The sequence below is a fragment of the Tasmannia lanceolata genome, unplaced genomic scaffold (assembly GCF_043159265.1).
Source record: "Tasmannia lanceolata isolate RefF3 unplaced genomic scaffold, GAP_Taslan_0.1 ptg000013l, whole genome shotgun sequence".
NCBI classification, from domain to species: Eukaryota; Viridiplantae; Streptophyta; class Magnoliopsida; order Canellales; family Winteraceae; genus Tasmannia; species Tasmannia lanceolata.
The window spans coordinates 48,255,661-48,399,839 of NW_027518690.1; the positions used below are offsets into that span (position 1 = coordinate 48,255,661).

The following is a 144,179-nucleotide window of genomic DNA, read 5'->3' on the forward strand; positions in this document are numbered from 1 at the left end:
TTTCAAAAACAAATAACCGAAATCGAACCGAAATGGAGAAAAAACCGAACCGAACCGACCAAACCAATTCGGTTCGGTTATTTGGTTATAACCGAATAATGAACACCCCTACAAGCAAACACACAAAGGCACAAAGATTTACGGTTCGGCAAAGCCTATATCCATATATGGCAGAGGCGACAAGAAAATCCACTTTAAGAACTGGAGATTACAATAGAAAAACAGTATCTCCCATTAAACCCACCAAGAAACCCTAGCACATCCTTTCCCCCCCTTTTGTGCTCTCAACCCTCTGAATACGATAATAACCCCAAAAATCCTTTATACAAAGTAGGTGAAAACAAGCTTATTCTACTCGGCCCAAATCACTTAAATAACGGGTCCCATTGTCCAATAAACAGGCCGCAACCGGGTCGCACACTTTATCCGACCCAAACCAGGTTTAATTCAAGACACCCAACTCAACAAGTACAACTTGGGCCGAATTTTGGGAATTTGGGTTGAGCTCGGGTTCGGGTTGATTCCAATTCATTTTTTTAGCCAAAGCTCAACTCAACCCGACCCAAGTTTCACCCCGACAAGTGGATCAGGTACGTGTGTCCCAACCAAATTCAAGATTGCCAAACCCAAATATGCGTCAACTCGACACCACACAAGCACGTACGTAAATGGCTAAACTCACGGAGACTAGCCGGGGTGCAAGCTCGGTCGCAAGATCGATCCAACCCGATGGGTTGTTGTCTTCAACATAAAACGGGTGGGGTTTGGTCAACCAAACCCAGGTTGCACCCCTGATGGATACAAATACGCTAGTCTATCTAAATCCTAACTTGTAATACAAACGAATGTGAAAGTGACAAAATATCTTAATTTAAGTGTTACAATTTTAAATAAAGAAGAAAAGGGGATTGGAATTGGCTTTATTAAGTGTTTACGTGTTACATTTTTAAATAGGGAGTTGATATATCCGCCCCTTTTCATTCACAGGAACACCCCCTTACAGCCTTTCACCGGTTTTTAACCGGGCTACTTATAATAACTTTTAAATACCAAAATGCCACAAGCCAGAATGACGAAAATACCCTCTAATCTCTCGTTCGAATAACTCTCCCGCCCTACACGAACCATCTCTCTCTCTCTCTCTCTCTCTCTCTCTCTCTCTCTCTCTCTCTCTCTCTCTCTCTCTCTCTCTCTCTCTCCATGACTATTAAAATCCCCCATTACCATGAGAATAGAGCTCTCCATTTCAGACGATTAGATTCGCTTGTCAAGCGTTCGATGAAATGATTGTGAGGGATTATTAGATTTGCATATATGATATTTTCTTCTTGTCTGATTAGATATGCATTTTGGATTTGGTTGTTAAGGGCTGCAGATGTGTGTTTTTTATTTTTATTTTGTTAAGATTAGAGTGAGCTTTGGGTTTTTGTTATTTATGGTTGTGAAATTTCATTATTAGTGATGAGTTATTCGATTGGAAATGGTTTAATGGTTTTGGTTGTGCAGTTGAGATTATTCGATTGATATTTTAGGGTTTAAATTGGTATTCCTTTTTAGCTAGGGTCTCACAAATAAGATTAGGTTGTTTCTAGGATTTTGTTGTCTTATTTCTTCGATTATATTCTTTGGTCTTCGCTTAATATGAAAACAGTGATTATGGATTCAAAGTAATTCTAAATTTGTTGTGTTTGTACATATTACTTACCTAGATTTTATCTTCTTTATGATTTTCAAGAAGAACTGAAGTGATTCCTTGCTTCTGATAGCTAATGAATCGGCGTAGGAATTATGGATTTTTTTTTCCAAGTTTTTTGTTGATTGAAAAATAAAAGAGCATCTTAGATTTAGAAAGTCTTGCTAACTAGAGAAGTAGAGAGGAACCGTGACTCTTAGAATTGGTGTAGCCATATAGTCATTTCATAGATACTGAGAAGAAACTTGGAAATTTTTTGGTTTTGAAAAATAAAATTGTACGATATCAAACATATGAATTATTTGAAAATCTTTACACAATTAGATTAGTTGCTTTTAAGTTGATGTGTTTGCAGCCATGTAGCATGCACTATTTATTTTAATCTAACTCATTCTAATATTTTTTTTTTTGACTTTATAACAATTATATATTTTCCTACTTACTATGGTCTATGGACATTCAAAGCCAATAAGAATGCCTTGAGAACATGATGAGCATGCGGCCAATTTTGCAAAATCTCAAGGGTATATAGTAAGCTTCAAGAAATCAGAAAAAACAAGAAAGTTATCATTGGATCTAATAGAGGGGGTATTTATAGGAATACCCATAAGATTCCTGATAATCTTTGTCAGAAGGACACATGAATACCCATAAGATTCATGATAATCTTTGTCAGAAGGACACATGCTCACGCTTGATAAATTGTCCGTTTAGAATTGATGGTAGAAGGATTAGCACCGGCCCATGGATACTCAAGATAAGAAATTTGGAACACAACCACAAAGCTTCAGAAGACATCTCAGGCCATCCACCCAGTCGTCTTCTTTCAAAAGAAGAAGTTTGGCGAATTAAGGAAATGACTTGCTGGAATACAACCACGACAAATGCTTTCCTCTCTTAAGCAAAGTAATCCACAACTTTTATCAATATCAAGTGATGTCTACAGTTATATTGCCAAGGTTCGTAAAGAGATACTAGATGGTCGTACCCCAATCCAAGCTTTAGTAGATGAACTTGCCGGTGGTGGTTTCCAATACAATCTTAAATATGATAAAGAAAGTCGTTTGACACATCTATTTTTCTCGCACCCTCAATCGATAGTATTGATCAAGCACTTTCTAATGTTTTTGTGATGGATTGCACCTATAAGACCAATAAATACAAGATGCCATTACTTGATGTTGTTGGAATGATGGATTCAAGGAAGGAACTACTGAACAAAAGGTTTGCAAGTGGTTTTAGTTGACCTAGATGTCATTTCCAACATGCTCAAATGCATTACTAATTCTACACTAAGAAGAATTAAAATGTATATTCACTAAATTCAGGAGTTGGTGTGGCACTCATTGTTTGCATAGCTTCAATTGACAGGAGTTTCCTCTATAACTAAATAAAGCAACACAGGAATCATAATTACGTTATTGTGACCTCTAATTATCAGTTCTGCAAAACATTTTGGGTGGCAAATAACAACTGCAAAATTCACTATTTCTAGCACCTAGCAGCTTTGGTTTCAAAAGTCATGAAATTCAGCTTTCATGGATTCAAACAAAGCCCATGAATTAGAATTAAACCCCCCAGAATTCTGTGTTCATGAAATTCAGCTTTCATGGATTCAAACAAAGTCCTCGACTATTCTGTGTACATAAAAAATGAATCAAATTAGTGCAAAGTTACGGATCTTGGTGGATTCGAACCACCATCTTCTTGAGACCTATTTCTCAAGTGCTCTACCTGTTTTGAGCCAAAGATCCACAGGGAAATACAATAGCAAGAATTAGAAAAGCATCAAAGGCGAGAAAATTAGACAGATAGAAGGCAAACCATACTAAGGAGTTCATTGGCTGCATCATGTGTTGCTCCCATCATGCCATATTTGTTTCAACAACCGGTAGCATTCTAAAAGTGCTTTTGAACAAAAGCGCATTCTAAAAGTGCTTCTTTGTTTCCACCATTCCCGGTCATAAAGTACAAGCATGCATCAGATGTGTCGGGAGCTAAGTCGAAGTTGCAGTCATAAAGTACAAGCTACATTCCTATAGCACAATCGGAAGCTATAGAAATGTAACGATGCCCAACTAAACCATAATAGTTAGAGGCCATGTCAAAATGAATATAATGGAGAACAGGCCCATGTTTTTAACACCTTATCTTTCAACTATGATAATTGAGTTCTCGAGTTGTAAATGAAATTACAATTGCCATGATGAAACCTTGGCGAACAGCAAACACTCAATACACCAATTTTAAAGCTACTGCCAAATGGAAATGCAAGAGCATGTGGTTTTCTTGTATAAGGCTTTAGTTCTTCAAGTAGGACAGTCCTATTGTCACTTTTTATAGAGCATGTGTTTTTCTGGATACGTTCAATGTGGAGCTCATAGTATAGATGGAAAGAGATGTTCCCTTCGATTATTTCAAATTAATGGAGTAGGTCACTCACTCCAACATTCCATCAAACAGTTAGAGGGCCCTTTGTCTGAGAACTCTCCAATTTTGAGGAAAAACTAAAAATTCTCAGACAAGAAGTAAACAACAACATTAACCATACTGCAGGAAATCTTAGCTCCCAATGTTCTGAGGGAGAAGAAGCCTTTCGTCGACTAAGGGGGATAGAGAGATATTAGAGAAGATGTGTTGGAGGGTATTTTTGGGATTTCAAAAATTATTATTAAGTAAGCCAGTTGTAAAACTGCCTAGTGGCGGTGGCCAGGGTGTTCCTGTGAATGAAAAGGGGCGGATATATCAGCTCCCTTTTAAAAAATATCTTTATTTATGTGTGAAACAATAATCAAATATATACGAAGACACCATATTTTTTTATGACTAATTATTTATGCGATAAGGTATTTAATAGCTATAAAGAAATTTACAAGTACGAGGAAACATGGTATGCGGGAACACCATTGCTATATACAAAAAAAATAGTTAATTTTAAGATCAAATTTTTTCATAATACAGGAATACGGCCGGAAAGAAATTTACATTTATTGTATCTAATTGAGATAAATTAATTTAGTTTTATAAGATATTTAATTGCAATGGTTAAATTTGCATGTATAAGGTATCTAATAGTTAAAGGAAACTTTATCTTAATAAGGCATTAATTTTTAAATTGAGAAATGATATATTCGCCCTTTTTTGACTTGGGACAGCCCCCTCTATTGTAATCGAGAAGTCATAAGTGAATAAATCTCTTTCCTTTAAATTACCTCATTGGCCATCCAAGTTTTCTCTTGTAATTTTTATTACTCATATTGTTAACTTACCAACTTCTCCAAAAGCTTAAGCTGTTGGAGAAAGCCGTTATTTATCTTTTATACTTTAACACTCTCCCGTGCACATGTGGTCCCACTTAGGCAGGGCGGAGTAAGGAATTTACACTTGTGGGGGCCGGATTAACTTTGGGGGGCCGCTTACCATTACCGGCGTTTAGGAACGCCGTTAAAAGTGTTTTTTTTTTTTTTGCTATCCGGGACGTTACCTCGAGACCTTTGGTTTTGATACCATGTTAACTTACCAACTTCTTCAAAATCTTAAGCTGTTGGTGAAAGGTGTTATTTATCTTTTATACTTTAACAAATATTAATAAAATTTGAGGTGCCGTCCAGGGGTCATAAATAAATTCCGGGTTTGCAAAAAATAAAAAAATAAACATATTAAATTCCTAGCTTTTTTGTTTCTTATGTAAAGTATTTAATATCTATAAAAAATTAAACTTAAAACGTTTTACATAACCTCTTTTGTTATATTAAATATATAATACAAACAATGCCAACTGCATCTCTTCACCAGGCCTATAAAAATTAGGAACTTCCCCGTGTGAGAGAGACATGAAGTTGGACGAAAAGGAGTCGAAAAAAACAGGTACACACGGAGAAAATCACCCAAGATCTACACCGTAGGAAGAAGAAAGAAATGAAAGAAAATCACGAGCCATTTCAAATCAGACTGTCCATCCGAGTGTCCTGGTAGGTCCTACTTACAGTACACACAGTTAAAATTCTTAAAAGAAGTTGCAAGAGGGTGTAGAGAGGAGCAAGCACAACCCGCGGCGCAGTGGGTTAGTGATTTCCGGTCAATGGTTAGAGAAGAGATTGGGTGACTTGAGATGAATGACAAATACTGAAAATAGGAATCAATCGAAAAATGCATATAATTTATTTTTACTAAAACACCCCTAAAATAATATTTAAAATTCTTAAATATTTTTGGTAAAAAAGTATAAAAAATCAGATTCTGGACTGTCCTGATCCTATGATAAGGAACCAAAATGTGTCAATGGATACTCATAATGTGTCTAGATCATGTCCGTTTAAGTTTGGATTCAGATAGTCCATCAGTCTTGGTTAGGGCTGCAACTTGAGTCGGGGCCTGACCCGCATCGACCCAACCCAACCCGAACCGAAAATAACATGGGCCGGTTTTAGAAATCATGGGTCTTGGGTAGGGTCGAGCTTTAAATTAGAAAACCCGACTCAATCTTGAATAGGGCCGGGTTTAAAGAAAAAAAACCGGAAACCCGACTCGACTCATATGGGTGTACTGTGACTTTCTTAAATATCTCTTTAATAACATAGAAAATTATTTTCTAATATATTGATACAATTGTTTTTATTGAGGTGATCATGTCTCTAATGTGAAAATAGTGTCCTCCTTAAATTTATAGACTTGCTGACATAAATTTTGAGATTTTTTGTGTGAAGATTTGTTTTTTTCCTTCAATCTCTAAAATAGTCACCATCCTACGCTAAAAAATGAAAACCCGACCTAACCCAAGAAAGTTTCTTCGGTTAGGTCGGGTTTACGAATCTCGGGTTTTCCTGTAAAAACTTAGAGCCAACACGGCCCGAGATATTTCTTGCGTAGGGTTTTGGAAAACCAGACCTGCCCAACCCAAGTTGCACCCCTAGTCTTGATCCATTGACACCCCCCGTCTAGGTTTCACAGCTGCGACGATGACTTCAAGCAAAGCTTTTGGCAGAACTTATCTCATGGGTCGGTGACCCCACCCCGTGCCGGCAAAGGAAAGCGACCATGTTTTGAAGGACTACCTCAAGGTGTGTTAAGCAGAGCATTTTGGAAAAGAGGAAGCTAGGCGTGCTTACACCACCCACATCCATCTCCGTCCATGTCATTCAAATTGGAAGCAAACATCACTCTCACCCCAATTGTCCTACTTGTCCTCTTGATTGATTTGCATTTCTGCTTCCATAGAAAATTCTTCCTCCCCTTTTTGTGTGTGATAGGAAATGATCTGGTGCTTTTGACCATGGTTTTGAATTTCCAATTGTCAAAACTGAAATAGAAATCATATATACCCGAAACGGTACTTTATTTCGGCCAAAATTTCGAAATTTCAGCCCAAAAATCTCGATTTTAATAATTAAGTAATATTTTTCTGAAATTTCAGTTTTGGTCCGAACGCATTCCGAAACCGAAATTTGAAACCATGCTTTTGACTAGCTCACCCAATCATGTCTGTTTAATACAGGCCCACTACATTCCTATCTGCTCCAAATTTTTAGATCAAATACGTTCTCCAGTGCATTGTAGACGTTGATCAATATCTGATGATGGTAGCTGAGTAGTACATCAATGATTTGTGAATCGAACAATAATTTTTCATGGGTGGTTGCATTATTTTTGCTACTTTAGAGCTGCTATTAAGGCACACCCGTGTAGGGGTACAACTCGGGTCGGGTCGGGTCGGGTTGAGGCCAACCCAACCCAACCCGAGGAACCCATTTTTCCAACCCAACCCAACCCGACCCAACCCGATTTGAAATTTCCTACCGCCGACCCAATCCGATTTCACCATTTGTTTGATTTCTCCATTTTATTTTTGTATTTCCATCTCATCCTAGTCATTAGATGTTCTCCAACAAGAGAGTTAATTAGGACAACTTTCACCAAGTTTTTTATTTCTTTATAGATTTGAGTTATACAGTGACAAAAAAACATAGAAGTCAAATTTTTATACATATCGGAATTGGAAATCGGGTTTCGGGTCGGGTCGGGTTGCCCGACACCCCAACCCGACCCAACATGATTTCCAATTCAGGTTGATTTTTCCCAACCCAACCCGATTTAAAAAAAAAAAAACTTAACCCGACCCAACCCAAATTCGGGTTCAACCCGTCGGGTTCGGGTTGAACCTTACCCAAGTTGCACCCCTACACCCGTGTCAGGGAGCTTTTTAACTCTGTGTTTGGATTGCTGGAATCTGACATTGGAATTGGCATCCTATTCTGATTCCACCTGATTTTGACATTTGGTTAAAAAAATGAATAGAATCAAGGGGTTGAATTGAAGGTGGAAACAATTCCGGAATTTGTTTCCCGCCCAAGAGATAGTATTCTGATTTCACGCTAGTCGGAATTAAACTTTTATTGATTTTTTTAAATATTTTTTTTTTTTTTTTTCATTTCGTCTCCAAGAGAGTATGAATAGCAATAGAAATTAGATACCGATTGGCTATTACTAACAGTCTTAACTCTTAAGACTCCTTCAATATTACATTAGTGACCATTTTTATGATAAATTACCCACAGGTCATTGATAAAAGACAAACATGGCAACACTTATTAGGATGGGTATTTGGGACAAGTGTGATACACCCATGAGATGCGTGTATTTTTAATAAAATATAATGGAGCGCACCTGAACCGGGTAGATTCTTTCACCTTCTTCATGAAATTTTTCTAAAGGATTCATTAGCCAACCCCAACTAGTTCGGGACAAAGGCCTAGTTGAGTCAAGTTGAGTTGAGAATGGCGCCTAGCTTTTACAAAGATCCTAAATATTCATCTCCTTGGGATAATCCTAACTCTCTCATCTGTAGATTCGGAGTGTTAGGATCATCCTATGGAGATGTGTTTTTGGGACGAGCTGTTCAGTGTTTACATACTCTAAATATCAGAGGGTTAGGATCATCCTATAAAGATGACTTTTTGGGACCCAAGCTGTTTAGTGTTTACACTGAGGCTCAACAAATCAATGGTTTGGATATCCGGAAAAAGGGAAACCTGCATTTTTTTTAAAAACATGTTGCTGTAGACATTGTATAAAAGCTCTTATATACATATATAGAGCTGAAAACGTTCAATAACAAAAGGGAAATAAGGGAGTGCCTAGCCTAGGCAATTTCACACAAAGCCATTTCGCAGGCCCTCTTTTTTAAGAGAGAAGCCACCTCATACCTGAATTTGTGTTATTACCAAGGTTTTAAATTTTGGCTGAAATCCAAAATTTCGGACCGAAATTTCAGATTGGTCAGGACTGAAACCAAAACGTTCTGAAACCGAAATGGCCGAAATTTACCAAATTTCGTTATAATTGGGAAATTTCGGCGAAATTTTACCGTATTTTTTAAAAAGTAACGGATCACACTAGAGAATGATCCAAACCGTCCATGTGATGGGGCACAACGTAAATAGGTTGTGCCCAAAAAATCAGTTCCATAGGATGATCCCAACCCTCCGATCTATAGAGGGACTGCAAATTATGGAAACCTCTATAGATCGAAGGGATAGGATCATCCTATGGAACTGATTTTGGGGGCACAATATATTTACGTTGTGTTCCATCACATGGACGGTTCGGATCATTCTATGATGTGGTCCGTACAGTACTTTAAAAAAATACAGGACTATAAGGGCTTACACCATATAAAATATCCAAAACACCATCTATTTATTTATTTATCTTTGGAATTTTTTCTTGTTTTTAATTCTATAAGAATCAAATATGATTTTTTAATCTTATTAGATTCTAAATTTGTCGGAATAAATATATGAGCTTTTTACCTATCGACATAAAAATCCGAATGTTTTACCCTACTGGAGTAAAACTCCAACAGTGTCAATCTCTATTGACATAAAAATTTATTGCAGGTAAAAATATGAGTATGTCAGCCTAAAATCTAAGTTTTTAACTCTACCACATAAAAATATATATGCATATAAAAACTCAGAAACATAAATCCCTATTGCTGTAAAAGCATAAATTCCTATTGGTGTGAAATTTGTTATGCCTCTACGTTGATAGATTTTTACACTGATAGGAATTTATGCTTTTATAACGAATTTTTTATGGTGATGGTAATTACTCATCTAACAGATATTTATTCTTTTACACTTAGGCTCTGTTCACTTGCGTTCCCGGGAAAGCAAATCCCTGAGAAACAGCCTCTTTTTTCCTTGACAAGACCTTGACATCTGGTGTTCACTTGCTTTCCTGAGAAAGTAACAAGCCTAGGTGGAAAATGTCAAATAATGACATGGAAATTGCCAAAAGTGATGTGGAAATGTCTCTTTTCTCACAAGCGTGGGAAACCAAATCCTACTATTTTGTTCGGATTTGCTTTCCCGGAAAAAACTAGTGAAAAAAGGTGAACACACAGTTTCTCGGAAAACCTTTTCCTACACAGTTCCTGCGCACGTGAACAGGCGCATGAAACCTTTTCCTATACAGTTTCCTTAGATTTCTTTCCTAGTGCCACGTCAGAATTCCGGGAAACCTTTTCTTTTCCTTTTCCGGGAAAACAAGTGAACACAGCCTTACGGATATTTAGAGTGATAGGTCAAAATCTCATATTTTATTCCCCTTATGCCTATAAGACTTTAAGCTAGCAAAGTTACTTATTTTTATGCTGATAGGTTAAAAACTTAGATATTTATACCGATAGGACTGACAGCTATAGACTTCTACACCAATAAGACAACACATTTAGATTTTTATGGCAGTCGGATTTTTAAAAAAAAATCATACACGAGTTCCACGAGTACAGTGGGCCGCTATTGTCTTTGTTAGACATAGACACAGTTACGTGTCACCAACTCACTAAATCATTATCACAGAAAGAGAAAAAAAAATAATAGAAAGTTCTAGGTGGGGTTGTTAAAAAAAAGAGGCAAAGACGGTGAGAAGATGACTACCAATCCCTGACAGACAACGCCTAACAGTGATAAGAATGAGACAGCACAGTCCGGCGGGTCTCAATTAAGTTTTTTTGAAGTTTGTCCCTCTCTTCTTGATTTTTGTTGTGATAGTTGGCTCTAGGGCTGTAACACGGTCGGATTGGGCCGAGCTTTTAAAAACCCTAGCCCAACCTTGGATCTCATTATCTTAGCCTTGGCCTGCCCTGAAGCGCTAAGCCCATCCTTTGCCCGCCGTGATTAGGCCGGGCCGGGCCAAGATGACCCTGATTGATTCTGGTTAAAGCTTCTAATCTCTTTTAACAACCAACATGCCTCAGCAATCTCAGCCAAATTAACACAAATACCGCAATACCACACTCATAATCTCTCCTAACCTCACTCCACCAAATTTATACTCAGCAAAATTTCCTTTTACATTAAGCTACAACACACTCATCTTGAATCTCAGCCCTTGATTTTAAGACCTTCCCTTGCTACACAATACACACTCATTTGAGTTTTGGTTAATCACATAATATAGTGTAAAATCTAGCTTACCCGGTTCGGGCTTAGGGCGGGTCAGGGCTCCCAGGGCCAAACTTGCACCACTAGTTAGCTCCCAAACAAGCGTGGTTTGGACGTTGAAGCCAAAACAAGGGTTTTATTTTATTTTAAAAAGAAGTCTTCTACTTTGCTGTATTTGCAAAAACAGTCTTTTAGTTTGACAATTTACAAAGGCTAATGATATTGGCACTGATTGCACAAATTTTCTTTTCTAATTGGCCTGTGAGGGCTTTTTGGAAACGGTTATAACCTTTGGCAGATGTTTAATTAATAAAAAACAACAAGAGTTAGTGCAATTATCAATACATCGTAGTGCCAAAATCACTAACCTTTACAAATAGAGTCATAACATTTGAGTGACTTTTGCAAATTGCAAAATAAGGGCATGCCATTAATTTGTGACCAAAATAGGCGTGGTAGATTTGTTACTCATGAATAGATCAAAATGTCCTTACATGTGAAATTATCATGTTAGAAGACCCAAATACCGGTGGCGCTTAGTGAGATGTTTTGATGGGGTGGGTCTCACCAACTTAATTCAAACATATGCATCAGGTGGAGCCCACCACTTTACTTCATGTTTTGATGGGATAGGTCCCACGATCTCCATCCTAACCCATGTATATGGTGGGGCCCACATATTCACGTCTCATGTTTTGATGTGGCGAGGCCCTGTTTTTACATCCATGCATAGCATGCGTCAAGAATGCTAGTATATAGAAAAATGATATTCCCACAACCTTATTCAAAACATATCTTTGACCGTCATAGGCATTTTGGTGTTTTAATAAGGCATGTTTACCATGGGTAGGTGTTTCGGTGATCACAAGTTGATGGCATGACTGGATTTGCAAAAATACATAAATGTGAAGAGTATTTGTAAATTGTGAAACTACATGGCTCTTATTGCAAATAAAGCAAAGTAGACTACCAATAATAATAATAATAATAATAATAATAAGGGATTTGCTAGCGTCCATCGCAAAAGGCATTTCGCGGATGGTCTGTTGCATGTAAAAGCAGCCACACAGGCACACTTTTCAGCAGATTTTGTCTTCATTAATGAGGTGGCTGCTCTCACATGAAACAGACCATCCGCAAAATGCCTTCTGCGATGGACGCTAGCAAATTCCTAATAATAATAATAATAATAATAGGGCTGATTTTTTGTACACACCCTATCCATGGAAAGGCCTTCCAATGAATGCTTTGGATCCCCCACAAACTGTGGGGCCACATGTGTTTTTGAGCTATAGCTTCGGAACACTTTCCTCTAATAATAGTAATAATAATAGGGATTTGCTATAGCATCTATCATAGAAGGCATTTTACGTATGCTCTATTGCATGTCGGAGTAGCAACAGAGGCTCATTTTTCAGCAGATTTTGTCCTCATTCACGAGGTTGCTGCCCTTTTTAATCATTTATACCACTCCCCCTCACGCTGGCCCCTCTTTTTTTCTGGTTTGGCCATACACGTGGCCCCTCTTTGGGTTGGCCATACGCATGAATTTTTAAAATTAATGAGTTTGAACCCACGACCTGTTGTGAGGCAATTGCTCAGATACCATGTGAAACAACCAATTTACTCCAAAAGCTTAAGCTAGTAGACTTGGTGTTATTTAATCATTTATACTTTAACACTTTTTGCAACCCTTGATACCATAGAGCAATATTTCTGGCCTTGCCGAGGGGAAATTCTCAATTTCTAAGAAGGAGAACGGTATAAAGAGACATGCCGTACAATCTTTAAAGCAGACTATCACTCGAGTCCTTTGGTGTTCTTATACTCAAATTTCTTTTTTTTTTTGAAAAAGATACCAATTTTATTAAGAAATTCTTATACTGAAATTTCTAGAATATTGATATTTGCGTAGCTTTTTTGATATCAGCACTCCATTCTTTGTTTAAGTCAAGAAGTTAAAGATCCCAAGGCAAATCCTAGTCAACTGGTGCAGCACAATTTGAGTACTCAGTGTTGTAATAATGTTGACTAAAACAATCCGTTTGGATCTTAGGCATTCAAATCAATGAAAAACTCAAAGTTCTTAAGAAGTGGGTTTTGAAATGCCTTTTACCATGGTTGAATCATCGAAGCTTGAAATCTGATGAAGTCCTTCTCTTTTTCGAACACAGAATCGACTTAGAAACACCCCGTGTTCTTCTCTTCCTTCTCCTCACCACACGGTTTATAGGAAACCTTTACTTAAAAGTGAGCTCTCTCAAGAAAGAGTTGGAACTTGATGAGAAGAAGAGGGACCAAGAGCTAACTTGTACCACAAGAACCTTCCCAAACAAGTGTGTTTAGTTTCCAAAGCGAAGAGTTAGTTGCCTTAACGCAAGGCCAGATACAAGGTTAGTATATTTCAAATATAGAAACTTCTAAGAGTCAGTAGACCACCCAAGTATTGGTGATGCGATCACAACTTGGGAGAGTCAAAAGGAGTTTTGATTGACTTTGTCGGGGAAAAAAATATGCTCGAACAAGAACTCAACCAAGGTAAAATGGAGTTAACTTCGGTGATTCCACGATATGAGAGGGGAGTTTTGAAACTATGGGCACAGGAACGTATATATTTTGTGCATATATTATTCTCTATAGAAAGTGAGGCAAAGCACCTTTGTCATTTCACATGACACACAAAGGGAGTGCCATTATGACTCGCATGCATCCTACATAGAACAAGATGTCTTGCAGTCCCACCATCTCCCCCATAAACATGGCGCATGTGCACCAATGTGGGTGGGCTATAGCTCCAAAATCATGACCTTAAAATGGAAAGAAAAATAAAAGGTTACCTTTCATTGCCAAACTAGTCATGAAAGGTGATATCGAAGAACTTGGCATTTGTGTTAGAATTTATTGAACGATAACAAAGAATATGTCCTTGATTACTCGTTTGTACAATGGATCTACTAAGCTTATCGGGAATATCAAGAGGATGTCTTTCCAAGCTTAAAGTTGTGTTGGTCCACAAAAAGTATAGGAGCCAGAAATGATAAAACATCACGTGAGTAAGTGTGAGTAAGCCCGAGCCCTTGTCGTCCTAACTTTTCTGTGAAGTTATTATCTTAGGCCAGTTTGGATTGCAAAAAAAGACATTTATGAAGAAAAACTTTTCTTGAAGAAATATTTTTCTTTGCACGATTCAGAGGGAATGATATAATTATTGTTAATTTAGAATAATATCAATATAAATTGAAGGTTCCCGTTCGCCCTCCTCCCCTCTCCCACACACACACAAAATGAATGGCGTTGGTTCAGGTTATCTTTTTACGTGTGTAAAAAAGGAGGAAATTTTAGAAACATTGTCCCATTGCAAACTTTTCCAGAAAATTCTTGCAATCCAAACAGGGGCTCTGAAAGTCCCATGACATGATCAATCAAAGAAACACATGTCACGCCGCCAAGCCGCACACATAAGACCTGGGAACATGACAGCGCCGCACACCTGCAAGGAAACCTTACAAGTATACAAGGCTAACAAAGCGATAACAAAACCATTCATATCATAATATCCATAGAGGTCCACAATTGCTATTCACATCCAAATAGTCAAATATTTAATCTTTCTCTCACTCTCCCCAACAGCCAATATTGAAATGAAATAACATAGTCTTAATAATGCCTAAGCAAATACTCACTATCTAATGAAACTAAAAGAATAGACTAAAGCTGAAAATCGAAAGGTCACGCCTGCGCTCCCTCGTCCGCTCCACGAGGGTCAATGTCTAAAAATGATAAACCACAGTCAGCTGAAATGCTCAGTACATAATAACGCACCACAAAAGTGGGGTCAAAAGCATGCTGCAAAGAGACGGTCAATAGGCAACTGAAGATAGTAATGTTGTATATGAGATTATACAATTGCGATAACTGAGAAGTAAAGCTTACGAAATCATATTTCAAAGTTTCATATCAAAGAGGTCACAAAGTCTTAAGAGATCACTGAAAGCGATCAGAAATGTACGAAATCACCCAAAGGTCATTGGCTTAGCTCAAAAAGCAATTTATTTTATCCGACTACCCACGGTTCGAAACTAGTTTCTAAGTTCATATACCTGTCGACAGGATCAACGTATAGCACCCGCTAACCGGACCCAAAAGCCAACGTACAACCCCCATTGGTGTAGGCCCTTATAGTTCATATATAACCTAAGCCTCCACAAAAGGTGTTCACATTGGTTCCACAAGGATTTCCAAAGATATGGTTCACATTGGTTCCATAAACTTTGGAACTTTATACAAAGTTGTGGTTCACATTGGTTCCACAAGGATTTCCAAAGATATTTGTGTATACAATGATCAAAATATTCTTATATCTCAGAGGGTCATAAATTCAATACGAAATTTGTAGGCTATCAATGAGTACAAAATTCAATAAATTGTGTTCGACAAAGGATAAGCATGCAGGACCCAAATCAAGACTAAGGGTATCATAGATTTCACATATTCAGAGATTAAAGGACTACAGACCGAAAAGGCATATCATTCAATGGTGGATCACATCACTAAAGTGGTACGGAATTACGTACCTCCATTGACGGATATTTTTCTTTTCAAATTCACCTACAATCAATAGTATGAACATTTTTCATAAGTTTCATCATTAGTTTCAGTCCAATTAGGCACTTATGTCCTTCCACAAACACAAGATATCTTTTGGTGTCCAATTGGAAAAGGCACGGTAACCCGTCCTATGGTTCTTTTTAGTATTCTAGAATTATCATCATTATAAAGTCTTTAAACATTCTTGAATCTATTTTTCATCTTCTGTTGAGTCCATAGAGCACGGGAGCATCGAAAACGGATAAGAGATGAAGAAGTTATGACTTTTCAAAGTTTCACAACATTTCAGGGTAATTCTACTGGCACCCATTCGGAAGTCTGAAGGTCACAAATCAGTTCTACTGGTACCCATTCGGAAGTCTGAAGGTCGCAGACTGGGTTTTTCAGGAAAATTTCAGATTCGTCCCAAAACTTTAAGAGGCTATAACTTTCTCATTTTAGCTCCGATTCGCGTGTGTTGGATCCGTTAGACTCGTATGGACGAGAGGAATCCATTAAACCCAATTTTACGCTCCGAATCAATACACATAATTATCGAAAAAATTATCTAAACTTGTACTCTAAACTCTCGAAAGCCAAAACTTCCAAAAGCCAAGACGATCCGATCCTAGATTCATTAGGGATTCTGGATCAAAGCGAACCCTAAGGAATCAAAGGTCAATCCTTGAACATATCAAAAAATCAAAACCTTCACTTTTATCTTTTCAAGATCACCTAATCATTGTTTTAGGGTTTCTAAAAACATAACCCAAAGAAAAACATAGTTCTTACCTTGTTCTTCATTTTCTTCTTCCAAAATTTGTTCTCCTCCTTATTTCTCAAGGAAATCCTCTCTTGGGGCTGTAAAAAAAGAGTTAGGGTTTTCTTGATGGCTCTAAAGTTCTTCTAAGATGTGTATTTATAGGCTTTCTTAAAAGAGCCCTAATTTTAGTCTAATTCATATGGACAAAAACGCGCTTCATTTTCAGAGGGGAACGAATTTTTAAAAGGGGACAATTCGGGTATTTACAACATCGTAGTAGCAAAAGTTGCTTAGAGCTAAAATATCACAATAAGATCGATTTTTCTACCTTTGATACATTATGATTCATGGGTCAAGCTAATAAGATCGATTTTATTACTAGGAGAGAAAGATAAACAAAGATTACAATGAGATTAACCAAGTTAATACAAAATCTTTACCTATTTCATCTCTTCTCAATGAGGACCGTACAAAAAAGAAGAAGAACAAAAGCCCCCCCATCTCAATTTCTCATCACATGAGAATTTCCTAAGAAAATTATGTGTCTCTCTCTTTTTTCTCCACCACCTGATTGGTAGTGTGATTTCTCTCCCTACATTTACCTTATACAGACTGGGTGAAAGACAAAATCCTCTGTCCTAGTCCATCTCGGATATGCAAAAATAATTCCTACTCCTAGTCAAATTAGGAAATTTAACTCTCCCTCTATCCTAGTTATACTAGGAAACCCAAATCAAAAGGGAGCCTCTGGACACAATCACTGATTTGCAAAGGTCTCGAACACAATTACCCTGGACACTCTACATTTACAAGGACTCACCAAGAAGATCCCACATAAAATTAAAAACAAAATGGTACGAGAATGACTTTAGCTAGCAAAAATCCATTTGCTTTTTGCCAATGTTTGCTTTCACCACATGATTGTGTATTTCCCCTTTTCACCACATAATTTTCTCATAAATACGTATAAGATAGAAATTAAGCTAAAGAATCATCAATAACCTAGTTTACATAAAATCATTTCAACATGAATAGGGCTGGTTTCAAGTTATCTTTATTCGTGTGTGTTAGCAGCATATTTTAGAACTAATTTTCCGTTCCAAACTTTGAGAAATATTTTTCCATTCCAGAGTGGAGAATGATGGATCAATCTAGCAAGAGAAGTTGGTTAGTGATGAGAGACATTAATAGACCCACTCACGTGACATAACTTTGTAGGCACTCTCATTTTGTCTCCCTCTAACTTTGTAGCTGCACGTGACAGGCTTATGAGTTAAGACATTGCATTTTAGCTAAGGATCCATGCTTAGGCCCTGTTTGTTTAAGATTATTACAACCGATTGTGAGGGCCACACCGATTATTGGACTCAAATTTAAATGTAATTTTGAGCCCAATAATTGGTTTGGAGCTGACAATCGGTTGTCATAATCTTAAATGAACTTGACATTAAAAGGTTGTATGCCAGGCACATATTAGCCTCGTTCATTTTAGATTGTGACAACCAATTGTGGGCTCCAAATCAATTACTGGACTCAACCATGAGGTCGCAAGTTTGATCCAGGTTACCTACCAAAAAAAGAGATGATCCCCGCTGACTTGACCATGATTATGTCAATTTAGCACCAAAGCCTAACCGGTGCAAAAAATACTTTAACATATTTGAAAAATTAATTAAAAGAAAATGGGGGAAATATAAAAATTTCGACATTTTCTTTTTTAAACCCCCAAAAATAGCCTTGCAGTCCCTTCTTTTACATAACCAACGATTATTAGGAATACCGATCATGTCCCACACCTGTGATAGCCTTCCCAAGTAGACCTGGCAAAATGGCACCCGTACCTGCGAGCATGGTTTTAAATTTCGACCGAAATCCAAAATTTCATTTTTCGCCATTTACCGAATTTCGGATTTCGGTCCGAAATTTCAATTAAATGCCATTATTTATTTTAAAAAAAAGTGTTACAAAATTTCGGAATTTCGAACCAAATTACCAAATTTTGCCGAAATTTCGGTTTTCGGTGGGGTCCGAAACGGTTACCGAAACCAAAATTTTAAACCATGCCTGCGGGTACACCCGGCCTGTTGAACAACCCTGCCTTCCCAAGTGGGGAAAAACCCACGGTTTATTGCATGTACCAATTGGGAAAAACCATAAAAGGATGTAAGTTTAAAATAAAATAAAATTTGCTTTTCGTTAAAATCTATGATAACTAATTAAAAAACAGATTTTACTTAAAAAGAAAAGAAAGGATGAAATTCAAAAAACAAAAGATGGAATTTCCCACCTTTTTGTCAATTACAAGTAGTGGTACACAATGAGAGCTCCTATTTACCACACAACCGCAATTTCAGGATAGACACGCTTAGTGATTGGGCTGTTCCAAACTAAACTCAACTCAACTAAGCCTTTGTCCCAAACTTATTGGGGTTTGGGTTGTTCCAACCAATATGCTAAATTTCTCTGTTTGGGTACGCTGTACACGTGACACATGTGACTCCTCTTTTGGTTTAGAGTGGGTTTTAATGTTAAGAAGTTATTTGGATTTGAACCCAGGATTTCGGCCAGAATCAAACCCTACTTTCCATCCTTCCTCGACCAGGCAAGAACACTGGGAGGAAGACAGTCATGATCTCGCAGGTCTGGCGTCATTTACTTGAAAAGAAATTAGATAACGGTCGACATTTCGGAAAATTTAGCAATTTCGGAAAAAAATTTAGATAAAATATTAATTTTTTATTTCTTTAGCTTAAAATTCGGCCCAAAAAACTGACATTTCGAGAAATTTCAAGATTTCGGCTGAAATTTTGGTGAGGACAAAAACATTACCCGAAACCGAAATTTAAAACCTTGGTTAGGCCAGCCCAAGGTTAAAGATGTAGACCCCTCATCGCGCTATAATCCTATGCTAGTGGCCGTCTCGCACATGGTCGGTTTCCACTGTGCCCAAGGCTAGTAGTTTTATTTGCGTTCGATGCTCTCCACGTTCATCCTCACGCCACGTGGCAAGTATCAGTAGAAACTCCCCCTCCTTTTTTCACAGAACACCCCCTTACAACAACAACCAAAAAAAAAAGTTATAGAATCAAATAAATAATAATTTAAAAGAAGGGAAGATTCAGTGGTAGAGATATTATTAATGAAGAAAATCCCTCCCCAGAAATAGAATGTTAGAAATGTTGGAAAAGAATGTTCTAACTTCTAGCGCACTGTGATTTACAAGTTTGAGGGCGGCCCCTTGGCCTTGGATGAAGGGTTTGTGTCATGTTGACATCATTTAAGTAGGCCCAATTTAAGCTTCTTTCACACGCTTCTCTTTCTAAAACCATTCCGCCGATAACACCGTTGAAAGATCAGTATTTTCCACAAGGTCGGTCATAAATTCGCCACATTCTAGGATAAATCCACCGTGTATTTTTCAAAATGGACTGTACAGTCACACACCATAGGATGATCCAAACCGTCCATTTGATTGGTCATAATGTAAATAGGTTGTGCCATTAAAATCATTTCCCAACCGTCCGATCAGATCGGAGGGTTAAAATCATCCTAAGGAAATGGTTTTTGGGGCACAACCTATTTACTTTGTGGCCCATCAAATGGGCTGTTTGGATCATCCTATCATGTGGGCTGTATAGTCCATTTTGAAAAAACAAGGGGTGAATTCATCCTAAAGGGAGGTGAATTTATCACTGCCCTCTAATCAACCTGGTCAAAAAACTCAAGTCAATACTCTACCAATCAGCCACAACCATGTTTGCAAGATCTTTTTAGGGGTAAAAAAAAAGAAAAAGAAAAAGAAAAAAGAAAAAAGAAAAAAGAAAAAAGAAATTGAGAGGATCCAGCATTCATTCCGATATGTACAAGCATAGAAGGACATAAGGGGTATTATCGTCATTCCGCATGATCTCAAGGGGGCGTCAAGTCGTTTTCGATAACAATAACTAATCAACTCATGGGGCACCACACCACTGCACGCAGCTCACTACTTCAAAAAATGGGCTCTTTGTCTGGAGAAAATTACGATCCCACCCTCCGAAAATCATGTCAGTACTTTCTTTTAGTAACGACACCTCTCCTCGCTTTGTACTTTTATTAAGGAAAATAGGAAATGCTATTCTCAGACTCATTTTTTGTTAACCACACTTTTGATAGGCTGTTGATAACTTTCTGAGATTTGTAATGAACTTTTTGACTGTTTATTTAAAAAGTGTCAATAAAAAAGAGTGAGTGCCAGATTGCCCTTATCATCATCATTTCTCTTTTTATTATTACCAAAGCCTTTAATAACTCCTTAAACTATACGCAACCAAGTAGAAAGGTGACCGATAAAGTGAAGAGTGTCACTACAAAAACTAGGGAGTGCAGATAACATTGGCCTTTTGCTTAAATTTTATTGCTTCGTACAAGACTCATTGTGAGTTGTACCAACCAAACCGACTAAGAAAGCTAAAGGTCAAAAGGAGAAACAATGGTGCCCATTCCATTTCGATTTTTCTATGTTGTTCCAACTCTCGTGCACGTATTTTTAAAATACAAAATGTTGCGGCCCACTCCATTCGATGATCCAAACTATTCATCACTAACATACACTTATTGATGATCGAAACCATTCATCACTAACATAAATAAGCCATGCCCCCCCCCCCAAAAATCATCTCCGTAGGATGATCCTATCCCTTCAATCTTTAGAGGTCTCTATAATTTGCCATCCTTCTAGATATCAAACGATTAGGATCATCCCTTCGATCATTAGAGGTTTCTATAATATGCTATCCTTCTAGAAATAAAAAGAAAATATCATCCCGTGAAGATGATTTGAATTGTAAAATCCAGGTTTTAGCTTATAAAATTCAAATTTTATAAGCTACTATGGATTGTAAAATAGGAATTGCTAGGGCTAATCACAAAAGGCATTCCGTGGCTGGTCTGTCGCATGTCAAACCAGCTACCTCGTGAATAATGGAGACAAGCTATTAGCAAATCCCTTATAAAATTCATGTATCCAAATGGGCTTATAATCTTTAAACCGTTTTATTAGTGAATGGTCCTTTTATTTACTTGAAAAAATTGCATTGCGTGCCATGTTTGGATGGAATGTTTTAGAAGACTCATTTTCATGTTTGGTTTTCTATAAGTTGGAAGCCCTTAGATCATGCTAAAATCATGTGATTGGGCTCAAACAAAGATACAATGCCCTTTCTAAATCACTCTATGTAAAAGAAATGGGTGACTAATTCCAAGATAAGTGACTAGAAAACTAGTAGTCTAAAGAAGAGTCAACGAGCTCTTTTACGAGTTTTTTTTTTTATAAAGTTTCTTTTGGATTAAAAAGAGAAGGTGGAAAAAGAATAGAGACAATTCGATTTTTGTGTACAGAAATGGGGGGGGTAATTTGGTAAGAAGGAGAAAGGTGATGTCGTTTCTTTTTCGAAAAGCAATAAAGAAGCAGAGGAAAACCAAAAGCTGTATTAAGAGTCATTGTCGACCGGTGAGGGATCTAGAGAGAGAGAGAGTCCTAACAGTCGTAATAGTGGCGTAGAAACGACCGTGGCTCTGGGTTCGTGCTAGGGTCGAGAGAAAAAAAAAACTTATCTCAAACACGCAGAGAGAGAGAGAGAGAGAGAGAGAGAGAGAGAGAGAGAGAGAGAGATTTAATCTTCTTCTGACGGGATTCTGCCACACAAAGCAGAGGAATCAACGGCTCTGATAGGTCGAGAAGGAATTCCTATCGACTATCTCTCCTCTCCCCTCTTTCTTTCTTTATTTTTTGTACTTAAATTTTTCTGGGTTTTTTTTGTTCTATTGTTCTCTCGCTTTCTTTATGTTTCTAAAATGTGAAGGTGAGAAAGGCTGGATGCAGGGATTTCAGTGAAAGCCCTTTTTAAATTAGAGGGATTTGGGTGCGTTTTGGAAGTGGGTTTTACTGTATTACAGGTTTGCAGAGTAGGACAAAAGAGGAAGAGAGAGAGAGAGAGAGAGAGAGAGAGAGAGAGAGAGAGAGAGAGAGAGCTGTGTTCTTTTACTAGATGGGATAGGAATGGGGAATTGAGTTGGGTTTCTTTTTTTGCTGTCTTGGTATAACTGGGTTTTTGGTGCTGGTAATGGAATTTGAGGAGTTGAATGGGAAGGTCTTTTGCAAAGAGAAGAGTCAGGTATTATCAGTGTGGGAACAGGAAAAAAAGCAGCAAAAGGGGAGGAGGGAGAAAACAGAGTAAGAAATTGAAAGCTGGAAGAGGAAAAGAGGACGGGTCTGGATCCTCAGAGGAGGACGAAACAACAGAATCAGCACCCAATTTTAAAAGAAAAAGAAGAAAGAAAGGGAGAGGGGGAGAAAGAAGAAGAAGAAGAAGAAGAACAACAACAACTAGGGTTTCATGGGCAGCACAATCAAAACTTGCTTTTCTATAGAGAGGGAGAAGAATCTCTAGAAATTCACCATCAACAACACCCACCTAAGAAGAGATATTTTCACCCCTCTTCAGCTTCCGAATATGCGCGATTTGAGACAGATAGAATGGGAGAGAGTCAACAAAATCAGAATCAACAGCAGTACCAACAGCTCTATCAAGCTCCGAGATTAAAAAACACAACAGGGGGAGAGATTGTAGAAGTACAAGGAGGCCACATTGTTAGATCTACTGGCCGGAAAGACCGTCACAGTAAAGTTTGTACAGCCAAGGGTCCGAGAGACCGCAGGGTCCGACTCTCAGCCCACACTGCTATTCAGTTCTATGATGTTCAGGATCGGCTTGGCTACGATCGGCCTAGTAAAGCAGTAGATTGGCTGATTAAAAACGCTAAATCCGCCATTGATGAGCTCGCCGAGCTTCCAGCCTGGCAACCTACATCAACAAATCCCAATCAACATAATAATGCTGATTCTGATATCGTGGCCGGCGGGAGTTCTAGTAAGAATCCGGTGGATCCTCCGCCGGTGGCGGTATCCGTTTCTCCCTACGGTTTTCAACAGATGAACAACACATTCCTCCCGCCTTCTCTAGACTCTGATGCTATTGCAGACACCATCAAATCCTTCTTCCCTATAGCTTCCTCTTCTTCAATCCATTTCCAAAACTACCCTCCTGACCTCCTCTCAAGAACTAGTAGTAGTCACACCCAAGATCTCCGCCTCTCTCTTCAGTCCTTCCAAGACCCAATCCTCCACCACCACCGCCAACAGCAACAGCAAGAACAACAAACCCTTTTCTCCAATTCCGGTCTCGCATTTGAAGCTCCGTCCACTCACTGGTCGGAGCATCAGCCGGAGATGGGTCGGTTTCAGAGAATGGTTGCTTGGAATGCGGCGGAGCCCACCGGAGGATTTACCTTCAATGTGCCTCCTCCTCCGATGGCCTCTCCATTGCTTCAACCTCTTCTCGGTCAGAACCCATTATTTTCACAGAGGGGACCCCTTCAGTCCAGTAACTCACCTCCCATTCGTGCTTGGGCGGACCCATCGCAGACGATTTCCGAGACTCCACCGATGCTCCTTCCGTCGGGTTTCGGTTTCGCCTCTGCCGGAAGTTTCTCTGGGTTTCGTATTCCGGCACGAATTCAAGGTGAAGAGGAGCATGACAATGTTGGCCACAAGCTGCCCACTTCGTCCTCTGCTCCTCGCCATTAAAGTAAAGAAACCGAAATCATCACAACCCCCAGGTATCACTAACCTCAATTTTTCGATTACTCTTACTTGAATTCATTCTTACTGATCTCTCTCTCTCTCTCTCTGATGATTTATCAGGATTCTCTTTCTTTGTGGAGGAAAAAGAGCATCTGGAGATAGATTTGATTGAAGAATTGACTGATTTTGGTTACTGAATCCAATGGTATTTTGCCTTAGGAAGAAATCTGTGACACAGGTTTACTTTCCATGGCTTGCTTTTTTAGTACTGTTGTTTGTTGTTTCCCCTTTTCTATTTCCCACTTGTGTTTTTGGATGGCTTTTTCAAGCTGCTCTCGTTTATGTTGTGACATTGCCTTATGGCTATTGTTAAAGCGGGGAAATTGCATGTTCTTCTTTTCCATGTAAGTGCTTTAATTTATCCTTCAGTTGGAAATGCTGATTCTGAACTGGGTAAGTTTCGTTTTCTCGTAGCTGAAACAGAAAAGAACCAAGAAAAATTGAATTACTGATGAATGTAGTTTTTGTATGGACTTCTATAGCTTTTGATTTGAACTCCATGAAAATGAGAGAAAGCAGAGGTTTTTTCTTTCTGTTATTGGAAATGAATGGTCTTTTTCCAAGTGAAGGTAACTTATTGGTTATGGCATGTTTTGTGCTTGGAGAGAGATGTGATATTTACATCTCTATCATATTAAAAAATTCATAGTAGAAAGTGGGAAGATAAAGTCATTGTCTCTGAATAGCAGATGCAGGAGTATGTGTACAAGTAGTTTATTTTAAAACCCTAGTTGCTTTCGAAAGTAGTGAATGAAATCAAAGACAGGAATTAGACTAGATTGCGTGAGTTTTCAAAATTGCTGGATGACCACTGTCTGATAATATTTCCGAACTGGGTTATTGGAATTCCTTGTTTGGTAGATTGCTTGCAGAGAAACCAAAGCGGAAGAGTCTCTCTATAATTAGCTTGTTGGCTGAGAATGACATCTTTGAACCCAATCTGTCTCTTAGGAAAACTAATGTAGAATATCGTTTTTCTTAGCCAATAGGTTGCATCACTTTGGTTTTAAACATAGGTTACTATCATATTGCCGTGTTTATGAACTAATTATATCGATACCTAAAATAGTAACACTTGTATCGTCATCTTCCTTCATTTTTAATACCCATTAAAATCATGACACACCTACCATCCTTCTCTACTTTTTTTAATGGTAGCCAATTTTATTGAATTTTTTTTTTTAATGGTAGCCAATTTTATTGAAAAAAAAACCGATATAGTCAGTACAGTGAAAAAGAAGATAGAGAAATAAAGGTACGGAATGAAAGAAGAAAAGACCAATGAAGCCTCACGGTGGAAGGGAATCAAACAACGCTAGAGCTTCTTTGGAAACACCCTCCCTCCCTAGCTAGGCAATCGGCCACGTCATTGGCGGATCTACGAACATGGTTGAAGATAATGGAGGAAGAACCCTTCAGGTCATTGATATCATCAATGAATATATCAAACCTCCAAGGGTGCTTGAGGAGACCCTTAAGCCAACGAATGATGTTAAGAGAATCCCCCTCCCCCACAACTGAGTCTAAAATATTTGTATCCAACAGCTTAATCCGTTGGTGAACCGCATGCACGTCCGCCTCTGGTGGTCAGCAATGCCAATGGGCCCCGCAAAAGCCCAGATCACTTCTCCTCGCTCATTCCTCAACACACTACCAATACCCGAGGGTCCAGGATTGCCAAGGCTTGATCCATCAAAGTTAAGCGTAAGACACCAAGGAGTTGAGGGCTCCCACCTTTGGGCTATCATGGGTTTAATCTCAATACTTGAGCACACCTCCCGCCTTCCATGCCATAAGCCATAGGACGAGGTGAGTCTAAAGGAAGGGAGCAACGTGACCCAAGAGATAGTCAAGGCCGCTACTTTCACATAAAGGTGAAGGGGACTTTTGGCAATCCAATTAAAGACGCCGGCATTCCTTTCTTTCCAAACCATCCTTCTCTGTTTTATACGAACACCATTTGTTTTTTTAAAATTGATCAAGAAGGAAAGTTTCTAAGTATTTGGGTTGACCAAGAATCCAGTAAACACCTTGATCCAATCCAAACTTATTTTTGATTATTTGATCCAGTTCAATATTCAAAGCCCTCTTTATAACTACACAGAAAAAGGAAAATGTTCAATTCTTAGTTTTTTCCATCTCACTTGCATAGATTCACATAAATCGTGGATTATGTATTTCCATTCCATTACTTGTTTGATATATTTCCGGGTTTGGTTGTTCACCATCTCTTGTTTCACCGACTTGGTTGGAGAAATTTGAGTTGGGTCGTTCTGCATCTTCTATTTGCAGAATTCCAGTTCCAGAAAATCTAAACTGATACAGAACAACTTAATTCTGCATGATCGAATTGTATAGTAGTTCATGTCGCTTGTAAGTTGTTCAAGGGAGCTAAATCTTCATCTAAATTAGAATATGAAATTGGATACAAAAAGGTGCGCCAAAGGGAACCTGATTCAATCTAGGAGAGGAGATGACATCTCCTTCAGCAATCTTTGTAGATAATGATGGGGTGTAAAAACAGCAGCCTATCACAGGCCAACACCTGTCCTGGAGTAGGTGAACTCAAGCCTATCACAGGCCGACACCTGTCCTGGAGTAGGTGAACTCAAGCCTATCACAGGCCGACACCTGTCCTAGAGTAGGTGAACTAAAACCTATCACAGGTCTGCACCTGTCCTGGCATAGGTCATCCCACGTCATCGAGTTTCCCTCTATAAAAGGGGGTTCAAAGCTCAAACCAATGGGTAATGCACAACCTCTCCAAAACTCTTAAACTAGCTCTGCACTCTTGCTCATATACTGACTTGAGTGTCGAAGGGCCTGTCCGGAGTAACACCCAGGTTGGTCTTCTGACCTCGTTTGCTTCTGTGCAGAACATAGTTCCTTCATTTTAGTCTAGCTGAACTCAGCTCCCTCACTTCGATTCCTCAGGACTCAGCTCCTCGGGTCATCCAGCTTAGCTCTTACGTCACTGTCGTACCTGTTACCGATTTTCGGTCTAACAGATTGGCGCCATCCGTGGGACCCAAAACTAAAAGTTGTTCAGATCTCTTATAAAAATGGCAGGGCGCAAGAGTGCGCGGGTACCAACTGCATGGACTGATCGAGCTGTGATGCCTCGCAGGACCCGAAGTGAACGAATCGCCTCGCTGGTGGTGGCAGCCTCTGCTACAGCTGAACAGAGCCCGGCTCGTTCGGAACACCTCAACCCTATGCCCACTCCGGACCAAGTTCAAGCTCTTTTCCAGCAGATGACGGCTCTGGTCAGTCAATATCAGCAGCTACTCCAAGCGCCTCCCCAACCTCCTCCAGAAGCCTCACGACCTGTACATGAAAGGTCGAATATTCACAGAGGCAGCACGCCACAATGAAGACCGGACTCCCCACCCGAGGCAAGTCCATCACTCCGGGGCCAGGCATGCGCATACGGAGCCTCACCACCGCCGAAGGTCGCGGTCCCATTCTCCGCGAAGGCCCCGAGCTCGTGAAAACCGCACACAGCAAGAGAATTTCCGGCCTCGTCAAAAGAGTCCGGAAAGTCAGTCCGGCTCTGCGGCGAGCATGTCAATGGAGAGAAACAGATCACCGGACCAGCCGGACCGCAGAGCTGATCCGATGCTTCAAAGGATGGAAGAAATGAACCACCGCATAGAAGAACTGGCAAGAGATCAGAGCCGGCCTACTGTGCGGGCGTTCTCAAACAGAACACCGTTTACCGATGATGTCATGAGTGCCCTAGCACCCAGAGGGTTTAAAATGCCTACCATCCCGCAATATGATGGAACCACTGATCCAGTGGACCACTTAGAGACATTCAGAGCGATGATGCTCCTCCACGGTGCATCTGATGGCTTCCTCTGCAGGGCGTTCCTAATCACACTGACCGGTGCGGCCCGGGACTGGTACTCCATAATCAAATCAAACTCCGTCAGCAACTTCGAAGACTTCGGCGACAACCTGGTCCGTCACTTTATGAGTAGCCGCAGGCCAAGGAAAACGACAGCATCCTTGATGGCCTTGCGGCAGGAGGACAATGAACCTCTCAAGGTGTTCGTCCGCTGCTTCAACAGGGAGGCACTCCAAGTACCGAATTTGGACCCCTCAGCGGCAATGAGCACGCTCCTCGCGGGCGCCAGATTCAATGACTTCCGCCGCTCAGTGGCTCGCCAAAATCCGCACTCACTGGCGGATCTAATGGCAGGAGCTGAGGAGTACATAGCGGTGGAAGAAACGCTGGCAGCCCTAGACTTGACTCGGAGGAGAACCTCTGAGGACAAGAACCCTACCAAGCAGCTTAGGGAGGATAGAGCCGCCAGAAGAGAGAAGTCCCTCGAGAGGAGAGAAGAGAACTTCACGCCCCTCAATACCTCCTGGAAGCACATACTGGCTGCGATCAGCGATGAAGAATTCGTGAGGTGGCCAGCTAGAATGATCTCCAAGGGAAATAAGAGAGACCAATCAAAATACTGTCGGTTCCACAGGGACCACGGCCACGACACGGACGAATGCTGGCAGCTCAAGGAAGAAATTGAGCAGCTGATAGGCCGGGGCTACTTGAAAAAATATGTCCGAAGTGACGGCCGCAGACCAGAGAGAAGAGAGAAGAGTCCTCAGGGCCGCAGCCCTCGACGGCCGCAGCCGCCCCCTGTCCGGAACCAATCTCCTCTGCCACCTAGCTCACAACCAGAGGCGCCACGATCCCAGCCAAGGGGAGTCATTGGCACAATTATGGGCGGACCAGCCGCTGGGGGCACATCGTCTGCTGCTCGAAAAGCATATGCACGCCGAGTCAACGCCGTGCACACATGCAGCAAAAGGATGAGGACGGAGAATGGGATCTCCTTTTCAGATGCGGATCTCGACAACCTCATACTGCCACACGACGACACACTGGTCGTAACCATGCTCGTCGCAAACTGGGAAGTAAAGAAAATCCTTGTGGACAACGGGAGTTCAGCAGACATTTTGTACTATCACGCTTTCCAGAAAATGATGATAGGCGACGACCGCTTGAAGCCGGCGAACTCAGATCTGTTCAGTTTCTCAGGAGAGGTTGTGAAGGTGGAGGGGCAGATCGAACTTCCAGTCCTCGTCGGAGAACAACCCTGCCAAGCGTTCACCATGGTCAATTTCCTGGTAGTGAGGGCCACTTCGGTCTATAACGCTATCTTAGGACGACCTGGCCAGAACCTGATTCGTGCGGTGGCTTCAGCGTATCACCAGAAGATGAAATTCATAACGCCAAACGGTGTGGGTGAAGTTCGGGGAGACCAACCCCAGTCCAGGGAGTGCTATGCAATGACACTCAAAGGTAAAAATGCGGTGGAATCGCTGCCGATTGAGCTACTCGATCTGAGGGACGAATTCCGGGGGACTCAACCCGCCGAAGACCTCATCTCCATCCCTCTGAGCAAGGACGATAATGAGAAAGTCGTCCAGATCGGATCCTCTCTAAGCAGCAGCATCCAGAACCATCTCACCGAGTTTCTTCAAGACAATGCAGATGCCTTTGCGTGGGCTCCCGCTGAAATGCCTGGCATTGACCCAGAGATCAGCACGCACAGACTCGGTGTTGACTCAACCTGCAAGCGGTGAAACAGAAAAGAAGGCATTTCGCTTTCGAAAGACGGCATGCGATAAAAGAGGAAGTGGAGAGGCTCCTAAAGGCTGACTTCATTCGGGAGATCCAATATCCTGACTGGTTGGCAAACGTAGTCCTGGTCAAGAAGACAAATGGAAAATGGAGGACCTGCATTAATTTCAATGATCTGAATAAGGCCTGTCCCAAGGACAGCTATCCGCTCCTGAAAATTGATCAGCTCATTGACGCCACCGCAGGTCACGAATTACTAAGCTTCATGGACGCTTTCTCCGGATACAACCAGATCAGGATGTATGAATCAGATATACCAAAGACCTCCTTCGTGATAGATCAAGGGACATACTGTTACCGTGTCATGCCCTTCGGTCTCAAAAATGCCGGGGCCACATATCAGAGGCTCGTAAACAGACTCTTCTAGAATCAGATCGGCCGTAACATGGAAGTCTATGTCGACGATATGCTGGTCAAAAGCCGAAGCGCACATGATCATGTGTCTGATCTGAGTGAAACATTCCAGGTCCTGAAAAAGTACAGCATGAAGCTCAACCCCACCAAATGCACCTTCGGCGTCAGCTCAGGAAAGTTCTTGGGGTTTATGGTAAGCCAACGAGGGATAGAGGCCAATCCAGAGAAGATCAAGGCCGTGATGGAGCTTACTTCACCGAGAACTATCAGAGAAGTGCAGCGGCTCACAGGAATGGTGGCCGCACTGGGGCGCTTCATCTCGAAATCTACAGAGAGGTGCCTACCTTTCTTCAACGCAGTCAAAGGACTCAAGACTGCGCCCTGGACAGCGGAGTGCCAAACCGCATTCGAGGAATTAAAGCAGTATTTGTCCTCTCCACCACTCTTGACAAAGCCAGAGCCAGGTGAGGAGTTACTCCTATATCTGTCCGTCAGCCCCATGGCCCTAACGGCTGTCCTAGTCCGTGAAGAGCACCGCCAGCAAAAAGCCTGTCTATTATGTCAGCAAAGTTCTTCATGATGCCGAAGTCAAGTACCAGCGGGTCGAGAAATTGGCTTATGCGCCGGTAATGGCAGCAAGGAAGTTGAGGCCGTATTTTCAAGCCCACACTATAAAAGTCCTGACTGATCAGCCGCTCAGGCAAGTTCTCCATAGACCAGACATCTCAGGACGGCTCGTAAAATGGGTCGTAGAGCTGAGCGAGTTTGATATCCAGTATATACCAAGACCAGCGATCAAGGCTCAAGTACTGGCAGACTTCGTGGCCGAGTGCACCATCCCCTAGCAGATCACTGAATCTGAAGTTGTTCAAACCCCAGTTGTGGAAAAGTCAATCACGACTGAGGAATGCACAGCAGGGGGGACTGAAGCAGAAATCATCCCCTCCCCAGCAGAGCAGGGTCTATCAACCGCCGAACCACTCTGGAAAGTGTACGTGGACGGGTCTTCGAACAAGGGTGGCTGTGGAGCCGGTCTAATTCTCTCCGGATCTGATAACTTCACTGCAGATTATGCCTTGAGGTTCGGATTCCGCACGTCCAACAATGAGGCAGAGTATGAAGCCCTCCTCACCGGAATGAATCTCGCAGTCCAGACCAGTGCCCAGAGGCTTAAAGCGTAATGTGACTCCCAACTGGTTGCAAACCAGATTCAAGGAGTCTATGAGGCCCGCGACGAGCGTATGATCAAATACCTCTCCAAGGTCCGCCAGCTAGCCAGCAAGTTCAAAAGTTTTGAGGTCATCAAAATCCCCAGAACAGAGAATGCAAAAGCATATGTGTTGTCCAAGCTTGCCGCCTCCGGATACACTACTCTTAGGAGTATATGCATGGAGTTCTTACAGAAATCCAGTATCGAAAGTGAGGCCGGTGAAGTAATGCAGGTGGAGAATGAGTCGTGCTGGATGGACGAAATCATTGAATACCTGCGCAGTGGTAAACTTCCTGAAGTCAAGAAAGAAGCCCGCAAAGTGATACAGAGAGCCGCCCGATTTTCCCTCAGTGGTGAGAGTCTGTACAAAAGATCGTACACCCTCCCGTACCTAAAGTGCCTCCGGCCCGGCGACGCCGCTTACCCCCTGCAAGAGACGCACGAAGGGATCTGCGGAGAACATCTGGGGGGCAAGGCCCTGGCGATCAAAGTGTTGCTCAAAGGCCTGTACTGGCCTACCTTAAGGCAAGACGCACTGAGCCTGGTTAAAAGATGCTAGAGATGCCAGAAATTCTCTCCCACTATCCACCAACCTGCTGTGTCGATGGCCCCGATCATCAGCCCACTCCCCTTCGCAGTATGGGGGATGGACATCCTAGGCCCCTTTCCACCGGCCTCCGGGAAGCGCACGTTTGTAGTAGTTGCTATTGACTATTTTACTAAGTGGGTAGAGGCTGAACCTCTGGCCCAGATCACATAGCAAAACGTTCAGAACTTCTTCTGGAAGTCAGTAGTTTGCAGGTTTGGGATTCCCCGCGTTTTGATAACGGACAATGGTAGACAATTCGACTGCCGCAACTTCCGAAAATTCCGCTCTGACTTGAAGATCGAGCAAAGGTTTACTTCAGTGGCGCACCCTCAGACGAATGTGCAAACAGAAGTGACAAATAGAATCCTTCTTCAGGGGATTAAAAAGAGACTGGATGATAAGGCTGGCCGATGGGCAGATGAGCTTTATCATGTCATGTGGGCGTATAGAACCACCCCGCGCACATCAACGGGAGAGTCACCATTCAACTTGTCCTTCGGGACGGAGGCGGTAATACCCGTCGATGTGGGCGCCCCATCTCCCAGAGTGACCAATTTCAGTGAGCAACTCAATAATGACGGGCTCCGTGCGAACCTCGACTTGCTGGAGGAAGCCCGGGAAGAGTCTCGAATCAGGGTCGCCACCTACAAGCAGAAAGTGTCCAACTACCATAATTCGAAGATACGTCCTCGAGAATTCCGAGTGGGAGATCTAGTCCTCAGGAAAGCAGCTATCTCCCAACCAAAGAAGGTTGGAAAACTCTCCCCGACCTGGGAAGGGCCATATCGAGTAAAAGAGGTGATACGCCCGGGAAGTTATAAACTGGAAACACTAGAGGAGCACTTCTTACCCCACACTTGGAACTCCAAGAACCTCAGGAAATACTATCAGTAGCCGAATATCGGCCGTGAAAGGTGACGTTGTAAATATAAATACATATTAAATATGAATGATATGAAAACTCTTTTGCAGATCTCCGCGCCTTCTGGAAACCCAGTTCATTAAAACTAGGGTACTCGCTGCTTGGTTCGGCACGGCTCGCCTCCGCAAAGACCGGGAGCTCACTCCTGGTCCGGAACCAGCCCGGACAGCAGTATATCTGGAAACCCAGTTCGCTAAAAATTGGGTACTTACATCTGGAAACCCAGTTCATTAAAACTAGGGTACTTGCTGCTTGGTTCGCCACAGTTCGCCTCCGCAAAGACCGGGAGCTCACTCCTGGTCCGGAACCAGCCCGGACAGCAGTATATCTGGAAACCCAGTTCATTAAAACTAGGGTACTTATTATTTGGAAACCTGGTTCGCTAAAACTCGGGTCATTAAAGCTTGGACATTCGCCACTAGGAAACCTAATCACTAAGGCGAGGGCACTCGACAGTTAGAACACCACGGTTTGCCCCCACCAGGACCAGGTCCAACCTGAGTTCAAAACACCTGTTTGGAGTGTTATTAACACCGCATAAAGCCAAATAGTATTAACCAGAAACAGACAAGTGTAAAGGGGGCGGACAATAAAAATTACTTTCCATTCATGAAGTAGGGCCTCGAAGGACCATTACAAAAATAATGCCTCAAAAGGCTATTACAAAAGTTGGGCCTCCAAGGGACCATTACAAAAGAGATGGAAGAAGGGGAGCTCAAGGCACCCCCTGCCTACTATCCCGTACTAGATTTGTCTTCGGGGCCGCCGGTGCAACAGTAGTGGCCGGCTCGTCACCGCCAATCGTCGGTGGGTCAGGGAGAACCATTCCCGTCAATACCACGGCCGGATTGGATTCCTTAACCTGCTCAAGGCAGTCAAAGAACCCAATCTTGTACGCCTCACTGGACAGGGTAACAAGTTCGTCCTCCTTTTTCTGAACGGCCGCTACTTGCCTCTCTCAGGCTCTCTCCCTCTGGACGTTGAGGGCTTCCACCGCCTTCTCCTTCTGTGCGGTTAGCTGAGCAGCAAAATCTTCTTTGAGCCGCTTGTTTTCCTCGGCCGATTTTTCGATGGTTCTCTGCAGCTCCTTTGCCTCCTGGATCAACTTCCCATTCTCCTTCTCGGACTTTGTTATCGCCTCCGAGAACTTCTGGCTCTTCTCGCGGAGGTCATTATAATACAACAAAATCTACATGCCAGCCAGTGTTAACACAGGAAAGCGAGGAATAAAGCAAAAATAAACAAACACTCGAGGGCCATCTCACCTGGTAAGCTGACGAAAATATGGCCTCTTCAGCCGCAGCTGGAGGTTCGTTGAGAACCTGGAGCTTGTCATTATTGAGGACTTTACTAAGGAGCTCCTTGGCCACCCGGGTCTCACCCAGGCCGGTATCATTTTTCTGGACGGCCCAGTTGGGCCGAAAAACATTGTCTCCGGTCCTCGCCGGGGGAGGACGGGCTCCAACTGATGTCCCTCCCGACTTGGACGATTCCATGCCCCGGCCATGGGTGCCCACCAACCTCACTGTAGTCTTGGCTTTGGGAGGCGGTGGCGTGGCTTGGGATGGCGCCGGGCTCGCCATCTCTACGGCCTTTCTTTTCTGGCCCTGCTGGGCCTTCCCGAATGCCCCCTTTCTCATTCTGTCTACCAGGGACTGCTGCTGCATCTCTGAAAGTCAACATAGGTGAACAAAACCATTCAGTCAAAAAAAATAGTATTTTACAAGACTAGCCACCTACGTGCCGGGGTCGCACTACTAAGCCCAAGCCCAACCAGAATCTCTTCCCCATGGAAATCCGAACAATGAATGGGTCCCTCACGGTCCAGCTCCTCCCGGATTAGGGCAAACGTCCTCGCCCTCAAGAAACGGCTTGCGACTGTATCCCGAGTGCCCCATTTCAGAGGAACCGGCCAGGGCTCATTGGACTCCTTGTCCTCGACATAAAAGAACATGTTCCTCCATAAATGTATTGAAGAAGGAATACTAGTAATCATTTTCGCCTCCGGGCGCTGGCTAATGTAAATCCAACCCCCGCCCTTGTGCCTCTTCAATTGCGCACACGCGCGGAACAACGGCACAGACAAGTCCCTCTGAAGCCGGACCTGGACGAAGTATATGAACCCCGTCAGTAGCCTCCATGAGTTTGGCGCAACCTGAGCTGGGGCCAGCCTGTAGTGTCGAAGCACCGCGGCGAAAAATGATGCAGGGGGAATCTGAGTCCGGCCCCTCAACGACTCATCGTATATACAAACATCAGAACTTTCGTTACAGGCTCTATCTCCCTCCGTCGCCTCCCTTAGCCCGAACCTGGAAGGGACACAGTACCTATCCCTAATGTCCACCATCATGAACTCATCAAGGTAGTTCTCCTTCTGAAGAGCCTGCACGTTGTATTTGGGATTGGCTTCCATCCGGGCCCTCGCTACGACCTCAACGGCACGGCCAGGGATAAACGTTGTGGACGCCTCAGCGGCGTCACTACCAACACTCCCCTCTGCTCTGAGATAGCTATCCGTGGGGAGCGGAGTGGTGTTAAGATCCAAAATCGCTTCACCCCCAATCACCTCGTCATCACTATCTACGATATCAACACTCACATCGGGACTTGCCATCTGAGGGGCTGGTGTCCAGACCGGCCTATCCTGGGTCCTAATCGACGACCTAGACCCTGAGCTACTAGAAGACGACCCCCCTGAACCGGACTCAGAACTAGAGCTAGAGCTACTACTTGACATAAAAGCAGGAGAAGAAACGAATGAAAGGCTCGCTCAAGAAGATTACCGGACAGAACTGAAATCCCCGGGTTCCGAACTGGTAGCTCCCGAATCCGCAGCCGTTCACAACCACGCATTACGCAAGCTGAACTGGCAGAAAGGAGAAGAGAAGGCAAGAAGAAGAAAGTAAGAAGTGAAAAATGAAAGGTAAAAAACCTCATTTTATAAACTTTGCTAAGGTGGTTCGCATTTAATGCAAGGCTCGCACTTCGAAGAGCCCCTGTATAAAGGCCGCGTGTTTTTCATTAAATGACGAGCACGCACTTTGAGGTGAAGGCGTAAGCGAATACACGCGTATCTCCAAGAAGCTAAGGGCATCCGTTATTTGCTCGTGCATCAGTCCGGCCCAAGCCGGACTGGATATGACGTGTTCCACAAAACGACAAAAATCAATCCGGCCCAAGCCGGACTGGATAATGACGCGTTCCACAAAACGACAAAAATCAGTCCGGCGCCGGACTGGATATGACGCGTTCCACAAAACAACAAAAATCAGTCCGGCCCAAGCCGGACTGGTGGCTTAAGGCCGGACTGCCAAATTTTCGGACTCATTTCCAGGCCGGACTGCCAAATTTCCAGACTCCTTTCCAGGCCGGACTGCCAATTTTCAGGACTCATTTCCAGGCCAGACTGACAAGTTTCCGGACGGATGCCGCCCATTCAGGAATGTAGTTCACCACACTTCCCCAAGTCACTACAATGACTTGGAAAACTGGGGGGCAACTGATGGGGTGTAAAAAAAGCAGCCTATCACAGGCCGACACCTGTCCTGGAGTAGGTGAACTCAAGCCTATCACAGGTTGACCCTAACCAACCGGACTTCTTCCGATGGTTCTGGTGTCCTGGAGTAGGTGAACTCAAGCCTATCACAGGCCGACACCTGTCCTGGAGTAGGTGAACTCAAACCTATCACAGGTCTCCACCTGTCCTGGCATAGGTCATCCCACGTCATTGAGTTTCCCTCTATAAAAGGGGGTTCAAAGCTCAAACCAATGGGTAATGCACAACCTCTCCAAAACTCTTAAACTAGCTCTGCACTCCTGCTCATATACTGACTTGAGTGTCGAATGGCCTGTCCGGAGTAACACCCGGGTTGGTCTTCTGACCTCGTTTGCTTCTGTGCAGAACACAGTTCCTTCATTTCAGTCTAGCTGAACTCAGCTCCCTCACTTCGATTCCTCAGGACTCAGCTCCTCGGGTCATCCAGCTCAGCTCTTACGTCACTGTCTTACATGTTACCGATTTTCGGTCTAACAGATAATTTACATGAAAATTTGGAAGTTGCCCAAATGTACAACCTAACTGCAACTCTCCACAATCTTATTGCCTTGTTCCAAGTTGAAACACCCTTCATATTCATAGCCCCATAATCTTTAGGATAGAGCTTGAATCATCAGGCTTATGTGAAACAATTTGATTCCAGTGCACAATGTCTGTGCTCGGATCAAGAGGATATAAATTGGATGGTATTACTTTAGAGATGCTCAATTAGAAAAATACACTAACAGTTGGAAACCAAAATCAATTGAATTATGTGTTCTACTAAAATTTCCCAATAAAAGTTGGTGGGCACGAAGAATCGAACAGAATGGCGCTAAGAAAAATGTTCATAGCATATAGAGACTATTAGATGAGTAGATTGAACATAAGGAATTAGTTATATGTTATACAAATTGTGGATAACTGTAAGGAAAGAAATGGCCCATATAAAATTCAAATCTAATTTGTTTACCGATCAAGATGTTAAAAGTTTTCATAAGCCGGTTCTTAGCCTACGTGTTTTGCTTAAGAGGTAATTGGCGCAGCGGAACGTAAAGAAGGGTAGATCACTGTCTAGCCCTTGGTATAATAAAACCTTGAATCCATAAGGAAAGATAAAGAAAAACTTTACTTTTATTCAATGAAGAGGATCCCATACAAAGCCATACTTATTTATAGAGTTTCTTCCCCATTCTCCTTGACTGCCAAATTATACTCAAACTCTTTCTTAAACTAAGACTAAAAGACATCTACTAAAAATGCTACTCCTGCTATAACTAAAACTCTCCTAGTAACTGACTTTTAATCCAACTAACTTATAATACAGGTAGAACTCTAAGTAAGATAATTAGAAACTAACAAGGAATCCTATGAAACCCATAAACCGTCCTACATCAATCCCCTCTACTTAAATGGAACTCGTCTACAGTTTCGCTCGTTACTCCCCCATAAAGGTTGATGTCATACACCAATAACGTGTTGCACTATATGGCCTGTATCAGTGTTAATATCATCGCACAAGACCTCGTCTTGGTAATACTTTCCAAAAATTATACGATGTGGTGTTGATCTCTTTATATTCTTGACGTTGTGAATCCAACCTGATCTCTTTATATTCTTGACGTTGTGAATCCAACCGATCTTGTAAAGGTTATAATGCATCTTTTCCTTCACCTTCCGATTGATAATACACATGGATTTGAAAACTTAGTATCATTGTTGTGGATATTCTTCTCGTTTTAGCAAGAACTCCCGGATAGTTAGAACAGGGCCATCTCGCAGAACATCTAACTTGTGATCGCCATATGTTTCCTCATCTTTGTAATGCTCTGACTCGTGCTCACTAATCATGAGTAGATTACCAAATCCTCGAACTTCGATTGGAGGTCTCGCAAGGCTCGGTCCATTCCCCTAGGGTTACCAGTACAGGTGTAGCTCTTTGGCTTAAAGTCTTGGGTATGCTCCCCAGAGACGAGAGTTCGAATCCCCCTTGGCTTACCCGATGCGCATGGTTTGCGAGTGATTGCGAGCATCCGGAGGGAAATAGTCCCACTCTACAAAGTGGGGTGGGGACACCCTACGTCATCAAAAAAAAAAAAAAACGGCTCGGTCCATTCCAATACGCAACTCCCATTCCTCATGTAATTTGTGTATGAATTCTTCTACCTGACGTTCCAATTTGTTGTTGGTGACATGAAGTTCTTCCATGGGTGACTCGAGATGCTTACACGAACTCCCTCGAGTGATTTGGGCTTTTCATGTATGTTGGATTACGTTGGTGGCACGCTTAATGCTCAAGTAATCATCTCATGCAATCTTCAAAAGAAACCCACCTATGAATTGTGACGGTGGAAGTGATGTGTCTCTTGCAGTCACTCTTGGTACATTCACTACGTCTTTTGAACTATAAGGCAGGTGGAAGTGATGTATCTCTTGCATTCACTCTTGGCCCGGTACATTCACTACATCTTTTGAACTATAAGGTATGTGTCTTTCCTCCCAGTACAGTCCTTAGCCTTTGGAGCTTTCTTATCATGTCTCAGTCTAGCCTGGAGCTTCAAGCATTGCTGATATGTTGCCAGTATAATTTCTTTTTTAAAATGGATCACGCACTTCCTCTCAACGCTTGAAAGGTGGTTGTATCAATTTGTGTCGCGCTTGTTCTATCATTATCCACATGAGTTCAGCGTGAAAGCCGAAGGTCTCTCTAGCATGGTGAATCATCTCTTTGTGGTTCAGATCACATTGCGCATAACACTCGATGGCATCAAACCAATCCACGCACACCGCCTCACAATCGCCACATCCAAAGAAGTGAGGGACTAACAATAGCTCCACTCCACGGGAGAAAATAGGCTTAGCTCTGACTAATTGGCTCTACCGAAGAATAAAAGAGAGATGGATTGATACTAAAATAATTATCGTGCACCATACAATTTAAGGACGGTGGTTAAGGAATCCAAGGGGGTGGTTAACTTTTAGTGCAGAGGTATGATGCGGAATAAGGAGGGCAAAGGTAAGAAAATGGAAAGGAAAAGGGAAGTGGAAATTCTGGAAAAGATAGGTTGTTATTTTGGAAAAGGGATAGAATATTAGTCATTGGGAAGGAAAGGGGGTTTGTAAATACTGGAAGGGGGAGGTTGGTTGGGTGGTTAAAGAAAAGAAGAAGAAGAAGATGGGTTGTTAAAGAAACTAAGAAGTGGTGTAATCAGTTAGGAGGTTACCTAGTGAGGTAGCCGCAGGAAAGAAAGCGCTCGGGAGTCTGAGGTGCAAGAGGTTGGTTGCGCATACTTGCTCTACCTGGAAACAGGAGTTGGGGTTTCCCTTTTATAGGGGGAGGTTCCGAGAATCCCAGGTTGGCGATGTGATGGCCGGCATGGTAAGGTATATTTGGATGCATGGCATAGGCTCGGAGAGTTGTGTAATAAGAAGTTAAAATGGACGAGAAAAGAATTGGATTGGTCTAGAATTACCTCTCGGAGAATAGTAGAATAGATTGCAATAGTGTTTGATTCCGCAGCATTGACTTGGAGAGCAGGAGAGAAAGTAGGGGTATCATTACAAATATAGACAGTTAAGAGAGAGGGGGAAGAGGGAGAGAGAAAAAAGACCATTTCCAAGATTTTTATCCTTTTTTTTTTTTTTTGTAGAATTTGATTTGAAAGTGAGGGAAGATGAATGCTACATGGGCACACAAACAATAATTATGTCATAAACATATTGGAGATTCTTCTAGAAGTTCAATGCAATATTGATAACCAAACAATGAATAGGCTCTACTTTTCTTTCAAAATTCCAATAGATGCCTAGTGTTTGTGCAACCAAATTCGTACAATCTTTTGAGAATCATGGGGCGGGAAGCCCGGGCTATACTTCCGTACGCAAGAATTTCTGAGTCTCGTCTAGTCTATACTTCCGTACGCCTGAATTTCCGCTGAGCACTTTGATTTTTGTGCGCCAGCTAGCCGAGCAGCTTGATTGGTTTTGTGCCATATGGCGGCTTCTCTTTGGAGGTCGGCATGGCCCCACACCACGTGTCAGCCTCGGATTGGAGTTCGAATTTGACCCCCATAATTTTTAGTCAATTGGAAATTGGAAAAAAATAAAGGGAAGTGTTATCAGCACAAGTGTGTTTTGATATTTGCATATTGTATTATTTAAAGAGCTGTCAAAAGGTTATTACCGTTCCAAATAAGCCCTGACAAGCCAATTTAAAAGAAAAGAGAAGCTGCATTTGTGCGAAGGAGGTTGTAAATTCGTACCCTGTAGGATAATTCGCACTCCATATAACGTGAACTATTGCAGGCTTCTAACCCCCTTTTAACGTAAAAATACGTTAAAGGGGCTGCGAATTATCCTACAGGGGGTGCGAATTTACCAGCACCCTTATTAAAATATACCCTTATTAAAATATGGTTGTGCTGATCAACTTTCTCATCCAGGTGCATTCCTTCCTTACTTACTAAGAAAAAAAAAGGTGCATTCCTTACTCTATCCCACTATGGCGGACTGGTTGTCTGGAGACGATCACGAAAAAAGCCATTTCGGCATATGCAGCAGTGTCTTGCTCCCTGCCATCACCTGTTTGATTTTCGTCATCATCATACTATTGCATACCTGCAAGAGGTTCACCCTTGGACGCCAAGCTAGGTGGCGAATCGCACTTCATGAGAGGAGCCTCGGCGTGACAATAACACAAACACATGGTGGGCAAACAAAGACAGAGACCCTGCCCATATTGTCCGATCAGCTGGAAGAGGAAAAGAGGAGGGGTCTAGATCCTCAGATCGTGGAAGAACAAGAGGGCCACATTATCCGATCCACTGGCCGTACAGGGTTTGAGAGACCGCCAAGGGTTTGAGAGACCGCAGGGTCCGACTCTCAGTCCCCACTGCTATGCAGTTCTATGATCTTCAGGATCGGCTTGGCTACGATCGGCCTAGTAAAGCAGTAGATTGGCTGATTAAAAAAGCCAAATCCGCCATTGATGAGCTCGCCGAGCTTCCAGCCTGGCAACCTACATCAACAAATCCCTATCAGAATATAGAATATCTCAATCAGCATAATAATGCTGATTCTGATATCGTGGCCGGCGGGAGTTCTGGTAAGAATCCGGTGGATCCTCCGCCGGTGGCGGTCTCTGTTTCTCCCTACGGTTTTCAACAGATGAACAACACATTCGTCCCACCTTCTCTAGACTCCGATGCTATTGCAGACACCATTAAATCCTTCTTCCCTATTGCCTCCTCTTCTTCAATCCATTTCCAAAACTACCCTCCTGACCTCCTCTCAAGAACTAGTAGCAGTCACCCCCAAGATCTCCGCCTCCCTCTTCAGTCCTTCCAAGACCCAATCCTCCACCACCACCGCCAACAACAACAACAAGAACAACAAACCCTTTTCTCCAATTCCGGTCTCGCATTTGAAGCTCCGTCCACTCACTGGTCGGAGCATCAGCCGGAGATGAGTAGGTTTCAGAGAATGGTTGCCTGGAATGCGGCGGAGCCCACCGGAGGATTTACCTTCAATGTGCCTCCTCCTCCGGTGGCGTCCCCATTGTTTCAGCCTCTTCTCGGTCAGAACCCATTATTTTCACAGAGGGGACCCCTTCAGTCCAGTAACTCACCTCCCATTCGTGCTTGGGCTGACCCATCGCAGACGATTTCCGAGACTCCGCCGATGCTCTTTCCGTCGGGTTTCGGATTCGCCTCTGCCGGAAGTTTCTCTGGGTTTCGTATTCCGGCACGAATTCAAGGTGACGAGGAGCATGAAAATGTTGGCCACAAGCTGCCCACTTCGTCCTCTGCTCCTCGCCATTAAAGCAAAGAAACCGAAATCATCACAACCCCCAGGTATCACTAACCTCAATTTTTCGATTACTCTTACTTGAATTCATTCTTACTGATCTCTCTCTCCCTCTCTGATGATTTATCAGGATTCTCTTTCTTTGTGGAGGAATAATAGCATCTGGAGATAGATTTGATTGAAGAATTGACTGATTTTGGTTACTGAATTCAATGGTATTTTGCCTTAGGAAGAAATCTGTGACACCAGGTTTACTTTCCATGGCTTGCTTTTTTAGTACTGTTGTTTGTTGTTTCCCTTTTTCTATTTCCCACTTGTGTTTTTGTATGGCTTTTCAAGCTGCTCTCGTTTATGTTGTGACATTGCCTTATGGCTATTGTTAAAGGGGGGAAATTGCATGTTCTTCTTTTCCATATAAGTGCTTTAATTTATCCTTCAGTTGGAAATGCTGATTCTGAACTGGGTAAGTTTCGTTTTCTCGTAGCTGAAACAGAAAAGAACCAAGAAAAATTGAATCACTGATGAATGTAGTTTTTGTATGGACTTCTATAGCTTTTGATTTGAACTCCATGAAAATGAGAGAAAGCAGAGGTTTTTTCTTTCTGTTATTGGAAATGAATGGTCTTTTCCCAAGTGAAGGAAACTTATTGGTTATGGCATTTTGTGCTTGGAGAGGGATGTGATATTTACATCTCTATCATATTAAAAAATTCATCGTAGAAAGTGGGAAGATAACGTCATTGTCTCTGAATAGCAGATGCAGCAGTATGTGTACAAGTAGTTTATTTTAAAACCCTAGTTGCTTTCGAAAGTAGTGAATGAAATCAAAGACAGGAATTAGACTAGATTGCGTGAGTTTTCAAAATTGCTGGATGACCACTGTCTGATAATATTTCCGAATTGGGTTATTGGTATTCCTTGTTTGGTAGATTGCTTGCAGAAACCAGAACGGAAGAGTCTCTCGATTATTAGCTTGTTGGCTGAGAATGACATCTTTGAACCCAATCTGTCTCTTAGGAAAACTAATGTCGAATATCGTTTTTCTTAGCCAACAGGTTGCATCACTTTGGTTTTAAACATAGGTTACTATCATATTGCCGTGCTTATGAACTAATTATCATCGATACCTAAAATAGTAACACTTGTATCAGTCATCTTCCTTCATTTTTAATACCCATTAAAATCATGACACACCTACCATCCTTATCTATTTTTTTTAATGGTAGCCAATTTTATTGAAAAAAAACCGATATAGTCAGTACAGAGAAAAAGAAGATAGATAAAAAGAAGATAGAGAAATAAAGGTACGGAATGAAAGAAGAAAAAGACCAATGAAGCCTCAAGGTGGAAGGGAATCAAACAACGCTAGAGCTTCTTTGGAAACACCCTCCCTCACTAGCTAGGCGATCGGCCACTTCACTGGCGGATCTACGAACATGGTTGAAGATAATGGAGGAAGAACCCTTCAGGTCATTGATATCATCAATGAATATATCAAACCTCCAAGGGTGCTTGAGGGGACCCTAAAGCCAACGAATGATGTTAAGAGAATCCCCCTCCACCACCACTAAGTCTAAAATATTTGTATCCAACAGCATAATCTGTTGGTGAACTGCATGCACGTCCGCCTCTGGTGGTCAGCAATACCAATGGGCCCCGCAAAAGCCCAGATCACTTCTCCTCGCTCATTCCTCAATATGCTACCGATACCCGAGGGTCCAGGATTGCCAAGGCTTGATCCATCAAAGTTAAGCTTAAGACACCAAGGAGTTGGGGGCTCCCGCCTTCCATGCCATAAGCCATAGGACGAGGTGAATCTAAAGGAAGGGAGCAGCCTGACCCAAGAGATAGTCAAGGCTGATACTTTCACATAAAGGTGAAGGGGACTTTTGGCAATCCAATTAAAGACGCGGGCATTCCTTTCTTTCCAAACCATCCTTCTCTGTTTTATACGAACCACATTTGTTTTTTTCAAATTGATCAAGAAGGAGAGTTTCCAAGTATTTGGGTTGACCAAGAATCCAGTAAACACCTTGATCGAATCCAAACTTATTTTTGATTATTTGATCCAGTTCAATTTTCAAAGCCCTCTTTATAACTACACAGAAAAAGGAAAATGTTCAATTCTTTGTTTTTTCCATCTCACTTGCATAGATTCACAGAAATGGTGGATTATGTATTTCCATTCCGTTACTTGTTTGATAGATTTCCGGGTTTGGTTGTTCACCATCTCTTGTTTCACCGACTTGGTTGGAGAAATTTGAGTTGGGTCGTTCTGCATCTTTTATTTGCAGAATTCCAGTTCCCGAAAATCTAAACTGATACAGATACGCCTAAGAGAGCTTTGTGAAAGGTTATGTATTAATTCATGGAATATGAGAGTGAAATTCTGCATGATTGAATTGTAAAGTAGCTAATGTCGCTTGTAAGTTGTTTAAGGGAGCTAAATCTTCATCTAAATTAGAATATGAAATTGGATACAAAAAGGTGCGCCAAAGGGAACTTGATTCAATCTAGGAGAGGAGACATCTCCTTCAGCAATCTTTGTAGATAATTTACATGAAAATTTGGAAATTGCTGTTCGGATGAGTAACCTATGATTTGGTGCTCAAGGTTCGAGGTTTCATTTTGATGAAGGCATAAGATGAAAAGAGTAACCGAGGAGATGTTCTTCAGTGCTTCTCATTCTCCATATTTTAAACCAGGCCAAACAAGTGGAAGAGAATCGTGTGGAGCGATTGTGCTTCGCACCAAGAATTCATCACCAATAACAGCCAAATCCCACTTGAAAGTCGGATATTACAGAAATGGATGGAACGTGTCGGTTTTGCCAGTCAACATTCTCATTTCTCTCCATTCTCTGCAACTAAGGCGCTGTCCGGCAACTATTCTCTGCCCTCATTCTTCCATATGGTGAATGAGAGATCCTGAAAATCTTCATGTCTGAAGATGAAGTTCAGCAACTGGCCGGTGGCCACTACCACCCGTTTCTATCTTTTCCATTTTTTGCTGCTAAATGATATAGATTAATGAGGTTTTCTGAAGCCATACTGGCCTGATTCTCGCTTTAGAAGATTCTCGTTACCTCGTTTCTGCGCCAAATATTCAGAAGCCTTGCCCAGCACGCCCTAAAAAAATACAGAAGGGTTACCAAGAAGGGTTACCAAGAAGGGTTAAAAAACTTAATAAACTGAAATTCCAGCCTCATGCCAACAAGAAGTTGAAAAAGGTCTTCTTTTCCTGGTGCCCGAGAAATGTCCTAACATGCCCAAATGTACAACCTAACTGCAACTCTCCACAATCTTATTGCCTTGGTCCTAGTTGAAACACCTTTCATATTTATAACCCCATAATCTTTAGATAGAGCTTGAATCATCAGGCTTATGTGAAACAATTTGATTCCAGCGCACAATGTCTGTGCTCGGATCAAAAGGAGGATATAAGTTGGATGGTATCATTTTAGAGATGCTTAATTAGAAAAATACACTAACATATAAAATTGGATTATGTGTTCTACTAAAATTGAATTATGTGTTCTACTAAAATTTCCCATTAAAAGTTGGTGGGCACGAAGAATCGAACAGAATGGCACTAAGAAATAGGTTCATAGCATACAGAGACGATTAGATGAGTCGATTGAACATAAGGAATTAGTTATATGTTATACAAATTGTGGATAAATGTAAGGAAAGAAATGACCCATATAAAAATTCAAATCTAATTTGTTTACTGATCAAGATGTTAAAAGTTTTCATAAGCCGGTTCTTTTTTTTCTTTTTTTTTGAAAAAAGTAATGAAATTTTATTCATAAAAATGGGGGACAAGGTGTCCCAATACAGTAATCAAATGAAATGGTGCCTACAATGAGGCTAGAGAATCATTACAATTGACATTAGTTTCCACAAGGATTACACCCTCCTTTAGCCAAAATATTAGTTTTCATAAACCGGTTCTTAGCCTACGTGTTTTGCTTAAGAGGCAATTGACGCAGCGGAACGTAAAGAAGGGTAGCTCACTGTCTAGCCCTTGGTAAAATAAAACCTTGAATCCACGAGGAAAGATAAAGAAAAACTTTACTTTTATTCAATGAAGAGGATGCCATACAAAGCCAGGCATCCCTTATTTATAGAGTTTCTTCCCCCTTCTCCTTAACTGCAAAATTCCACTCAAACTCTCTCTTAAACTAAGACTAAAAGACATCTACTAAAAATGCTACTCCTGCTATAACTAAAACTCTCCTAGTAACTGACTTTTAATCCAACTAACTTATAATGCAGGTAGAACTCTAAGTAAGATAATGAGAAACTAACAAGGAGTCCTATGAAACCCAGAAACCGTCCTACATCAATCCCCTCTACTTAAATGGAACTCGTCTACAGTTTTGCTCGTTACTCCCCCGTAAAGGTTGATGTCATACAGGAATAACGTATTGCACAATATATGGCCTGTATCAATGTTAATATCATCGCACAAGACCTCGTCTTGGTAATACTTTCCAAAATTATACGATGTCGTGTTGATCTCTTTATATTCTTGACGTTGTGAATCCAACCGATCTTGTAAAGGTTATAATGCATCTTTTCCTTCACCTTCCGATTGATCATACACATGGATTTGAAAACTTAGTATCATTGTTGTGGATATTCTTCTCGTTTTAGCTTGTATAAGAACTCCCGGACAGTTAGAACAGGGCCATCTCGCAGAACATCTAACTTGTGATTGCCATATGTCTCCTCGTCTTTGTAATGCTCTGGCTCGTGCTCAGAATATTTGCATATTGTATTATTTAAAGAGCTGTCAAAAGGTTATTACCGTTCCAAATAAGCCCTGACAAGCCATGAGAGGAGCCTCGGCGTGACAATAACACAAACAATGGTGGGCAAACGAAGACGAAGACCCTGCCCATATTGTCCGATCAGCTGGAAGAGGAAAAGAGGAGGGGTCTAGATCCTCAGATCGTGGAAGTACAAGAGGGCCACATTGTCCAGACCCTGAAAAACAAAAAATTCCAAAAAAAAACTATTCTCCTTTCCCATTCCCTTTACTCCCATCATTTCATACAGAAATTCTAATTTTACAATCTTCCTAGAAAGATCATTCCTAAAATAACCTTGATTAATCTACCCAAAAAGAAATCTTTGCGATAATATTCATACCAAAGTTACATAGAGAGGAGGGACTAGGAGTCCCCCTAAAACTTCATTGTATGATGGCCTAGGAGGTAACTCCAGACCCTGAAAAACAAAAATTCCATAAAAAAAAAAACTACTCTCCTTTCCCATTCCCTTCACACCCATCATTCCATACAGAAATTCCAATTTTAGGAAGATCATTCCTAAAAAAAAACTTGAAACAAAACATAACATCCTTCCACCATGTTAGATCTTCCTCGAAGATCTTGACGACAACCTACCAGGATCATAACTCCTCCAAAAAATCCCATGAACAAAAACCCCCCTCTATCAATTCCCCTTTAAGAGGAGCAAAATCTTACTCGAATTTGTTATTCTTGATTTCTTTTGCAGGAGGGCCACTTGCCCAAGTGCGATTTCAGTTGGAATATAGAGCTTGGTCGTAGTGGGATAGATTGGAATGAAGAAAGAACAGGGAATTACGCATGTATCGATTGATACCAAAGATGAAATATGGGATGAAGTTTGCTAAATTCGAGGATAGCCTTGCCTTCTTAACAATTCTTTTGGGATTCAACTTCGATATCACTTCCATTTAAATACTTAAAATGTAGTTACAAGTTACAATAACCACCCTCCTTTCAACCACAGACTCATGACATAGTGGTTATTCTCTACAATAACTGCTCACTTTTAAACCATACACATAAAACAACTACTTACCATGACACAACATATAACTAATTAATTAACCGTGTTTGTAATACAATAACAACACTAACTGCTATGTCATGTTTGTCCCACACATGCACGTATTAGAGAACAGAAAAACAAGAACATGGGTGCGTTCTATGACAGAGAAACTTCAGGCATCGAACAAAAGATGAAGCTAGAGAAGAGAAAATAAATGAAGCAAAAATGGTAGTAATTGAAAGAATGGCATACCTGAGACTGAGGAGGTGTTGAAAGAAAGTGAGGAGCGAGGTGTTCTGCAAAGGTGGGTGAGCAGGTTTGGGGAATAGTAAAAGGCATGCTTTGATGCTTCGTTTGGTTGCACAAAAGCTCGGCAGCTGCTGTTGGAATTTGGTTGGATTTGACATGCCATTCCACGTTTGGTTGTCAAAATGCATTGGACTCCCTTTGATTCCCTTTGATGCCTCTCATGTAAGAATTGCTTGTCTCTTTCTTCTCCCCTACTTCCAAAGGCAAAGAATCAAAGTTTAATTTTCTAGGGAATGATGCTCTCTCTTTCTCTCTCTTCTCTCTCTCTCCTCTCTCCCTATATTGATAATGACACCCCCTACTTTTTCTCCAATTCTCTGAGTATATGCCGTGCAACCATGGTTTTAAATTTCGACCGAAATTTCGGTGGGGACCGAAACCGAAATTTCCCGAAATTGGAAATTTCGCGAAATTCCAAATTTCGGGATATCCAGTACGAAATTTCGATTAAATGCCATTTTTTATTAAAAAAAATAGTTACAAAATTTTGGAAACTCGGTCCGAATCGGATTTTGGTGGGGGTGGGATCTGAAACCGGTACTAAAATTGAAATTTAAAACCTTGCGTGCAACCAAACACTATTACACAATTTTCCGAGTTAATTCCAGGCAAATCAAAATCCCTGTCTCGTCCCTTTGACTTCCCATTCCACCACTCTCCGAGCCACCGAAAGGAACCAAGCTAAGCATGAGAGATTTTCCCGAATCGAGTCAAAGTTAACAAAAAATTTAAAATGGGGATGATAAATTCGCACCCCATGTAACGTGAGTTGCGTGTAACAGGGGTGTGAATTATTGTAGACGGTGCAAATTTATCATCGCCCAAAATTTTTTGAAAAAAAGAAGCTTTTTTTTATGTGCAGCAGGGGTGCGAATTATCGTAAGGGAGGTCGAATTTATCATCGTCCAAAATTAAAAATCGTTTTTTGATGTGTAACAGGGGTGTGAATTATCGTACATCGTCCAAAATTTAAAAAACGTTTTTCGATATGTACAATGGGGGGTGAACAAATATAAGTTGGTCCCGGCGGGGCTCGAACCCGCGACCTTCGGCTCATAAGACCAACGCTCTAGCCAACTGAGCTACGGGACCACATTTGATATATTTTTTCGTAAGATTTAATAAATTATTATAAATCAATTGAAAAAATATATAAATAAAAAAAAATATATGAATAAAAATGCACCTTCAAGTTCCCTGGTCGTATGGATACGAAAAAATATATGAATAAAAATCCACGTTCAAGTTCCCTGGTCGTATGGTTAGGATTTCACCAAAACAGCGTTAACGTTCTGCCACCAAGAAATTTAATAGGGTGCAACTCAGGTCCGGTTCAACCCGAAAAAAGGTCTTGTCGGGTTGGATTGAGTTTTCCCACCTCGGGTTGAGTTCGGGTTGGACTCAGGTTGAGGGCTTGGGCAACCCGACCCAAGTGAACCCAATTTTTTTTAATATTTTTTATATTAGTAAAGCTTAAAAACTCGAGTAGGGTCAGGTTGATCTCAGGTCGGGTTGTAATAAAGGGTTCCTAGGGTGGGGTCAGGTCGGGTTGTAATAAAGGGTTCCTAGGGTGGGGTCAGGTCGGGTTCAATCTCATCGGGTTGGAATTCGGGTCGAGTTGAGTAAATGGTTCCTCATGTTGGATTCGGGTCGGCCTCAACCTGACCCAAGTTGCACCCCTAAAATTTAACCCATAACAAGGAAAAGAGTACAAGTTCATCAAGTCAGCCAAAGACTTGCAGCAGGAAAAAATCTATCAGTCACTTTCTTTTTTCTTCGTCTCCACAAACAAGCAATTTCAATGCTTTCGTTTCTAGAAATTGGCCATTTTCTGACGTGTTCGCTAGTGGAGAACGCTCACCAATCCTTGACCCACAGGAATGTTTTTGAGGTCTCACCACTCCATAAATCTTTTCAATTTCTCATTTGCATAGGCTAAAAAACTTATGAAGTTAAACATTAGGGGTCCTGCCAAACCCCAGCTTACCTACCAAAAAAAAAAAACCTTTAGCCTCTGTTCACTTGTTTTCCCGGGAAACGAAAAAAAATGGGCGTCAATCCTCATAAAAGCAATAATTACACTTTGCAAAAGGTCAAATCAATGGTGATGTCATGCCCGATGTTATTTTCCAAACGGAATACCGTTTTCAAAGTGTTTTCCTTGAAAAATTGCATAATAGTCTTCATCCTTTTATATGAATTGACTAAACATGAGGGATATTTTTGATCGAGATTCTTTATGATGTAAGCCCGTATAGTCCAATACTTTACAAAAAGTACGGTAAGGCTTACACCATAGTATGATCCAAACCATCCATTTGATGAGCCGCAATGTAAATAGTTTGTGCCCAAAAATCATTTCCATAGGATGATCCTAGCCCTCCGATCTACAGAGGAAATGCATATTATGGATACCTCTATAAATAGGATTGTTAAGATCATCCTATGGAAATGTTTTTTGGGGGCACAACCTATTTGTATTGTGGGCCATCAAATAGACAGTTTGGATCATCCTATAGTGTTGGCCGTACAATATTTTTTTGAAAAATACTGGACTACACAAGCTTACACTTATAAAAATTCATATATCATGTATAACATAACAACAGACCTAACTTAGTTTTTGCATATAATCTTTTTGTAGGGTACTGAAAACACAATGTATTCTCCTTGTAGGGAACACAAGAAAAATTCTAACTTGGTACGAAATTTTAAACATGTAAAACGACTGCAGAAGTTAAAACACTATGGCGCATGCGAATTGTAAAGCGATCATGACACTGCCATAGAAGGTAGGATTAAGGATTCAATCGAGAAGGATCCAACCGAGAGGGATTAAAAGAATCGTGCCATAGACAAAGGTGGATCCAATGTGAATTGGGTCCCTTGATACCAATAGGGGTGCCTTGTGAATCTAGAATTCCTCATATAATAAAAGTGATTTCTTAATTCTTATGCAATCTTACTCTTGGTCTAATTGGCACTCCATCCCGTTCGAAGTATAGTGGATATTTCCATCAAAATCTACGGAGCCCTTCATAGTCTTACGCATTTATGATAAACTTAGCAAAGTTAAACTTTTTTTTTTCTTTGCAAACAACATAATCTTTAAACTTAACCCACTTACCAAGTTTCCTTATTAATAATAGAAAAACTAATTTAACACTTTTGATTTTCTTCCAACTTCCAAAGAAACATGTGTCAATGGACAGACGGTCCGATTGATAGTCCGAATCGGAACCTTAATAAACAGAATCTAGGCACACTAGAAGGATCCATGGACATATTTTGGATTCTCTACAGATCTGAAAAATTTTGGATCGTGATTAAGTTATGGCAAAAAAATCCGATGGATAGTCATGATCCGACGTCCTTTTACTAAAATACCCTAAAAAATTTCTTATAATAAGTCTTAAAAGAGGGGTATTTTCATAAAAATGAAGTAACTATTGCTTAGCTTATGACTTTCGACTTCCCCCCTTTTCCAAACATCTTTTTCTCTTCCTTTCCTCAATTGGTTTTTCTCCCTGTGAACTTCCCACTCGTCCTCAACAAGGATTAGTTAATAGAAAGTTTTATAGTCACGCACCCTCGAACATTGGAGTTCTTTTCAACAATAAAATCCGTTGTTATTAGATATAGTGACTAATTCTTTTCTGAATTAAAGAAGTTCTGGAGTTTATTTCAAATGAAGAAAGCTGAGACTTTTTTATGTTTTGTAAGTAGGATCTACTGGGACAATCCGATGGACGGTCCAATTTGAAATAGATTGTGACCGTGGCACAAGAAGTATCCCCGAAGAACACTCCGAATCCGATCTGACCGCTAAGGGATTTGAATGGATCGTGACTAAGACATAGCGGATCCGTTGGCACCCCTACTTTTCCTCTCTTCCTCTCTTATCTTTTGTTTTGTTAAATTGAAGTTTTTTCCATTTTAAAATAAATTTATTAGGGTTGGTTGAATTTGATCATCTGTCTGACTAAAACAACAGATCAAACCACCCATGGAATGCATGAACCCACGCAAGGACAAAATAAATCTCCATTGCAGAAGACTAGGGGTGTAAACGAGCCGAGCCGAGCTTGGCCAGGCTCGGCTAGGCTAGTTAAGCTCAAAAGCCAGGCTCGGCTCGGGCTCGGGCTCGAACCAGGCTCTGCTCGGCTCGGCTCGGCTCAGTCAGGCTCGGCCAGGCTCGCGAGCCTTATCGAGCTCGAATTATATTAATTTTACACCCCTCATTTTCCCTGGACAGCCCTATCTAGTGTTTTTTTACTACTCTTTTTACACTAGGGGGTGGTCCAAGTAACAAATGGGGTTTCAAAAAAGAAGTGACATATTTTGCCTCCCCCTTTCACTCCCTAGACAACCCTTTTAGTGTATATATTAATATATAATATATATATTTAAACATATTAAATTCTTAACGAGCCTTAACGAGCCGAGCCGAGTCGAGCCTGGCCTAACTCGGGCTCGGCTCGTTAAGCTTAACGAGCCGGCTCGTTAAGGATTCGAGCCGAGCTCGAGCGAGCTTCCGAGCCCGAGCCAAAATTGACACCCTTACAGAAGACATATTAGCTATTAAAAATATGGTTTCTTTTAGTCAATTGAAAAGCAATATGGATTTTCGTCAAGAACGATGTCTTGAAAAAAAAAAACCCAAGACTTTTCATATATATAACTCAAGCTTCTTCTAAGTAGAAAACAGAAGAGAGGGTCTCTTCCAATTGCACGCTATAGAACTTTAAAGCAAGCCCACCATGTCGGACAACAACGGGTTCTCCGGAGATGATCAAGGCAAAAACCAGTACGGCATAAGTAGCAAAATCTTGCTCGCCTCCATCACCTGCTTGTTCTTCGTCGTCGTCGTCGTCGTCATACTTCATATCCACGCGAGGATCGTCCTCCAACGCCAAGCTAGACGGAGAGCCACACTTCTTCAGATGAGCCTCGGCGTGACAGTAACACACACACATGGTGTGCAACCCATGACGGGGCTCGACCCTTCGGTTATCGAGAAACTGCCCATGTTCATCTACAAAAGAACTGATGAATCGGGGGTCGAGTGCGCGGTTTGCTTGGGTGCGTTAGAGGAAAATGAGATGGTTAAAGTTCTTCCAAACTGTAAGCACACGTTCCATGTGCAGTGTATTGATATGTGGTTGGATTCCCATTCTACGTGCCCAATTTGCCGAAGTGGGGCGGAGCCTCGAGGCGAAGTTGAATCGGGTGAGTCAACAACAGTGAGTGCATCTGCTCCTCCACTGGATTTGGGGATGAGTTCGGAGGGTACATCGGATACCCCGGAACAATCATCAAAGGTAGGTGGGTCTGGAATTCGGAGCTCGTTTAGGAGGATGATTAGTCTCACTAGAGAAAGGTCTGGGAGGAGAGTGCAAACATGCGGGCAAGGTGATGCCTTAGAAGATTTAGAGAGGCAATGAATTTGGGCATGAAAGAAAAAGAAAAACAATCTCTCTCTCTCTCTCTCTCTCTCTCTCTCTCTCCCTCTCTCTCCCCTTTTCTTTGTTTTACAATTATAATTTCTCCTTAGTGTGTACATAATGATAATACAGTTGGGGCGCTCTCTAATATTTTTTTTTGAAAGAAATGCTCTCCAGTAATGGCTTCTGAATTTTGAGATTGCGGTTGTAGTTTTACAAAAAGTACCTTGGGGCCCACATCACAGGATAATCCAAACTGTTAATTCTCATTAGGACTGTACATTATAGAAATTTGGATGGGAGAGTTAGGAACATTCAAAGGAGATGGATTTACAGGGAACAGCCTACTTATGTTGTGGCCCAACAAATGAATGGATTGGATCATCCTTTAAAGTGGGCCCACTGTAATTCTATAATGGATGAACGGTTTTAAATTTTTGTTTTAATTATTGCAATGGATGTTCTTCTCTCTCTCTCTCTCTCGGCAAAGGGATCTTTGGATTGTAGGTCACAAACGGAGTTTTTGTTAAGGACTTTTGGCTTTTCCTGGTTGAATGTGAACAATTTGATACTTGAGTAGTTTAACAAGCCATCAACTCGATTGTTATGACTTTCCAATGGGGACTTTTGGCTTTTTCCTGGTTGAATGTGAACAATTTGACATTTGATTAGTTTAACTAGGGGTGGCCAGAACCGAACCAGAACCGAACCGGAACCGAACTGTAAAAAAATATTTTTGGTCCGGTTCGGTTCCACTGATGAAGAACCGAACTTATTCGGTTCGGTTCCGGGTCTAATGTTCTCGGTTCGGTTCCGGAACCGAAGAACCGAACTTTGAATATATATATATATATATATATATATATATATATATATATATATATATATATATATATATATATATATATAATATTTTTATATTTCTATTATACATATACTTAATAATATAAATTACTTATAATATTAATAAGTAATAGTTAATACTATTCTTATAATAAGAAAGTAACTTATATTATAACTTTAATTAAAAGTTTTTATAAATTATAATTAATAATTAATAATTAGCCATTAGAACCGAAGAACCGGACCGGACCGAACCGATTATGTTCGGTTCGGTCCTACTGTGTAATACGGTTCGGTTCGGTTCTTACGGTTCATGGAACCGAGAACCGAGAACCGAAAAAAAAGGAACCGAGAACCGAGAACCAAACCGGTTGGCCACCCCTAAGTTTAACAAGCCATCAACTCAATTGTCATGACTTTCCAATGGGTGTGGTAATTTCTAGCCATTCATTGTAGGCCTGACCAATTCTTTTCTTGGTTGTTTTTGGTAGGTAAGCTCGAATCGAACCTGCGACCTCAATATTGACAAACAAAGCCTTAAAACCAATGAGCTAAAGGCCCCAATCCCTTATCTTGACCAATTACAGTTGGGACCCGGGTAGAGCTTAACCTTAAAAGCTAGCTGTTAAGGGGAGGGTGCCCAAATCCTTATAAGCCCATCCACATCTATCCACTATATCGATGTGGGATCTTTGCTTTCACGTAGAATCCCCAACATTCTGATCCCAATGTAGGCACCAATCGGTTGCTAATGGGCTTAAGAGGCTTTGGGTTGATAACAGGAGCTTAGTGTCCAAGCTAAAAGCTCACCGAAAAATGGGGCCGGTTAAGATCTTATGAACAATTTTTAATTCCAATGGGCCTTTATTTTCATATATATTTAATTATCATTTTGTCTATAGTTAAACCTAAATAGATATAGATCTATAGCCAAAATGTAATTTGGGCTTTGTTTGGGCCTTTTTCTATTTTATTTTTTTGAACGATTTAGTTTGGCCTTTTCTTTTCTTTTTGAAATATAAAAGTTTGGGCTTTTTTCTTTTTTCTTTTTCAAAATTGACAAATATATGCATACCAGCAAAATTTACAATGGGGACCAGTAGTCCCACCAGATTTACATAGTATGAATTACCCAGGAGCATTCTCCTTGGCCCAAAAGAAAACCCATTACACTTACATTACCCAATAGCCTTAACTGTATCTAGTCAAACAAAAAATTCCATATTGTGGGGCCTCCCAAGTCAAGATCATGACCTGCCACATCACGCAGACTTCTCCACCACATTTCGAATTCGATTTTCAAAAATCCCGCTCAAAAGCCTAGAGCTATCATGCGCCCTCACCGTGTACAATAGCCAACCACCGAACAACATCGTCGGAACTCTGGCAACCTCCACCTCCACCTCGCACCACCACCAATCACCGCAGTCACCACCTCCCGTCTCACCTCCGTTACCTCATCAAAAATCATCTCTGCCGGGGGAGTCTCAGCCATCACCACCGTCATCAAGATCTGGCAACCTCCATTGCCACTAGCCACCACGCCCGCCCTCAAGCCACCACCCATGATCTTGATTCCGAAAACCACAGCCTCCTACCGTCAAACCCATCACCCCATTGCTAACCGGCAACCCACAGCCTCACAGATCCTCCACGGCCCCTGGATCCGGTAATCCACAGCCTGAAAAAATAAGATCATTCCGCCTATAGCCGGCCTTCCACGGCTCCGGATCCAGCAACCCATGGCCTTTCATGGCCTCTGACTACCTCCGGGGTTTTCCTTGGCTCCGGATTCAGCTTCACGGCTTTAGATCCAGCCTCCACGGCCCCTGATCTGGCCTCCACAACCCCAGATTTAGCCACCACGGAAAAACCATACTCCACATCTGGCCCCCATAGTTCTATGTCCGACCTCTACGGCTCATCTTTTGCCAGCAATTGGGAGAGGCGAGAAAGAAATGACGAGACTCAAAAAATACAAACGAAGAGAGGGAGACGAGAGAGAGAGAGCCTCCCTCCCTAGGGCTTCCATCGACCTAAGGAGGGAGCCTTGCATATCGCTTTTTTTTTCAATTAAACAAGGCCCATTTAGAGTCCACAACGACCTGAGAACTCCCATATGAAATTCTGCTACTCTCATATTGGTGCAATCTATAGGTGTTGTTCTCCATAGGGATAGCAAGGCCCTGATAGCAAATCCCAATGATTTATTCAAGACAAAATAATCCAAGCCGGGTAGTCAATCCAAAGGATTTATTCAAGACAGACAAAACAGGATCTCGTTTTGCTAGCACCCCTCATACTAATAAAAGAAAACTTGGTGGCTCACCGAGGTTTAAAAAACCTTATAAATGTTAAGTTTTCTCTAACTATTAAATACCGTATAAAGGTAAATTTCTTTATAGCTAGTAAACATCTTATACTTGTAAAATTTCTTTAGGCTACTGATTTTGGCAGAAAAATCTACAACCCCATATTGAATAAATACAAAGATAATTGACATTTTTTCGGCCTAACGTCTCTTCAATACCTCCTAAATGGCCTACCTTACTAGAAGCCATAAAGGGGATGGATCAGACCATCTGAGAGCTAGAAAAGACCATCTACAAACCCACTGTCTAACAGATGACAAAGATTGGGAAAAGCCATATATTCTTTTGAATTTATTGGAAAATTGATGCAGCTGTTAACATTAACAGAGCTATGATTAGGAGTGAGGCGCACTTGAATGCAATGGGACTGTTATTTAAATCTGCTCCAGCAGGCCCGACGACTCCATAAATCGCCCCTGTTGCAGTACCAGTAAAGCTCCCGTTCCTCGCCGAAGTGCTAAAACAACAACTCATACAATTACAACATGTTCTATAACAAGAAAATATGGCAAGCAAGCATATATTTAAATTTAAAATTTACAACTGATTTGGGTCTCAGGCAAAAACTCGGCCAAGGTAAAACCGAGTCGGCTCGGGCATGTCAATGGTTGACACGACACGATCAATTTTTCATTAACTCGGACTAGTCAAGTAAGTTTTTTCATTGACTCATACGAAAAAGTTCGAACTCAGATGAGAATTAATAATGAAAAAGAACTCCATGAAAAGGAATAGCTTTCACAGGTTGAATAGCTTTCACAGGTAGGGAGAGTGCACCCCACAAGAAGCAGTGGCCTACCCACTTGGGTTATGTCTAACGTTGTCTCTGCACTTTGACAGCCGTCCAATCAAGATCAGAGAAATGAGCAGATGCAGTGAAGGGACTCCACACTAGGGCTGCAACTTGAGCCGGGTTTTACCCGACCCGCATCGACCCGACCTGAAAATAGCTTGGGTTGGGTTCAGGTTTCATGGGTTTCGGGTCGAGCCGGGTTGAGCATTCAAAAGCCCGCATGAATCTCGGGTCGAGCCGGGTTTGAAGGGGCCCGACCCGACCCGAGTTACATAAGTTATAGTATGTACATTTTTTTCTATTGTTAGTTAAAAGCTAAAAGTGAAAACCCACGCACCCACTGTTATTGTATGTGAGTGTAATTTCTCGTTCTATGAGTTGAGTTGATTCAAGTGTTTGATTCAGCATTGTTTGATTGTAATTACAACATTGTTTGATTACAGCATTGTTTGATTCAAGTGTAATGTGAGTGTAATTTCTGCTTCTATGAGTTGAGTTGCCTTGCCAAACAAGAATTTTCCTTAAAAAATTGTGTCAACGTGAAAAAACCCGACCCGAGATTTATCATGGGTGGGGCCAAGTTTGGGAATCGTGGGTTTTAAAAAAAAAAACCCGACCCGCCCGACCCGAGTTGCAGCCCTACTCCACACTAAACGTTAAGTTAAGATTTAGATGATTCGAAAGGACCTATCTAAACTAAAGAGACCAACGTGAGTCATAGTTACGAGTTATGACATGTATGAGTCTGACCTTGGACGGTCCGTACAGTGGCCCTACTACACAGACCGAACAATCTTAACCATCCGATCCATGGCCTTCGAATCAATGGTTTAGAAAATTCGAACAAACTCCAGTGCACAATCAACAGTCTAAAAATAGTATCCGTATAAATTAAAGAAACGCACCTGGATGGAAATACGCAGCTCCCGTGACCTGTAAATATACAAAACAAAAACTCATCCCATTTCAGAAGCAATAGGAGTTTCAATACCAAGCGTATCGCCGATACTCAACATGCATCGGCCGATACGGGTCTGAGAAAGCCTGTAAAAACCCTAATCAGAAAGAGAGAAAGAGCGTACTAGGATTCAAGGAAGTGAGTGCCGCGGTACCACTGAAGTCACAGCTTTGTGGGCTCAACCCATTTCTGAGGTAATAATCATTGAAGGCGTAGGAAGCGAAAGATTGAATGTCAGTGGGGTCGGAGCATGAGCCCCCTTGCTGGATGGGCCGACAATCGGACCCTCCCGCCCCACAAGCCCAATCTAATGCCGACTGTAACGCGGCATCTTCCGCGTTATTCTTCGCCACGCACCAAAGATCCGGAGTGGCCACCGTTTTATCGGATTCGAGAGCTTCTCTCGGTTTTAGAGAGAGGTTAGGGTTAGGGTTAAGGATTTGTTCAGAGTCGGGGAAATTTGGGGGCAATGCGAGGACGGAGAAGATGGGGATGGAAGAAAAGAAGAAGAGGAGGAGATAAAGGGTCGCCATTAGAAGAAAAGTAAGGAAAAATGGAGGTCTGGAAAGAATATAGCCGTTTAGTGTAATGGGTTTTTAATGAAATGTAATGCTTTTATTAAAACAGGGGAGATTGCTGGTTTTAACAGGGGAAACGTTTTTGTCATTTTATACTTGTTTAAGAGCCTATATGGGTTTCAATTTGGGGATAGTGGGAACAAGACTGACCGGAAAGTTGGGTATTCTTATAGACTTATAGGAGAAGGGAGTGTTCGTATCAGTTTAAAGGTGAAAGGGAGGGGTAATTTGGTCAGATGGGAGGAGTACAGCTGTAGTGCTAAGATCAGTTCAGCGGAATCCGTGGGATGATGTCTCGTGTCTCTTGGGAATGAGGTGGCAATAAAAATAAGGAAAAATTACATTTACACCCCCTCTAGTTTCTGACACATCCACCTCCACCCATATAGTTTAAAACGCGACAAATACACCTTGTAGTTTCAATTTGTTTAAGGTAGGCCCCCTCAGCTGAAGGTTCGTCCATAGATTAAAGGGTTAGGATGATCCGATGGAGCTGATTTTTTGGGCACACCCTATCTATGTCAGGACCCATCAAATGAACGCTTTGGATCATCCATGATTTTTTGGCAGTGTTTGGATTTGGGCACCCACATTATTTGAATGATCCAAAGCATTCATTTGATGGGTCCTGACATAGATAGGATATGCCCAAAAAATCAGCTCCATCGGATCATCCTAACTCTTCAATCTATGGACGAACCTTCAGCTGAGGCGGCAAACCTTAAACAAATTGAAATTACAGGAGTGTATTTGTCACATTTTAAACTATAGGGGTGGAAGTGGATATGTCAGAAACTAGGGGGGTGTAAATGTAATTATCCCTAAAAATAAAAAGAGAAAGGAAAGGAAAGGCAAAAGGGAAAGAAAAGAAAATAAGCGGAGAAAAAAAAAAGTGTTCTTTTGGAAAAGAAAAGGAAAAGCGTTGGATCGTCATCTTCTACAGTTCTACTCCCGTGACGGAAAGCTTTCCGTCGAATTCCCACAGATAGTCGGAAACCAATTGAACACGAGTGACGGGCATCATATTCACTTCTAGGATACACACACGAATACACGATACATCTCGTATATCTTATGGGCCCCAATTAGACTGGATCATCAACTAAAGTGGCCCCACATGCGAAAACGTACTGAATGTTACTATTTTCAAAAACAATATTATTTGGTCATTTCCACAACTTACGCTATTTAGTTGGTAAAAATTCTATGGATATGTCAGAAATTAAATTAGTTCTTTATAATAAAGAACTCCTGCAATCCAAACAATATCCTTAAAAGTAACCTATGCGCTATAAGCTCCATTGCTGATGGCGCATGTTAGCGTAGGCCCTTTAATCTGTCCCATACAAGACTGGGTCTCACCTAGTCCCATACCTAGGCAGGCCGCACTTAGGATGCGTAACGAGTACATGCCCCACATTGAGAGAGGGAGCTCATGTCAAGTTCACATGTTTAGGTTTGACTCCAGAACAAGCTATATACACAGGAAAAAAAAAAGATTAATTACTATCAAGATGATGAAAAAAAGATGCACTGTCATACTTATTGGGAAAAATGCCAATTATACATAAGGATATATAAGCTTTGGTAACATCTCAAGCCAAAGACACTCATGCTAAAATCTACTATAGACAAAAAAAAGTAGGAAAATAAAATTTCGGTACATAGGACTCACCATCACCCACTTTCATAGTTGCTTTGTGTTTTCAAGAGTCTACGACCACCCGAAAACATAATCAAGAACATAAACCAGCACTAGAGACAGCGGGTAGAACAGGTATGCTATAGAACATGTCCAAAGTGGGAACGTGGTACGGAAGCTACCAAATAGACCCATTACAATGGAAACAATAAGAATGACTAGCACTTCGGCCGAGAAGTCCCACGTCAAGTCTCGCACGTATACAAGAGCCAAGAACACAGCCAAACAAAGGATATTATTCATGGTCGCCGCACCGTAGATCTGTAGAAACAACGACAAATGGAAGGAGTCAGCCAACACTTTTAGTTAGTGAATCTGTATCACACGTATACATGTACTGATCATATATCTTAACAGGTATGCATTGAGAGATCAGAAGTGAGTAAATAACTTGATGGTGATGTAATGATCTGATTAACTCAATGAAACCCTACATTACTGGTACTGATTAACCTCATTCTTTCTTTCTTTTTCCGAGTGACAACAGCTACCTCATTCGTATTCTTTAAAACATGAAAAAAAATATAACGTCTAGTTCTTTATAAATAAGTTTCATTTAGAACAATAGCCAATCTCCATGATCCATAACCTCTTCACAGCACCCAACCAATCATGTCCAACTAATCCCCTTTCAATCCATAGAGATTTACCTAAATCCTTTTTAAAGATGTGCAGCCCTGGCAAGAGGGCCCTTGCCTTTGGCTTTGGTAAAATCAGCATTTACAATTGACTTGGAGTAAGCCAAAATAAGCTCCTCCCTATCATATCTACTAACACTTTCGATCCTGATTGAGCCCCGACTACCCCGATTACCAAACAAGCACCCATTGAAGTTTAACTTGACTACATTACACGTGGGAAGGCCCATTTGGCAGTTCTCTTGTCCTTCTACATCCTCATATTCCAAATTTCGATCCATGTGTAACAAATCTTGCGTTGAAAGCCCACAACAGTCCATTTTCACCAAAGCCAAACTCATCAATCTGTTTTATTATCTCTATAAAATATGAAATGTATCATCAACGAAGTGGAGATGATATACTCCACACTCTCCCCTCATCTCTACATGAAAAGGCCACTCCACCCCTCTTCTAAGAAGCCCACTCAATGCCTCGCCTATCATAGTAAAGAGTAAGGGGGAAAGATCTCCTTGATAAGACCTTTAGAGCTCTAAAAGAAACCCATTGGACTACCATTCACCAGTAAAGACCAAAGAAAAGGAAGGATTACAAATACACTCCCCCATCCAACTCCCGCTATAAAACCCAATTTCGCCATAAGGAAACCTCAGAAATCCCAACCAACATGATCGTGAGCTTTTTGTCCATGTGGATCTTACGAACCACCCCAATTATGTCTTCCCTCTTCAACGATTCAAGGCATTCATAGCCAATGAACAAGGAATCTAAATTTTGCCTCTCCACAGTTTGCCCCTTCCATGACTTGAACACAGGACGTGGTAGCTGCTCTTATACCAGTTGATATGTGCTGACTGGTTTATTCACAAAACAAGAATTCTTTGAGGGACGTCAACCTCTTAAGAAACCAATATGAAGATCCAGAAATTGCTTCATTTCTACGAAATCAACTATGTAAATACCAATATTATATGCTGAACCACAACTCCTAAAATCACTCTACTTTATCCCTATCTATAGACCAGCTGATAACAAATAAAAACTAACAGCAACTACAGCTTGAGATGACTAATTCTCCAAAACTCTTATTGATAGACATGCCCTTACTCCTAACAAATAGAAGCTAAAAACCTGGGAGGACTCATTCCCAAGGACACGCATCACAATACTGCTAAACCAGGTTTTGTCTCTCATGCTTGCATCAGTGGGACATGTTGTCCGGTCTGACGAAATCTTGTTTTTCCACATTAATAAAACTGTTACCTTTAAAAAAACCTATCTCAATTATGTAGATGACTGGGTTGAGGAGCGTCTCGAGATTCAGGACATTGTAGATGATATAACTAGTAAATATGGTCCTGTAGGGCCAAGACAGATAGGTTTTGACAAAATGGGTGGTCCTTGTTATTTTGCTTGGATTACATCAATAAAAATTCTTAATTATTAGTTAACCATCTCACTACATTTAATGCCTATAGTGAAGGTTAAATGTGGGAGAAGATGAGAGAGCACCGCTTAAGATGGTTTGGGCTATCCAATGTAGGCTAGGCCTTTGGATGCTCCAATGAGAAGAAGTGACTTGTGCCAAGTTGATGGAGTAAAAAGAGGTAGGGGCAGACCGAAAACAACTTGGGTAGAAACAGTGAGGAAAGACTTGATGGCTAGGAACATAACAGAGAACATTACCTTAGATAGGAGAGAATGGAAGAAAATGATCCATGTAGACGAACCCAACTAGTGTCAGGATTAGACTTAGTCAATTTGAGCGGAGTAGATTCTTTCACCTTTCATGAAAATTTTCTAAAGGATTCATTAGCTGACCCCAACTAGTTTGGGACAAAGGCTTAGTTGAGTTGAGTGAAGGTTAAACTTTTTACTGTGTAGCTCATTTGTCAACTTCTTCAATTCATAGTAGTAGACATTTAGGCCCCGTTTGGATACGGGGATTTTAGAATCCAGGTTTTTAGTTTGAAAGCAGTGTAAAAGAGGGTTCACAATCAAGCTGTTGTATGCTGTCCTGGCAGTGTTTCTTGGATTTTAAGTAAGAAAATCAGATTTTAGGAATCTCAAGATGGGGGAGAGGTTTCTAAAACCTGGTTTTCTTACTTTAAATCCAAGAAACGTTGTCAAGACAGCATACAACAGCTTGATCATGAACCATCTTTTACACTGTTTTCAAACTAAAAACCTGGATTCTAAAATCCCCGAATCCAAACGGCCCCTTAGGGATGCAGAGACATTAGAAATCACTGAACTAAGGATTATGAATTCCAAACAGACGTGGCAATATAAGGGGAACAATACATTATACAAGTCTAGAGAATAAAATAATAATAATTAAAGACAACAAAGAATAAGTTAAGCATGAGATCGTGAGGCACTAGCATACACTTCTAAGGCTTGATATGGTGTAAATTCTAAACAACTTGAATAGGAAACCAATGAATGGATTCAGATAGAAAAAGAAGCTGGAGCTGGAATGATTAATGTTCACTTTTCTTTATTTTATTTTCTGTTAGTTTTGTATTTATTGGCCATTGTAACAAACTAAGCTTGCAAATAAGTTAGATTTCTTGTCAGGTTGACAGTGCCAATCTGTAAAGTTATTGTCAGATTGGCTCATAAATAAATGCTAGAATGTACAAATTTAAACTTACAAAAATACCTCCCTGATAGCCCACTCCAGTAGTGATCACTAAACTAGGCTATATACAACAAGCTAATTATACTAGTTAAGTAAGTCAAGAAAATCGGGGTAGCAATTTGCAGGGATGGTGGTGGCAAATGCTCATCTAGATGGACCATCCATCTTTTTAAAACCACAATACTCCTGAATATATTTCTGTGAGAGGTTTAAAGTTTATGTAAGCCACCCCCTGTTCCTATCAATTGTGATGAATGTGTCGGTGTAATCACAAGAATCTGTGAAATAAGATTCTTTAAAGCATAAAATCACATGCAATTAATCACCTACGCTATTTCAACAGATGCCCAAACAAAAAGTACAAAACTGCGAGAGAAACAAACCTCAGAGAATGTTAAGGAAGAACTCCTTTGCGTTTTCCGGCTGGCAAAAATAATTGCAGTGACAGCCTCAGCAGAGTTAGTAAACATTGGCATTGCGATAAATGAGATGAAGAATGAAGGTATACTCGTAGCAGTGGAGAAATTGTCAACAGCATCCACAAGAGGATCTGAAACTACAGCCGCAATGACAGTCCCCAAGAGCAACAATAATACCGCTTTAACGCAGATCTGGGTGGGATTATCAACCCCCTCAACAGCCTCATCACTATTATCAACCAGCATATCACGGTCTTCCTTTGTTTTCTACATATGCATTAAGACACAATAAAGTGGCATGCTGAAGAAGTTCAGACCAAACCTTGTGTGAAACAACCAATTACTCCAAAAGCTTACGCTGTTGGAGAAGGCGTTATTTAATCTTTTATACTATAACACTCCCCCTTATGTGTGGCCCCCTCTTTCTAGGGTTGGCCTACACGTGGCACATGTGGTGCCTCTTTTGGGTTTGGCCATTGCATGTGGATTTTTGCTACCAAGGAGATTTGAACTCAGACTTTTGGCTCTGATACCATGTGAAACAACCAATTACTCCAAAACCTTAAGCTGTTGGAGAAGGCATTAATTAATCTTTTATACTTTAACACCTTGGAAAGAAATACCTTGAGGCAGCTTACCTGATGAAAGTCATTTGCAAATTTCTTTGAGTAATTACCAGGATTAGGAACAGAGCGCTTAGCATCGTCAAGCCATTTTTTTATTCCTTTCAAAAACTCATCCTCATCAATAGACCCATTGCGAGACGTATCAAATTCATCCATTATCTTTTGTACAGCATCATTCTGGTCCAAATCAATCTCTTCAAAATGTATCCCTATGATCAGTGCACTTAGCTCTGAAGGTGATACCGATCCATTTTTATTCTGATCGATTCTTTCAAATAATCTGTAGTTACAGAAGGGAAATAATGACCAACCATAGCACGCTATAGAATGTCCAAAGTTGCAGAAAATACATAATAAAGACTTACTTTTTTATAACAGGATAATTAGGTTCACCGGTATCGGTGAGGAGCTTTCCTAGTGCATCCCTTTGCCAATGTTTTAACATTCCTGATATTACATGTTTATGCCTTGCATATGCTAGTTTTCTCCTCTGAATCCAAGGTTGAAAGATCTGCAGGATACTCGAAAGGAAACACATAAGAATAAAAAAAAACCATATCAAAGAGAACACACACACACTATGTGTGTGTGTAAGTTTCTGCGCATGTGGATATTTTCTGAAAACTCATCTGTAATTTAATAAATACCAAGATACACCGGATTTTAATTTGCTAAATGGTAAATTACCTGCTTTAGGCATGGATTTCCAAATATGAACTACTTAGGATCAGACTGTTATGGTTATTAACCTATAATGTTAATAAAGCTTACGCATTGCTTATGTGATGCTGAATTCCATGATAGAGGTGCCAATGTATCTCACACACACATTAGACCTATTGTCTGTTTGTTGAATGGACATCCAATGGCATCTAGGCTATCCCAGTTTGTCACCCTCCTTGTGTCAAAATACGTACTATGGATGACAAAACAGACACAGGACCTTTTGCTGATATCCAAACCCCTATTTTGCCTGAGGGTGTAGCTACGCTCTCGACATTGGAATTATTTTCGATGGAGATCTGGTGAGAGATAATAAGAGATATCTTATTGTTATTCAGAAAATCAAATTAACGCTCGATAGTGGCAGAGAGTTGTACTCCCACACCATCTGTATATCAACGAAATACAAAACCTCTAATTGGAAAATTTGATTCTTTTTTAATTGTGTGCCCATTTAATCTCCTTCATGTCATGCAATGAATTTTGCTCACAGGCTGCGTAAGGTCTCGACTAGGCAAGAAACCCTTGAAAAAACTAAGGTGCTTGCCTGGAGCACCTTTTGACATATTGGATACAATACAATCTGCTGGACACCATTCATTGCCAGGATGTTGACCTTTTGCTTTTGAAGAACGGATGAGACTAAGAACACATAGGCGTGAGAACATATTGTTCATAAATGTGTGGCCCTGACATTTTTGGAATGCATTTGAGAGCCATTCAAGAACAATACTTTGAAGCTCACACTTATCCTATAACTGTCAAATTAGTTTAAAATTAGTTCAAGGGACAATACTTGGGACAGTTATAAATTGCACAGATTTCAATATACACAGAATACTCATAAAACAATAAAGAATGAAGAAAGTTATATTCACTTCAACATTACATGCTTATTAATTTAACACTGAATTTGTTTTACTTTCTTCATCGTACATACATCACACATGACAAACAACAAAACTAGTTTTTGGATTTAGTAATACCACGAGTAAAATGGGTTACTTGAATGGATTTCAATTTCCACCGAAATCGACACGAAATGACCGAAATGTTTCCGTTTACATCCCTACCAAAACCGAAATGAAAACAACTGAAATGCATAAACCAAAACCGTAAGTGTAATAGTGATATAATATATCAGTATGTATTACATAATTATATTTTGAATTACATATGAAATATGGTGCATGTACTATGTATAAATATTTATATGAATTACATGTGAAAATTATTATCGTGCATGTCACTAGATGTTCGATGTTTTTAAACCATTATGTATGGTTGTGTTGCTTATGCGATGATTTCTAAGTATGTATTTGTACTTATTCTAGCCTTCCCTGAGATTTCATCTTTAAATTCTATCATTTGCATGTCTCCATATGTTTATGTGATTTTACAGGATTTCCACTGAAATTTCCAAATGAAACAGAAACGGAAAATCGAAACCAAAACCAAAACCAAAATTTAAAACTTGTTTACCTGATAGAGGCAATAAGAAAGTAGGAACACAATGGAAACGGTGAGAGAAATCAAGATTGCTATACGACTTCCGGATGATGAATTGAAAATCTGTGGTACTTGCACAATGATAAATGGGACCACAGATATAACCATGATCCTTGCAGCATAACTCGTCCACACGTCAGTAGTAACACCTGACCCTGCAAAAATGAAAAAAAAAATGTGTGGATTATTTTGTCATCCATCTAGAATTAGAAGCAGAAAGGTAGCTCAAATTACAGACTAATCTCTGCAAAAACAATTTTAAACCTTAGAAGCTCTTTCTGAAAAGGTCAAGTTCAATAATTGATGTAAAAGAAATCTCATCTGCATCAAAGAAATCAAAGAATAAAAAAAAAAGATCAAGGCAAGAAGAAATTAGAAGCTGATTTTTGGCTGCAGTCCCAAAATCATGTCCTAAATTCAGATAACTATGCAGAACCCCACATTCAAGCATATAAGTTGAAACTTGGTGTGGAAGATCATCATCAACTCAGCGAACTAAGGGTCAAAATTGGTGCAAAATGAATCCTGTTTGATATAGGGCTGGTTTGTTGAATACTTGAATCTTATTGGCCAATGGATTATATTAATTCTGATTGGTTCAATTTCAAATCCTTCAATCCTATTGGCCAGAGTGATCAATCATGATCCAGATAAGAGAGAAAGTGGGAAGAAATTACAGGGCTCTTTAAAATAATAATATTTATTGTTTGATGATTATCTCAAATTGGCATTATAAATACAAGAAGGGCAAAACGTTGTGTATACTTTTCAACTTCCAAAAATGATTTTTCACCTCCAGAGAAAATAAGAGCCCAAATGTTTTCACCTTCTAGTTCTAGTTTCTTCCCAAAAGTTCTGCAGTTTAGTTTTCCATCAATCCCTTCTTGTTCTAGATTAGATCTAGAATCCTCCATTGCCTGTCACAATCAAAGGGAGCCACCACTTCCACTTTTGGGGACTTCGTGCTTGAGAAGCGCAGAAACCAGACGAGGAGTTAATCAAGCAGAGACTATCCGATTGGTATAATTTCTATCCTTATGTGTTTTTTACTTTGATCATCATCATGAATCTAGTAATCTAGGATTTCTGGGATTTAAAATAAGGGAAATGTTTTTGTTTTCATGGTTTCCACAGCATCTTCCACTGCGCCTGGATCCCTTCGTTTAACACTTAAAGTTTTAGGACCATTGGGAGAATAAATGACATCGTGACTTCTTTTGTAACAGCATCCACATCCTTTGGCTATAATTGAAGCTCTCGCGGACTCTATCGAACTAGTCTTCTTTTCCATGCGTACTGAATAAAGATCATCACCAACTTTATTCTCGTACAATGCATATGAGATAAATATCGTCAAAATCAGCTTTGTATGATGATATTGCTCTAATTTTGTGCCCTCCGTAGAATGTAACAGCAATGATTGTTCCGGTACGAACACCTAACTTTGATGCAACATGTGGAGTCTCTAAGGCTAGAAAACATGCATGTAAATCTCGGTGAGTACGATCCACGCAATCATAATGGGACTGCAACTGTTCAAATTTGCTGTTTAAGTCTTCCAACAACTCAACTATTCAATCGAGATTGTATCTTGATGGCATGTTTCCAACCTGAGCTCTGATACCATACCAAATTTGATGTAGGATGTGGTACGAAACATATGTAGGACGGATCTATGGGACACTAGGAGTGAAAACAATGGGTGAAACTAGGGTTTTGAATCCAAAATATGTGATTACATTGAAAAAAAATATTACCTCTAGGTGCATGCAAGGGTTTTGGACAAGATTCAAGGGTGCGCCCATCTCCTACCTGCATTTTGCCTACCATTGCCAATCCCCCCTTAAAGCTCGGTTAGATGCAGTGCTGGTTGAGTTTCCTTGGTGTTGTCCTGGCTGCTAATGGTCGTTTCTATGTCGATTGTCCTTGTTATTTTTCTCCATTATCTTTGAGAGGTTCTTCTTTTGGTCTTTTGGTTTCTATGTATCTCTGTTTTTGTTTCCCTCTGCCTGTAGAGGGGGTGCATCTCATGATCTTCATGCTTTTCTTTTTTATTAATTATTCTGGTAGGGGTCTTGCCTGACCCCAGCTTACCCATAAAAAAAAAAGATTCAAGGCTGCATGGATTATGGCGAGAAACAAGGAAAAAAATAAGGTTCTGAAATTTTAGCCAGGGGAAATGAATATTTTCAGTTCCTGGCCAGATTGTGTAGAAGTAACCAAAAAAAAGGAGAAAATAAGAGAAACGTAGATTGCAAGTAATGAAGACACATGATGCTTATCTCAAGGCATCCCACTAAGAGTTTTCCTTCACATCTCACCAAAAGAAGGAGATTATGTTTGAATCAAACTATCAATACTCTAGACATCGCATCCAGGTTTCAGGCTTCACACCTTGGAGAAGATCAAAGCGTTGCACCTTGAGGATGAAGGCTTCACACAATCACACCTACAATTTTGCAAAGAAGCAAAGAACCCTGCTTTTCATTCATTCATTCCATCATAGAAAAGTGCCCCCAGGCTTACCACATATAAGAAAAATAAGAGAACTGGAAACTTCTAAAAACCTAATACTAAAAAAGGGCGGCCCAGCGCACGAGGCTCCCGCCATTGTGGGGTCTGGGGAGGGTTAGATGTACGCAGCCTTACCCCTGCTTTGCAGAGAGGCTGTTTCCGTGACTCTAACCCGTGACCACGAGGTCATAATGGAGCAACCTTACCACTGCACCAAGGCTCGCCCTCTTGCTAATACTTTTGGACTAAAATACCCTCTGGTGAGTTAAAACTATCCCCACTTAAAATTTTTGTAATACATGTGAGTGACCTATTTAAAACACTCATAACTCAAAAAACTAAAGTATTTTGGTAGGAAAAGACTGTGGCACTCCTTCAATAACTTATAAGGGACATAAAAGACAACTAAAGGACATATAAAAGTTAGAACATAGTCCTTGGAACGGTCCCCATTAGTTGGACATCAAACTCAACACAAGCAATCTCAACTCTCTCATAAGTCACAACCCTAGAATTGAAATTTTCAAACCAAGCCTATAGAGCCTATCTCAGGCCATATAATGCACAATGAAGACAACATGATGCTATGAATGAGGTAAATCAAAAGAAAACTTCATATATACCTAAAAAAACATCTCCATTAAGAGGCATTTTCCACCAAGAAACTGAAACAACAGTAAAGGAGATCCTTACTGAAGTTGGGCCTTATAGTGAAGAGAACCATTAAAGTGAGTCTTAACCTTATAGACTCACTAACACCCAATAGCATTCTTCCAGTTTAAGAGATACAAGATCCCAAGTACGTATTGAAATCTCCTTGGCCATAGCATGCTACCAATGGGAAATAAAATAAGTCTCACGGTAACATTGGGGTTCATAAAAGAACAATTGTAAGAAATGACTGATAATTTGATGACATTATCATTGAGGGATTCGATGCTCATCTCCAGATATCTGCACTGAACAGATAATTTCAGGTCAGCACCCATGGAATGTGGATTGAGAGCAGTTGAAAAGTCGTAAATCATAACAACAATAGCTCTCCTTGAGTAGGCTTGGGTGATAGGACCAGAAGACACCAAGCGTAGTAGAGGAAACATAGCAGAAAGTCGCCAAGGACTTTCTGGTGGTACAGTGGAAACCCTCGATGAAACAGGAATCATGAACTATGAAACCAGGAAACATGAACTATGAATGTGAATCATAAGAAGTCCACTGAGCAACTAAAACCATTATATATATAGAGAGAGAGAGAGAGTGTGTGTGTGTCAAGTTGTTTTCCTTTCAAGCTTGAAGAAACCAACAAAATAACACAAGAAACATATCAGTTGTCTTCTACACCCCTTATAAGTAGCATTTACAACTAAGAAAGAGACCTAGTTTCACTCTGGATCCTTATTTTTTAAATAAGTATACCAATCGAATAAAACCCTTAAGAACAAAAAGCATGGCCCATTTCCCCAATTGACACAAAAAACCCCTCCAAGAATTATTTTTTTAATGGAAACACCTCCAAGAATAAAAACTACAAAACGCAACAGCTCTCTTGAAAGATAAAATCCCTAGTTACTATTTAAGAGAAAGTAACTAAACCAAAAATAACATGGCAGCTTGAAAGGAGTCTTGAGAGATAAGTTGCCCTTTATGATCATTTATATTTAGGAGCAGTAGCAGTTTCATCTTTTCACTTCTAATAGAACTCATTTTTTATGTTTGATATGTTTGATGGGCTCATTCTTTGTTAAAGGATTAATAAAAACTTGGGGGTGGGGAATTAAGCGACTGCACAATCAGCTCACAAATTGTGGTTTCTCCCACATCTTGTTCTTTTTCCTTTTTACCATATTTTCTATTGAACATTGGGGGGAGAGGGTTACCATTTGTGCTTGTTGAGAACATGTTCAGGCCAGATGAGTACATAAATAAAACAGATTTTCTCATCACTGCTTAAGGTGTGTTTGAATGTACATCCAAGTTGCAAATTCAGTGGATATCGAATAACACATGCTAAGCATTTAATCAATTAAAACTATTTTCCGTGGATGAAAAAATAAACAGGAGCATATTTCTAGTAAAATTCAAAAACTATGCTAAAAAATTATTGGAAAAAGGTCAAACCAGTTAGGCTGAACCGCTTTGTATCTTGCATATCGATTGACGTTGAATTCTGTGAAAGATCACATTTTCCAATAACAATACAAGAACCCCACAGCAATGTCAGAAGCATGACAGTTGACCCAGCAAGCAAGCCCATTCCAATCAAGACCTGACTTTGAGCAGTTTCTGTAGTTCCAGAAAGACCGGATACTTCAAAGGCAAAAAAAAAAGGTAGATTAGATGAACATGATAAAAAATTGATATTGACTGGATGCACTGTCTCATACACTCAATTCGTGAAATCAGATAAACAAAATAAAACATCAAAAGTTATTCATCTTAACGAAGATTTGAGACTTAGATTAAACTTGAATAAATTACCTGTTGGAAAATTGGCATAACTAATAAAAAGTATAGCAAAGATCATGCCCACATTATTAAACAACTACGCACCAATACTTCATTTGCATCAAATAACAACTATGAGGGATAGTAAAACTTTCAATGTAATTGGAACAACCTTTCTCAACTTCTTCATCTTCCTCCCTTAGCTAGTTGGGCACTAAAGAAACATATGAACTGTGACAATTTTCGCAGATAAATTCAATTCACCACAACAGGTATCTGACAAAATGCTATTGCGATGATTTTACAATGTATTGAATTTGTTCTTATTGTTTTTAAATCATGGAAATAACACCATGATATTGGTATACAACTTACTTATTGGTTTTTACATTTTTTTTTCTTCTATAATTTCTTCATGCCCCAATCAAATTTTGAAAGGGTCTACATGATTTGTAGAATTGTCATACTCCTTTTTCAAATCACTTTCCAAGTCTTTTACTCATTCAATTCCGATAAAAGTCGATGGAGAACTACCAATGAATCTTCCACTAGACATGCTTGTCTCAATTTGAAGTTTTCAAACACAAACACTTCTACAAAAAATTTCATCAATTTGCAAAGCAACTTGATATGCCACGTCCATATTCCACAAGTGAACAAGAACAAGCACATATTGAATCCATGGCTAGAATCCAAGCCCATATCTTGTTGCCACACTTTTCTAGTTTCCAATGGATCGGCGCAAGCTACCAATTGAAAGAATTTATCGTTATAGTCGTCAAACGATCACCCCCCTGTATTGGTGAGTTGCAGCTTGCTAAAAGATCTATTCATAATCCATGCGTATAAATTTTTCTCCTAATTTGACATTCGCCTCCTACCATGTATTAATTGCACATTGTCTTGATCTAATATCAACTTCTTATTGGTGGTTCCATAGGCTAGTGGCCCAGTGCAGGGCCCTTTAATTCATCTTGACCAAACTGCATTTTCCTCATTCCAATATTTCTCTCCAATCAAAGAAACTTTCAACGCTGGCAATCCAATCAATGAATAGTTTGAAAATCGTTTTCTCGTAATAACCTGGCACATCAAAAAAGCCTTGCTTGGTAAATGACTCTGGAGATTTAGGGAGGAGAGGGATCTATTATGGACTACAGTAATTGAAGGTAAATATGGGGCTCTCCCCCGGATTTAGGTAAAAGCTTCTACTAACATTAACAGTAACTCAAATGCAACGAGAAGGAAACAGAGCTTACCGAGGATGAGCATGGCATCAGGAAGGGCACCAAGAATAGGGAGAAAGAGGCCTCCGATAATACCAGGGCCAAGGACCTGGAGAAGGAGCTCGCTCCCGTTCGAGAGATAGGTCGCAGCTTTGAACATTAGATATCCGTAGACGAGGATTAGGAAGAGATTTCCAAAAATAGTAGTCGTACAGGGCAAGAATCCATATGTCTGATCGCAGGTATCAGTAGCAGATTGAAATCCTAGACTGAGAAATGAAGATGGCCGGACATGGCTGATTCCGTCGGAAACCAGATCGGAAGTTGTCTCAGTTATGTAACGGCTTTTCGCCACTCCGGCGAGTAAAAGGATTAGTAGTAAGAGGGGAAATGTGGGTTTCGCCATTTTTTCCGGCGAGCAGAGAGAGAGAGAGAGAGACAGAGAATATGAAGAGGGTTGGTATAAGAAGGGATGAAGGGATCAAAAATCAATGGAAAATATCTCACCAAACCATGCGAGACCGTTCTGAATTCAGCATTCCAGAAATGACCCTCATGTGTGAAGAAACTCCAAGAAAAACCTGGATATAGAAAAATATCTTAAATCTAGAAGAGCGACAAGTGGAGAAAGTGGCTAATGATTTGGATAATTCAAAACACTGGCTGCAACGATCAAAATGATCTCAACCATTGGATTAGTTGCTTATAGAGGTGGCAGCCCCAGGAAATAATGCTTGGTGGGACCCCTACCATGAAATATTCTATGTTAGTCGACTCCGACCCCACTTACTGAACACTGGTTTGGCGAATATATTCATTCCCTGTTTAGCCATGGATGCATGCTTGCCGACTAAAAAAGTTGTTCAGTGATGACAAATTCGAATCAGAAACTGACAGAGAATCGCTTTGTTCTATTCTCTCTTCTGTACCTCACACACTGACACGGTATAAATGGTCCTTCATTAGTTCCTTGTCACTGGCCCACTCTCTAAGTTACAATAAAAAGGGAATGGATATAGTCACCCCCTTTTCTTCACCGGGCCACCCACTTTTAGTGAAAGAAAAAAAAAACAGTAGTCATATTTATATATAAAGAGAAGAATAAAGTTATTAATATTTTATTATTTATAGTTGGAATGTCGGTTTATCCATTGCAGAAGGCATTTTGTGGATGGTCTGTTGCATCGACAGCAGCTACAGAAGCTCAGTTTTCAGTACATTTTGTTTTTATTCACGAGGTGGCTGCTGTCAAATGCAACAGACCATCCGTGAAATGCCTTCTGCGATGGACGCTTGCGTCCCATTTTGGGTTATAACTATGGATTTAAATTTTGGATTTCGGTGGAGACCGAAACCGAAATTTTGAGAAAATGTAATTTTTTTTTTTAAAAAAAAAAGAAGAAGAAATGTTACCAAATTTTGGCCGAAATTTCGAAATGAATTAAATACTCTTTTTTAATTTTTACCAGATTTTGGCCCGAAATTTCGGATTTTGCCTAAATTTCAGATTTCCGTGGGTCCGAAATATGTATTGAAACCGAAATTTAAAACCTTGGTTATAACTACTCTTTTACACTGGAGGGGGCCGGCCAAAGTGAAAAAAAAGGGTCAATATATCATTTCCCTTCGTAGTATAAAGGTTGGTCTCATAAGTCCTAAATAGACAAGGACAATAAAAGCCCCATGTTCTCCATAGAATGTCGCTTGCAATCGATTTGGTGAGGAAACCAACAAAGTCAATAGACCTTTTTCATATCAAAAGACATTAATACCCTTATGATCTTTACATATTGCGGGAATTAGGAATCGGAACCAATGTCATATTCTATTTCCTATTTCGATTCTCCACTAAAATGTAATGGGAAAAAAAAAATCAAAAAATAAGGTTTTAAATCAAAAGGATCAAATAAAAATTCCAATTTGACAAGGGACGAATCAAAATACCACCTCTTAGGGAAGTATCAGATTCCAACATTTTCCCCCTTTACACCTAGGGCCCGTCTGCATACCAACAAGATTTAGATTTGGATTTAGTTTATATTTTGAATTGGATCGGATCCTTAAATTTTCAAATCAGCCACGACAGTGCAAAAAATTCCGATTTCCAAATCTTTTTCTGCGAAACGTTATTTGGAAATCAATATTTGTGACAACTTCCTTCACCATCGCTCCTCCTCGACGTTGCTCCGGCAGCAGCGAGACATCCCTCCCTCCTTTCCTCTCTCTCTTTCTCTCTCTCTCTTAAAACATGATCATGAAGATGATTGATGTGTTTGGTATCCAAAACTCAAATCCAAATTAAAATACAAATGCATGAGGTATCCAAACGGGCCCCTATAGAATTTAAAAGTTAAATGTTCATGCTGATAGAATTAAAGGGTCATATTTTAGCCTTTAGAGTTAAGAAGTCAGATTTTTATACTAGTGAGACTAGAATTTTTAAGAGTTTTATAAGTTTAGGTTGATAATATTTTCAAGCAATAGTTTTGAGAACTTAGATTTTTACACAATAGAATAAAAAGTCAGATTGAAAATAAGAATTTTACGTCCAAAGGATTAAAAAGTCAGATTTTACGCCAATACAGACATAAAAATCTAACTTTTACATCATATTGGCATAAAAATATGACTTTTTAATTATTCTATAAGAAATCAATGTTTTTAAATCATTGTAAAAGTCTATCAGCGTAAACTAATAAAACTCTATGTGCTTAAAAAATTAACATTGTTATCCTATTACCATAAAAATTTGACTTTTTAACAATACTGACATAAAAATGTAATATTGTAATATTATTGGTGCAAAAATTTAACTTTTTAATCACCCATATATTTAAAAACTGTCAGCGTAAAAATCCATCGTCAGTGAGTTGTAAAATTCTATTAGCATAAAAATCTAATTAACCTTTTAAATTTTAATCCTATGTGTTAGTGTGTAAATATTCTAAAGAGAGTGATGCCTTTTATATGAAAAAGATAGTTGATGTCTGAATAGCCTGCATGTGTTTGAATTAGGACTGTCAATCGGGATGGGCAAGCTCGAAGCCCGCCCGTTCGGCCCGCTAAAAGCCCGCCCATAATTAAAATGAGAACAAACCAAACTAAGCTTGGTCAAAAGTTGAAGCCTAAACTCTAATTTGGGCTGAGCTTGATCAAGGGTCGTCCAGCCCGTTATAGGTCCGGGCCCGATAATATATTTACTATATAATTTTTCAAGATTTTTTATGACCTTAAAAATCAGTATATATTAATTAAATATGTTAACATTAATATCCTCTAGGCTATAGTTCGACATTAAATAGGTTTTATCTCTCTTTATTTTGCCCCTCTTCAGCCCACTTAATATGATGATCCAAACCGTTGAAGTATACAAATTGGGCCCCTCTTCAGCCCACTCCATATGAATGGTTTGGATCATCATATCCTATAGGCTGTAGTTTGACCTCAGATTTATTAAATGAATAAGACAAAATCTGACAAAAAATCAATCGGTGTGGCTTTTCTCACATGCCAAAGCCAACAAGTTTAATGGCTTTCTATGAAATTGGCTTTTCAATGCTTGCCTTAGTCTTTTCTCGTGCAGAAAATAAGAGGTGATGGGCAAGCCTGAACTCGGCCCGAAGCCCGTTGTGGAGTTTGGGTTGAGTTTGGGCAAGCAAATTTTCTAATTTAGTCAGGCCCGAACTCGGCCCGAAGCTCGTTGTATAGACATGGGCTGAGCTCGAGCACCTCAGGCCCGCCCAAGCTCGGCCTGATTGACAGTCCTAGTTTGAATGTGTTGAGACATCCACGGAGCAAAAATCCGATCGGATCGTATACAAACAAAAGAAAAAGTATAAATAAAAGCAAACCACAAGATAAATACAAGATTGCACGTGGTTCGGCCAAGATTACAATGGATTAAACCATAAACTCATGCTTTTCAACCAAGACCGTAGATAGAGTAACCGGAGAGAAAACCCCTAAATCGAAAACCCAAAAAATGTATCTCACTCCCATTTTCTTGCCTAACCCAAGAGAAACGAAACCTCCCCGTAGGCGCCCAAGAGAAAAAATCAACCTCCCTAGTTTTTATGGAAAAACCTAAAATGCCTCTTCTTCTATAAGCCCTAAGAAAATTATGATAAAAAAATTAAACACGACTATAATGAAATTTTATTGTTGCAAGTTATTTCATCTCTAAACCAAGTTTGGACGGTGTAGCCGGTGGGCCCAACTTGATCTCTAGCAACATTAAAAAAAAAGCAAAACCAGGCAGGAGCTAATTCCAACTAGAATATTTCACGTTTGGGTATTGATGTAAATTTAGTAAAAAAAAGGGGCATGTACGTTACGAAGATACAAGAGATAAGTGTGGCCCTTGTGAAAATTACGTGTGATGAGTTTTTCTGTCTTATATTCAAGGATGCGATAAGGCGAAAGGACCGGACGGAAGATGATTGGTCAAAGGAATTTGTCGGTAAGTTTGTTATTAGGGTGATGATAAATTCGCACCCCCGTAAAGGGTAATTCACACCACTGGTAACGTGATTTTGGCGTCAAAAGCGGTTAAGTCCGCCACATTTCACACTATCAGGGTGCGAATTATCCTTCAGAGGGTGCGAATTTATCACTTTTTTGGTAAATTGAGTATTGGCTCTCATAAACAGCATCGAAGAGAGTGTGAGCCGGCCTAGCGATAGACAAGGAGAGAGTGTGATCAGTGATCCCATGAACGGTGGTGATCGCATGGATTGAAAAACGAACGGTACGACTTTTTTTTGTCTTAGGTGACGAGACTAATCCTCAGAACTTTCATCAATGAAACACTACAGTACCTATTCTGATTCTCTCTTAAATCGGCCGCCCGCACGTCAAGGTGGCAAATGGGCTTGCGGCCGGCACGAAAAGCCATAGTGACACGGGGCAGTGCTGTGCTGGCACTGAGCGAAGTTGTGGGCCGTGCCGGGCTGTTGGTTTAGGCACGTGGCACAGCCCGGTACGGCCAAATCAGTTAAAAGTGAGCATATAAGGCTGTTGTCCAGGGCCGAAACGATATGGCCCACGGACCGTAGGCCATGCCACGCCTAACCTCAAACTTAACCGTGCCGTTTGCCACCTTGACCCATACAGGACTTGAAGAGGTCGGGCACCTTATAGAAACTCACAACATAAAACAAATTTTACATCAATTTTTACGTCGAAAGAAACGGAGCCTAAATGGAATGAGAAAAAAAATTAATTGAAGAAAAATTCTAATAAAAAACCCATTCCAATTGTGGTGGAATCATAATACCCTCTTGGGCCAAGAAACATAATCCAACACCCCCTCTATTTTCTGCCATGGTGTCAATACTACCTCCTTGATTACGTGCTTTTTTTTTTAAAACCAAATGTTCGAATCAGGTGGAATTGAAATCAAATTCTCATTCCAATGCCTACTCCACCATCCAAACACTCCTTTTTTTGTTCATAGAGGTTGTTTCATCCCCACTGCAACAAAGTATGTCCCCTTGAAACTAGCCTTTCACGTTTTTCGCGAAGGGCTGGGATTAGAAAACATGCTTTTCAGTGAGCTTAACCTCAGCAATGCACAAAAGAGTGAAAGGCTTGTTTAGGCGACAGATGTGAAACTCTTCTTAAAAACAAAACCTATATAAAATCCTTTCATTTTTTTTCTTACTCTTTTATTTCTCTCTCTTTTGTTTCTCTCCCTTTTTTTTATCTCTCTCACACACACACACTCTCTCTCTCTCTCTCTCTATTATGTGTGTCTTGCTATCTAACTCTCTCGCTCTACCCTATCTCTCCCTCTAAGACCTAGATTGAACAACGGACTTTTAGGATCCAGTCCGATTGAAATCGATCTAAACACTAGCTTTTAATCCAACCGTTGGATTATTTAATGACAAAAGTCAAAATGGTATTTTTTCCTTGTTTTAAAAATTGGAGGGAAGATTAAAATTTTTAAGTCTCCCCTTGTTTTAAAAAGCAAGTGTCTTTTGCTTTTGGGGACTTGAACATAAAACCTTGGAGTGTGTATGCTTGTTGTGTTCTCTTAAACAAGGCTAAAAAAATAGTCTCACATTGCTCATGAAGAGAGTAGTTCTCACCTTTATAAGGTGTAGAGTTGGAGAAAAGCTTGGGCCTTCAAGGGGCATGGAATTTGTTGGATCCTTGGGTTTTATTGAACACAAGCCCATGCGCTAAAAAGCACACACGAGCGCGCCGGGCCGGGCCGTGGTCCGGGTTTGGGTTTAAATAAAAAATGTCTTTTTAGTGCCTAAAACAGTTTCAAATCTCCAGTAGTCACAAATGTGATTGTTGTGAGAGAAACGTTAAAGGCATTTTTTACCCCACGTTTTGTTATGGACACCCATTAATTGCATAAACGGTTTCAAATCTCCAATAGTCACAAATGTGATTGTTGTGAGAGAAACGTTAATGGCTTTAATGGTTGCTTTTTCTTAACAGTCACAACCTACCATTAATGGTGGCTCTCCTAACAAATGCCTTCGGGTCTATAAAAAGGGACGAGACAGATTTGTTTAGACAGATAATCACAACGTTTTTTACATAGAACTTTCTAGTTTTTACAAAGCAAGAAAGAGTTTATGTTCTTTTCTTATTTGTCTTCTTCCTTCGTTTCTTCCGTGTTTGAGCATAATTCTACGGTGATTCTGGGTGGACCAGTCAGCAAGTACACGTGGGGTGGAGTCATATTTGGCTGTTTTATCTTGGGGCGTCGATTCGCAGATCCGGTTGCACCGATATGGGGCAGATACGATTTTTAAGGAGAGTGACCAAGTGGCACGACTCAACCTTCTCCTTTTTAATCTGATTTCTAGAAAGGTTTTCTCCAAAAGAGATAAGTACTCGTTTTATTTCGGCTCTTGATTTTTCAACTAAAAAAGAATTTTCGCTTCAAATAATTGCTTTTGGCTTCAAGTTGTATTTTGGATTCAATCACCTTATAAGGGGAGGGCATGCGTAATGTAGTGGGAAAATATCCATTTTTCTTAATTTTCATCTTATTTAGCTAGAATAGACTTTTTGGGTCCCACACAGGGATATGCACGTGCAATCAGGATTGTACATTGTAAAACCTCATGAACGAACCCACATGGCCTTGCTTCCATTAAAATACCATGTTCGAGATGAATGACTCCATAAAAAAAATAACAATATTGTTGCTGAAAATTAAACGCCCTTCTAATAATCAATTTTGGACTCAAGGTCAAGTCTCGAAATCTAAAACGAGCATGGCTGGCCATGGTCTTAACCCCTTTATCCATCAAGCCTATCAAGCCTCTATTACGGTTTTGATTTTTGCAATCTTTACCTAACCCATGGGTGTGTGTTTAGGGGATCAGATTAGGATGTTAATTCGAGCGCCTAATTTTGGCGATCCCAACTCACAATACATTATGAATGGAATTTCACGGCCATAATTTACCTTTAGTAAAATGTATAAGGTATCTAATATGATAGAGCTTATTGTGATGAAACATATTTGTTTGGGAGAGCTTGTAGAGGGTCTATTAAAAGATCAAAGATGGACCTACTTCACGTAGCGGAAACATGCGGAAAAGAGGCGAAGCTCACCGTCTTCAACCCGGTAGAAGAGGAACACCGTCTCCTTCTATAAAAATCCTTGAATCCATAAGGAAATAAAAATGAATCCTTGAATCCACAAGGAAGAGAAAAACTTAAAAGTTTATTCCATTGAGAGATCTGTCCTTTTACATACTTACAGTTCATATCTATAGAAAATAAATTAAAATCCTAATCAAACTCTAACTCTATCTCTAACTAATTAGATAAGGATAACAATATCTCTAAAGATAATGATAACTCCTGGAAAATGAAAAACGTGTCCTACATCACTACTTCTGTAATTGTTTGGTCTAAAAGGTGCTCCGGTGCAGTTGGCCAATGCAACAGTGTGTGAGAGTGGAGTGGAGTGTGTGTGTGAGTGAGTTTGAGTGTATGAAAAAAGATGCGGCGGCGCGCCAGCCTCTCTCGAGGCAATAAATTAGAAACTCACTCCAAGGGGTTTGATGATTGAAAGGTTTCCGTCCCGTGGGATTGGATTTTAGGTGATTAAGAAGAAGAGAGGAAAAACACTACTTCCTTATGCTCCTCTGGCTTTTCACAGATGGAAAAATCTTTTCACAGTACAAAACGTGACGCCAAATGTGAGGATATCGACACACACAGAATGTGAACGACATGTCGACATGAGCAAAACATGAACAAATCGCAATTGGTCGATGCGTGCAGAATGCAAACGACTCTCGAAGTCGACAAGTCTCCTTCCGATTCAAGCTAAACAGCAAAACAACACAAACGAAATGCGAGTGCGAGGGATAATGAAGTTAAAGGGAAAGACTCACCTGGGAAGATGAATTTATTGCTTCTTTAATTGAGATACAACTATGGAAAAGTAAGAAGTATAGTGCTGGAAAGTAAAGATAAAGATAAAATGCTAAAACTTGTTTGGATTTTGGTTTTGGGACCTCCTTGGAGACTAATGCCTCCTTATATAGCTTTATTCGGGTAACTGCTCCTCATTGCCCATGCTTTCTTGGAGGGAACCTTTTGGTAACTGTCCATGCTCCACTTTCTTATCCTCACGTCCACCCTTCTTCCATGTGGTTATCATCTACCCTCTTACGATTGGCAACTGCAGCAACACATCTTTGATGCAACTCCTCTTGACGGTAACTTAGTAGCTTGGTCCCACTTGCTAATTGAACTTAGAGATAAACATAACTAGGAGGAATTACTAATAGCTGTCGCATGTTCTAGACTCCATTACTTGCTTGTTCCTCCATGACTTCTTCGAATGCTAATTTGATGACTAAATCTATTGACTTTATTCAAACTGGTCGCCACCTAATAATTTGATCTCTCACAACCGATTATGCCCCAAGACGAATGTAAACAGTAACGTGAGCTTCCTTTGTTTTACTATGAGTCCCTCGTTTGGAATTTAAAATACTTTGATGCTTTTTATTTATTTATTATTTTACACTAAACATAGAAGTAAATAAATAAATATTAGCATGAAAAAGTAACAATGTGATTTTTTGCATAAGGGATTTGCTAGGGACCACTGTAGAAGGCATTTTGCAGACTGGCTGTTGCATGAAAGAGCAGCCACCTCAAATGAATAGGACAAAATCTGATGAAAAGTGAGCCTATGTGGCTTATCTCTCATAGGGGTGGCCAACCGGTTCGGTTCTCGGTTCTCGGTCCCTTTTTTTTCGGTTCTCGGTTCTCGGTTCCATGAACCGTAAGAACCGAACCGAACCGTAGTACACAGTAGGACCGAACCGAACCGGACCGAACATAATCGGTTCGGTCCGGTCCGGTTCTTCGGTTCTAATGGCTAATTATTAATTATTAATTATAATTTATAAAAACTTTTAATTAAAGTTATAATATAAGTTACTTTCTTATTATAATAATAGTATTAACTATTACTTATTAATATTATAAGTAATTTATATTATTAAGTATATGTATAATAGAAATATAAAAATATTATATATATATATATATATATATATATATATATATATATATATATATATATATATATATTCAAAGTTCGGTTCTTCGGTTCCGGAACCGAACCGAGAACATTAGACCCGGAACCGAACCGAATAAGTTCGGTTCTTCATCAGTGGAACCGAACCGGACCAAAAATATTTTTTTAGAGTTCGGTTCCGGTTCGGTTCTTCGGTTCTGGTTCGGTTCTGGCCACCCCTAATCTCTCATGCAGCAGAGGGTCCGCTACCTAGCAAATCCTTTCGGTAGAAATACCAATGCTCTCTACTAAGGCTCCGTTCCTTTCGACGTAAAAATGGATGTAAAATTTGTTTTATGTTCTGACATAAAACAAATTTTACGTAATCGAAAGGAACTAGGTAGCGGACCCTGCTTAAATAATAAAGGACAAGGATTATTTGGCTCATTATCAAAACATGGTAGTGCCATCAGTTGCCTTTGCGTGTTTTTGATATAAGCCTCTTTTTTTTGTTTTATGTGCACGTGTCACTATAGAGCAACCCGTGCTTTTTTACAGCACGGGATCCCGTCTTGCTAGCAACCCTCTTTTTATATACTATTATACATTATTTATACTGTACCTTTTGGTTTCTACGACTAGGGTAAAGAAAAAAAAGGAAAATGAGCACCCATTCCCAAGAGGTGGAGGTGCTGAACCCCCAAAACCCTAAAATGCCCGAAGAAGAAGAAGAAAAACAACAATCTCAATCAATTGACTTGGAGTTACAGCACGAACAAAACCCTAACATTCTCGAAGAAGAAGAAGAAGAAGAAGAAGAAGAAGAAGAAGAAGAAGAAGAACAGAAACAATCTCAATCGATGGACGAAGATCTCGACTTAGACTGCTCCCACGAAGAAGATCAACCAGTAGAGCTGCATCAAGACGAAGAACAAGAAGAAGTAAAAGGTTTGGCTATCTCTCTTCCTTTTGAATCTTCCATTAAGCAAGATATAAACCCTCCTGAACACCCCACATTTCGAAAACAAGGGAAGAGGAAAAAGCCCTACTCCCAAAAACAACGAGCCGCTGTTAAGAAAAAACTCCATCTCATTAAAAGCAATCTCAATGCAATCCCTTTCCGCCCCGGAAAAACCCTAGATATCTCCAAACACGAAAACCTCTTTCGCCGACTAGGGTTATGGGATTTTATCAATCTCGAGTTCGATCGCGAAATCCGATCAGACCTTATTGCCCTTCTCATTGCCAATTACAACCCTAGAACTCGTAATAGCACTGTTAAGGATTTTCGGATCAAGGTCAGTCGAGCTGATCTAGCTAGGGCTCTTAAACTGCCTGTAAAGAAGGATAAGGTGGCCGTACTATCATCGGAGTTTCATGACGCCGATTTAGAATCATTCTCTGAAGAATCTCTTTTGGTACTTGATGATTTTATGTCGAATTACATTCTTCTCTGTGGAGATACTTGGATGATGCCACAGGAGATTTTGACCTCGTCTCGGCTTTTGAAAGAGGGGCGGCTAGAGAAGGTTGATTGGGCTGGGTTGGTTTGGTATATGGTGGAGAAGGAGCTTTCTCAGGCTTTGGAATCAGAGTTGGTTTGTTACTATGCTTCACATTTGCAGTGCTTGATGAAGTCTCAGCGGCCGGAGCTGTTTATTGAACAAACAGTGACTGAAATTTCAGTGGAAGAGGAAGAGGATGATGGTGGTGTCAGTATGAGGAGTTTGGAGGGTTTCCAAGGGCAGGATTTGGAGAACCAGCATGTTGAATTGAGTTTAGGGTTGGATAAGAATGACAGCGAGCGGGTCAGAGATGAGGATGTTATGGACTTCCAAGAATGTAATGAAGAACGTGGGCAGTGGTTTTTGAATGGAAAGAACAACAGTGACGAGTCTTGCTTGCAGCGTTGTAATGTAAATGAGCTCAGGGGTTTGGACTGCGAGCTAGGGAGTAAAGAAGAAATCAGGGATTCAGAGTGTGAGCAAGGGTGTAAAGAAGAGGATCAAGGGGACATTCTGACATCAAATTTGGCTAATAATCTGGAGAGGTTCGGTTCAACTGACCTTATTCGAGAGATGGAGACGGCGAATGCTTCTTATGGTCTGCACATGGGTCTTCATAATCCTTCTTCAGATGAGCTTTTGACACCGAGAGATGATATGCATAAGATCATTCCATTGAATTCCGGTGGTCCTTCTATGTTTGGTAATGCTTGCAAACGTGAGATCGATGATGAGGATGATATGCACCATTTCTCCCTAAACAATCAGCAGAGGAAGATGAAAAATGACAGCCATTGGGGCCGCCAACCCTCCGACTTTGACATGTGCAGCGATCAAATACAGATGTGGATGGGTAGAGCTAGAACAATGTTTGCAGAGAAAGAGCAGGCATGCATTCAGTCCAATATGCATATACATTTATTGACTCAGCAGCTGCATGAAAAAGGTGTCATACTTCATTCCTTGGAGAAAAACAGGATTGAAGAACAAAACAAATGGCAACATCAGATTTATCGGTTTGAATGTGAATACCGTGTCATGTCTGACCTATTAAACGGTTATAGAAAGGCCTTGAAGGAAACACGTAATGCATTCGCTGAGTATAGACAACGTTGTCAGCTGCCTGATGAACCACTTTACAAGGATGTTGCTGGCACTGGGGGCCTTGTTCTTAGTGCCACAGATTTGGAAAAGCATCGTTTGGAGAAAGAGGAAGAAGTGAGGATTATGCGTTGCATGATAGAAGGGAAGTTGGAGGCTGTAGAACAGCACTGGAACCTTATATTTGATGCACATTATAAGGAGGTTGATTTGTTGGATGAACGGTTGCTGAAAGTGGTGGAAGTAATCAAAGCCCTCAAAGTCCAGAAATCTGAATGACACCTCTGAATGATTTATAAACCTAACATCAATGTTCAATCATTGTTTGTGACACGATTTATAAACCTAACATCAATGTTCATTGTTCAATCATTGTCTGTGACACTTGAATCTTTTGCCTCTAGTCTATAGCAAGCACTGATGTGTACGTTCCCATATTCAAGTACTGTGTTTAGTATGACTTTTCTGTTATTTCTTCTTTTATGTTGTTAAGTTATGCATTCCCACTTAATGTGAGTGATGGCACGAATTCAAGAATTGAAAGGCCTATCTTATTTTTGTTTGTAAATGCCTATTTTACATGAATCTTCCAATATTTCACATTTTTTGGTCAGGAAATCCAACAAGACTGAGAATCGTTCTTATGGGATCTCATTTTCGGTTGGTTCCATAAGGGGTACATAAATAAGTAGCTATTTAAAAAAAAAAATTATATGGTATATACTCATTATTTTAGATTCATTTCATAAAAGAGTGGCAAAGTTTACTGCCGGCTGCCAACTTGATGCCAACCCTCCTCCTTTATCTTGGCTTGGGCCAGGCTGTGAAAAATAGAGAACATGACCTTGGATAGGGGAGAACGGAAGAAAATGATCCATGTAGATTGTAGACGAACCCAACTAGTGTCAGGATTAGACTTAGTCATTTTGAGCCGGGTAGACTCTTTCACCTTCTTCATGAAAATTTTCTAAAGGATGCATTAGCGAACCCCATCTAGTTTGGGACAAAGGCTTAGTTGAGTTGAGTTGAGTATACTCACTATTTTAGATATTATCATGTGCGATACTCATTATATTCGTCTTCAAATTCCCCATACAGTTGAAATAACTTCAAATTAGGTAGGGAGGAGACAAAGGGAAGGGACCTTAGAGTTTTAATTTGCCGGTGGTCTTCTTTTTCCTGGATGAGCATGAGCTGGGGGCAGGGGATGGGAGGGGGGGGGCACTGTTTCTTTGCCTTTGGTTGTTTTCTTTTTCTTTCTTTCTTTCTTTTTTGTTTCTGTTTTTTTATTGGTTGGAGCTGGGAAGTTTCCATGCAACTAAGGATGAGGATGGGAGAGATGAGAGCAGAGGAGAGTGGTGGGAGGGAATATCATGAAGAGAATGGGTAGACTGAGGAGAGATATGGGGTCTGCTCGAGACGAGAAGGGGTCTAATGGAGGGCTCTTGGAATTGAGGAGAAAGGAGGCTGTTGGGCTAGGTGAGATGGGTTCAAAATCTTTGTGGGGGGTGGGGATGGGGATGGGGATGGGGATGGGGATGGGGCGGGCAAGGATAGAGGTAGTTGCATTGAGAAATGTAAAAGGGGGAGACCCATGGGATGGGGAGTTGCTCAATCTGTGGTTAAATATGGGGCAGCTGCGGCAAAAGCTTGGTGTGTTTTCATATTTGACCGCAATCTTGAGGATTCCTCATGCACTTGCAACTTGAACAGTAGATGGCTGAGCAGATCTGAGATCAATTTCTAAACATTCCCAAGCAAACAAGAGTTTAGAACCATTACTTCTTACTTCATGTAGCAATAATGGGTTTCGATTAAGCTTGCAGTGGGGAAGAGGATAGTTTTATTCGACAGGTGAGGTGCGAGGTCAGGAAACACCCCGAAGGGAACCAAGTGGGATTCTTGTTTGAATGGATTAGAAGGGGATCATCTGAACAATCTGATGGAGGAGGAATTGGAACAAGGGAAAGAGCGGAGCATCTTATTCATATCTGGTTTATAATAGAATTTAAAAAGTGGCCTGCACTCATGACAGCTGTTAACTCTGTTGTGAAGTTTCTAGATTGAAGAAAGGTTTTGGTTATCCTTTTCAATTTTCAATGGCCTTTGTCCCCAAATCCCCCCCCCCCCCCAAATAAAATAAAAATAAAAAAATAAAATCTTTCAGGTTGTCATCGATTAGGTTCTGGTCTAGTTCGATTCTACGAATGTCGTTTTATGATTTTGGGAGAGGGTACTGAATTGGCTCTAGCAGAGGTGTAGGAGCAGAGGGATGGGGAAGAACAGTAGATGTGGAAGGGGAGCTAGGTTATGTAGGATTCGAGGGCTAGATGGGCTTACCTAAACTGGAATAGACCGTTGGCAGACATGGATGGCCGAGATACTGAGCCTCCCAGCCAGTTCTCGGTCGGGACCTTCCATCTCATTCATTGGTGGGTTCAGTCTGATGATCCCATATATGAGTTTTAGGTTGAATTTTTGATGATAACTTCAGTTTGAGAGATGAAGAGGAACAAATATGTTTTCTTATGGGAGATGAAGAGGAACTTTTAGATGACCCTTAAAAGTTAAAACTACAGTTGAATTGCTGCCTCTCATGCATACTCACCTCATTTGTTTGTTGTTCATTGTGGTTTGGCAAGAAAATTCGTAAAACAATCACGAATACTCACTTGGAAGCTATTTGTTGAATACTTACTATATAAATCAATGGGTGTGAGCCTCTAGCTCAATGGTTTAAAGCTTTGTCCTTAAACCTGTCAGGTGTCCAGGAAGGGAATGTTGGCAGCTTCAAACTCCTTGTTCAATTTTCCCCATGGTCTATAGCTAAGTGTAATGCTTATACACAGAGGCACTGGAGAAATTAAATTCACTGAAAAAAGAGTATCGAAGCCAAGTATCAGGTTATGGAGGAGTTTAGTCAACTTTTTTGGGCAAAAAAGAACCTGATTTTGAACAAACTTCTTCCGTGAGCTAGTTTTGAGGAAAGTGGAGTGTCATCCATATTGCCGCATACCCATGAAAGAAACATTTGGGAGGTTGATTGTGCTTTATATGGGGGCAACCAATAAAGGAACCATCATGACCTTCTCATGAGAAGTTGTGACAAGCTAGTAAGTAGATGTATTCATCACTCTTGAAAGCTTTTTAGCATGCCAAATAGCTTTTCATCAGCATCGGGGAGAGTATGCCTATGTTCTCTAGCTTGTGGAGGCACATTGTAACATATTTTATGATGTAACTTTACTTTATATAACTGTACTTTGTAAGTGCATATAGTCATAGACATTGTCTATTTGTCTTGGATGTTTATGTTGAAAAATATACACAGTTTCTATTTATTTAGTACTTCTTAGTTGGAGACTAACATTCTTGGTAACTGTTATGAAACCCTAGACTGTTTGCAAATGTATGTCACTCTTTTAGCTTGTTGGTGTTCTCCCTCCATATGGATGGACTTTGTATACCTTAAAGATCCACAATTCCACCTGCAATTATCTCTTTTATTGGTTCTCCTTTTTACTGGTACTTATCATTGTTACCATATGCAGTTTGGCGTGACTTCATTTGTGCATAGTCCATCCTCATCAATTCCAATCTCCATCTCAATTTTTAGTGTTGAGTTTTTTTTCCTTATACCCCCTTATTTTATTTTATTTTGAAAATTGACATATTTCATTAATATTGAGATAGCGATTGGGACCAGGAGTCCCAGCCTGCAATACAAACTATTAAGGTGAATTGGGACGGGCATTCCGGGACTAATTCAAAAATAAACAAAAACATTTACAGTAGAGTGTAGGCATTCCTTTTCTCTATTTTGTGGATTGCATTCTTTTCATCTTTCTTACAAGCATATGCATCTATCACCTGTACCTGTTAAAACAGCATCTAACTCCTAATCAGCCACCTGGGGACTCAAAACCCGCACTCTCTTGACCTTTCAGGATGATTAATAACTCAAAAGCGGCTAAAAATTACCTCCTTAAACTCCAAAACTTCAGATTTAAGATACTCCCAGGAAAAATAGCATAGGTAAAGCATCCAGACAAAAGGCCTAAGCGAAAGAACGAATCTCTCAAGCTACGGCTATAGAAAGTAATTTTTGGATAATCAACAAGTCAATCCTAAAGCTATTTTGACGGTAGATTCCTACGATAGTGCAGAAGGGATCTATACTTCAGGATCTACAGCCCCAAAAACTGAAATTTCAAAAATCACAGTCCCGCCTGAGTTTTCTCAATACCATCTTTTCCTATCTTTTTCATTTCTATATCTGTTTCTTTTCTATTCATCCTCTATTCTTATTTTGCCTTTCCTTTTTCCCTCTCATTCTAACTAGATAGATATTTTTTATTTTATTTTTTAAATTACTCTCTCTCTCTCTCTCTCTCTCTGGGCCAGAAGGCCTTTCATACATCAGCCCCTTTATCCTCATTATCCTTTCCAACTTCTCTAGGCTCCTTCAGGTCCTTGATAGCCTTATACCCCCTTATTGATCCTCATTGGGTTTGTATCTCTCAACTGATTAGTCAATAACTGCCTTGGATGAGTTGGCTACCTTTATCAAGGCTGAAGTTTTGCTGAGGTACCTTTCCATTGCCATGGCTTCTGATTGTCATGCCAAATATTATGATTGGTTTCTATAAATTCTGTTAGTTTCCCTCACATTCTTGCTTTATTTTCTATCAGTTGTCTCTTACCCTTTTTAATCTTAGGTAGCATGAATTTTCTACCCAAGAGAGTTTTCTGCTCTGGTGCCATGATTCCATTAAGACCACAGTTAACTTGAGTGATATTACATTATTTATTCCTAGCATCACTCCAAAATTTAGACCTTAGAAATTTCTGTCATAACAATAGGTAAAAAGTCATTTTTTGAAACTTATTAGCTCTGTATGCAGGAAAATGATATCCTCATTCCCTTGTTTTGATAAATGACACTCCCACTTTCTTAAGCACTTTTTGATTGGCTGTTGATAGCTTTTGCACGCTGTGAGGTTTTAATTTTCCTGATTCATGGCTGACTATTATTGGCAGCTTGGCCTTTTTTTTTTTTGGGGGGGGGGGGGGGGGGGCGGGGGCAGGCGAGGGTGGAACCTATTACATGTTCATAGCCAGTGAAGTGGAAGTGGAATGGAGCCAATTGAAATGGTCTCTGCATTTATTAGTAAGGGCTCTAGCCATTCGAGCCATGTTCAACCCTACCTGCTACTAGTATCTCCTCTTATAAACCTAATAGCTCTTCAGAACCCAAATTCGAGAATCCAGACATAGATTGATTCTGGAGAGGCTGTTGTCCTCTAACGAGATAAAAGTCCTTGGTAAGAGGAATGCTAAATAGAAGGAGGACCTTCTAAAAAAACCAGCTACAAGGGTGCCACCACTGATGGTCCAATGGAGCGAGCGCCCTTGTGGCTCTTTTTTACAAGGTGCAAAATCAATGGGTGCCGGAGCTGCTACAATTGCTTCAGCGGAAGCTGTTGTTGGTATTGGAAACGGCCTTAGTTTCTAGATCCATTCCATGGCGTGAAATCCATCATTGGCTAAACAATCATTTGGTTATGTCATTTTGGGCTTTATTCTAACCGGAACTATTGTATGATTTGCCCCAATGATGGCGTTTCTGATCTCATCTATATTCTGATCGAAGAAACAAAGCTTCATTCCTAGGAAAAGGAAAAGAAGGCCATGGTCGAATAGGGCATGTAAAAGTCCCTCAGAAAGGGAATCAGTTTCGCATGCGTTTAGCCATGGAAGAGGAGAGGTGAGGCAGGCCCCTTCACTTTCTCTTCAGTTCAGCCTTCCTTAAGAAAAATGCTATGGCCATGGAAGAGGAGAGGTGAGGCGGGCCCCTTAACTTTCTCTTCAGTTCAGCGTTCCTTCTTAAGAAAAATGCTAAAAAGATCAGCTTTTAGGTTCATTCCGAAAAGGCACTTACTGGGCCCAACTTGTCTCTTCTAATATGTGGTCAGATCTGTTTGTCAATTTAGAAGACCTTGATCACATGATCTTGGGTCCTTTATCCTGTAGCCCTATTAAGGGTTAAATCAAGAAAGCTAAACCTTTGATTTTTGTAGTCCTTTATCTTATGCACGAGTGTCCATTCTGCATGGGATCTCACATGGGTCGCCTCATGAGTAATGATGTTCTACAAGAACAGTGTCTAAATTTCACATGCATGTCTCCGTTTGGTTGCCGGAATTTTTTTGGTTCTTGGGATTTCTGCGGAACAAAAAACTTCCTGGGAGATTGGTGAAAAAAAAACTCCCTGGAAGTATCCTGGTAAAATAAAAATCCCATGTTTGGTTGACCGGACTATGGTGGAAAATTGTTTGGTTGCTTGAACTGTTGGGAAGAGAAAAATTCTTCTGCAAGCTTATTTTTGGTTCCTGGAAGTTTTTTTTTTTTTCCCAGGGTACGGTTTTGTGCGGGGTTATTTTGGTTCCTGGGATTATTTTGGGCCCAGCAACCAAACGTGGGTTTCCTGCGGAAGTTCCACAAAAGTCCCAAGAACCAAAAAAATTCCGCAAACCAAATGGAGACCCAAAACTTGGCTACTCGCCCTAACATCTTAATGCTTTGATGATGAGCCCTTCCTGTGACAATCAATTCTTCTCTACTATGAGTGTAAATGAGATCTCACAGTTAGATTAAGTTGAGACCTCAGCGTTGGATTAGATTAAGCTTGATGATAATTTAGGTTAGATTACAAGACTTAATTAGATTAAGAAGATACACTTTTGTAATTATCTTTATCTCCATATTATCCCTAAGTGCTCTATTTAAGCAATGAGTAAGGTTCAAGGTAAATCATCCAAGATTAGTTAAATAATCTTCTTTTACATACATGGTATCAGAGTTACTCAGAAAATGGTTTTTGAAGCCTCTGAAAAATAATTTTTTGAAGGAGTAGGTTGATGTCTAGTTTTTTATGGGCCTCCCATCCCCTTTACTCTTCTGGTTGTGGGCTCTGATTGTGTGTGTAATAATCAGAACCTTAGATCTCTGGTGAGCTACTTTGACACCACATTGCACGTGGTTCCCATTTGAAATAATCATTTCTACTCATAGAAAATCATGCTAGATTGTGGCATAATCTGTCCCTCACTACTAGAACAGACAGTGCCTTATCTGATCAATACACATCTTATTAGGTTTCCTTAGGCCCTCTCTGTTTTTTATTCTGAGAATCAATTTTGAGTCCAAAATGGATTGTGTGACACAAAGTTGCATTTGATTTTGAGTCTAATAATCAGTTTTGGACTCAAAATCGATTCTCAAAGTCCAAAACAAACAGGGCCTTAATAATTCAAGAAGAATCTTATTCGAATAATGCTCAACGTGTTTACAGCATACTCTCATTCCAAGATGCTGGAATCTGGTGAGAAATAGGAGGAGATTACTTCCCAACATGTGAGCATGGTTTGGGGACAAAGCAAAGTTGAAGTTGAAGGCGTGCAAACAGTGCACATGGGAAAGCATGATTCTAGGGCAATGCCCTTCCTTTTTCTCACACCACACAACCATCTAATATACTAAGGGCCTGTTTGTTTTAGATTATGACAACCAATTGTGGAGTCCCCAACCGATTATTGGACTCAAATTTAGTACAATTTTCTGTCCAATAATCGGTTGGGGGCTCCACAATCGGTTGTCATAATCTAAAACAAACAGGGCCTAATATTGTGAGTCAAAACTGATTATTGAACTCAAATATACTTTTAGTCCTTGTGTTTGGATTTGGAGAACTGATTGTGAATCCAAAACTGATTATTGGACCCAGAATTAAACAATAATCAGTTTTGTAGACACACTCATTTCTCCAAATTCAAAACAAACATGGCCTTAATTTATGGGTGGGCTTTGATCTTCCAAACCCACAGTCACACCAACACGTGGTTGCTGACTGTACCTGTTCTTAAAATAGTACCATTAACAAACAACTCTTTGCAGCATTAGTTAGCTGTATATCACTCTTATATCCCATGTGAGTCATGTGACTACCCCTCTTTGTAAAACCTCTTGGATTGGAAAGAGGAGAGGAAAAGAAAGAGTTAGTTCAAGGGAGATGAACTCTCTTTGTAAAAGCTCTTGGGCTGGAAAGAGAAGGAGAAAATGAGTTTGTTCAAGGGAGATGAATATGTAGATTATTCGTTTCCATTTGTCAAAGCTATCTTGTTCTATGTTACTTCTCACCCATTTATATCTAAATCTTCATAAGAGACATAATCTTCATCCGAAGTTCGGATTTAGGATTAATTGGGTGAGGCAAATGTTGGAAAAATTTGGAAATTTTAGGGAAGAAATCGAAAAAAGCGCACATGTTTTTCTATTTACAGTACACATGTTTATTACTTATATACGTATTTTTTAAGAATTAAAGAGGTATTTTAAGTACCAATATCAGATTCTAACTTCATTCCAAAACTGAAAATCTGGAAATGATACACCATAAACTTCAATGATAGATTAACCCTATCTACCAAAAAATAAAAGGAAAATAAAAAGCTTCATATGGAGTAAAACCCTTTTTACTTTGTGCTGATGCACATGTATGAGGCCAACTTTTGCTCATGGTGTTACACATGAATTCAAAAATAATTAAAACTTTCTTCATGTATAGGAAGCATCACAGACCTTAAATGAATGAAGGAAATGTCTGCATTAAGTAAAAACTTCTCATTAAGTACAATGAGTTAATTAATTTCATAGGAATATCAACAACCCATTGGTTTGGTAAATATACTCAATCCCATCCTTAATCACTAATTTATTTATCTAATTTATTGTCGTCAAGTGGTACCCATAAAAAATGTAGTACCCAAAAGGCTACGGCCAATAGAGCGTCAGGAGACTTGATCTACTTGGTTGACTTGACGGCATATAATATATATGCCTTTCATTAAACTCAAATGAATGAAGGAAATGTCTGCAATCTTGTTGCAGACAGCTTAGCAAATTATGCTTGATTGCGACACCAGCATAAATTTAGTTTTCTTGAATTGGGCTAGCCTACCAAAGGAGTCTAGAGGAGCTACTAGATGCGACCAACTGTGGATTCCTTATGTAATAAATAATGTTCTTTCTTGTGGGGGTAAGTGGCTTTTTGAAATATTTTTCTTGCATCATTAATGCTTCATTTGGTTGCTCGGGGGTGGCTCAGAGAGTAATGTAATATGAAGTCAAAAAGGGAGGAGACAAGCATTTTGATTTGTCTAAAATTATATTGGAGAATAGTGTTAGTAGTGTTTAGTTGCACGGCATATAGAGAATAAGTAGAGGTGTTATTACCAATATAGGGAGAGAGCAGAGAGAAAAAAGAAGAGAGAAAGAGAGAGAGAGCACCATTCCCTTGAAAATTCAACCAAATGTCAATGCTTTTGGAATAATTTGGTTTAAAAGTCAAAAGGAGGGGACAAGGAGTTCATGTCACCAGACAAACAATTATTACATGAGAGACATTCAATGGAGTAAAAAGGGAGTCCAATGCTATTTTGGCAACAAAATGAGGAATTTGTCCTACGTGGTAGCTATTCTCCAACAAAGTTCCTGGAAAATAAAAACACAATGGCAACCAAACGGAGCATAAGGGTTTGAGGCAAGGTTCTATGTCCTCTTCTTGCGACTTTTATTCTTATTAATAAAATTTAAGGCGCCGCCCCAGGTTCCTAGATAAATTCCAGGTTAAAAAAATGAATGAAGGAAATGTGACTAGTCTGTGAAAAGAGTTTACAATGGCCAAATTGAGAATATCCTTCAATAAGTATATGCAAGCAAGTTCCAACCTTTCCCATATAGCGAGTCAATGAAAATTATGATAGCTCATAGCAAACTTTACAAATAGCGGAAGTGTACTAACTAAAACAAGAACGTGTGATTATCATCTCCCTATTTTAAAATTCAAGAGGTGAGATGTAGGGAAAGGTAAATTTCGCAACACCAGAATCTTCGCCTCTCCAATAGTGAAATCAAAGTTTACACTAGCCCAAGATCCACAACTAAAATAGAAGAAGAATAAACACCTACAAGATATACTCCAATATATGATAAAAGAGCAATACTACAAGATAAGGACAATAGGAAAAAAACCTCCAAAACATAGGAAAAATGGAGCTTTGCTTCAAATCAGAGCAATATTAGTTCCTTTTTAAATGGATTTTCTTTCTTAAAATGGCAAAGTTACCCCTCCTATGACATGTGGCATGTAGTAATTTGGCACTTTGCTTCAAATCACAAGCTTGCATACAATGGAGCTTCAATGGAGGCGACTCCGGAAGGGTGTGCAATCGATAACGACGATGACGATCAGAAAAAAATAACAAAAGATAATTGTGGTGCTCAAAAGCTAACCCACGTTGGAGGGAAACTAGAAAGAAGCGTAAAAAACACATTTTCTTCACAAGAAAAGAACACTTGTCATTCAATACTTTAATTGTCAAAAACCCAAGCTCTCCAAATTCAGCCGTCCATCTCTTTTACAATTCATCAAATTCTATTTTAGCCAACACAATAAACAAAGAAAAATTTAGAAGCTATCCTATAATACTAAGACAATAATTTGGAAACTGAAACCATAATTTAGAAGCTATTCTATACTACAAAAACATTGAATCGTTTTGTAAACTTGACAAAACTAATATAGATTTGCTTCTGATGACACCAAGGCTAATAATAGCATCTTGTAGAAGGCTTGCCTCTCCACATGCACTTTCCACAACAGTAACAATTCTAATAATAGAAAGCACCACCGATGGCCCTTTAGAAAGAAATCAACTTGTGTCTAAGGAGATTAGAAATTGGGATTTGCTAGCAAAATTGAAAACTTTCCCAAACGGTGAGCGTTCTAATGATGACGTTTCAACAGCCCGATCATCAATCTTGAAACCCTTAAAGATCCGTTCACACATCCAAAGTTTTTAGCCATTGATCTGTGAGATTTGGCGAGATGCTCCTGCATCAGGAGGTCTCTCTGGTTGAAAAATCTCTCCAATAATCCCAACAAATAGTAGTAAATAGAGATCAGGTTGGTCAATGGCAAGTGGATAATTAATAGAAAAGTGGTAGGGGGTATGAAAAAGTGGAGAATTAATGGCTCATGGAAGTGGCGGTGGGTTTAGAAAGGTTTGAATTTGAAATAGAGGGAAGATTGAGAAAAAGATGGAGCAAGCATTTGTGACTCACACATGTGCAAGCAAGGCCAATAAAATAACCAAAATGCCCTTATAACACAAAATTACATTTTTTTTTCCGGGAAATGATATATCCGCCCCTCCTGATCACCAGGAACATCCCCCTGTCAGTGCATCATTGACTAAAGAGGGGCTGTTGTACTTTTGTCAGAAGAATTTAATGCCCCTGATTGCCACAAACACTGAGAGGGGGTGTTCCTTGTGATCAAAAGGGCGGATATATCACTTCCCTTTTTTCCCCTTAGTGCATCTTTCAAAAATAAAATTAAATCAAACTAAAATAAATAAAATCAGTTTCAAAAAATACACTTTAAAATTTATCATGAGATCATATACCCTTAGTCGTGTCATACCCTTAGTAGTAGTCATGGACTTATGGTCACCATTTGGATCAATGGATCACCTACAGGTGGCAGAAGCTCCCCAATAAGGTTCTCTATGTAAGAAGTGTGACAACCTCTTTCTTTTTAAAAAAAATTTTCTTTACCAAAACAAAGGGGTGTAAATATCATCTCCCTCTCTTAAAAATTCAAGGGGTGAGATACTCTTGCTTTCCCACGTAGGCAATATCCCACATATAGAGAGACAGCTGCACCCATCATACGCACATGCCCTCACACATATATGCCCACACATGCACGTGATCATGCAATAGACACAACCCTATTTTAATACCCCATAGTCTGAATTTTCTCCCTTGCTAAACAAGAAAAAAGAAGCTGGTGGAAATTAACTAAAGAGTAAGGGCAAAACTGGAAAGAAAATAGAGTAAAAATGTGATTTTGATACTATTATAACATTTAACATAGAGAGATGGGTGGCCTCCTGTTCCGGCCAAAGCCACGGTCACATCGGCACGTGGCCACTGATTCGGCCAGTTATTAAACTACTGAGGCTTTCCTGTAAAACCGTTGAGCCTCAAACCCTACCCAGCTGTAGCTAGCTGTCTCTCTACCATGTGACCTTCCCTTCCAAAACCTATGGGGCTCAAAAAAAGAAAATGGTTGGAGCAAGAAGAAAACATACCCATCATAGAATACAAAGTAGATAGAAAGAAAAAGCTGTAGAATTTGTAGAAGGATAAGTGGATATGGGAAGAGATAGAGAGACTACTAACCATTTGGATTTCTCAAAGATTTGATCTTGTTTTGGGTTTCATTCATTAGATGATTGATTGATGATTTGTAGTTTTCTCATTGAGCATTGTAGCATTGGTTGGTTAGTTGGGTGTTTTTGCATTTGATATATTGTTATCTAAAATGGCACAATTGCCTCCCAAAATCCCAAACATGTCCCCCAATTGGACCAATTCCCCTCACCAAAGAGCCCCCTCTGTAGGAAACTTAATACCCAACAACACCCAGCCTTCATGGGTTGATGAATTCCTCGACTTTTCCTCGGCGAAGCGAGGTTCCCACCGGAGATCGGCAAGTGACTCAATTACCTTCCTTGAAGCTCCATTGGTAGAGGAATGCCGGAGCATTTCGCTGGAGTTGAGAGTTGAGAGCAACGAATTTGATCGTTTGGATGAGGAGCAACTCATGTCCATGTTCTCCGATGACATTTCGGGGACTCTCCCACCAACTGTCTCGACATCGAACCCCTCGACACCATCAGATCACAACAGCATCAATGAAGACAGGCATACACCATCGGATCAGCTGCCTCGGAATGAGCCGGAAGTCCAAAGCTTGTGCAAGTTAGAGCCACAAGTCGCCCCTCCTTTAAGCGCAGTAGGAGATCCAATTGATCCCAAGAGGGTCAAGAGGTAATGTAGCACCCTTGTTTTCTTGTTTTTTGGTTGACTATAAGGAAATTGAGATTGAATTGTTCTTAATTATCTAATTAATAATCCCATTTGGGTTTTTTAGGATCTTAGCAAACCGGCAATCCGCGCAGCGATCACGGGTGAGGAAGCTACAATACATCTCCGAACTTGAGCGTAGCGTCACATCATTACAGGCATGTCATAAAATTGAATTAAAGCTTGTAAATTCTATGAAACTCACACAAACCTATTTAAAAGTTGATTTTGTATTGTCAGTTCTTCAGAAGTCGATTGAATTATCGTAGTATTATAGTCTAATTATCCTTAATTTGTCACTAATTATGTTTTTTTTTTGGTTGGAAATATAGACAGAAGTGTCAGCATTGTCTCCTCGAGTCGCATTTCTTGATCATCAGCGCTTAGTTCTCAACGTCGATAACAGTGCGCTTAAGCAAAGGATTGCTGCTCTCGCTCAAGACAAGATTTTCAAGGATGGTACGTTCTTAAAAACATTAAATATGTTTAACTAATTCATCAGTACGTATATATACCGCTTACAAAGGCATAAATTCGCCACCCTCAGCTTTGATATCTTCTCTTTAATATGGTCAATTACCAAATTTTCCTACTTGATGTCTTATGAAAAGGTTTAAATGACCTTGGTCCATTGCAACTACTGCTTAGTCTATTTGAGAAAAGCCCTCCAAGGTTCCAACCTCCTTAATTGACTAAACAGTCATACACAGCTATGGATCTTTTTTGTTTTTGTTTTTGTTTTTGCTCCCTCTTCATAGAGATCAAATTACAAATGGGTCACTAGACAATGCCCTATACACCCCATATATCTGGTCAAATAATAAAACACCATCCTTTTCCTCTTACTAAACATAAAAGAGAAGAAAAAAAATGATAAACTGAAGCCATTTTTTTTTCTGAAAAAAACCAATTACCACTTTAAAGATGGCTCCTAAATTTTCATAAAATTAGACAACTCACCAAAAAAAAAAAAAGAAGAAGCTTGCAGCCTCTCTCTCTCTCTCTCTCTCTCTCTCTTATGGGTTTTGATAAATGCAGCTCACCAAGAAGCTCTGAAGAAGGAAATAGAGAGATTGTGGCAAGTGTATTACCAACAGAACATTAAGAAAATGGGGAACACCACTCTCTCCGATCACCAATTATGTACTGACAAGGAACTGCTCAACTGACTATAGAGTCATGAGGGAGAGAAGGAACTGTTCGTTCCCACTGAGCTGTGGCCTCACGTGAATGCTGCTCTCCTTACTGGTGGGACCCGCCACTTGAGGAGAAGGCTTTGTTTTATTCTATTTCATTGGATTTGAGTTCTGGTTGGAGGTGACCATATAAAGAAGAGATTTGTGGGTGGCAGTGCAAGGTATCGTTTGTTTAGTAAGGGTGTAGGGTGGTAGTGTTATCCAATTCTTTTCTGTATTTTATCCAATTCTTTTCTTCTCTTTTTTTCTTGTTTGTGGGTAAAAAGCTGGTGGGGGTGTTGGTATCAATGGGAAAGTGTGTTGTCAATTGTCATGGGTGTTTCATGTCTTATTGCTGTACCATTCGTGTGTTTTACCTTGTCGCAATAATGCTCTGCCTTTGTACTTCTATTTTGAAAAGAAAAAAAAATAGGAAAAGAAACCTCAAGTTAATAATTTCTACTTTCTTGTTATCTTCGCTATGCATGTCTGTTAATTAACTTAATCATCTGCTAGCAATATTTTGATTTTAATTTTCTTTTAGAAAAAAATAATAATTCTGCAACAAATAATAAGAATTAGAAGTGTTGGGAAAATTCCCTTGTTTCCCACCACCAGTGGTTGCCCAATATAATTAGGTTTTCTAATTGTCTATGATTTGTGGACACGAACACTTGTCGCGTGTCGACACTGACACGAAGTATTGGACACAGCAAGCTCTCAAATTAGAAATAGGGATACGGCTAAAATAGAAAGCATATATAATCATAATTTGTCAATATGGATTTGTGTGTCGAGTTTCGACATGGATATGAGTTGTCTTCTAAAAATCTAGAAATGGTGACACATACATACACATAAAATTATTAACTATTATATAAATACGTGTCCACACAACCATATTAACTCTAACAATCCTAGCAATACCTTTAAAAGTGTCTAAAGGAGTGTCAACCCGTGTGGACACGCGTGTCGTGTTAGACACGGCAGGACACGTGTGTCTGAAATAAATTCAAATGTCGGCTAAATCATAGCTAATTATGATAGTAGGCAAACGTAAAAGTGTGTTTTTTTCAGGTTTTGTATAACCTAAGATAGAAAAAAGTAACAGATAGACATTTTCTCTGAGAGGGAGGCTCTGTGTGGCAGCTGAAAAGTTTTTAATAAAAAGTAGAGAAAATATGTGTGTTCAAATTTAGAAGGCAATTAATAGTGTGGACCACCTTGGTGCACATATTGGTTTTAGAGATTGTTTTGCCTCGTGGCCTCTAAATCAGCCTTTGACATTTTTGTGGAGGGCAGAGGTTAAAAAAGATAAAAACTAAACTGCAAAAGGCTGATTTCAGTGTGACACACTTACTCACAACAGAGGCGAAACAACCTCGTGGTTTTACTGGCGTCTTCGTAATAATTTCATCGGGCATATGTAAGTGGTGAAACTTGAGTAAGGTTGGGTAAAATTTTGCTAAAAATGATTTGGCTTTTTACTCGAACCCCACTAGATTTTGAAGTAAAAACTCTAAAAATCAACACCCTCTCTGGTTGCCACCAAAATAATTAACTCCTTATTTGCAAATAATATTAGGCTAATCTTATTTCCAAATCGGATATTAAGCCATATCTTTGAAAGCCATTAACTATATCACGAGGAATGCTTTACTAGGCCACGACCTCATCTTAATACAATGCGGCACGCCCACTACCTTGTTGTGAGTCCTACCTTTTATATAGGCTATTGATATTGACACTACCATGTTTTGATGGTTGCACTAAATCATCTCATCCTTTATTATTTAAAAATCTGTCAAAGGTTGCTACAGTTCCCAAAAAAGCTCCCATTAAAAAAGAAAAGACAAGATGAGTTTGTGCATTATCCAAACATGGTAGTGCCAATATCAATAGACTGTGGGTGCAATTTATATGTAAATTAGAAGCAAATCACCTTCACCCTTAATGGCCTTATGGATCACTAAAGCAGCCCTACTTAATCTAGTTTTTGAATCTCTTAGCAGCTTTATTTGTATGATATTATATGGACGGATCAACGGTCTAGACTGCCGTCCAACAGATGATAAGTAGATCTTACTCATCAAAGATTAGATCATCCAGACCGTAAGAGTTCCTAACCACACGATCATCAGTCAGGCCGATCGAAGCAAAATTTCCAAATCTCCTTTGTATTCTTGTAATTTGAATGGTTAGATTAATGCAATTTCATTAGATCTAGATTTACATTGCATATTACCCCGGCCATCTTAATTTGTATGAAGACAAACTTTAGATTCTTGGCTCATTTAATGTGAGGGAACACGATTTGCATGTAAAAGTTGAGGCAAGAGATCGACCCTCTCATTTAAACGAGGTTGTGTAACAACTAACCCTTGTATTATATCATTATAGGGTGGGTACCCACCACTAATAGACAATGGTGGGTACAACACTTGATGGTTAACAAATGGTGGGCCCGTTTACTTTTTCTACAGTCTGATGATGGTGTACCATCTCGGTTCTATAGTTTTCATTTGCTAGCTATTCACGACTCACGAGTTTATATGCTGTGTGCATGTGCTTTGAAGTCCAGCATTTTTCCAAAAATGTACTGTAGGACCCACTTCATAGGATGATCCAAACTGTTCATTTGTTGGTCCGCATCATAAATAGACTGGATCTCGAAAATCATTTCTATAGGATGATCCTAACCCTCCGATGTATGGATGCTTTATGGGATAAAGCCTATTTACTTTATGGCCGGACAAATGAACGGTTTGGATCATTCTATGAAATGGGCTCCACAGTACTTTTTGAAAAATACTGGACTCCATCTGCACACAACATATAGAAATCTCAGCTATTCACATCTTTTTTTTAAAATGGTCTCAGCTATTCACAGCTTATAAGTAGAAAGAGTGAAAATTACACAAAGGGAGTGTGTTTAGCAGTAAATGGAAAAGTAGAAAAAGATGATGATCGAAAATGAAATGGGGGACATGTCTTTGCCTTATGTTTTGATTCTTCAAATAGAGGCAATAACATATTGAAAGTAGTTACTACGTTAATCTTCCAACATATATAGAGAAATTTTATAGATGCACTTTATTGAGATGGTCCAATGGGGGCACCCTTGTAGCTGGTTTTCTCAAAGCCGACCTGCTATTTAGCGTTCCTCGATATTAGTAGAAGGATTTCCTCTTCTTCTTGAGGAATTCATGGCTGGGGATTGGGACTTCTTGTTGGTCTTGATCTTACCTGTGAGGATTTATAGCTTGGATTAGCTTTTTAGAAGAAATTTCAGTGTTATTTTCAAGGTTCCTGGACCATGGGAGCTTTCATGGTAGGTGATGGAGCATGTGGTTTAATTGGGCCTCCCTTTAAGGCACATACCTTCCTCACACTCACATGGGCTAGTCATTTGTTGGATCCGATACTAGTGAAAAACATGATTGCCCCAGGACTGTAATGGGCTACAAGCCCTTCAACTTTTTCTTGACAACCCTAGGTTAAAGCAATAAGGTGCGATATAGTTTTTTTAGGAAATTGGGAATTTTAAAAAAGAAGGAAGCAATAGGATGTGAAACTAAAATGAGTACCAACCTAATCGGGCCATTAGGGCTCTAGTTGTGACTATGTTTGTTTGAAACTTTTATCCTAATACAAGTTTTTTTTTTTTTAACTATGAAAAAATATTCAATTGAATATCTGTGGGGTCAATGCGAGGGATGGGAAGTGGAGAGACTTATGCCCTGTTTGTTTTGGATTTTGAGAACTGATAGTGAGTAAGAAATTGATTATTGGACTCGAAATTGCGGACTCAAATTTACGTTTAATTTCGAATCGAATAAATATTTCAAAACAGTTTAATTATTGGACTAAAATTTAAGTTTAATTTTGAGTCCAATAATTTGTTTTGGACTCACAATCGGTTCCCAAAATCCAAAAAAAAAAAAAAATTGGGTCATGGAGGGGAGACCATGAAAAGCTTCTACAAACTAGGTAAAAAAACAATACTAGATAGGTTTTTTCACTAGTAAAAGGATAAGGCGTTCAAAGTAATGTAAACTTTATCTTCTCTATATGACTGATGTGGGTTGAAAGAATTCTCTAGGGTGGAAAAACAAATAGAATTAGTGCAAATTTCTGAGATATCTACAAACTTGTGTCATATGTTGATAGACTGCTATCAATTTCTCAGAAGTCTGTCCAAGAGAAGGAAAGTTTGTAAAATACGTATTTGATTTATCTCATGGCCAAGAATTAATAAATCAGCTTAATTAGCCACCCAAAACAAAAGAATTAATAAATCAACAGATACAATTACATTGTTTTACATTCATTCATTAATAAAACAAAGAATGAAATTCTTTGTAGTACCAAATCAATCTAACATTCATTCATTCATTCATTAGCAACCTCCTGTAGTACCAAATCAATCTAACAGTGAGATCTCAGATATTCTAACAGGGCGAATCTTCAGGGTGCTGTGGAGTGTTTTTCAGGCTTACTTGCCTCATTCTTGTGGAACTCCATCTTTTAGTGTCCGTGGAGGAAGATGAACGCGAAGCTGAGTCAGAAAGCTGCCCTTTATTCCAGTATTTTACTAATGTCACAGCTCTTCTCCACAACCTCTTCGTGCCGGGGCTTATATATTCTTCTTCTCCCACTCTTCCTTGCCGGAGTTTCCGCAGTAAGTTAGCAAGGAAGATTAGGACGGCAAGCGTAGAAATGCCTCCTGTGAGGACAAAAAGCAACCAAAAGCTTTCAAGGGTTAGGCTCTCATTCTTGTCACTTAAGTTGGTTCCAGAACCTGAACATTTGGTGTAACCCGACATCATTTGATCTTCCAATTCCCTCAGCCTTCCGTTCTCTGATAGTGTGAGAATGGCTTTAGACATGTCACTGGTTAAAGGAGAACCCTTTGGAAAGACCTGCGAGCAGTTGAAGAGTTAATCAATTAGATGAATGAGGACTGCAATTATTAATAAGTGTTCCTAGATAAATTCCTGGTTATAAAAAAAATTGCACGAGGAATGCTAATATAATCTCTTAAAGAGGATGGCTTCACTGCATATCATATAGACCAGACCATGGTATATAGTAGAAGTTGGCACAAGATCTGCTAGGAATGTGAGCCCACTAAGCAACCTTAAAGGTACAATGCTAAAACAATTGTATCATTTTTCCCTCTATAGTATTTTCCAAAGGGCTAATTGTTCACAGATTTCTATCCCTGTACAGAACAGTGACTTATACCGACCAAAGCTAAACTGTTTTTCATTCTTTAAAAAAGAAGCGTGTCTTGTGCTGTACTCAATCTAGTAAAAAGGAAAATAGCTTGCTTATGGTTTTGGCCCATATGAGAATCTAGGCTAAAATTTGGAAAATTAATGTGTCGTGTAAAGTGAAGTGTCATTGTAGTCTTTTATGTTATTTATAAGGGATTTGCTAGCGTCCATCGCAGAAGGCATTTCACGGATGGCCTGTTGCATGTGAGAGCAGCCACTTCATGAATGAATACAAAATCTACTGAATAGAGTCTGTAGTTTTTGTTCCAACCTCCTAACACAATAAAACTTGTTTACCTTTTTCTTTGTTTATTGTGTTAGGAGGATTGAACAAGGCATAACAGAATGAAACTTCTTCCAACCTCCTTTTGTTTACCTTTTTCTTTCGAAATTGACTTTAGTACTTGCAAGGAAAAGAAAAACAAAAGAGGATGGAAATATTATTTCCTTTCAACATTAGGTGTTACTGTTTCTCAACAAAATCGGTATGAGGTTTAGAGTTTTGATTATTACTTACAAAGCCAAAGCCTCCTAGACTGTAGCTTGGTTCCAATGTCGTGTATCCCTTGCAGTATTTGGAGAGGAAGATACGAAGATATGGGATCTCGAGGAAGGCCGCTACGATCCTCCCACTGTTGAAGGCATCCGAATAGTCTTCTTCCAGGTAATTGAGCCTTACTATGCTTGATTGATCAAAATGCAGCACTTCCGTGAGGTATTTCTCCACGAATGAATCATTATCGCACCCAACTGGCAAGTGGTTTCTTCTTAGAAATTCGATGTCATTCACTTTCGGTTCGAGCCGTTGGACTGTTAGCATGGAGGTGAGGCTGGCCGTGTAGCTAGAGGTCAGGACCAAAACCACGAACAACCACATCACGATCACCACTCGAGTGAAGTTGCTACGGAGTCTCTCCCCTGAGGAAAGAAATTAACATGTGATGAATGAAAAAAAGAGCAGAAATGGTGATATAGTACTCATAAGAGGTATTTATTTATTGAAGGAACCTAATTTACGGATGGGAAATGATATTTCCACCTGATTTTGTTTGTGTTTCCTTGGTGTCTGTTTGGATGTTCGTAATATAGAAATAGATGGAAAGAAAAACAGATTCCCATTTCTTTACCATGCTTTTCCTCTTGATTTGAGAGGAAAGTAAACAGTATAAAAGGTCTTGCATTTGGAAAATTTATAGCTTGATAGTGAATAATAAATAGCAACCAAACTATACTAGGAGCAGGGGAAAAAATGTCCTTTTACTTTGATTTTTCGTATATTTAATGCAACTAAACAGAGATTATCATTACATTTTGGCTATGTTTGGAAAGTATGATTTTTATTTCATGATAAATTCGTTTCTCAAGTCGTGAAAGAAGCGTAGGGCAGGTGGGAGAAGGAAATACTTCAGAGGGCACGAATGGGTAGAGGGTGAGAAGTGGTTAAAATACAAGGAAAAAATCAATCATATTTTGGGCAGTGTTTCTTTTTTCCTTCTTTTTCAGGATTTTCTTATCCTCTCCTCACTTAGTCCCTCTTATGTCTATCGCTCCCCACCCTCTCACCATTCGGTAGGCTAATATTCTCCGAAAAAATTCATGGTTTCTCACAAAATATGGATGAGGCAAAAGCTTAATGGGAGTCTGACGCAGGAGCGGGTTGCGGAAGCTTTAATGTCAAGGCGCGGATACGGTAGCGAAAAGTTAAAGGGTATAAGATGGCGGATGGTGGGTTAAACTAGATGGTTGTTTAGAGGGCTGAAACAAGGTTGAGACAAATCAAGGGTGGTGTAAATCATGTGCTGTTGGGCTACCAGGAATAAGCATGGACAGGGTAATATGGAGGCTGCTAATGTGACTCTAGGTTTATCTTATGGGAGATATGAAGGGGCTAATGTTTGGATCGGCGAATGAAGGCTGATGAAGTTTCAGGAAAGGAGATGGGGATGATTAATCGGACAGGTGTATATTGGTTAGGTGGTTAAAGGATTAATGGGTTCTATGTGAAGGGGCTTTATTGTAGGAGATTTATGGGACTGACTAGATGGCTTTGGTGAGGAGAAAACAAGCAGGTAAGTGGCTGCTTTATCTATGGTAAATGGCTGAGAAAACACTTGTTGTTGGTCACCTAAATAATAGGAATATGTGGGCTGCTATGGGATGATAGAAAATGACAAAAATACCTTGGGCTCTTGGCTGAAATTGACTTGGTCGATGGAAACTTGAAGCAGAGAAGCTACTTCAATGGTGGATAGAGGCGGGGAACCAGGAAGGGCTGGTTCGATGAAGGGTGTTGATGGAATCCAAACAAACACATGAAATTGATGGCGATATGAAGAAGAAAACTACAAACACATTGTGTTTTACCTCTTTGATCCAAGGAAGAAGATGAAGATAAACAAGGAATATAATTCCTAAAAAAACACAAATTTTATTCATAAAATCAGACTCCTACGTTTACAATGAGAACCCATATTTATAGAGTGTTTTTTGTGGCCGTATCCTACTTCTAATAAAATTAGAAAAATAGAACCAACTTTTTAAAATCTCTCAACTTTCCTAAATTATCTCTAGAATCCTAAAATAGCTGAAATTTTAATTTCTAAAACTTTTGAACGAACAACTCTTGAGAATTTCGTCCAACTAACAATCCTAATAAAAATAAAATTCTAATATAAAAGAACTTCTAATGAAACCAAAACTCTTTATTCCATGGGAACAACGTGAGCCGTTGATCTGCATGCTCAGACGAGATGCACCAGCATCAGAGTCCTATGACATTTTTTGTGTTGCATCTGGATGGCATTCTAGTCATTTGTAATGATGTAGGAATTATGTATGTGGATGACATTTACTTATTGGGAATGATTGAGGAATGTTATCTAATATAAAGATAGTACATTTTGATTGCAAGAATAAGGCTGAAGTAGGCATTCTAAGAAAAATATTCATTTTTTTCTTGAAATGGCAAATAATATTGAATAAAAGGGGGGCCCCGAGAAGGGAAAACCCAAGAATACAGAAAGAAAAAAGAAACAGAAAAAAGAGCACAGCGCAGAGGACACCTCAAGGAGGAAGATGATCAAACCATCTCAAAAAATCGCTCCCCACGCCTCTCCTACCCAACAAATCAGCCTTCTCATTTGCGGACCTCCAAACATGCTACAATTCAATATTTGATTCCGCGATTATTTCCTCCATTTCATAAAAAAGAGCCAAGAATCTCTCAGGAGGAACTACCCCACCCTTCAACCATCGGATCACATTTAGAGAATCCCCTTCAACAATTAAGTTCTCGCCACAGTAGCCCTCTCACTACTAAAACACACTTCTCACCAACCTTCCCAGAGATCATAAGCCGATACAAACCGAAACTATGAATGACATCTCGTCCATGCTATAGCCACCGCAATAATGCGCATAAACAGATAATGAGGAGATTTGGATACCTCGTCAAACACCCTAGCATTTCTCTCCTTCCATACTACCCACCAAGTAGCAAGTAAACAAACTTCCCATAAGATTTTACCCTTTCTTTTCCAAGGCACAAAGCTCCAAAGATCCAGTAACATCTGAATAGATCTTGGGAATACCCAAGTAATCCCAAATCTCAAGAAAATACGACCCCATATAGTCCAGGTAAACGAACAGTGCATGAAAAGATGATCCACAAATTCCCCATCCTCAAGACAGAGAGGGCAATCATCAACAAGCCACATGCCACGATTTCTCTGAAAGTTAATGGTTTGTATCATTTCGCGCACACAGCCCAACCAAAGATGCTAACCCGAGGTGGACAATGAAATTTCCATACCTTTGCTGAAAAAGAGGGAGCAAAACAGGGCATCAAGCTTTTATAGAATGATTTGACAAAGAAAATCCCAGAAGAATCCACAGTCCATAATCTCCTATCCTTCCCTACTCTTTTAATGTAGCAGCTATCAAGGAGCCTCTTAAGATCAGACACAGACTCTTGCTCCCAAGCAAAAAAATTTCTTCTATAAGCCGGACACCACACCAAATCACCGCCACTACGATCCAAGCATTCACTCACAAAAGCTTCTTTATTTAGGTCCACCCTATAAATCTCCGGGAACAACAACCTAAGCGGCCTCTCTGCACACCACACATCTTCCCAAAAATTTATTCTGTCACCTCCATAAACTTTAAATCTAATATTCATGTTAAATGAGAAACACATTTTTAAAATATCTCTCCACACCATCAAACCCTTTTTCTTAAAGTTTTCAAGTGATTCTCAACCTCCAGACTGACACCCATACTTACTACAAATAACCCAGGCCCACAAATGAGACTGCTCCTCACCAAACCTACATAACCAATTCCCTAGCAAAGCGTGGTTGAACTCCGTAAACCTCCTGATACCCAATCCGCCTTCCTTAATGGGCACACAAACATCCTTCCAACCCACCAGAGAAATGGCTTTTTTCTCCTCTGTTCCGCCCCACAAAAATCTGCGTTGAATCATTTCTATTTGTAAGGCAACGCTAACTGGGCACTTGAATAAAGACATAAAATATACAGGGATATTTGCCAAAACTGCCTTGACTAAAACCAACCTTCCTCCTCTAGACACTAAATTTCTTTTCCAAATGTCCAGCCTTCTCCCTATCCTCTCAATTATCGGCTCCCATAATACCTTGTTTGGTCTTCCAACCCCCATGGGCAGACCCAAATACGAAGAAGGTAAATGATCCATCTCACATCCCAGGATCCCAACCAACTCCAAGGCCTCCTCCATAGGGATATTCAAAGCAAACATCCTAGATTTATGAAAGTTGGATCTTTGCCCCGATATGATTTCATAACATCTCAATATAGATTTCAAATTTAACACTTGGAGTCTCTCTGGTTCACAAAACAAAAGGGTATCATCTGCAAACTGGAGGTGTGAGACCTCCACGCATTCACTTCCAATTCTGAAGCCTTTAAACAGTCCCACCTCACAACCTTTGGCTAGCAACCTACTCAGGATTTCTGCTACAATAACGAACAAGAAAGGGGATAGAGGGTCCCCCTGCCGAAGGCCACGGGACGACTTAAAGAAGCCAAAAGGGGATCAATTTATCAAAATTGAAAACCATGCAGAGGCCACACACGATTTAATCCACTGACGCCATCTATTCCCGAAACCCATCTTACCAAACAGAAAGTCTAAGCAGTCCCATTCCACTCTATCGTAGGCTTTTTCCATATCCAATTTGCATAATATTCCTCTCTTCTTAAGCCTCCAGTAATAATCAATGGCCTCATTGGCAATGAGGGAACAATCCAATATCTGTCTCTTTGCTACAAAAGCACTTTGATAGTCAGATATGATTACCGGTAGGACTTTCTTCAGGTGCTTAGCTAGAACCTTAGCCAAAACTTTATATAAACATCCCACAAGACTAATAGGATGGAAATCAGAAATTTTTTATGCCCCCACTACTTTAGCTATGAGAGCAATGAAGGTAGCCCCAGTACCCATGTCTAACTCCATACCATTGTAAAACTCTTTGAAAAACTCCAGAATGTCCTCTTTCACATATTCCCACACATGATTGGAAAAAGGCAAGGCAAAAACCATCCGGCCCCGGAGCTTTATCTTTACTTAATGAAAATAACCCTCTCTCAATCTCCTCCTCAAAAGGTTTTTCCAACTCCATACACATAGATAAATTCAGACTGCTAAACTCCAAATGTTCAGGTTTGGTCTAGATCCCCCTTCCGAAGAATATAGAGATTTGTAAAACTATAAGACAACTTTAGTGATCTCATCTTTACCTGATACTTCTACTCCGTTATCCACCAAAGACTCAATTATGTTTTTCCTCCTTACACTCTCCATGGCATGAAAATATGCCGAATTTTTGTCCCCCTCCTTTAACCACCTAACTCTCGATTTTTGCCTCAAGGAAATTTCCTCATGCTACCAAGCTCCTCCCTCAAATTACCACTCCCTTGCCCTGCTTCCTCCAAACCCGAAATTTCCCCAATCCTTCTTTCCGACCAAACTTTACGAGTTTGATAATTAAGCCTTTGCTCCTTCACCAATGCCCTTAATTTCTCCTTCACAAATCTAAGTTTTTTTTACCAATTCTCACATCTGATGGACCCTCTGATTGGTAAGATGCCCACCATCTTCCCAACCTTTCCTCCATTTTTGGAGCCTGTAACCATGCAATCTCAAATTTGAACGGGGGAGGACCCCAAGATTCCATCCTCGGATCCAAGATGATCGGGCAATGATCCGATACAGAATGAACAAGGGACCTTGGATAACCTCCAGAACCAGACTTAACCACCCAGGACAAATTAGGAAACGATCAATCCTACTCTTGGATTCACCCCGACTCCAGGTGAAACGGGACCCAGACAATGGGAGATCAATTAAATCATTCTTCGCAATGAACTCATCAAATACCCTCATGTTCTTAACCGATCTCCTACACCCAAGTCTCTCACTAACAAACCTAATCTCGTTAAAATCACCCCCAATAATATATAAAGAAAACAAGGGAGTGCGGATTAGAGGACTGTAAAGCACTTGGTGATTAGTAGGGGTGTAAACGGATCGAATTCGGAGCGGATACGGCTATATCCGGATTCGATTACAGTATACACTATCCGAATTCGGATTCGGATTCGACGGATATTTAATATCTATTACCGAATTCGTATCCGTCGGATATTGTTCGAATTCGGATATTATCCGTATCCGTTTATCCGGTAAATTCGAACGTTTTATTGCAGCACTTTATCTTTTTTCCCCTACTTACTCGAATGAATTTTCCAAACCTTAAAACTAGACCTCTACATTCTCTTTACAAAATTAACTCTCAAACCATAAAATATATGTGATCCTCTTCTTCCTTTTAAAACAAAGGCAGAGAGAGAGAGGGGGAGGCGATGGGGATGGGGATGGATGATAGTGTTGGTAGTGGTCTTTGGGTTTTTCCTTCTTTTTTTTGTATATGATGGAATGGGTTTGGGTTATTTTGATGGAATGGGTTTGGGCTATTTTTGTTTTTATTTTATTTTTTCTAAAAAGAATATTCACTTTTCTTATAGAAACAAAAGATAGTGTGTCATTACTAAAAATAAATATTATGATATTATTAATAATAAATAAAAAGGATTTCCTTCTCGGACTCGGATGTTAAACGGATCGGATATACCATTTACCAGATTCGCATCCGCTAAGAGCCGGATATCTCATAAACTGATTCGGATAATATCCGCTTGAAACGGATTCGGATAATATTCGCTTTAAACGGATTCGGATGCGGACGGTAATCGAATTTCCGAATATCCATTTACACCCCTAGTGATTAGAGTGTAAAGTAATTAGAGTGTAAAGGAGAGGAATGTCATTATCAAGACGGGCAATGCCATTAAAGGAAGGTGTTAGTATCAAAATTAGGTGGTGAAAACACTTACTATGTGCAAAGAAGAGGGTGCAAAAGATGAACCAGAGCATAGTGCTGAGTTGGGTCCCCCAAGGGCCTCTGAAATCTGGGTTTCTTCGGTGTTCCAAGAACCACACGACTAGGCCCGTGTAGACAAATATGACCCCAGTCACCGCCCACATCTCCTTTGTGAAAGGTTTCACAAACAACCACGCCTTCTGAGAAGCTTCCTTCACGGGGACCAACATTGCGAGCCCCGATTCTGCGTAGGGCTGAGTGAACTCCACGTACTCTGAACGGGCGGCCAGGATTGTAACGTCTCCAACCACCGCTTCAAAATGCTGCCATTTCACACCAACGATCAAGATTTTGGAATGGTTAGAAGAAGAGAAGAGAAGAAAACAAACTAAAGTGTTTTGCTTTTTAGGATTTAGTTTGAGAACGGATTTCTGTCTCATAGATGACCAAGTCATGACCAAAATATTGTAAATTTCATCTCTTACGCTATTGACTCTTTCAAATTGAGAGATTGGAAAATTATCTGGGGAATTACTAGAGAACTTGCCCGAGTTGAAGCTGAAACGACCCGCTGAGTTGACTGGCTTACAAAAACATTAAATGTGGAATATGTCCTACAAGGATAGTGGAAACCAGAACTTTTCATTCAGAGTTCAATGTCTATAGCTATATGTTACCTGGTTTGCTCAGTGCCATTCCAAGGATTTTTTTTTTTTTTTTAGGTTGCCATACATGCACTAAGTTTTGGGAAATATTCAACACTCACATGTTTTAATAAGAGGAGCTCAAGTCTCTTGTCTTTTAGTATTTAAAGGGCTTGAAAGAGCTTTTCCCTTAAACTATTAAAAGACAAGAGACTTTGAGCGCCTCTTATTAAAATATGTGAGTGTTGATATCATTTCCCTATTAATATTTGAACAAAAAATGAAATTTTATACGCTGTGTGCATGTGAAGTCCGGTATTTTTTTAAAAGTACAGTAGGGCTTAGTTCAAAGGAAGATCCAAACCGTTCATTAGCAGGGCCACAATGATAATAGGCCGCATGCCATGGATCAACTCAATAGGATGATCCTAACCCTTTGATCTGTAGAGGGACTACCTATTTAGGAGACCTCTATTGATCGGAGGGTTAGGATGAGCTACGGTGTACCCATTTAACTTGTGGCCCAACAAATGAACGGATTGGATCATCCTATGAAGTGGAACTCACTAAACTTTTTCAAAAACATACGGACGTCTGGCTCACAGCGTATAAAAACTACCCAGAAACACAGGGAAGTCATATTAGCCCCACCATGTTTTGATATTTACACTAATTCATCTTGTTTTTTATTATTTAAAAAGCTGTCGAAGGGTACTTGAGTTGCTATCGAGTTACCCATGACATTCAACTCGACTCTACTCTACTCATTGGAGTCGAGTCGAGTCGAGATTTTAGAATCTAGATAGGAGTTGTCACCTCGAGATAGACTTCATTAACAAGGTCGTCGTACGAGCCCCCAAATTGCTCGAACACATACGGAAGATTGTAAGGCAACAGTTTCACGGCTTCTTCAAAAACTTTAATGCTGAAACCCGAAAATTTCGTAACGTTCTTCTCATCATAATCCACCTTAACAAAGAGATTAAATTGGGATTTATTTGGAACCCCAATCCTCATTTGCTTTTCATCTGTAGGAATCGCCCACCCTAAAGGCACTGATGTTGAGTCCCCCGGCCAAAACACAGGCCCCAATATTTCCTCTTTTTCTCCCCTTTCATTCTCTGTTGTATTCTTCACAAAACCAGAAACCGGTGACCAAAATCCGAGCTCTTTGTAACTCTTTCCCACCACATTAATGATCTGAAAAATAGCATTATTCGCTAATTCCCCATCTACAAAACGTATTTTACCACTTAATCCTTTCCAATCACTTGTCAAAATCCCCTCTACCAACCCTTTACCCCCTTTTGAGTTTTTTTCCATCGCACGTGCCACAGCCCAAATGGCATCATAAGCAACCAGTGCGAACATTCCTGGCTCCGGATTTTTTTCTCCTGGGTATTCTGATCGGAAATTTTTCTGGAATTTAATACTGAAATCTTTGAATGAAGAGCTAGTTTCTGAGAAGTGGGTTTTGATTCCTAACACGCCTTGCATCGTAGAGATGACCGAGGAGTTAAAAGAATCAATAAGATTTGTAATACTTTCTGTAGTAATCCAAACATACCCTTTTTCCATCATTCCCATTTGTTTAGCCTCTTCGAATAAAAACTCTGAGAAAGGTGAAGATGACTTCAATACAACGAAGACCCTGCTCTGTTTTTTCTTCAGCTTTGTAAGTTCTTCTCTGATTATGGTTTTTGGGTCAGAGAGAGAAGATAGAGGGGGTAAAGTAGAGTGATATTCAATTTCGGACTCAACATTTTTTAGGGTTTCAGAGAGAAGTGTAATGGTTCCATCATCACCACCACTGTAGGAATTTTCTTCATAGATTGTGATTATTTTTCGCCACCCATATGAGCGAACTAGGGATGCAATACAACTCATCTCTGCTGAATAATTGTTGGACATTAGAACTAAGAAGGGCCATCGTTCTAACATCATTGGTGGAGAAATAGCAGGTGCTGAAAAGGAAATGACTGGAATTTGTTCTCGGTTTCCCACGTTGGCGATTAGTATTGCTTCTTGCCACGCTGTTATTCCCACGATTGCTTTTATTTTCAGCTCACTGATCAGATCTTCAGCTGCAATCAAATTTCACAGCCTCAGGTATCTTTTATTTATTTCTTTTTGATAGATACATCCTCCTCTTTATTTTAAGGAAATTCATTCATTTGTTACAGACCCACATCTCTTTGGGAATTATAATGACTAGGAAAGTTTAGTATACGAAAGAAGTGGATCTATCAGGATGCTACTAACCCTCCGATCTATAGATATGAGGGTTAGCATCATCCTATTGAGATGATTTTGGGTGCACACACTATTTATGTTGTGGGCAGACAAATGAAGAGTTTCGATCATCCGATGGAGTAAGGGGTACAGTACTTTTTGAAAAATACTAAAATCTCCTATCAAAATAAGGGAAATGATATCAGCACATTCATGTTTTGATATCTGCACTAACCCTTCTTGTCTTATATTACTTACAGAGCTGTTAAAACTTAAAAGGCTATTACAGTACCCAAAAAGCTCTCACAAGTCAATTAAAATACAAAAGACAAGCTGGGTTTGTGCAATTATTAAAATATGGTTATGTTGATATCTATATATCATTTCCACAAAATAATGGGTTTCAATTCCAGTTTTGTTGCATCTATTACTAAAGGGGTTTAAGGAAATTCATTCATTGGGTACAAATTTTTATATTTACACTAAAATTCTGTTCCAGTAACTATATAAACGTTTTTTTCCCTATAAAAATTTTCAATGTAAACATTTATCTTACTAGCTTGGCCAAAAGAAAAAGGTAAGTAAAAAATATAACTTACCAGCAGAGACTGCTCGAAGGGGATCCCCGGAAGAGTCACGTATGTGAAGTGATAGTTTGGAAATGTTGGAGGTGTTGTTGAAGTCTTGAATTGCAATTTCCATTGCTATCTTTTGTTCTTTCCCGATACGGGTCTCGGTGTCGATTATGGCACCGATATTCTCTGCGGTGCCTCCATGGGAGAAGAAGAGAAGACATGAGAAGATGAAGAAAAAAATGGGTAGAGATTTAGAGGAGCGAGATGGAAGAAAGCAGAGAACAAAGTGGTGCGTTTTGGTGCGCTGAGAATGCATATTAGTTATTACAGAGGAGGCTTAGACTAACAGAGGAGAGAAAACCAGATACGTCTATATTTATAGAGTAATGTGTGGACATTGTGTTCAAACCTTCTCGATAGACAAATCTTCTTCTGCTCAATACTTCAGTTGCTTGTTAAATAAGAGAGAATTTGAGTCGAATCGGACAAACGAGAGGCTGATTGGAGTTATGTGAGCCGTTAGATCAGAGTCATCTGAGGTTCCATGACAAACGGTTTAGTTTCGTGGTTGGGGCTGAACTCCAAAGTATGTTGGCAAGGCCTGGTCGTGGTCAAGGGCGGGCGAGCGAGCTTGCTTTTCTTTTTCATAATTAATGCAAATGGTCTCCCCCACATATTATTGCCGTACACGTGGAAATTTGGGATAATCTGGATCCTCCATTCGTCAGCTACAATATTGATATAATCATATATCAGGCCCATGGTTTTAAATTTTAACGGAAATCCGGATTTAAAATTGCCAATACCTGAAACAGTACCGGATTTCGGTCAAAATTTCGTGTTTTTATATAGCCATTTTCCTGAAATTTCAACTGAAATTACCAAAATTTGGTATTAAATAAAATATTACTTTTTGATTGTGTGCTGATTTCGGCCTAAATTTCGGTTCTGGTGAGGGCCTAAACCCATACGAAACCGAAATTTAAAACCATGATCAAACCATACACAATTACACATTGAACTTTCCAAGCCGTCAACTTAAAGAAACATATTAGAGGGTTAGGGTCATGCCTAGCACATGTGTCACGTGCAGGCCAACCCAAAGAAAAAAGGGCCACATGCGAGAGGTAGTGTTAAAGTATAAAAGAATAAATAACGCCTTCTCCAACCGCTTAAGCTTTCAGATAACTGGTTGTTTCACAGAACTTTCGTGAAAGAATGAATTCGAATCAACTCAAACCCGTCCCAATTTTAGGGCAATGATATTTCCCCCCTTCTTATGGATAAAATCCCCCAATCCCCCACCCCCTCCTCCCACCACGTTATTCGCTCAGTTAAAGGCAAAGAGAAACATTAAACGGGGCGGGTGAATTTATCCTCAGGCAGTGAACCATTCTCACGGAAACCGTTGAAATGAGACAATCATAGTCATCTATTTCATTCTAATCCTGGCTGTTGATAACCGCGGATCAATATTTTTGTTGCAACAGTCCAACTTTTCTATTTTTATATTAGAAAATGAAATTTTCGCCCCTTGTCCTTCACCGGGCAGCCCCCTTGCACTGTAAAACAGTAGTAATAAATACACTAGACGGTGCTGAAAGAAAACGGGTGAATGTATGACGTTCCTCTATTTTTCGGGCAGTGATATCACCCCCAGGGGGGGGGTGTCTTTAGGATATTTTAAAGGGGAAGGAGCTACCCGTTAACACCAACTGCATTAACGATTTCTGTTAAAGGGGGATTTTATCCAATGGGGGGGTCCCTAATTTTCTTATAATATGTAGCTCAGAATATCCAACTGTTGAGATTTTGGGTCATGGTTCCTACACATTTTCTTCTACGCGTACAATGTTGGCCGTAGGTGACTGAGCCTTGTTTGGCTACGCGCCTAGGAATGCCACTAAAAAGTCAAAAAATAGGGACCCGTTCAGATCTTACGTCCCGTATACAACACTATAAAGTCGAAAAATTGGGGTTTTTCAATCTAATGCTCTCAAAGACAAAACAAGAGTCAGATACTCTGCAAAAGCAAGACTCAAATTTTCCCCCAAGCATATGACCTGTGTATGTCTTTCTCAGGGAACATGGATTTTCTTTCCTCTCTCTTTTTTTTTTTATAAATTTTTTTTGGAGGAATGATAGATACAAGGGCGCCCTTGCATAAAGAGCCGGAAAAGAGCCCTTGATTGTATCTAGGTCATTTAGTGCAGCCAAATTTACATTTTCAACTATTTTAAAAGGTTACCAAAAATGACGTGGATCCAATCAAGGGCGCCCCGTTTCCAGCTCTTTATGTAGGGTGCCCTGCATCTATCATTCCTCTATTTTTAGATATTTTGTGTTTTGTTTTGTTTTTTCAAATTCTTGTACAAAAGTCCAACTTTTGCCCAAGTATGCCCTATATGCCTTTATGGACCCCCCCCCCCCCCCCTTTTTAAATATTTTTGTACAAATAGATGTGGAGGTTCAAAAAATGACACTAGGAATCACGTTACAAACGGTGGTCCTTTTGGATATTATTATCTTGAGGTTTGATGGCCTCTGTGAAGTTTTGGAAATACAGTTGAGCCCTCTTCATAGGATGATCCAAACCATTCATCTGTTGGACCACAAGGTAAATAGGTTAACCCCAAAAATCATTTCCATAGGATGATCCTAATCCTCTGATCTGTAAAGGGACTGCGCATTATATAAACTTCTATAGATCATCTGAATGACTTTTTTTGGGTTTCATGAATGAGAAAAAGATGAGTACGCGCGCCTGGCTAATAGGGGCGCAACGGCAACACTTGTACTATAGGGGCTAATAGGGATGGTTAGGATCATCCTATAGAGATGATTTATGAGGATACATGCTCTCTCTTTTGTTGTTTATGCAAGTGCCTTTATGGGGTAGCCTTGACTGTTTCTAGAACCCATGCTGACTCTAGTGAAGCTCCAGGCGGACTGTTGGCTCCGTTGGATATCGCGTCAGCGGAGGGATACACCGCATGTATCAACGCACGGGGATTGTAACTTATAGAAACTTCTATAGATCGGACGGTTAGGATCATCCTATAGAGATGATTTTGCTCTCTTTTGTTGTTTACTCAAGTGTCACGATAAGAGGATATCATGCCTTTTTCAGTAGGGATTTGCTATAGTCCATCGCAGAAGGCATTTCGCGGATGGTCTGTTGCATCTGACAGCAGCCACAAAGGCTCACTTTTCAGTAGAGTTTGTCTTCATTCACGAGGTGGCTGCTATGCCAAATACTTTTCACCCCAGCCGCAGTGGGAACCAATGTATTCTTCCCTTTGGCAGGAGCGGCTATGCCAATATGATTCAGGGAATACAAAATTCACAATGAGTAAAGCATTAGTAACATGTGCAGAATGAATTACATTTTCATTCTCAGGGCCGGTTGGGTTGTGTGATGCAAATGAGGCTGAGGCAAAATCATTACTCTTCGGGCTGAGATGGTATAAGTCTCACAATATGGGTCCTCTGATGGTAGAAGGGGACTCCACAAATGTTATTGCGTGGGCTGGGGGCAGACTTGTTAGGCCATGGAGACTGGCAAGCACTGTGGAAGAGATTAGAGACCTTGTTCTAGATATCCGCCCATCATTAACGCATAGGAGATGGACACCAAATTCAATGGCGGACGTCTTAGCAAAGGCGGGTGCAATCCGATCAGACACGAAAATATCTTTTAACGATATCACGGGGATTACATAAGATTATAGTCTTTCTTTTTTTGTACAGTCACAGGGACAGCTTGTCCCGTGTGTCATTTTGTAAATTTTTACAGATGAAATGAAATAGTTACCTTCTCAAAAAAATAATAATAATACATTTTCCTTCGCAGCTATGCAAAATATTTCACATTTTCATTTCTATATGCAAAACTCGAAACTAAACACCGACAATATTGCCTTCATGACTTTCTCATATTCAATTAAAATAAACAAGACAATTCCAACAGACATGCATCTCATAGGCTTCATGCATTTCATATCATTATACTCTATTGATTCATTTGAACTATATCACTTACTTCGAACACTAATGACAAGCCTCTCATGTTGGAAATCCAATCACCCTATATCTAATCACCTGAAATTCAGAAACTCAACTTAACGGGTGTCTACTGAATGCTTTGTGTGCAAAAGATAAACCCACGAATTAAAATTGAAGAAAATATGGACAAGAAAACAATGCTCTTGGACAGTCTCTTGAAGTTTGATCCCCCCCCCACCCTCCAAGACAAACAAAAAAAAAAAAAAAAACTTAAACTTGAAAGGCCATAACTTCCCGACCACCCTACGGAATTGGCGAAGGCTGGGGACTAATCCACTGACAGTCATTTGCTTAAAAATAGGGATGGTGATAGTTATTTCCAACTAATTGAAATTTAAATGACGAAATGGGTAGTTGAGAACAAATACCTCTTTATGATGGGTAATTTAAGGAATAAGATAGAGCAAGAGAGCTGCTAATGTTCGAGTATTTTATAGGATCGTCAGTGGAATGTGTGGGTAAGGAAAGAGTAAGCAAAACAACATTTTTAAAATTGACTTAAAAAAAAAAACTTTTAAACAAATCTAATTGTTACTGCACCACTTATCACATGTATCCCCATAGCCATAAGATGCTTTGACCCCTCTCAGGCTAATCAAATACCTCTTTATGATGGTATCTATGGGTGTATGACTGATCTTTATGTCATAGTACAACAATTTTACTGTATGGGGCATAATTATTTGATTGCAAACATTCAATAAAACTAAAGGAATTGCATAAAATAAAAGAGACTGAATTTAAAGAAACATACAAATTAAACAACTAAAACAATAATACTTTAAATTCATATTTAAAATAATTTAGGCAGTTATAAACTTTGCTGTAAAAGTTTTGGATCAATAGGATTGCCTTAATGGAAAACCCGAATCATTTTACAAGAGCCTAGAGGCTGTAGTTGAAACTGAGTACAGCCTATTGAAAACTGAAATCCATTAATCCAAACACTCCAAAACTGATACAAACAGTTCCTTATGTGTTTGACACATTCCATAAAAGTTTGGGAAGGAATCTCAAACTTAGCAAAAAAAATAGGAAAAGAAACCTCAAGTTAATAATTTCTACTTTCTTGTTATCTTCGCTATGCATGTCTGTTAATTAACTTAATCATCTGCTAGCAATATTTTGATTTTAATTTTCTTTTAGAAAAAAATAAAAATTCTGCAACAAATAATAAGAATTAGCAGTGTTGGGAAAATTCCCTTGTTTCCCACCACCAGTGGTTGCCTAATATAATTAGGTTTTCTAATTGTCTATGATTTGTGGACACGAACACTTGTCGCGTGTCGACACTGACACGGAGTATTGGACACAGCAAGCCCTCAAATTAGAAATAGGGATACGGCTAAAATAGAAAGCATATATAATCATAATTTGTCAATATGGATTTGTGTGTCGTGTTTCGACATGGATATGAGTTGTCTTCTAAAAATCTAGAAATGGTGACACATACATACACATAAAATTATTAACTATTATATAAATACGTGTCCACACAACCATATTAACTCTAACAATCCTAGCAATACCTTTAAAAGTGTCTAAAGGAGTGTCAACCCGTGTGGACACGCGTGTCGTGTTAGACACGGCAGGACACGTGTGTCTGAAATAAATTCAAATGTCGGCTAAATCATAGCTAATTATGATAGTAGGCAAAACGTAAAAGTGTGTTTTTTTCAGGTTTTGTATAACCTAAGATAGAAAAAAGTAACAGATAGACATTTTCTCTGAGAGGGAGGCTCTGTGTGGCAGCTGAAAAGTTGACGAGAGAGAGAGAAAGGATGACAGAATAATGCTTCTTCTCAAGTTTCTATTATGTAATCTTGGTTGAGAAGAAAGGAAAGGGTTTCGGTTTGTAGGTTTGGGGATATAATCCATTGTAATCCTTGTATTTTTCTTTTTCATAGTGTACTCGCCCGTGGATATAAGCATCTTGGCCGAACCACGTTAAATCTCGGTGCTCGTCTTGGCTTGTATTTTATTTTTACTTTTACGTCTATTTGTGGACGAACGGATCAGATTTGATCCACGGATTTTCTCGGCAAGAAGTTTGTTAAGTGGTAACAAATAAAAAGTAGAGAAAATATGTGTGTTCAAATTTAGAAGGAAATTAATAGTGTGGACCACCTTGGTGCACATATTGGTTTTAGAGATTGTTTTGCCTCGTGGCCTCTAAATCAGCCTTTGACATTTTTGTGGAGGGCAGAGGTTAAAAAAGATAAAAACTAAACTGCAAAAGGCTGATTTCAGTGTGACACACTTACTCACAACAGAGGCGAAACAACCTCGTGGTTTTACTGGCGTCTTCGTAATAATTTCATCGGGCATATGTAAGTGGTGAAACTTGAGTAAGGTTGGGTAAAATTTTGCTAAAAATGATTTGGCTTTTTACTCGAACCCCACTAGATTTTGAAGTAAAAACTCTAAAAATCAACACCCTCTCTGGTTGCCACCAAAATAATTAACTCCTTATTTGCAAATAATATTAGGCTAATCTTATTTCCAAATCGGATATTAAGCCATATCTTTGAAAGCCATTAACTATATCACGAGGAATGCTTTACTAGGCCACGACCTCATCTTAATACAATGCGGCACGCCCACTACCTTGTTGTGAGTCCTACCTTTTATATAGGCTATTGATATTGACACTACCATGTTTTGATGGTTGCACTAAATCATCTCATCCTTTATTATTTAAAAATCTGTCAAAGGTTGCTACAGTTCCCAAAAAAGCTCCCATTAAAAAAGAAAAGACAAGATGAGTTTGTGCATTATCCAAACATGGTAGTGCCAATATCAATAGACTGTGGGTGCAATTTATATGTAAATTAGAAGCAAATCACCTTCACCCTTAATGGCCTTATGGATCACTAAAGCAGCCCTACTTAATCTAGTTTTTGAATCTCTTAGCAGCTTTATTTGTATGATATTATATGGACGGATCAACGGTCTAGACTGCCGTCCAACAGATGATAAGTAGATCTTACTCATCAAAGATTAGATCATCCAGACCGTAAGAGTTCCTAACCACACGATCATCAGTCAGGCCGATCGAAGCAAAATTTCCAAATCTCCTTTGTATTCTTGTAATTTGAATGGTTAGATTAATGCAATTTCATTAGATCTAGATTTACATTGCATATTACCCCGGCCATCTTAATTTGTATGAAGACAAACTTTAGATTCTTGGCTCATTTAATGTGAGGGAACACGATTTGCATGTAAAAGTTGAGGCAAGAGATCGACCCTCTCATTTAAACGAGGTTGTGTAACAACTAACCCTTGTATTATATCATTATAGGGTGGGTACCCACCACTAATAGACAATGGTGGGTACAACATCATTTCTATAGGATGATCCTAACCCTCCGATGTATGGATGCTTTATGGGATAAAGCCTATTTACTCTATGGCCGGACAAATGAACGGTTTGGATCATTCTATGAAATGGGCTCCACACTACTTTTTGAAAAATACTGGACTCCATCTGCACACAACATATAGAAATCTCAGCTATTCACATCTTTTTTTTGAAATGGTCTCAGCTATTCACAGCTTATAAGTAGAAAGAGTGAAAATTACACAAGGGGAGTGTGTTTAGCAGTAAATGGAAAAGTAGAAAAAGATGATGATCGAAAATGAAAAGGGGGACATGTCTTTGCCTTATGTTTTGATTCTTCAAATAGAGGCAATAACATATTGAAAGTAGTTAGTACGTTAATCTTCCAACATATATAGAGAAATTTTATAGATGCACTTTATTGAGATGGTCCAATGGGGGCACCCTTGTAGCTGGTTTTCTCAAAGCCGACCTGCTATTTAGCGTTCCTCGATATTAGTAGAAGGATTTCCTCTTCTTCTTGAGGAATTCATGGCTAGGGATTGGGACTTCTTGTTGGTCTTGCTCTTACCTGTGAGGATTTATAGCTAGGATTAGCTTTTTAGCAGAAATTTCAGTGTTATTTTCAAGGTTCCTGGACCATGGGAGCTTTCATGGTAGGTGATGGAGCATGTGGTTTAATTGGGCCTCCCTTTAAGGCACATACCTTCCTCACACTCACATGGGCTAGTCATTTGTTGGATCCGATACTAGTGAAAAACATGATTGCCCCAGGACTGTAATGGGCTACAAGCCCTTCAACTTTTTCTTGACAACCCTAGGTTAAAGCAATAAGGTGCGATATAGTTTTTTTAGGAAATTGGGAATTTTAAAAAAGAAGGAAGCAATAGGATGTGAGACTAAAATGAGTACCAACCTAATCGGGCCATTAGGGCTCTAGTTGTGACTATGTTCGTTTGAAAATTTTATCCTAATACAAGTTTTTTTTTTAAAATATGATATCTTGATCGTTGCTTAAGGACATGTTTGGCCGCTATGAAAAAATATTCAATTGAATATCTGTGGGGTCAATGCGAGGGATGGGAAGTGGAGAGACTTATGCCCTGTTTGTTTTGGATTTTGAGAACTGACAGTGAGTAAGAAATTGATTATTGGATCTCACTGTTAAATTGCATTTTTGGATGAAATTACATTTTTAAACAAATAATGAAATAACATTTTTTACATGAAATTAAAATTTTTTTTTAACATATTTGAGGCCTTTGTGTTAGCAACCTCCTGTAGTACCAAATCAATCTAACAGTGAGATCTCAGATATTCTAACAGGGCGAATCTTCAGGGTGCTGTGGAGTGTTTTTCAGGCTTACTTGCCTCATTCTTGTGGAACTCCATCTTTTAGTGTCCGTGGAGGAAGATGAACGCGAAGCTAAGTCAGAAAGCTGCCCTTTATTCCAGTATTTTACTAATGTCACAGCTCTTCTCCACAACCTCTTCGTGCCGGGGCTTATATATTCTTCTTCTCCCACTCTTCCTTGCCGGAGTTCCCGCAGTAAGTTAGCAAGGAAGATTAGGACGGCAAGCGTAGAAATGCCTCCTGTGAGGACAAAAAGCAACCAAAAGCTTTCAAGGGTTAGGCTCTCATTCTTGTCACTTAAGTTGGTTCCAGAACCTGAACATTTGGTGTAACCCGACATCATTTGATCTTCCAATTCCCTCAGCCTTCCGTTCTCTGATAGTGTGAGAATGGCTTTAGAAATGTCACTGGTTAAAGGAGAACCCTTTGGAAAGACCTGCAAGCAGTTGAAGAGTTAATCAATTAGATGAATGAGGACTGCAATTATTAATAAGTGTTCCTAGATAAATTCCTGGTTATAAAAAAAATTGCACGAGGAATGCTAATATAATCTTTTAAAGAGGATGGCTTCACTGCATATCATATAGACCAGACCAAGGCATATAGTAGAAGTTGGCACAAGATCTGCTAGGAATGTGAGCCCACTAAGCAACCTTAAAGGTACATTGCTAAAACAATTGTATCATTTTTCCCTCTATAGTATTTTCCAAAGGGCTAATTGTTCACAGATTTCTATCCCTGTACAGTACAGTGACTTATACCGACCAAAGCTAAACCGTTTTTCATTCTTTAAAAAAGAAGCGTGTCTTGTGCTGTACTCAATCTAGTAAAAAGGAGAATAGCTTGCTTATGGTTTTGGCCCATATGAGAATCTAGGCTAAAATTTGGAAAATTAATGTGTCTTGTAAAGTGAAGTGTCATGGTAGTCTTTTATGTTATTTATAAGGGATTTGCTAGCATCCATCGCAGAAGGCATTTCACGGATGGCCTGTTGCATGTGAGAGCAGCCACTTCATGAATGAATACAAAATCTACTGAATAGAGTTTGTAGTTTTTGTTCCAACCTCCTAACACAATAAAACTTGTTTACCTTTTTCTTTGTTTATTGTGTTAGGAGGATTGAACAAGGCCTAACACAATGAAACTTCTTCCAACCTCCTTTTGTTTACCTTTTTCTTTCGAAATTGACTTTAGTACTTGCAAGGAAAAGAAAAACAAAAGAGGATGGAAATATTATTTCCTTTCAACATTAGGTATTACTGTTTCTCAACAAAATCGGTATGAGGTTTAGAGTTTTGATTATTACTTACAAAGCCAAAGCCTCCTAGACTGTAGCTTGGTTCCAATGTCGTGTATCCCTTGTAGTATTTGGAGAGGAAGATATGAAGATATGGGATCTCGAGGAAGGCCGCTACGATCCTCCCACTGTTGAAGGCATCCGAATAGTCATCTTCCAGGTAATTGAGCCTTACTATGCTTGATTGATCAAAATGCAGCACTTCCGTGAGGTATTTCTCCACGAATGAATCATTATCGCACCCAACTGGCAAGTGGTTTCTTCTTAGAAATTCGATGTCATTCACTTTCGGTTCGATCCGTTGGACTGTTAGCATGGAAGTGAGGCTGGCCGTGTAGCTAGAGGTCAGGACCAAAACCACGAACAACCACATCACGATCACCACTCGAGTGAAGTTGCTAAGGAGTCTCTCCCCTGAAGAAAGAAATTAACATGTGATGAATGAAAAAAAGAGCAGAAATGGTGGTATAGTACTCATAAGAGGTATTTATTTATTGAAGGAACCTAATTTACGGATGGGAAATGATATTTCCACCTGATTTTGTTTGTGTTTTCCTTGGTGTCCGTTTGGATGTTCGTAATATAGAAATAGATGGAAAGAAAAACAGATTCCCATTTCTTTACCATGCTTTTCCTCTTGATTTGAGAGGAAAGTCAAACAGTATAAAAGGTCTTGCATTTGGAAAATTTATATCTTGATAGTGAATAATAAATAGCAACCAAACTATACTAGGAGCAGGGGAAAAAATGTCCTTTTACTTTGATTTTTAGTATATTTAATGCAACTAAACAGAGATTATCATTACATTTTGGCTATGTTTGGAAAGTATGATTTTTATTTCATGATAAATTCGTTTCTCAAGTCGTGAAAGAAGGGTAGGGCAGGTGGGAGAAGGAAATACTTCAGAGGGCACGAATGGGTAGAGGGTGAGAAGTGGTTAAAATACAAGGAAAAAATCAATCATATTTTGGGCAGTGTTTCTTTTTTCCTTCTTTTTCAGGATTTTCTTATCCTCTCCTCACTTAGTCCCTCTTATGTCTATCGCTCCCCACTCTCTCACCATTCGGTAGGCTAATATTCTCCGAAAAAATTCATGGTTTCTCACAAAATATGGATGAGGCAAAAGCTTAATGGGAGTCTGACGCAGGAGCGGGTTGCGGAAGCTTTAATGTCAAGGCGCGGATACGGTAGCGAAAAGTTAAAGGGTATAAGATGGCGGATGGTGGGTTAAACTAGATGGTTATTTAGAGGGCTGAAACAAGGTTGAGACAAATCAAGGGTGGTGTAAATCATGTGCTGTTGGGCTACTAGGAATAAGCATGGACAGGGTAATATGGAGGCTGCTAATGTGACTCTAGGTTTATCTTATGGGAGATATGAAGGGGCTAATGTTTGGAGATGGGGATGATTAATCGGACAGGTGTATATTGGTTAGGTGGTTAAAGGATTAATGGGTTCTATGTGAAGGGGCTGTATTGTAGGAGATTTATGGGACTGACGAGATGGCTTTGGTGAGGAGAAAACAAGCAGGTGAGTGGCTGCTTTATCTATGGTAATTGGCTGAGAAAACACTTGTTGTTGGTCACCTAAATAATAGGAATATGTGGGCTTTGCTATGGGATGATAGAAAATGACAAAAATACCTTGGGCTCTTGGGCTGAAATTGACTTGGTCGATGGAAACTTGAAGCAGAGAAGCTACTTCAATGGTGGATAGAGGCGGGGAACCAGGAAGGGCTGGTTCGATGAAGGATGTTGATGGAATCCAAACAAACACATGAAATTGATGGGGATATGAAGAAGAAAACTACAAACACATTGTGTTTTACCTCTTTGATCCAAGGAAGAAGATGAAGATAAACAAGGAATATAATTCCTAAAAAAACTCAAATTTTATTCATAAAATCAGCCTCCTACGTTTACAATGAGAACCCATATTTATAGTGTTTTTTGTGGCCGTATCCTACTTCTAATAAAATTAGAAAAATAGAACCAACTTTCTAAAATCTCTCAACTTTCCTAAATTATCTCTAGAATCCTAAAATAGCTGAAATTTTAATTTCTAAAACTTTTGAACGAACAACTCTTGAGAATTTCGTCCAACTAACAATCCTAATAAAAATAAAATTCTAATATAAAAGAACTTCTAATGAAACCAAAACTCTTTATTCCATGGGAACAACGTGAGCGGTTGATCTGCATGCTCGGACGAGATGCACCAGCATCACAGTCCTATGACATTTTTTGTGTTGCATCTGGATGGCATTCTAGTCATTTGTAATGATGTAGGAATTATGTATGTGGATGACATTTACTCATTGGGAATGATTGACGAATGGTATCTAATATAAAGATACATTTTGATTGCAAGAATAAGGCTGAAGTATACATTCTAGGAAAAATATTTTTTTTTTCTTGAAATGGCAAATAATATTGAATAAAAGGGGGGCCCCGAGAAGGGAAAACTCAAGAATACAGAAAGAAAAAAGAAACAGAAAAAGGAGCACAGCGCAGAGGACATCTCAAGGAGGAAGATGATCAAACCATCTCAAAAAATCGCTCCCCACGCCTCTCCTACCCAACAAATCAGCCTTCTCATTTGCGGACCTCCAAACGTGGTACAATTCAATATTTGATTCCGCGATTATTTCCTCCATTTCATAAAAAAGAGTCAAGAATCTCTAAGGAGGAACTACCCCACCCTTCAACCATCGGATCACATTTAGAGAATCCCCTTCAACAATTAAGTTCTTCAAACTATCCCTCCTAATATTTTTTAGTCCTTGAAAAGCCGCTTTGACTTCCCCCTCCGTAGCATCACACTCTCCAATCGGACCGCAAAAGGCCCAAAGCACCTTGCTACTATCATCCCGACATAAGCCTCCCACCCCGGCCGGACCCGGATTCCCAAAACAAGCACCATCAAAGTTCAATTTTAGCACCCCATTAGGAGGTGGCTCCCAACTATGGACAATGATAGTAGCCCTCTCACTACTAAAACACACTTCTCGCCAACCTTCCCAGAGATCATAAGCCGATACAAACCGAAGCGATGAATGACATCTCGTCCATGCTATAGCCACCGCAATAATGCGCATAAACAGATAATGAGGAGATTTGGATACCTCCTCAAACACCCTAGCATTTCACTCCTTCCATACTACCCACCAAGTAGCAAGTAAACAAACTTCCCATAAGATTTTACCCTTTCTTTTCCAAGGCACAAAGCTCCAAAGATCCAGTAACATCTGAATAGATCTTCGGAATACCCAAGTAATCCCAAATCTCAAGAAAATACGACCCCATATAATCCAGGTAAACGAACAGTGCATGAAAAGATGATCCACAGATTCCCCATCCTCAAGACAGAGAGGGCAATGATCAACAAGCCACATGCCACAATTTCTCTGAAAGTTAATGGTTTGTATCATTTCGCAACACACAGCCCAACCAAAGATGCTAACCCGAGGTGGACAATGAAATTTCCATACCTTTGCTGAAAAAAGAGGGAGCAAAACAGGGCATCAAGCTTTTATAGAATGATTTGACAAAGAAAATCCCAGAAAAATCCGCAGTCCATAATCTCCTATCCTTCCCTACTCTTTTAATGTAGCAGCTATCAAGGAGCCTCTTAAGATGAGACACAGACTCTTGCTCCCAAGCAAAAAAATTTCTTCTATAAGCCGGACACTACACCAAATCACCACCACTATGATCCAAGCATTCACTCACAAAAGTTTCTTTATTTAGGGCCACCCTATAAATCTCCGGGAACAACAACCTAAGCGGCCTCTCTGCACACCACACATCTTCCCAAAAATTTATTCTGTCACCTCCATAAACTCTAAATCTAATATTCATGTTAAATGAGAAACACATTTTTAAAATATCTCTCCACACCGTCAAACCCTTTTTCTTAAAGTTTTCAAGTGATTCCCAACCTCCAGACTGACACCCATACTTACTACAAATAACCCTGGCCCACAAATGAGACTGCTCCTCACCAAACCTACATAACCACTTCCCTAGCAAAGCGTGGTTGAACTCCCTAAACCTCCTGATACCCAATCCGCCTTCCTTAATGGGCACACAAACATCCTTCCAACTCACCACGCTTTTTTCTCCTCTGTTCCGCCCCACAAAAATCTGGGTTGAATCATTTCTATTCGTAAGGCAACGCTAACTGGGCACTTGAATAAAGACATAAAATATACAGGGATATTTGCCAAAACTGCCTTGACTAAAACCAACCTTCCTCCTCTAGACACTAAATTTCTTTTCCAAGTGTCCAGCCTCCTCCCTATCCTCTCAATTATCGGCTCCCATAATACCTTGTTTGGTTTTCCAAACCCCAAGGGCAGACCCAAATACGAAGAAGGTAAATGATCCATCTCACATCCCAGGATCCCAACCAACTCCAAGGCCTCCTCCATAGGGATATTCAAAGGAAACATCCTAGATTTATGAAAGTTGGATCTTTGCCCCGATATGATTTCATAACATCTCAATATAGATTTCAAATTTAACACTTGGAGTCTCTCTGGTTCACAAAACAAAAGGGTATCATCCGCAAACTGGAGGTGTGAGACCTCCAGTTTGCCAACCAGGACAAATTAGGAAACGATCAATCCTGCTCTTGGATTCACCCCGACTCCAGGTGAAACGGGACCCAGACAATGGGAGATCAATTAAATCATTCTTCGCAATGAACTCATCAAATACCCTCATGTTCTTAACCGATCTCCTACACCCAAGTCTCTCACTAACAAACCTAATCTCGTTAAAATCACCCCCAATAATATATAAAGAAAACAAGGGAGTGCGGATTGTTGGGTATATAATATAACCCATGTATGTTCTAATATAAGCCCAATAAGATAATAGACCGGTGTAGTGGGCCTATTTGGGCTAGAGCCCACTAACCTATTAAAACCCTAGTGTATCTAATATATATAGGGGCTGGAGGCAACAAACTTGGTATTCCAAATTAGATACCTTGGGTGTAATGCTTCAAACAACCTCTTGCTTGACCTAATTACTCTAACAATCTTGAAGCAGTACCATTTTTTAGGGTTTTCTCTTGGGAACGTCTGCTTCTATCAAGAAGGACGGCTGATATTTTGGATCATGAATTGTCGTGAGTTTCTTCTCCCACAGAAAAACGCTTTGGGCGAGGGATTTCTTATTTTCCTCTTATTGATTTGTGATTGGGATCTGTTACAACACACAAATCGTGGGTTTCTTCCCAGCAAGGAAGCAACCAGATAATTATCTTGTTAGTTGAAACAAAACGATTATTGTTTTGTCAGAGATTTTTTGGTACGTAGATCCTTCGTCGTTGACGATCTGTTGATACAAACACTGAATTGACGAGGTGATTTGCAACAATTATCTGTTTGCCAAAAAGGGTTTATTCACGTTCAATCTGTGAACTAAAGAAAACAATTGGCCCTTACCTTCTCTCTCTTTGGCATTATTCACCCACATTATACTCTTTGGTAGGTGGATTTTCTTTGGCTGAAACCGTTTTTTTTGTAAGTGGGTTCTCTTCTCCCACAGGAATTGCATTGGCCACAGGGCTTTTGTTGGTGGTGAACAATATTTGTTGACTGAACAACCTATTTGTAGAATAAATCTTGTTGACCAAGAAATTTTGGGCCTTCTCTATGAAACCGATCATGTTGGGGTTTCACACGACAATGGATTGAAAGTGGAAATCAGTTTGGGTTTCTCCTCTCCTCTCATAATTTGTATACCTCGCGTCGGGTTTCGCCTTGGCTGGTTCTTTGTTCTTGGTTCACCCCCTATAAATCCCAATAGGTTGGGTTTGGGTTTTTCCATTGGTGGTAATCTCTTGCTGTTGGGTTTCATCTTGGATATCTCGGATTCGAGTTTGGATTTGGTTCGCGACTTAGTTATTCTTATTTGGTTATCGCGCTTCGCAAATCAGGTGCACTCTTTCCATATTTTATTTTGGTAAATTAGACTAAAATGGACAAGACTACAATTCCCTTTGAGATGGTCAAACGTTAATTGTTTGGACACACCATATAAGGAAGCTACTATGTTGGTAGATACGGCTGAGCCTAAAAGTTTCACTGCCATGTTGGGAAAAGATAAGGCCAGTACTTCCAGAGATTGGTGGTAGGATACAGAAGCCATTTGTCATGCTTACAACTCAAAGAAATTTTTCACTGGTGTTATCGAAGTAAAGGAGACTGGTACAGTGGCTAGTGGAGCAGACATGGAGGTCACTCACATTGGTACTGCGAACTTGGCCCTTTCTTCAGGTAAACAACTAACTTTATAAGATGTTAAAGTAGTTACTATTATTTTGGTATATGCACTTCATTTATATGTGGTAGAGTACCCAAGAATTTTGGTGAGGACTTTGTGACCTACCCTTTGGAGAATGATCCATCATCCTATCAGGAAGTGATGAGATCTAGGGACTATTTGTTATGGGCAGAAGCCATTCATGATGAAATGAGCTCTCTGTTAGAAAATCTAACTTGACAGCTAGTCGATTTGCCAAAAAGAGCTAAGACTATGTGCTGTAAGTAGATATTTGTATGTGCTTATACAAAATTTTGTTATGGTTTTAATCAAACACCTAAATTGTGACATCAAAAATTTGACAAAGTAATAAAGAGCTTTGGGTTTTCTGATCAATTACTCTGATAAATGCTTTTACTATCATTTTGTGTCAAATAAGGTCATGATTATTTGCTTGTATGTAGATGTTGATTCTTGTTTCCAATCTCTCTCTGTGGTGAGTAATGTGAAACTAACCTTGGGTAAAGAATTCGACATGAAAAGACCTCGGTGTTGTTAACATCATTCTTGGTACGAAAGTAAGTTTTTGAAAGGCAAGGAATCGCCCTTGGCCTAGCCCATTATATGAAAAAAAAAATACTTTCCTTATGGGAATGCAGTGAGTGCAAACCGATTGAGACACCATTTTTATTATACCAAGAAGCTGATCTCTAAGGCAGAGACAGTGTGTGGATCAGTTAGATTATTCTAAACTGATTGGTAGTATCATGTTTGTTATGTGTTGCACTGGACCAGACATAGCCTTTATAGTTGGCATGCTGAGTCATTTGACTAGCACTCCTAGCCATGAGCATAGAAATGCCCTTATGAGGCTGATGAGATACCTTTCGTGTACTCAAGAGTATGCTCTGAACTATGGTGGCCATCCACTTATTATGAAAGTTTATTCTGATGTATCATGGGGCTCAGAATCAGATGATAACAAATTTATTGTTGTTGTGTGGAAGTCGAATTGAAACTTTATGCCATAACTTCAGCTATAGATGAAAGCTAATGGATAAAGAATCTGATTATGGTTATGGCATTCCACTGACCCGATTAAAGATTAGTTCTTTCGTGGGTTAAAGATTAGTTCCTTATGTGTCTTATGTGATAATCAAGCTACAACAATGATTGTGAAGAACTCACTCTTTAATGGTAAGAGGAGACATCTTAGGCTGCAACAGGCCATATGCTGAATTATCTCAAGAACACGGGATTATCACTTTGATTGATACGAAATCGAAGGATAATAGGCCGAAGCTCTCACAACAGGGACTGACCAAAGATCGAATATTCAAAATTGTGGGGGAGATGGGGTTAAAGACCGTGTAGACATGTCTTAACCTACATCCATGTTATTTTGAATTTTTCGAATCTCCCTCTGTTTTGGCTAAGATAGGCCCTTGATATGTTTCGATGATGTTTACAGTTGTTGTATGTCATTCCACATTTGATGACATGTCCTTTTTTTGGGAAAGGTTGTACATTCCAAACTTGATGATACAGCTTAACTCAAATATGGATAAGATGACTGTAACATTCCAAAAAGAAACATGAAATAATTCTTTGCAAAAGAAACTATTTGGTCTTGTTCTTTAATGAAACTTGACAATTATGAATGGTTATTTGCAAAAGAAGCTGTTTAGGTCTTATTCTTTATTGAAACTTGACAATGATGCTTATGGTGAGAGTGATACTGATACTTTTTCAGCCATTTTGAATTGTACTAAGTTCTTCTTCAGGTAGAACTAGATACTTTCGTGAATTATGGAATTGTACTAAGTTCTTTTTCAGGTAGAACTAGATACTTTAGTGTTTTACACAAATGATTGGATTCATTTTCATGAAATACATATTTGGTAATTCACAGGGATTGGCGAAAAAGGAGGAAATTGTCTTGATTTGGACTTTGATGAAGATGACTTACTTGATGAGTAAATCTTCTAAAGTCATAAAGACTATGCTTACATTTCAGTATACATAGAGTTCACTTTTTTGTGGAACTTTATTTTGGATCTCGATGAGAATCATACCTCATGAATGAATTCATCTAAGATCAGTGAGGTTCACTTATATGTGAAACTACCTTTTGGTTGAGTTTAGCTTGTTGTATATCTAAAACTCTTGGTTTGTCATAAAAGGATTCATGTTTTCATTTGGATTACAGATCTTTTATGATATAGACCATATGGTGATGTGGATGATTCAATATTTTGTTTTGACCATTACACTATCTATCTATTGGATTGTGCTATATGTAGAACATAAGAGGAGATTGTTGGGTATATAATATAACCCATGTATGTTCTAATATAAGCCCAATAAGATAATGGACCGGTATAGTGGGCCTATTTGAGCTAGAGCCCACTAACCTATTAAAACCCTAGTGTATCTAATATATATAGAGGCTGGGGGCAACAAACTTGGTATTCCAAATTAGATACCTTGGGTGTAATGCTTCAAGCAACCTCTTGCTTGACCTAATTACTCTAACACGGATTAGAGGACTGTAAAGCACTTGGTGATTAGAGTGTAAAGTAATTAGAGTGTAAAGGAGAGGAATGCCATTACTGGCAATGCCATTAAAGGAAAGTGTTAGTATCAAAATTAGGTGGTGAAAACACTTACTATGTGCAAAGAAGAGGGTGCAAAAGATGAACCAGAGCATAGTGCTGAGTTGGGTCCCCCAAGGGCCTCTGAAATCTGGGTTTCTTCGGTGTTCCAAGAACCACACGACTAGGCCCGTGTAGACAAATATGACCCCAGTCACCGCCCACATCTCCTTTGTGAAAGGTTTCGCAAACAACCACCCCTTCTGAGAAGCTTCCTTCACGGGGACCAACATTGCGAGCCTCGATTCTGCGTAGGGCTGAGTGAACTCCACGTACTCTGAACGGGCGGCCAGGATTGTAATGTCTCCAACCACCGCTTCAAAATGCTGCCATTTCACACCAACGATCAAGATTTTGGAATGGTTAGAAGAAAGAAGAGAAGAAAGCAAAACTAAAGTGTTTTGCTTTTTAGGATTTAGTTTGAGAACGGATTTCTGTCTCATAGATGACCAAGTCATGACGAAAATATTGTAAATTTCCTCTCTTACGCTATTGACTCTTTTCAAATTGAGAGATTGGAAAATTATCTGGGGAATTACTAGAGAACTTGCCCGAGTTGAAGCTGAAACGACCCGCTGAGTTGACTGGCTTACAAAAACATTAAATGTGGAATATGTCCTACAAGGATAGTGTAAGCCAGAACTTTTCATTCAGAGTTCAATGCCTATAGCTATAGGTTACCTGGTTTGTTCAGTGCCATTCCAAGGATTTTTTTTTTTTTAGGTTGCCATACATGCACTAAGTTTTGGGAAATATTCAACACTCGCATGTTTTAATAAGAGGAGCTCAAGTCTCTTGTCTTTTAGTATTTAAAGGGCTTGAAAGAGCTTTTTGAAAACTGTTATATACTTCCAACAGCCCTTAAAATATTAAAAGACAAGAGACTTGAGCGCCTCTTATTAAAAGATGTGAGTGTTGATATCATTTCCCTAATAATATTTGAACAAAAAATGAGATTTTATATGCCGTGTGTATGTGAAGTCCAGTATTTTTTAAAAAGTAGAGTAGGGCTCAGTTCAAAGGAAGATCCAAACCGTTCATTAGCAGGGCCACAATGACAATAGGCCGCATGCCATGGATCATCTCAATAGGATGATCCTTACCCTTTGATCTATAGAGGGACTACCTATTTAGGAGACCTCTATTGATCGGAGGGTTAGGATGAGCTACGGTGTACCCATTTAACTTGTGGCCCAACAAATGAACGGATTGGATCATCCTATGAAGTGGAACTCACTAAACCTTTTCAAAAACATACAGACGTCTGGCTCACAGCGTATAAAAACTACCCAAAAACACAGCGAAGTCATATTAGCCCCACCATGTTTTGATATTTACACTAATTCATCTGGTTTTTTATTATTTAAAAAGCTATCGAAGGGTTCTTGAGTTGCTATCGAGTTACCCATGACATTCAACTCGACTCTACTCTACTCTACTCATTGGAGTCGAGTCGAGTCGAGATTTTAGAATCTAGATAGGAGGAGTTGTCACCTCGAGATAGACTTCATTAACAAGGTCGTCGTACAAGCCCTCAAATTGCTCGAACACATACGTAAGATTGTAAGGCAACAGTTTCACGGCTTCTTCAAAAACTTTAATGCTGAAACCCGAAAATTTCGTATCGTTCTTCTCATCATGATCCACCTTAACAAAGAGATTAAATTGGGATTTACTTGGAACCCCAATCCTCATTTGCTTTTCATCTGTAGGAATCGCCCACCCTAAAGGCACTGATGTTGAGTCCCCCGGCCAAAACGCAGGCCCCAATATTTCCTCTTTTTCGCCCCTTTCATTCTCTGTTGTATTCTTCACAAAACCAGAAACCGGTGACCAAAATCCGAGCTCTTTGTAACTCTTTCCCACCACATTAATGATCTGAAAAATAGCATTATTCGCTAATTCCCCATCTACAAAACGTATTTTACCACTTAATCCTTTCCAATCACTTGTCAAAATCCCCTCTACCAACCCTTTACCCCCTTTTGAGTTTTTTTCCATCGCACGTGCCACAGCCCAAATGGCATCATAAGCAACCAGTGCGAACATTCCTGGCTCCGGATTTTTTTCTCCTGGGTATTCTGATCTGAACTCTTTCTGGAATTTAATACTGAAATCTTTGAATGAAGAGCTAGTTTCTGAGAAGTGGGTTTTGATTCCTAACACGCCTTGCATCGTAGAGATGACCGAGGAGTTAAAAGAATCAATAAGATTTGTAATACTTTCTGTAGTAATCCAAACATACCCTTTTTCCATCATTCCCATTTGTTTAGCCTCTTCGAATAAAAACTCTGAGAAAGGTGAAGATGACTTCAATACAACGAAGACCCTGCTCTGTTTTTTCTTCAGCTTTGTAAGTTCTTCTCTGATTATGGTTTTTGGGTCAGAGAGAGAAGATAAAGGGGGTAAAGTAGAGTGATATTCAATTTCGGACTCAACATTTTTTAGGGTTTCAGAGAGAAGTGTAATGGTTCCATCATCACCACCACTGTAGGAATTTTCTTCATAGATTGTGATTATTTTTCGCCACCCATATGAGCGAACTAGGGATGCAATACAACTCATCTCTGCTGAATAATTGTTGGACATTAGAACTAAGAAGGGCCATCGTTCTAACATCATTGGTGGAGAAATAGCAGGTGCTGAAAAGGAAATGACTGGAATTTGTTCTCGGTTTCCCACGTTGGCGATTAGTATTGCTTCTTGCCACGCTGTTATTCCCACGATTGCTTTTATTTTCAGCTCACTGATCAGATCTTCAGCTGCAATCAAATTTCACAGCCTCAGGTATCTTTTATTTATTTCTTTTGATAGATCCTCCTCTTTATTTTAAGGAAATTCATTCATTTGTTACAGACCCACATCTCCTTGGGAATTATAATGACTAGGAAAGTTTAGTATACGAAAGAACTGGATCTATCAGGATGCTACTAACCCTCCGATCTATAGATCTGAGGGTTAGCATCATCCTATTGAGATGATTTTAGGGGCACACACTATTTATGTTGTGGGCAGACAAATGAAGAGTTTTCGATCATCCGATGGAGTAAGGGGTACAGTACTTTTTGAAAAATACTAAAATCTCCTATCAAAATAAGGGAAATGATATCAGCACATTCATGTTTTGATATCTGCACTAACCCTTCTTGTCTTTTATTGCTTACAGAGCTGTTAAAACTTAAAAGGCTATTACAGTACCCAAAAAGCTCTTACAAGTCAATTAAAATACAAAAGACAAGCTGGGTTTGTGCAATTATTAAAATATGGTTGTGTTGATATATCTATATATCATTTCCACAAAATAATGGGTTTCAATTTCAGTTTTGTTGCATCTATTACTAAAGGGGTTTAAGGAAATTCATTCATTGGGTACGAATTTTTATATTTACACAAAAATTCTGTTCCAGTAACTATATAAACGTTTTTTCCCTATAAAAATTTTCAATGTAAACATTTATCTTACTAGCTCGGCCTAAAGAAAAAGGTAAGTAAAAAATTTAAATTACCGGCAGAGACAGCTCGAAGGGGATCCCCGGCAGAGTTTCGTATGTGAAGAGATAGTGTGGAAATGTTGGAGGTGTTGTTGAAGTCTTGAATTGCAATTTCCATTGCTATCTTTTGTTCTTTCCCGATACGGGTCTCGGTGTCGATTATGGCACCGATATTCTCTGCGTTGCCTCCATGGGAGAAGAAGAGAAGACATGAGAAGATGAAGAAAAAAATTGGTAGAGATTTAGAGGAGCGAGATGGAAGAAAGCAGAGAACAAAGTGATGCGTTTTGGTGCGCTGAGAATGCATATTAGTTATTACAGAGGAGGCTTAGACTAACAGAGGAGAGAAAACCAGATACGTCTATATTTATAGAGTAATGTGTGGACATTGTGTTCAAACCTTCTCGATAGACAAATCTTCTTCTGCTCAATACTTCAGACTCTTCAGTTGCTTGTCGAATAAGAGAGAATTTGAGTCGAATCGGACAAACGAGAGGCTGTTTGGAGTTATGTGAGCCGTTAGATCAGAGTCATCTGAGGTTCCATGACAAACGGTGTAGTTTCGTGGTTGGAGCTGAACTACAATGTATGTTGGCAAGTCCTGGTCGTGGTCAAGGGCGGGCGAGCGAGCTTACTTTTCCAAGTCTTTTTCATAATTAATGCAAATGGTCTCTCCCACATATTATTGCCGTACACGTGGAAATTTGGGATAATCTGGATCCTCCATTCGTCAGCTACAATATTGATATAATCATATATCACGCCCATGGTTTTAAATTTTAACGGAAATCCGGATTTAAAATTGCCAATACCTGAAACAGTACCGGATTTCGGCCAAAATTTCGTGTTTTTATATAGCCATTTTCCTGAAATTTCAACTGAAATTACCAAAATTTGGTATTAAATAAAATATTACTTTTTGATTGTGTGCTGATTTCGGCCTAAATTTCGGTTCTGGTGAGGGCCTAAACCCATACGAAACCGAAATTTAAAACCATGATCAAACCATACACAATTACACATTGAACTTTCCAAGCCGTCAACTTAAAGAAACATATTAGAGGGTTAGGGTCATGCCTAGCACATGTGTCACGTGCAGGCCAACCCAAAGAAAAAAGGGCCACATGCGAGAGGTAGTGTTAAAGTATAAAAGAATAAATAACGCCTTCTCCAACCGTTGTTTCACAGAGCTTTCGTGGAAGAATGAATTCGAATCAACTCAAACACGTCTCAATTTTAGAACAATGATATTTCCCCCCCTTCTGATGGATAAAATCCCCCAATCCCCCACCCCCTCCTCCCACCACGTTATTCGCTCAGTTAAAGGCAAAGAGAAACATTAAACGGGGCGGGTGAATTTATCCTCAGGCAGTGAACCATTCTCACGGAAACCGTTGAAATGAGACAATCATAGTCATCTATTTCATTCTAATCCTGGCTGTTGATAACCGCGGATCAATATTTTTGTTGCAACAGTCCAACTTTTCTATTTTTATATTAGAAAATGAAATTTTCGCCCCTTGTCCTTCACCGGGCAGCCCCCTTGCACTGTAGAACAGTAGTAATAAATACACCAGACGGTGCTGAAAGAAAAGGGGTGAATGTATGACGTTCCTCTATTTTTCGGGCAGTGATATCACCCCCAGGGGGGGATGTCTTTAGGATATTTTAAAGGGGAAGGAGCTACCCGTTAACACCAACTGCATTAACGATTTCTGTTAAGGGGGGATTTTATCCATTGGGGGGGTCCCTAATTTTCTTATAATATGTACCTCAGAATATCCAACTGTTGAGATTTTGGGTCATGGTTCCTACACATTTTCTTCTACGCGTACAATGTTGGCCGTAGGTGACTGAGCCTTGTTTGGCTACGCGCCTAGGAATGCCACTAAAAAGTCAAAAAATAGGGACCCGTTCAGATCTTACGTCCCGTATACAACACTATAAAGTCGAAAAATTGGGGTTTTTCAATCTAATGCTCTCAAAGACAAAACAAGAGTCAGATACTCTGCAAAAGCAAGACTCAAATTTTCCCCCAAGCATATGACCTGTATATGTCTTTCTCAGGGAACATGGATTTTCTTTCCTCTCTCTTTTTTTTTATAAATTTTTTTTGGAGGAATGATAGATACAAGGGCGCCCTTGCATAAAGAGCCGGAAAAGAGCCCTTGATTGTATCTAGGTCATTTAGTGCAACCAAATTTACATTTTCAACTATTTTAAAAGGTCACCGAAAATGACGTGGATCCAATCATGGGCGCCCCCTTTCCAGCTCTTTATGTAGGGTGCCCTTGCATCTATCATTCCTCTATTTTTAGATATTTTGTGTTTTTTTTTTTTTTTTTTTTTTCCAAATTCTTGTACAAAAGTCCCACTTTTGCCCAAGTATGCCCTATATGCCTTTATGGAAACCCCCCCCCCCCCTTTTTAAATATTTTTGTACAAATAGATGTGGAGGTTCAAAAAATGACACTAGGAATCACGTTAGAAACTTCTATAGATCATGTGAATGACTTTTTTTGGGTTTCATGAATGAGAAAAAGATGAGTACGCGCGCCTGGCTAATAGGGGCGCAACGGCAACACTTGTACTGTACTAATAAGGGCTAATAGGGATGGTTAGGATCATCCTATAGAGATGATTTATGAGGATACATGATGTCTCTTTTGTTGTTTATGCAAGTGCCTTTATTGGGTAGCCTTGACATTTCTAGAACCCATGCTGACTCTAGTGAAGCTCCAGGCGGACTGTTGGCTCTGTTGGATATCGCGTCAGCAGAGGGATACACTGCATGTATCAACGCACGGGGATTGTACCTTATAGAAACTTCTATAGGTCGGAGATCATCCTATAGAGATGATTTTGCTCTCTCTTTCGTTGTTTACTCAAGTGTCACAATAAGAGGATATCATGCCTTTTTCAATAGGGATTTGCTACAGTCCATCGCAGAAGGCATTTCGCGAATGGTCTGACAGCAGCCACAAAGGCTCACTTTTCAGTAGAGTTTGTCTTCATTCACGAGGTGGCTGCTATGCCAAATACTTTTCACCCCAGCCGCAGTGAGAACCAATGTATTCTTCCCTTTGGCAGGAGCGGCTATGCCAATATGATTCAGGAAATACAAAATTCACAATGAGTAAAGCATCAGTAACATGTGCAGAATGAATAATACATTTTCATTCTCAGGGCCGGTTGGGTTGTGTGATGCAAATGAGGCTAAGGCAAAATCATTACTCTTCGGGCTGAGATGGTATAAGTCTCACAATATGGGTCCTCTGATGGTAGAAGGGGACTCCACAAATGTTATTGCGTGGGCTGGGGGCAGACTTGCTGGGCCATGGAGACTAGCAAGCACTGTGGAAGAGATTAGAGACCCTGTTCGAGATATCCGCCCATCATTAATGCATAAGAGACGAACAGTAAATTCAATGGCAGACGTCTTAGGAAAGGCGGGTACAATCCGATCAGACACGAAAATATCTTTTAACGATATCACGGGGATTACATAAGATTATAGTCTTCCCTTTTTTGTACAGTCACAGGGACAGCTTGTCCCGTGTGTCATTTTGTAAATTTTTACAGATGAAATGAAATAGTTACCTTCTCAAAAAAATAATAATAATACATTTTCCTTCGCAGCTATGCAAAATATTTCACATTTTCATTTCTATATGCAAAACTCGAAACTAAACACCGACAATATTGCCTTCATGACTTTCTCATATTCAATTAAAATAAACAAGACAATTCCAACAGACATGCATCTCATAGGCTTCATGCATTTCATATCATTATACTCTATTGATTCATTTGAACTATATCACTTACTTCGAACACTAATGACAAGCCTCTCATGTTGGAAATCCAATCACCCTATATCTAATCACCTGAAATTCAGAAACTTAACTTAACGGGTGTCTACTGAATGCTTTGTGTGCAAAAGATAAACCCACGAATTAAAATTGAAGAAAATATGGACAAGAAAACAATGCTCTTGGACAGTCTCTTGAAGTTTGATCCTCACCCCCCAAGACAAAAAAAAAAAAAAAAACTTAAACTTGAAAGGCCATAACTTCCCGACCAACCTACGGAATTGGCGAAGGCCGGGGGACTAATCCACCGACAGTCATTTCCTTAAAAATAGGGATGGTGATAGTTATTTCCAACTAATTGAAATTTAAATGTCGAAATGGGTAGTTGAGAACAATTATGATAGTTTTCCTCCCGAAAGTAATGGGTGATTATGGACGGTTTCCATGAAAAAACTATACAAGGAGATGAACATTCTAGATCTCTTAATTTACTTTATCCTAGTTTTAACTTAGTTTTTTAGTTATCTTGGTTTGTAATTCTACCCAAGGATACACACTATAGAAGAAATGGAATCATCCTTGCTGGTGAGCATTTCCTTTTAATTAATTTGCCATCCTCTATCAATGCATTGGTGCATGTTCATGCTCTTTGTTGTTTGACTGAATGTCTAGTGCTTTGTTGTTGCCACTTGCATTCCTACATGCCTCTGCATTAATTTAGGCATCCATTTTTGGCAACTTAAGGTCCTTTATTTCTTTAAAAAGGTGGAAGGAGTTTACCCCATGTTCTTTTTAATTGCCTGGAATCCAATCCCAAGAGACAAATTGATCACCCCCTCGCATTGAATTTTGGTAATCAAAAGAAGTATGGCTTGTTAGAAATTCAATGATCTAATGATGTGCCTGTGGGAGAAGTGGAAAAAAAAAGAAAGATAACAAGGTAAAGCAAAGTTGTTTGGTGGAGAAGTTTCCTTTATTTTATTCATTTTTTCTTTGGAAACCATAAAAGGCACTAATGGCTACAAAACATCATTGAAGTAATGGTATCATTATGAAGTCGGCCTATGAACTCACACATCTAGGCTCGAGTCAAATCCAGTTCGTTGAAGTAATGGTCTATTTATGACCTGTTGGATTTTGGCAGCACACTTCTTTGCTCAGCGACAACTTCAACAATCAGCACCAATCTTATAATAAGCATCATCGGCAACAGCTCACTACGGCAAGGATTATCAGAACTTAAAAGGTGCCTCTTGAAGCCGCAGCTCATCATCCAGGGATGAATTATGCGGAAAGATCGATTTCTTCTCAGACGAGGAGTGAAACTTTCCTGAAGAAGAAACGACCATTAGAAAAGCATCAGTCACCGGACATCATTTAACATTGTGCATCAAATTAGGGATTTAATTTCGGAATTTTAATTGTAATCAAACGTATGTTGATTTTTCAATCCACATACATTTGAGGGATCATGTTAGAATATGTGAGATCTCACCGTTGGATTGAGTTGAAATAAACCGTTGGATTGGGTGTCGATCCTACCCTGGGTCATCTTAGTGGTAGGTTCAAAAAGCAGGTTAGACGAGAAAAGCTAAATAAATTAGGATATTAGATTTGATTTGACTTG

The 144,179-nt window shown here is 39.8% G+C and overlaps 9 protein-coding genes, 1 non-coding gene and 1 pseudogene across 12 annotated transcripts; 6 read left to right on the forward strand and 5 right to left on the reverse strand.

The window, feature by feature from the left end:
• The first annotated feature begins 21,964 nt into the window (after positions 1-21,964).
• LOC143890394 (transcription factor TCP4-like) lies at positions 21,965-24,562 on the forward strand. The gene is made up of 2 exons (XM_077395047.1): positions 21,965-24,148; positions 24,234-24,562. The coding sequence occupies exon 1, from the start codon at positions 23,007-23,009 to the stop codon at positions 24,114-24,116; it is 1,110 nt and encodes a 369-aa protein (XP_077251162.1). The 5' UTR covers positions 21,965-23,006; the 3' UTR covers positions 24,117-24,148; positions 24,234-24,562.
• Positions 24,563-30,812: 6,250 nt separating this feature from the next.
• Positions 30,813-31,364, forward strand: LOC143891348 (uncharacterized). Its single transcript, XM_077395938.1, has 2 exons — positions 30,813-30,989; positions 31,032-31,364. The coding sequence occupies exons 1-2, from the start codon at positions 30,813-30,815 to the stop codon at positions 31,362-31,364; spliced, it is 510 nt and encodes a 169-aa protein (XP_077252053.1).
• Positions 31,365-40,688: 9,324 nt separating this feature from the next.
• On the forward strand, positions 40,689-42,662 carry LOC143889299 (transcription factor TCP3-like; annotated as a pseudogene). The gene is made up of 2 exons (XR_013254804.1): positions 40,689-42,287; positions 42,372-42,662. The product of XR_013254804.1 is annotated as a transcription factor TCP3-like (transcript).
• A 6,734-nt stretch (positions 42,663-49,396) lies between these two features.
• Positions 49,397-49,470, reverse strand: TRNAI-UAU (transfer RNA isoleucine (anticodon UAU)). The gene has a single exon. It is a non-coding gene; the product is annotated as a tRNA-Ile (tRNA).
• Positions 49,471-53,097: 3,627 nt separating this feature from the next.
• On the forward strand, positions 53,098-54,268 carry LOC143889300 (E3 ubiquitin-protein ligase ATL41-like). Its single transcript, XM_077393474.1, has one exon. It carries the CDS (start codon positions 53,139-53,141, stop codon positions 53,820-53,822), a length of 684 nt encoding a protein of 227 aa, XP_077249589.1. The 5' UTR covers positions 53,098-53,138; the 3' UTR covers positions 53,823-54,268.
• A 2,792-nt stretch (positions 54,269-57,060) lies between these two features.
• On the reverse strand, positions 57,061-59,879 carry LOC143890396 (PLASMODESMATA CALLOSE-BINDING PROTEIN 2-like). The gene is made up of 3 exons (XM_077395049.1): positions 58,913-59,879; positions 58,736-58,763; positions 57,061-57,494 (listed from the first exon to the last, which is right to left on the reverse strand). Exons 1-3 carry the CDS (start codon positions 59,319-59,321, stop codon positions 57,329-57,331), a joined length of 603 nt encoding a protein of 200 aa, XP_077251164.1. The 5' UTR covers positions 59,322-59,879; the 3' UTR covers positions 57,061-57,328.
• Positions 59,880-60,881: 1,002 nt separating this feature from the next.
• Positions 60,882-74,370, reverse strand: LOC143890395 (sodium/calcium exchanger NCL1-like). The gene is made up of 7 exons (XM_077395048.1): positions 73,846-74,370; positions 72,260-72,448; positions 67,601-67,782; positions 65,761-65,906; positions 65,408-65,675; positions 64,734-65,036; positions 60,882-61,329 (listed from the first exon to the last, which is right to left on the reverse strand). Exons 1-7 carry the CDS (start codon positions 74,216-74,218, stop codon positions 61,081-61,083), a joined length of 1,710 nt encoding a protein of 569 aa, XP_077251163.1. The 5' UTR covers positions 74,219-74,370; the 3' UTR covers positions 60,882-61,080.
• Positions 74,371-83,964: 9,594 nt separating this feature from the next.
• LOC143890397 (uncharacterized) lies at positions 83,965-86,500 on the forward strand. The gene has a single exon (XM_077395050.1). The coding sequence runs from the start codon at positions 83,989-83,991 to the stop codon at positions 86,209-86,211; it is 2,223 nt and encodes a 740-aa protein (XP_077251165.1). The 5' UTR covers positions 83,965-83,988; the 3' UTR covers positions 86,212-86,500.
• An 11,520-nt stretch (positions 86,501-98,020) lies between these two features.
• Positions 98,021-100,565, forward strand: LOC143889301 (basic leucine zipper 34-like). Its single transcript, XM_077393475.1, has 4 exons — positions 98,021-98,892; positions 98,996-99,086; positions 99,261-99,387; positions 99,967-100,565. Exons 1-4 carry the CDS (start codon positions 98,384-98,386, stop codon positions 100,095-100,097), a joined length of 858 nt encoding a protein of 285 aa, XP_077249590.1. The 5' UTR covers positions 98,021-98,383; the 3' UTR covers positions 100,098-100,565.
• A 3,825-nt stretch (positions 100,566-104,390) lies between these two features.
• On the reverse strand, positions 104,391-116,652 carry LOC143890398 (glutamate receptor 2.7-like). 2 transcript variants are annotated; one of them, XM_077395051.1, is made up of 5 exons: positions 116,285-116,646; positions 114,270-115,537; positions 112,823-113,132; positions 105,900-106,300; positions 104,391-105,025 (listed from the first exon to the last, which is right to left on the reverse strand). In XM_077395051.1, exons 1-5 carry the CDS (start codon positions 116,574-116,576, stop codon positions 104,555-104,557), a joined length of 2,742 nt encoding a protein of 913 aa, XP_077251166.1. In that variant the 5' UTR covers positions 116,577-116,646; the 3' UTR covers positions 104,391-104,554. The 2 variants fall into 2 exon arrangements, with proteins under 2 accessions (XP_077251166.1, XP_077251167.1); XM_077395052.1 differs by having other exon boundaries at positions 104,858-105,025; positions 105,896-106,300; positions 116,285-116,652.
• Positions 116,653-124,816: 8,164 nt separating this feature from the next.
• LOC143890399 (glutamate receptor 2.7-like) lies at positions 124,817-139,154 on the reverse strand. The gene is made up of 5 exons (XM_077395053.1): positions 138,756-139,154; positions 136,744-138,011; positions 135,266-135,575; positions 126,333-126,733; positions 124,817-125,458 (listed from the first exon to the last, which is right to left on the reverse strand). Exons 1-5 carry the CDS (start codon positions 139,045-139,047, stop codon positions 124,988-124,990), a joined length of 2,742 nt encoding a protein of 913 aa, XP_077251168.1. The 5' UTR covers positions 139,048-139,154; the 3' UTR covers positions 124,817-124,987.
• Between the last annotated feature and the right edge of the window lie 5,025 nt (positions 139,155-144,179).

Excerpts from the sequence above, each read along its gene's own strand:
- LOC143890394 (XM_077395047.1), top strand. The coding sequence starts at position 23,007 with ATGGGAGAGAGTCAACAAAATCAGAATCAACAGCAGTACCAACAGCTC.
- LOC143891348 (XM_077395938.1), top strand. The coding sequence starts at position 30,813 with ATGGCAGCAAGGAAGTTGAGGCCGTATTTTCAAGCCCACACTATAAAA. Across the intron at positions 30,990-31,031 it reads GACCAGCGATCAAGGCTCAA|ATCACTGAATCTGAAGTTGT; the intron begins GTACTGGCAGAC and ends ATCCCCTAGCAG.
- LOC143889300 (XM_077393474.1), top strand. The coding sequence starts at position 53,139 with ATGTCGGACAACAACGGGTTCTCCGGAGATGATCAAGGCAAAAACCAG.
- LOC143890396 (XM_077395049.1), bottom strand. The coding sequence starts at position 59,321 with ATGGCGACCCTTTATCTCCTCCTCTTCTTCTTTTCTTCCATCCCCATC. Across the intron at positions 58,764-58,912 it reads ACTCACTTCCTTGAATCCTA|GTCACGGGAGCTGCGTATTT; the intron begins GTACGCTCTTTC and ends GTATATTTACAG. Across the intron at positions 57,495-58,735 it reads AGCTGCGTATTTCCATCCAG|CACTTCGGCGAGGAACGGGA; the intron begins GTGCGTTTCTTT and ends TTGTTGTTTTAG.
- LOC143890395 (XM_077395048.1), bottom strand. The coding sequence starts at position 74,218 with ATGGCGAAACCCACATTTCCCCTCTTACTACTAATCCTTTTACTCGCC. Across the intron at positions 67,783-72,259 it reads AAAGCGGTTCAGCCTAACTG|GGTCAGGTGTTACTACTGAC; the intron begins GTTTGACCTTTT and ends TCATTTTTGCAG. Across the intron at positions 61,330-64,733 it reads CTTCCTTAACATTCTCTGAG|ATCTACGGTGCGGCGACCAT; the intron begins GTTTGTTTCTCT and ends TTGTTTCTACAG.
- LOC143890397 (XM_077395050.1), top strand. The coding sequence starts at position 83,989 with ATGAGCACCCATTCCCAAGAGGTGGAGGTGCTGAACCCCCAAAACCCT.
- LOC143889301 (XM_077393475.1), top strand. The coding sequence starts at position 98,384 with ATGGCACAATTGCCTCCCAAAATCCCAAACATGTCCCCCAATTGGACC. Across the intron at positions 99,087-99,260 it reads GTAGCGTCACATCATTACAG|ACAGAAGTGTCAGCATTGTC; the intron begins GCATGTCATAAA and ends TTGGAAATATAG. Across the intron at positions 99,388-99,966 it reads AGACAAGATTTTCAAGGATG|CTCACCAAGAAGCTCTGAAG; the intron begins GTACGTTCTTAA and ends TGATAAATGCAG.
- LOC143890398 (XM_077395051.1), bottom strand. The coding sequence starts at position 116,576 with ATGCATTCTCAGCGCACCAAAACGCACCACTTTGTTCTCTGCTTTCTT. Across the intron at positions 106,301-112,822 it reads CACCCTCTTCTTTGCACATA|GGGAGAGACTCCGTAGCAAC; the intron begins GTAAGTGTTTTC and ends TTCTTTCCTCAG. Across the intron at positions 105,026-105,899 it reads GTCTAGGAGGCTTTGGCTTT|GTCTTTCCAAAGGGTTCTCC; the intron begins GTAAGTAATAAT and ends AACTGCTCGCAG.
- LOC143890399 (XM_077395053.1), bottom strand. The coding sequence starts at position 139,047 with ATGCATTCTCAGCGCACCAAAACGCATCACTTTGTTCTCTGCTTTCTT. Across the intron at positions 135,576-136,743 it reads TTAATGAAGTCTATCTCGAG|CATTTTGAAGCGGTGGTTGG; the intron begins GTGACAACTCCT and ends GTGAAATGGCAG. Across the intron at positions 126,734-135,265 it reads CACCCTCTTCTTTGCACATA|GGGAGAGACTCCTTAGCAAC; the intron begins GTAAGTGTTTTC and ends TTCTTTCTTCAG.